This window comes from Sus scrofa, chromosome 6 (assembly GCF_000003025.6).
Source record: "Sus scrofa isolate TJ Tabasco breed Duroc chromosome 6, Sscrofa11.1, whole genome shotgun sequence".
NCBI lineage: Eukaryota > Metazoa > Chordata > Mammalia > Artiodactyla > Suidae > Sus > Sus scrofa.
The window spans coordinates 128,844,426-128,977,767 of NC_010448.4; the positions used below are offsets into that span (position 1 = coordinate 128,844,426).

The window sequence follows — 133,342 nt, forward strand, 5'->3', positions numbered from 1 at the left end:
AAGCCAAAGCTTTTGGAGTTCCCATTGTGGTGCAGTGGAAATGAATCCGACTAGTCTCCATGAGGATGCATGTTCAATCCCTGGCCCTGCTCAGTAGGTTGAGACTCTGGCGTTGCCAAGAGCTATGGTGTAGATCACAGACATGGCTTGGATCTGGCCATTGCTGTGGCTGTGGTGTAGAGCAGCAGCTGTAGCTATGACTCAACCCCTAGCCTGGGAATTTCCATGTGCCACAGATACAGCCCTAAAAAGCAAAAAGCAAAAACAAAAAAAACCCCAAAATTTTGACCCACAAATCCTCTCCCTTCTTTCCTGTCTTCTGTCTGCTATCTAAACAATGCCTACTAAATAGAACTGAATGGCAGAAAAAATGTTTAACATCCTTAATGAGAAAACAACACCCTGTTAAACAACATTCCTTGAATTCACATAATGCTGGTGCTAATGGAAAGTAATCTGTATTTTTCAGAGGAGTTGAGAGCCCCACAGTAGTTCTCAGTACTTCAGTAAATGCCAGGTGATTTAAACAAGTTGTCAAAAGATGCTTCAACCTCAGAATTATCATCTGTAATACAGGGATAATAAAATTGAGAATAGAGAGAGGTTAAGTAACTCATACAAGGTCACACAGCAGTAACCAGCAGAGCTGGGACTCAGACTGAGGAAGCCCATCTTAAGAGCTGGCTAGCTCACAAGGCTGATGTAATGTCTAAGAGATAATAGATGTGAGAAAGCTTCAAAAGGGATAAACTGGACACACTGAGTGAATGGAGATAAAAATTAAAGTTGTAATCTTGTTTTTTTCTGTGCTGGAAAAGAATATAAAAAACAGTGTGATATGTTATGTAACTGAGTCACTTTGCTATACAGTAGAAATTGGCACAATATTGTATTTCAAGTATAATTTTAAAAAATCCTGGTTTTTTGTGTGTATAAGAATTGTGAAAATCAGCCCTTGATAGGGACATCTCAGTTGTCTGGGTGTGCCCTTCTTGACCCAGTATTTATTTTAATATTTCTACAGCTTGAATTGCACACCAGCAAATTGATCCCCTCCCTCCAGCCCCATTTATGTAAAGCAGGATGGCAGTACTGATTAACGGATCAAAGACAAAATACAACTACCGTGCCCAACTAGCTCTTAAAAAAAATGAAGATAAGAGATAATTGCACCCACTGGGGTAGCATGTGCGGTAATGAATCACCATACAGTTGAGATTGAAAAAAGAGAGCCACCCCATCAAACCTCTTTGACCCAGCACCTCTTCTATCTCACTGGCCGGACGCCAGGAGAGTCAGTGATAAAACGTGCTTTAATATCACTCATGTACTTTTCATGCCCCGTTGCAGTACTTGATCATTGACAAAGTCTGTAGTTGTCTGCACATCTCAATTGGCCTGCCTTTTGGAAAATGCCCTTCATATTCTGTCTCTCTAATTTATATAATTTATTTTTCTAAACCATTTGAGAGATGATTGTATATATTATGCCATTTTATGCTTTAAGACTTCAGGGTATATTTCCTAAGATCAAGAAAAGTCTCTTACAATTACATTTAGAATGGATAGACAATAAGTTCCTATTTTACAGCACATGCAACTGTATCTACTCTCCTGAGACAGACCATGATGGAAAAAAATATTTTAAAAAATGTATGTACATGTGTGACTGAGTCAGTTTGCTGTACAGCAGAAATTGGCACAAGTTGTAAATCAACTGTACTTTAATAAAAAATAAAAAAATAGGAGTTCCCACTGTAGCACAACAGGATCAGCCATGTCTCTATGGTGCCAGGACGAAGGTTTGATACTCAGACCGGTACAGTGGGTTAAAGGATCCAGTGTTGCTGTAGCTGTGGCATACATTGAAACCGTGGCTCGGATCCCCTAGTCTGGGAACTCCATATGCCATGGGGTGGCCAAAAAAGAAAAAAATAATATAAAAATTAAATTAGGAGTTCCCGTCGTGGCGCAGTGGTTAACGAATCCGACTAGGAACCATGAGGTTGCGGGTTCGGTCCCTGCCCTTGCTCAGTGGGTTAACGATCCGGCGTTGCCGTGAGCTGTGGTGTAGGTTGCAGACGCGGCTCGGATCCCGCGTTGCTGTGGCTCTGGCGTAGGCCGGTGGCTACAGCTCCGATTAGACCCCTAGCCTGGGAACCTCCATATGCCGCGGGAGCGGCCCAAGAAATAGCAACAACAACAACAACAAAGGACAAAAAGACGAAAAAAAAAAAAAATTAAGGGAGTTCCTGTCATGGCTCAGTGGTTAATGAATCCAACTAGGAACCATGAGGTTTTGGGTTCAATCCCTGGTCTCACTCACTGGGTTAAGGATCCGGCGTTGCCATGAGCTGTGGTGTAGGTTGCAGACGTGGCTCGGATCTGGCGTTGCTGTGGCTCTGGCTTAGGCCGGTGGCTACAGCTCTGCTTAGACTCCTAGCCTGGGAACCTCTGTATGCCACGAGTGCAGCCCTAGAAAAGACCAAAAAAAAAAAAAAAAAAAAAAAATTAAATTAAAAATTAAAGAAATTTTAAGACTTCCCATCGTGGCTCAGCAGTAACGAATCCAACTCGTATCCACGAGAATGTAGGTTCTATCCCTGGCTTTGCTCAGTGGGTTAAGAATCTGGCATTTCCATGAGCTGTGGTGTAGGTCGCAGATGAGGCTTGGGTCCCACATTGCTGTGGCTGTGGTGTAGGCCAGCAGCTGCAGCTCCAATTCAACGCCAAGCCTGGGAATTTCTATATGCCATGGGTATGGCCCCCCCCAAATGAAGAAATAAATAAAAATACATTTTTTTAATTTTAAAAGAATAATCTCCTATATAATCATGGTAAGATGAGCAAATTCAGGAAATTTAACATTGATCCAATGTTTTACAAAATCTGTAATCCATAATCCAATTTTATCGATTGTCCCAAACATATTCTTTACAGCATTCTTTCCACTCCGGCACAGAATCCCATCCTGGGTCACTACTGAATTTAGAAGTTATACCTCCTTAGTTTCCTTTCATCTAGAATATTTACTCAGATTTTCTTTGTCTTTCTTGACACTGAGATTTTTGAAGAACACTGGTCCTTATTTTGCATAGAATCCCTTACTCTGGATTTGGTGATTAGACATAGGTTATAAGTTTCTGGCAGGAATACCTCAGAAGCACTGGTAGTGTCCTCCTCAGGGCATCATGTCTAGAAGCACGTGATATTGGTGTCCTCTTTATGGCCGATATCTAGTGTGACCACCCTTTAAAGGTCCAGTTCCTCCATCATTGTAGTGGCCCTAGAAATGCACAGCTCAGACCTCCTGCTATGAGGAGCCTAAGTGACAACTGTCCCAGGTGCTGCGCCCAGAATCCACCTCCATGGAGACCCCACTTTCCACTGACTTCTCTGACCAGTGTGTGAACACCGAAATGACCATAAGGCAGTTCCATTCCTGCTAGACAGGTACCTGTCTCGTGGACTCCCCATCAGCCTGGCGAAATTCCTCTTAGAACTGGGCTGCATCTAAGACCCTCCTACTCCACACTCCTCTTTTCCTTTTCCCTCATGAGGTCAGAAGGGCGTTGTCTGACAGCCCTCCCTTCCTCCTCTGGCTCACTCTCCCTCTTCCCTCACAGCCCCTCTCCCCCCAGTTCTCTTGCCTTACCCATCTTGTCTTGGCATCTGTCTCATGGAGGGTCTGGACTAACACAAAGCGATATTGAAAGAGGTGACTGAAAACAGGTGGTAAGATGGACATTTGGGACTGGTTAACTCATCCATTGCGGGTGAAGAGAACACCATCCTGAATGGTAGGTGGGCCAACGCAGAGCCCCCAATACACGGCAGTGGCCAGTTGCCAAAGGTTTCATTCCCAATGACCTGGAAATGCATTCTGGTGGTTGAGAATGCCGTTGCAGGTGCAATGATTCAAGATGATTCAGGCGTTTAGATGATATGGGGAGAGGGATGCTTACAAAGACAGTAGAGTCAACTGAATACTTCTACATTGATAGACCCTCTGCAGGGGCTGAGAACAAGTAGTTAAAGACCAAGTATGAGGGCCAGAGGTCTTGGTAGGAGATTTCAAAGAGGCCCTGATCTCCTGAGGTGTGTAAGCAGATGGGCTGAGTTGTGGATTGAAGACCCTATGAGGTAGACTTTCTCACCCCTATTTCTTTTTTCGTATTATATGTGGGAAAGTGGAGGCTTGGAGGAATGGGGGACTTGCCTTTGTTCACCCAGCTCCCAGCTTTGACGGGTGTGCTCACCTCCAGAGCACTTAGTCTTCTTGCACATAAAGTTGTGTGGATCTCTGGACTTGACAGAAGGAGAAGGTGGGAGGGAGCATTGCTGTATCATATCCACTGCCAATTCCATCTCATCCCCTCTTCACTACAGTTTTGATTACTTTTTTTTTTTTTTTTTTTTTTTTTTTTTTTTTTTTTTTTTGGCCAGACTCATGTTCTCCATCTGAAGAATTCAGGGTTACCTAAATAAGAGGAGTGGATCAGACATTCTAATCAGGCTTACAAGATTACAAAACCGACTACTAAGAAAAAGACATTTCTTGACAAAATAAAGCCCAAGATCAAAAGTAAGTTGAAAAAAAAAAAATTTCTGTGCCCTAAACACTGAAATGAATTTTCTGTCTCTTTGGTATACATGTTAACGCCAGTGTGTGAGTTTCCAGTGAGAAAAAGGTGAAAGATGAAGATTATTTTACTGGGCCATGATTTACTTATATGTATAAACTTTATAAACAGGAATAGTTTTGCTCTTAAAGACTAAATAGTCCCCATAATGGTGCAGCAGAAACAAATCTGACTGGGAACCATGAGGTTGCGGGTTCAATCCCCTGCCTCACTCAGTGGGTTCAGGATCCGGCATTGCCATGAGCTGTGGTGTAGGTCACAGACATGGCTTGGATCTGGTGTTGCTGTGGCTGTGGCCTAGGCTGGTGGCCACAGCTCTGATTCAACCCCTAGCCTGGGAACCTCCATGTGCCGAGGGTGCAGCCCTACAAAGACAAAAGACACACACACACACACACACACACACAAAGACTAAATGAAGCATGACAAAAATTGAGATTTTACAGGCATGTTCAAGAAATGGTGGGCAGGGAGTTCCCTGGTGGCTCAAGGGATTAAGGATCAGGCATTGTCACTTCTGTGGCTCTGGTTACTGCTGTGGCATGGGTTTGATTCTCGGCTCAGGAACTTTCACATGCCTCAGGCCCAGCCAAAAAAGAAAAGAAAAGAAATGGTGGGTAAAGCTTCTTAATCCATTTTAGGACCACAGATTCCTAATAATACCTTACATTTATACAGTACTAGAAAGTTCACAAAGGGCTTTCACATACATTATTTAGTTTTTTTCTCACAATCACCTCACACTAGTTAGAGCGTTTTATTACCCCTTATTTTATATATGGAAAAAGTATATTCTTCTACAAACAGAAAAACTAAAGCTAATTAAAGAAATTAGAAGAAATGATTCTGAAACCTGGCATAAGAGGAACTCACTTTTGAAACTACCTACTGTTCTCCCTGGAAATTTTCATTTCTTTTATAATTTTTAATATTTAATATAATTGCTGATACACTGGAGTTAGTGTCCCAACCTGCAGAGAACTCTCGCTAAAATCTATAGTTCCTTTTGCTGCTCTTTGCAATAAGGATTTAATAAATAAAGTAATACAAGCACTCAACATGATTTCCTTTTCTTTTGACATTGCTGAAAATTGTAAGCAGCTTAAAACCTTTTTAGATTGCCCCGGGGTTAATTTAAAAGGAGAGATAAAATAATCAAAATTATTAATTCTAGATCTAACTTATTTGGGAGGTGAGATAAAAGGGGTTATTATTATTTTCTCCACTTGGACTATTTCTCTAAAGGTTGCACTGGAAATTAGGAAAAAACAATTTTATAGACAAATCTGTGCTTTTTGAGCAAAGTAGTTTCTTGAAGAATAATTCCTTTTATGTATGTGGTAATTATCTTTATCTCAAATAACACTTTTTGTCTTAAGGTCTCTTTTGTTTGGTATTGTTGGAGTTACACAGGCTTTCTTTTGGTTAAGCTTTGCTTAGTATATATTTCTCATCATTATGACAATATTTTTCATTCAAAAAGCATGTAACTGGATTTGTTGGCTCAATCACAGCATCTGTGTTTAAACTGAATAGTTTATTTTGTTTATATTGCTGTGACAACAAATATATTTGGATGTACTTCAATTGTAATTTGTGTTTTTCATAATTTTTTTCCTTCTTTCTTTCTTTTAGATTAATGGAGTTTTTCTCTATTCTCTTCTATTTCGCTTTTTTTTTTTTTTTTTTTTGTCTTTTTGCCTTTTCTAGGGCCGCTTCCTGCGGCATATGGAGGTTCCCAGGCTAGGGGTCTAATTGGAGCTGTAGCCGCCAGCCTATTCCAGAGCCACAGCAATGCGGGATCCAAGCCGGTGACCTACACCACAGCTCACGGCAACCCCAGATCCTTAACCCACTGAGCAAGGCCAGAGATCAAACCTGCAACCTCATGGTTCCTAGTCAGATTCGTTAACCACTGAGCCACGACAGGAACTCCCTAATTGTTATTTTTACTTATTGTCTTGTACGGAGAATGTTTATTTAGATTTCCTCATATTTTTACCACTTACCTTAGTAAAATGCTTTTTGCAAGCCACTTCCTCTTTTTGGGTTTAATTTCCTTTTTTCTCTAGTAGGTCTTTTGTCAAGTCTGTCTTCATTTGAAAAAAAAATCTTTATTTCATATGTTCAGTTGTCAATATGTAACTCTTTAGCTGGAAATTAAATTAAATAGTAATGGTGTTCTACTCTTTTGGTCTCTTGTTTTGAGAGATGTTATTAGTCTAATAACAGATTACAGATTAGTAATCTGTTTTCTATCACTGGTTGGTTTTAAGAGTTACTCATCTTAATACTTCCGTGTGTGTGTGTCTGTTTCTGTGTGTGTGCGCGTGTATTTTTAAAATTTACTTGTTCAGGTAGTTGTGGTCCATGAAGCAGAAAATGTCTTCGATTTTGAAAAATACTGAGTCATTAGTTTAAAAAATACTATTTCTTTCTGCCCGTTTTCTCTTATCTGGCTTCCTGACTCTGATTATAAACCTGTTGAATCTTCTCATTCTCTTTTTTAGTATCTCTGAATCTTTCATATTTTAATCTCCCTTTTCTTTCTGCTACAGTGTAATGAGTTTCTTTAGATGTATCTTTCAGCTCATCAATTCTCTTTTCAGTGGTTTTTACATTTTTGTTCATGTGATTCATTGAGGTTTTTTTATTTCAATGATTCTATTTTTCATTTCTAGAAGGCCTATCGTTCTTTTTTGGACTTCCTATTTTCTTTTTAAAGTGTCCTGCTACATTTTCAACCTCTTACATGTGCTGGATTCAGAGAGATGTAAACATAATATAAATTTAATCTTTCTGCAAAGATTTAAACCTGGTGTATAATCTAGCCTTTTCCCTGACTTACGGGTTAAGTTGTAGGCAAGTCTCATAAGTGTCCTAGTTGTTATTAGATAATTAAGCATCTTGTTATTACTTTTAGATGGAAGAACAGTAATAAAAAGATAACCTAATTTTCTTTTCTTTTTTTTTCTTTTTTTTTTTTTTTTTTTGTCTTTTTGCTATTTCTTTGGGCCACTCCCGCGGCATATGGAGGTTCCCAGACTAGGGGTTGAATCGGAGCTGTAGCCACTGGCCTACGCCAGAGCCACAGCAACACGGGATCCGAGCCTCCTCTGCAACCTACACCACAGCTCACGGCAACGCCGAATCGTTAACCCACTGAGCAAGGGCAGGGACCGAACCCGCAACCTCATGGTTCCTAGTCGGATTCGTTAACCACTGCACCACGACAGGAACTCCTTATTTTATTTTTCATTTTTGTCTTTTGTCTTTTTAGGGCTGCACTCAAGCAGCATATGGAGTTTCCCAGGCTAGGGGTCTAATGGGAGCTATAGCTGCTGGCCTACACCACAGCCACAGCAACACCAGAACCAAGTCTCATCTGCAACCTACACCACAGATCACAGCAACATCAGATCCTTAATCCCAGCGAGGCCAGGGATCGAACCTGCAACCTCGTGATTCCTAGTCGGATTTGCTTCTGCTGCTCCACGATGTGAACTCCCCAACCTAATTTTGAAGTGGGCAAAATACTTGAAATATACACAAAATAATACAAATAAATGCTAAGAAGCGTATGAAAAGATGATCAAAAGTCACCCAGGAAGCACAAACTAATACTGCCTTGAGATAACACTTCACACACACTATAATGACTAAAACTAGAAAGACTAAGAATACCAAATGCTAGCAAAAACTGAACTAACTGGAGTCTCATATATTGCCAAGAAGAGTATAAAATGGCACAACAGTTTGAAAATCTATTTAGCCTTTTCTTATACATTTAAACAAACACCTGCCCCATGATTCAATAATTGCACTTGTGGTTATTTATTCAAAAGAAATGAGAATGTATGTCCACAAAAAGACTTGTAGCATTCAGAGCAGTTTTTTTGTTTGTTTGTTTTTGTTTTTTTCCCTTTTTAGGGCCACACCCTAGGCATATGGAAGTTCCCCAGCTAGGGGTTAAATTGGAGCTGTAGCTGCAGGGCCATGCCATAGTCACGACAGCATCTGTCCCCTACACAGCAACACCAGATCTTTAACCCGCTGAGTGAGGCCAGGTATCAAACCTGCACCCTCATGGATACTAGTCAGGTTCTTAACCTGCTGAGCCACAATGGGAACTCCAAGAACAGTCTCATTTTGTTGTAGTTAAAAACTGGAAATGACACAAATGTCCATCAACACATAAATGAATAATTTTTGTATATCTACACAATGGAATACTACTCAAGGACTACTGATACAGCCACAGCTAGGGTAAATATCAAAAACTTTAAGTTGAAAGAAAGAAACCAGACATATGATTCCATTTATATGAAGTTCTAGAAAATTAAAGTACGGTGATAGAAATCAGAAATGTCAGGGAATCACTGGAAAAGGGACCAAGAGAACTTCTGCTCTTCTTTTTCTAGCTTTTTTCTCCCCTTTTACAGGCACATGGAAGTTCCCAGGGCCAGGGATCAAATCCGAGAAGCACGTATGACCTATGCCACATCTTCAGCAACACTGGCTCCTTAACTGTGCCACAGCAGGCACTCACTTTTTCTAGCTTTTTAAGGTAGAAGTTCAGGTCATTGATTTTTAAACTTTATTTATTCCTAATATCAGCATTTAAAGCTATAAACATCCCTCTAAATACTCTTTGGGCTGTAACCCATAAATTTTGATGTGGTATTTTCATTATCATTTAATTAAAAATATTTTATAAATTCTCTTGTGATTTCTTCTTTGACGCATAGGTTATTCTTATGTAAGGTGCTTAATTTCCAGATTTTTGGGGATTTTCCAGGTATCCTTTTGTTATTGGCTTCTAACTTATTACCATTTTAGCCAAAGAACAATTTCAGTCCTCTCAGATTTATTGAAACTTGCTTTATGATTTAGAATATGATCTACCTGTGACTGTTACCTGTGTAGTTACAAATATATATATTTTGTAGTTGATGAGTATAATGTTTAATAAATGCCAACTAGGACAAGTTGGTTGATAGCATTGTTCAAATAATCTATAATCTAATATTTTTGTCTACCTATTCTATAAATCACTGAGAAACAGATGTTAAAATCTCCAGCTTTGTGTATGGATTGGTCTATTTCTCCTTTTAGTTCTGTGAATTTTTATTTCATATGTTGCGAAGGTCTTTTATTTGATAAATTGACACTTTTAACATTAGGAAATAACCCTGTTTTATTTTTATAGTAATAAGCTCATCTTTTTAAAAATGTGCTATAGTACACTGTCTCTTTTTAATTTTTACTACAGTTTGAGGTAAGAACCTTACTTCATTTATAGTTATAGAGACTGAGTGAAACTGGCCAAGATTGTAAAATGAGTGAATATGGTAGCACCTACTAAAGTTTTGAACTTGATAGCAAGTCTCAGATGTTATAGGCACTTTAATTAATACAATCTTCTATGATAAAGCCCTATAACATGTCTTTTTCAAATCTTTTTGGTTTTCATGATATTTATGTATTTACTATTTATTTCTATACACGAGTCATTATTCTTCTTGCTAATATTCATGTTTCTCTCATTGTTCTTTGCCTCCACTATAATCATTCCCACTATGACATAATTAAAGTAACCTAAGTATCGGAAATTAAAAGGAAGATGAGAACTGAGCCTCCTAGAAAATCTTCAGTTATAATAAAATAATTTATCATCACATGCTTTTTTTGCTTATAAGAAAAATATTTATTAAAGATTGTAAGGTCAAGTATAAAATCATGCACTGTAATTCTTACAATATGCTTCTATCATAAAATAACAGAATTCTATTTTATTTTATATTATTTAATATTATTTTTTTGGTTGCAAAATTTACTACATTAAAAAAAGAATGAAAATTTCTCAGCTCTTGATCTTCTGCTTTGAATGAATTAATCCTCTGTTTTAAATGGACTAAAGGTTAATAGCTCAGATTGTCTTTTATAGTCCATTCATGCCTTAGTCTACTGTGTTATTACTCAAATAATCTAAAACATTAAATATTAACCTGGTCAATATCTATCAAATCCAGTTGAAAAAAAATCAATCCTGGAGATGAAAACGTTAGTGTTGTATTACAGCTTTCTTTTGCAAAACAAGGGGGAAAAGTTTAGTGCCTGCAATGCAGAAAATTCTAACAAGATTTATTTATGACTATTTACTTTTTCTTTTTCAAGTTTACCAGAATAAATATTTGTGCAGCTGAAAGTGTTGCTAGTAGCAGGTTCTCCATGGCTTCTCACACAGGGCAAATATCTAGCCATAGCTTGAGTGTTAGTTGTGGGAACAGACGTTAGCCTATTACATAAGGTGTTCTCATTGTCCATGCATGGTTTCGGCTTTGCCTGCCCGGACCCTAAGCACCCCATGGTGGTCGAACAGAGGCAGCCCTCACGATGTGCCCTTAAAGTATCTCGGTGTAGTACCAACGCAATTCTCAGGCTGCAAAACTTAGGCAGGCAAACATGTAAAGTGTAAAAGTGGACCTAAATTCTATCTGGAAGCTCCTATTTCTCTCACTGACAGGCAAATTCAGCAGTCTTGGTCATTCGAAGTTTATACTTGGGCTTCTGCGCCTCCCATTTTCTCCCTGTTGTGGCATCTGATTCCCGAATGGACTTACTCTGTGTTGGGGCTGAATAGGTGGGTAATGGACACCTAGTGCACTCTCTTGCAGGGGGGGATTCTTTGGATGCCGGCCCTGCCTCTGGTGCTCCCACTGCCAGGATTTCCCTTTAGGTGCTTTTCTACCCAGAACTGACGTTAGTGCTGTTTTGCATCAGTCTGGGGACCACAGAAAATTCAGACAGTGGATTCAGTTCCTCCCCTGTCCAGCTATGCCATGTCACCACTTCAGTAGCACCATTCCCTCATCACTGAGGTGGTGCATACATGCAAAAATGATTCATACCCAAGTCTCGGATGGACAGCAGGGCATAGTACGTCTTTACTTGGATTAATGAGGGTAACTTAGGTTATGCTTTGGTGACAAATGCTCCCCAAATTTCAGTGGCTTAAAAGGACAAAGGTTTGCTTCTCACTTGTATGTCATTCCTGGGTCAGGCATGGTGCTGCTAGTCTATGCTCTCTGTCTGGGACATTGCTGATATCAGGGAAGAGGAAGAGAGAGGAGAGTGAACTTTATTCTGGATGGTAGTCCAGCTCACACTTTTTTCCCCCTTTGTTTTAGGGCTGCACATACAGCATATAGAAGTTCCCAGGCTACAGGTCAAATCAGAGTGTAGCTTCTGGCCTACACCTTAGCCATAGCAATGCCAGATCTGAGCCTTCTGTGACTTACATCACAGCTCACGGCAACGCCAGATCCTTAACCCACTGAGAAAGGCTAGGGATGGAACCCACATCCTCATGGATACTAGTCGGGTTCATAACCACTGAGCCACAATGGGAACTTTGGGTTTTATAATGTATTTTCATATCTGCTAAAGCGAGATCCCCATCATGAATTTTATTTTTAAAATTGGTCACTCTTTACAAGCATAAAAATATGCAGAATTAAGTAGTGATGGGATGAACATCTAAGAAGTATTTTTTCTTCTTCTTTTTTTTTTTTTTTTTTTTTTGTCTTTTTAGGGTCTCACCTGCAGCATATGAGAGTTCCCAGGCTTGGGGTGGAATTGGAGCTGTAGCCACCAGCCTACGCCACAGCCACAGGAACACCAGATCTGGACCATGTCTGTGACTTGAACCACAGCTCACAGAAATGCCAGATCCTCAACCCACCGAGCAAGACCAGGGATTGAAAACTCATCCTCATGGATACTAGTAGGATTCTTAACCCACTGAGCCACAATGGGAATAAGAAATATTTTTGAATGTCATGTGAGATGGTTTTCTCAATTTAAATAAACTTAAGTTTATGTTAATTTTTGGTATTTCGGTATTTGGGGACTATTTCTGTGACTTCCCATTGTTTTCTGTATGAAGTTATATGCATTTGAGAGAACTCTACATGGCCATAACCTTGCTTACCATCTCTCTTTTCCTTTAGTTTCTTCAGAGTTAACCTTTGGCTCAGGCTTTCCTCAGAACCTTCTAGCTAACTGTTATTTCAGGTAACACTCACATCTCTCACTTTAGAGCCACCATCCCACTTCCTCATGCTATTCACCTGCTGTAGGCATCCTCATTGCTAATTAGTACAGATGAACAAAATTGGACAGTGATTCAGTTCAGATCTTCCCAAAGATAAGAAGAACAAATCTATGAACACTTGCCTTAATACCTGGAAGTCCAAGCTGAGTTGGGGGGGCAAAGGAACACGAGCTTCTTTTCATAAATCTTGAGAGGGAGAAGTGTGACTGTGTCCCACACTGCTTATCATTGTGGCAGGTGGCTGGCTTGCTTTTAGTTTTATTTGCTAATTTATTTCTTTTGCCACATTTATTCACTGCCAAGTATGGGCTGGTTCACAAAGTTCCCCAAGGCCATGATTGTTCCTTCAGCCTCAGTATGCCTTTCCATCAAGCACTGTAGAGAGCCCCTCTTTTCCCTTTATGGAAACAATGTTATAAATCATTGCCTCTCCAAGAACACAAAATACAATACTTTGTATATGGGAAGCTGACCATCAAATGTTTGTTGAAAAGTTTTGAATGACTTTCCAGCCAGTGATCTTTAAGGCAAAGTTATCCTCAAGCTTTGTGTTCACCATTTTTATGTTAATTTTAATTTGGTTTTACTAATAAAAAACCCCTTTTGGTGGAGAAGTGAGACACCACAGATTCTACAAGGACTTAGATAAGGTTCTGGTGGATAATCCCTGAGTTTCTTCCTAAAAACTAGGATTGGGGGCCACATCTTTCTCTTTACTTATCCTTGGCCTCTTGTTCCCTTTCCCTGTTCCTGCCTGTAGGTCAATAAACCATATGTTCTCTCTGCCCCTTCCCCCTCTCCATCCCTTTCCTACATCACTTCCTTGCCTTTTGCTCAGATCTGAGCCATATTTGTTAAAAACTATCTAGCTAGGGGTTCCCTCTGTGGTGCAGTGGGTTAATGATTTGGTTCAATCCACCCAGCCTGATGGAGTGGGTTAAGGATCGAGTGTTGCTGTGGTGTAGGTTGCAGCTGTGGCTCGGATTCAATCCCTGGCCTGGGAACTTCCATATGCTGGGAGTGTGGCCAAAGCAAAGCAACAAAAACCCCATCTATCTAGAATGTCATTTTCCTTTTACAACACAACTCACCATATTTTTTTCTCCTTTCTCCTTAAAAAAAAAAAAAAATACAGTATGGAGTTCCCATTATGAAGTGGCTCAGCAGGTTAAGAACCAAACACAGTGTCCATGAGGATGTGAGTTCAATTCCTGGCCTCGCTCAGTGGCTTAAGGATACAGTATTGTCGCAGGCTGGGGCATAGGTCACAGATGTTGCTCAGATCCAGAGTTGCTGTGGCTGTGGTGTAGACCAGCAGCTGCAGCTCTGATTCAACTCCTAGCCTGGGAACTTCCATATGCTGAAGGTGCGGCCTTAAAAAGAAAAAAAAAAAATTTTAAATTATACATTAAAAATATCACATCTGGCTTTATAGAACCCCTGTTCACCTTTGCAATGCTCCTCCAGTTCAGGAAGTTCCCAAGTTACAACATAATGTGTGTGCAAAGTGCCTTTGCTAATAAGTTGTTTGGAACTTGGAACAAATTTCCCAGCAAAGAGAAGGCTCTAAGTGGTGTTTACAGCTCCCAGTCCAGCCTACAACAATTTACTCCACTCAACGTACTACACATTTGTTGAGTCAAGCATTTGCTAAGTGCTAGTGGTTGAAAATTTTTGTATCCACCACATTGCCCTTCAGCATTGTGCTGTCCGAATTGAACTGCCACTCCCCTAGCCTCATTCTCATATGTCATCCGCATGAGTTTTGCTTGTTCTGGTAAATGTGATCTTCCTCTAACGTTAGCTTTGCAAGTTGTAGCTCTCTCCACACGGTTCATCTATAAGCCGCCACAGTCGTTTTCTGCACACTCAGGTGAAGCAACAATAATTTGGGCATATGTTGATCAAAATATAGCCCAACCCGTGCGAAGGTTTGAAGCATACCAGGCTGTCATGATCTTGGGAATGAGGTCCATTGTCAAAGGAATAAAACATTACTAAAACATTATTTTCAGAGAGCAGAATTTCTTAGATGATAGGAAATAGGTTACCATACAGATTGTTTCCTGGGTTATGGTTTCTAGTTTGGCATACAGAAGGACCCAGTATCAACATTGAATGAACAATGAATGAACAAACAAATGAATGAGTGGCAAAAAGCTACAGGAAGATATCTCAGTTCATGTCCTCAGTGTTTCCCAAGGTTTTGAAGCATGAGTAGTAAGGACCTCCCTTTACAGTATTTCCCTCCTTTGAGGTCACTGGAAAACCCGACTCTCTGCACGTCTATACCCTCTTTTTGCTTTGCAGAGTTCAGAGAGAACAAAGTCTTCATGGCAAACATTTTTTCACTTTGCATCTTCCTTCTTTACCAAAGGTGGGTCCGTGGAGGCTTTATATTTCAGCTTTGAAAAACAAAGCGTCCGAGACTACTTACCCCAAGTGGCCCAGAATTCTCTTTCTAGAACTTTAAATATTTTTTGTTTCCTGTTTCAGTAAAAAGGTGCCTAGGAGAGGCCCCCAAGCCAAATGTATGTGAACCACGTGGCCTCTGGGGGCTGCCTGCATCCTCGGAGAGTTGTGTGGCTTCAGTTTTAGAGCAAGTGGTCAGTCCAGCGGTGAGCCTGCCTCCCATGTATGGTGTGGGTATGGGCTGCACTTTTCTAAGCCACTTCAAAGAAATCTCTCCCCCACTCCCCGCAGTGTGAGGGGAGCCTGACAAAGAGACAATGCTTTAGTACTGGGCTCGGAGGTACGGCTCTGTAGGGCTTGTGGGTGCTAGTGGTCCATTGGTGGGGGCCATCTCTTGGAGGTCGGCCATGCACCTGGGGACTAGTCCCAGGCAGAAGGGCAGCTTCAGAAGAGCCCCCTAGCGCGGATCCGTGCTTCGCCGGTCGGGGGCGCTCTGCGTGGGAACTGTCGGTTGCCGGGGAAGGGTGGGGCTGGCCAGGACAGGGCTAGGCGGGGCAAGTCGGAACCCCGCCCCCCCGCCCCCTGGGCTCCACCCCTCGTTCTGCCAAACTTTTCTCCTGTTCCGGACGAGTGTTGGCGGCCACTGGAGAGGAGGCGCGCCGCTGCCGCCCGCCCGCCGTGTCCTCCACCGCTCCTCGCACCCGGCCCCTGGTCGCCCCGTCACTCTGGTCCCAGGGGGCATGCGGCAGCCGCAGGGGTCCCGGCTCCCCGGCTCGGCGGCGCGGGCCAGTGTGAGCGGTGAGTGGGGCGCGGGGCTCAGGGAGGGCTGCCGGAGCTGCAGCCGTCCCGGGCGCGTGGGGAGGCCGGGGCGCACCACCTCCGGGCTCAGCCTGTGGCTTTTCGGGATTACCTGGCGTCCAGCCCGAGCCCCAGACCCATTCGACGTACCTGAGCCTGTCCTCTTTGGGCGATGCGTGGTACCTCTTGCCCTTTCCTCCCTCCCCCCACCCGACCCTAGGAACGAAAAGCGGTCGGGATGCACAATCCCGGCTGAGCGGGCCGCTGCTGTGGGTTGGTGGGCTGGGTGCGGAGAGCCTGTCGCAGGCTCCGCTCTGCTTTCGCACAGGTGCTCCTTTTCCAAACTCGGTCTTACAGCCGTCGATGGTGAACTGAGATTCGCCCAGGGAGCCTACGGATATAACATTTTTCAGCCTCCAGTTACTCCCGGTACTGTGGTGTGTTAGATAGAGAACAGCTCGAACCATGCAAGGCATCCAGAGATTCGGGAAATGGTTATCAACTAAGTACTTTTGGGGACACTGTTGGGAGTGGTGTTTTGAGAGTAAGTCAAGGTCCCCACGATCTCCCCTCACCACAGGCAGACAAAGCGCTTTGTTCTGTAGTTAGTGTTACTTTATTGCTTTCCTTCAAGTTGCGACTACCAAAATTGCTTAGAAATTTCTCAAGCAAGTACTTTGAGGAGTGATTGTTAATTTTGGAAACAATTTAGTCTTATTAAGGTAATCATTAGAACTGCCGTATAAAATTCTTGTAGGTCATTTTTAAACTGAATATTTTCCACGGAATTTCCCTCCTCCCCCCCTTACTTTGCTGCTGTCATTGCACTACATTTCTTCCTCTGCACTCCTTGGCTGCCCAGAGTATTACCTGGCCTTGGAATGTTACTTTAGAAGTTAAGGGCAGCTTAGCTTAGCTTCTCAAGGCTCCTCCTTTTTTTTTTTTTTTTTTTTGGTAAGTCAGAGAATAAGGTAAATGCCAGTCACAGACAGTTGATTCCTTCTTTACAAGAATGTTATTATTTCGTGCACCACACAGCATGTCATTAAAGCATGAACTTTTATATTGCCAAGGAGAGTTGTTGGGTTTTCCAGTGAAATACCTATCAATAGTTGCTAACTCTCCTTCCAATGAGGCACTGATCCAGTTTTGTGTGGTCTGAGTCACTGAGTAGAATTTTCCTTTTTTCTTTTTTGTTTTATTTTAACCAAAAGTTATACAGTGATACACACAACCTTGGCTCCATTAACACCATCTTGCTTGTCTAAATAAAATTGGGACCAAAATTTTTTTTTTTTGGTCTTTTTTTTAGGGCTGTACCTGCAGCATATGGAAGTTCCCAGACTAGGGATCGAATCAGAGCCACTGCCGGCCTACACCACAGCCACAGCAATGCCGGATCCAAGCCAATCTGTGACCTGCACCACAGCTCATGGCAACACTGGATCCTTAACCCACTGAGCAAGGCCAGGGATTGAACCCGTGTACTCATGGATACTAGTTGGATTCGTTACCACTGAGCCACAACAAGAACTCCCAAAATTGGTCCACTCTAAAAAGACCAGCAAGCAAACTCTGCCAGTAAGGCTTATGTACTTAAGATAGGCTTCTGGAATTGTCTCTTGTGCCATGAGACTGTTGTGACTATATTAGGTATTATGTAGAGGCTGAACATCCAATCATCTGGAAGTAATTTATATGGATCATCACTACTGAGTAACTAGGAAAATAAGTTGTCAGGGCACATTTTTCTTGTTTTCTTTTTTTGTCTTGAGAATTCAAAACTTTGTAGTTTTGAATGACACAAATGACAGAGGTGATTTCTAAATTTGACAAATGCATAAATCAACTACCAGCTTTTTTGTACTATTAGATCAGATTTGTTTTAAGCTATTTTACAGGATGTTTGATAGAACAGATCTGCATATGTTTTCTGTGAATGCAGACTAAAATGAAAACATTCAAATATGAGATTGCATTTTGTGTCTGTTCATCAGAACCTGTTTGAACATCTACATGCTAATTTCTCTCATTTTCCCAAGTACACAAGCACAGAGGAGTCACTGTATGCACAGCATTTTAGCCAGGCAGCAGTCAAGGCACACACACTCAAAGTGGTGCACGCATGCCCAAGTTTTCCATCCTGGAGCAGAAATCCATCATAACCTAACCCCAGACTCTTATTGGGAGGGAGAGGTGTAGCAGGGGGAATCACTGTAACTTGAATGCAAATTGCTATAACTCAAATTACCCATTAGCCATTCTCCTTGGAGTATACATTAGTTCAGAATGCTTTCTGACCTGTGATTATACCCAACAGAGTGGTTAAGTCTGATTGCAAGGTTCTAAGTGGCAGAGCCCAGGCCCAAGGTATTATTAATGTGGTGTAAAGAGGAGAGTGGGGCTTTGCAGTCAGACCAGCCCTTGTTCCAGATACTTTGCTTCACTTTTCTAAGCCTTAATTTCCTTGTCTGTAAAAATGAAGATTATATCCACCTCCTAAGATGAAAGGGAAAGAGCACTTGCAGGGTCTGTGATATGTGGGAAGTACACCTTAAATGCTGGTTGCCCTCTTTTCCTCCTAGATAAACATTCAAGTATTGACATTTCTGTAAACATGGGGCACACGTGTGCATTGTACCCTTGAGAGTCCAGTGATAGAGTCCCAAGCCATGGGTGATTTAGAGATGTTCCATACACTTCCCTTACTTGCTTTCCTCCTTCCAAGCCATGGTCCCTTTGCTCTTCCCTCCATCATTCCTCCTACAGGTACTGAGCTGCCTCCTCTCTGGCCTTGCTGATCCTTTGTCTCTTGCCCTAGATCCTGTATGTATGTGGAGGAGTCCTCTGCAACTGAGTCCTGCCATGGATGGGAGAGGTGGAGGTGAGGGGTGGGGAGCTGTCTGCAGAAGCCCTGAGAGTTTGAGCTTTGACAAAGTGCTGGGTTTAAGAGGCAGTTTGATTTTCTTTTCTGTGGCAACGTTCTTGGGGAAGAGACTTGTGGCTGCCCAGGGTGAGAGGGAGGGAGTGGGAGGTATCAGGAGCTTGGGGTTAAGGGGTGCAAACTATTGCTCTTGGAATGGATTTACAATGAGATCCTGCTGTGTAGCATTGAGAACTATGTCTAGATACTTACATCGCAACACAACAATGGGAGGAAAAAGTCTGTATACATGTATGTGTAACTTGGTCCCCATGCTGTACAGTGGGAAAAAAAATAATACAAAATAAATAAAAAGAAAAGAAAAAGAAAAAAAAGAGAGAGAGAGAGGCAGTTTGGGGTATAGGGGTCTATGTTCTAATTCCAACTCCACTTTGGTGAGGTCTTGTGACTTTGAAAAAACCACCTATCCTCTTTGAATTAGTTTTCTCATTGAGATAATGGGGATCAGAATTCCTTTTCTACCTACCTGCCTGGGTTGTATTGGGTCCCATTAAATCAGGTATGTGAAAGCTTTGTACCTGGTATCAGCCACATCAATGTTGAGTTAAAGAGGCAGGGCCTGGGGTGATGTGGAACACCCCAGGCCCGCCTTCAGGGGGTGGGGTGGGGGGATGCTAAGATCTCCATGTGGGTGTTGGATGTGATAAGTGGACATTGATGCCCTCTCTTCACACACCTGTCTCCTGCCCTTTCATGGTGAATGAGATTTCAAGGAGGGAATCCTGCAGAAGATTGAGAAACGGCTCTGTGGGAAACAGGAGAGGAAGAGGAATTTCAGGACCAAGACTACCTATGTGATTGGAGGCACAGGGCCAAGGTCCAAAGAAGTTTTAATTCCCTCTTAGAATTATCTGTGCTGTCTGCTCATCTCAGTTCTCAGTGGGCAAAAACAGATCTAACTAACCAGCCCTCAAGTCAGAGGCGAGAATGGTGATGGCATCATCAATCACTGTGCCATCCCCACTGGCCTGTGCCTTCTTGCTAACCTGGTCTCTGAGGTTTACTCTGCAGTGCACTAAATGGGCTCAGGGGTCTCCCACTCCCCCAGCCCACACCAAACAGTTAAGCTAAGTAATTCCTTCTGAAAGGCATATGTTGCTCTCTGACCTGCATGGGGAGCCGGGAAAATATTGCCCAGTGAGAGGAAGGTTTTTACTTCCTGGTGTGTACCCACTCCTTCTTCCCTCTCCAGGCTGATGCTGTCCTCTTTCTTCATCTCCTGGCCTGGCCTCTGCAGTGCCTTACCGCTAGCCTCCTGTCCTATCCCTGGCCTCTTATCCTGTCCCCTGGCCTCTTATCCGTCCCCCACCCTCCTATCCTGTCCCCCACCCTCCTGTCCTATCTGCTAGCCTCCTGTCCCCCAGCCTTCTCTCCTGTCCCCTGGCCTCCTGTGCCCTGGCCTCCTGTGGTATTTTCCTGGTCTCCTGTCCTTTCTCCTGGCCTCTTATAATATACCCTAGCCTCCTGTCCTATCTGCTAGCTTCCTGTCCCCTGGTCTCCTGTCTTGACCCCTAGCCTCCTGCCCCCTAGCCTCCTGTCCTGCCCCCTAGCCTCCTGTCCCCTAACCTCCTGCCCCCTAGCCTCCTGTCCCCTAACCTCCTGCCCCCTAGCCTCCTGTCCCCTAGCCTCCTGTTCTACCCCTAGCCTCCTGCCCCCTAACCTCCTGTCCCCTAGCCTCCTTCCCACTAACCTCCTGTCCCCTAGCCTCCTACCCTCTAGCCTTCTAGCCTCCTGTCCCCTAGCCTCTTGTCCCCTAGCCTCCTGTCCTGCCCCCCTAGCCTCCTGTCCTGCTCGCTAGCCTCCTGTCCCCTAACCTCCTGTCCTGCACCCTAGCCTCCTGTCCTGCCCCACAGTCTCTTGTCTTTCTTCCTGCAGCCTCAAACCCCTCCCTTACCTGTGCCCTCTCACACCTCCCAGCTCAAGGGGACCTTACCTATCCTTCTCAGATGTGAATCATTTATACACCTCACTCTGGGCCTGACTGGGTGTCGTTCTGGAAAACAGCCTGCCCAATACAGCTTGCCCCATCCCTTCCTAATGATATTAGTTGGCCCCCTTGATGATTTACCAGCTATCTGGGTATGCCTTAGTCTAGTCAAGTTGACACATACAGTTAATCATTGCATCACCCAACCAGGAAGTTGACACTGGTATAGCACTACCACCCAGTCCACAAAGCCCATTCATATGTCATCAGTTGTGCCCCAAATGTCTCTTTTTTCCTGTTTGGTCTAGGGTCCATGTTAAATTTATTTGGTCATGTCTTTTTAAGAATAGTTCCTTAGACTTTCCCTGTTCCTAAAGTCTTTGCAGATGCACAGATCTTCAAGTTCAGGTCTTCCATTCTGTAGATGGCTTTCAACTTGAATCTGGCAGGTGTTTCTTCAGAAGCAGACTTAGGTCATATGTTCTTGGCAAGATACTCTGCTCTTCTCAGCATATTGCATTAGAAGGTACAGAGTGTCAACCTGTTCCATCGCTGGAATATTGGCCTTGATCACCTGGTTATGTTAGTGTTTGCCAAATCTCTCCACCTGAAATTCACCATTTTTCCCTTTTAAACTTATTGGCATTTGTGGGGAGGTATTCTGAGGTTATGTTAATAGCTGTTCCTTATTAAACCTCCACTTTCAGTTCACTGGTGACCTCTGCCTGCATCAGCCACCTCCCTGAAGGTTGCTAAATGGTGATTCTTTATTTCTATCACTCCTGCCACATTTATTAGTTGGCATTCTGCTATAAGGAAGAACTTTCTCTTTCATCCATCTATTCATTTATATTAGGAAGTATTTTTGATTTCCTTTTGTATACAGTATGTTGAAAACCCATGCTATCATTATTTATTTTGATGCTCAGATCATCCTCAGTTTGGCCATCGGGAGTCCAGTTAAACTGGCTCCTGTGTCCTTTTGACATCCCTATCATTCATTGAGCATTATAAAATTTTTTGTCACCACAAGACATTCCAGGCTCATCTTGTACTTTCCCTGACCTAGTCAGTCATCTCTTTTGGAAGAGAATGGTATTTAGAAACCAAGATATGGAAGGTTAATGTGCCCATTGTTGCTGGGATGTCATTGCTTTAAATCTCTCAGAGGAAAGAGCTAGGAAGTATATATATATATATATTTGTGTATATGTATACACGTATACATTTAGATATTTTTCTGCATTAGGCCATATATTATAAAATCATATGTTCAGGAGTTCCCATCATGGCACAGTAGAAACAAATCCGACGAGGAACCACGAGGTTGCAGGTTTGATCCCTGGCCTCACTCAGGTGGGTTAAGGGTCTGGCATTGCTGTGAGCTATGGTGTAGGTTGCAGATGCAGCTCGGATCCTGCATTGCTGTGGCTGTAGCTCCAATTAGACCCCTAGCTTGGGAACTTCCATATGCTTTGGGTGTGGCCCTAAAAAGCAAAAAAAAAAAAAAAAAAAAAAAAAAAAAAAAAAAAAAAAAAAAAAAAAATTACATGTTCATACTAGTATCTCCAGTTCCAGTATAATAGCCAAGGATCTTTCTAGTCTTACCTTTAACATATTTTTACACATGTCTGGCAGTTAGAAATTTGACTCCCGTTATCTTCAGTATTTTTACTTGTTTGCTCAAAGTAGCCCATCTCTCAGCCACAAAGGCCATCCTGCCTCCTCTGTACCCATCTCTCTTCCCAGTGCTGCTTGTCTTTAGCTGCCAGGCCTGCCAGTCCATGTGTCTATACCTTTATTATCAGCCTCTAATCCCTCCAGCTCACTGCTTTGCGTGGCTCCCCAACTGTAGCCCAGGCTCTTTGGAACTCCCCAAACTCCCTCTCATTATATTACATTCTGAGCTACATGCTGACCCCTTAGTTCTGAGGAGGGAAGAAAAGGGAAGGCAAAGAGAGAAGATGTGAATGAAAGAAAGCAGATAGAGATAACATATTCATTTTTAAAGGTTTTTATGGATTGCTACTAGGTCATTTCTGGCCTTTCTCAGCTCATTTCCAGTCTAATTTTTATTGTCAGATAATTGATGTCTGTGGCCCCATTCAACTGGTAGGCTTTAATTTGTTGATGGGGAAAATAAAATGCTTTGGGAGAAAGTGTCTTAAGTTACATCATTTAATATGTTCAAAGTAAACTGGATTGCTTGCTCTTCTGAGCTTTCTCTGCAACGGGCAAACTGACTAATCCTTGCTCTTTCCTATCATGTATTGAGAGTCTTATTGTCATTTCCATTGGATTATATAGATTTTTTTCCCATGAACTTTTGTTAAAAATTCTAAGTAGAGATATATTTACAGATTTTGGTTGACATTGGCCACAATTATATGACTTCTAGAATCACTAAATGTTTGCAAAAGGCATTAATGTCATTATGGAGAAGAAATTTGCATATTTTGTTTCCTGTGGCAGTAGAGAATTAACTACCCAAAAAAAGGCTCCAGTGGTCAGTGTGGTTAAAAGAACCCTGGGCTAGAAAAAATGAGAGCTTGGTCAGGGTGAATCTGCATCTCCCAGTTTTTCATTTTCTTCTCTGTAAAATGGAGAATGCGGCACTTCTTATCTCACCTAGAGCTCAAATGGGCAAAGAGACATGAACTAACTTTGAAAGCTGTCCGGTGGTATATTAATGAATAGATTTTAATGGATTACTCTAAGATGTAGTTAGATTGGTCCCAGAGGGAGCATGGCAATATAATTAGAAGATTAAATATCAGGGTTTCAAATTCCTCTTATACTTATTCTTTGGAACTAAATGTTTTTCAACTGGTCTCAAAAAAACACCAGTTAGTGACCCTGGACCAGGGGTTGTAGTACCAGCAGCCCACCTGGTCTGAGATGGGGTTTCTTCTTCTGACTTTTCCCCCTTGGTAATCTCTCAGGATCCCTGTCTCACCTATTAGGAACTGACTGGCCCTGTTGCTTGTTGCTTTACTGGGCTTGTCTGATTACTCTGGATCCACAAGTGGGATAAGGACTTCACACTGCTGTTTCATTCAATTTGTCCCAATAACCCACTAAACTGACAGGTTAGGTCTTGGTTCCCTTTTGTAACAGAAAAAATTAACATTCTGTGTCAGAGGCTTGTCTAAGCACCTTACTTAAATCTCCTAATAGTCTTAGGAAGAAGGTACTGTTTTATCCCCATTTTACACGTGACAAAATTAAGGCACAGAGAGGCTAACTTGCTGGTAAGTAAGGCTTCACACTCAGGCCAGTTGCTTCCAGAAGCCACACTCTTTTGCATGTGGATATCCAGTTTCCCCAACACCATTTGTTGAAGAAACTTCTTTTCCCCATTGCATATTCTTGGCACCCCTGACCACATCTGCATGGGTTTATTCCTAGGCTCCTTGTTCTGTCTCATTGGTCTATGTATCTGTCTTTATGTCAGTACCATGCTTTTTTTTTTTAACTGTAGCTACTTTGTCGAATGTTTTGAAGCCAGGAGGTATGAGGCCTCCAGATTTGTTCTTTCTCAAGATGATGTTGATGATGATGATGATGATGAAGACTATTATTATTATTTATCTTTTTACAGCCACACCCTCAGCATGTGGAGGTTCCCAGGCTAGGGGTCCAATTGGAGCTGTAGCAGCTGACCTACGCCACAGTCACAGCAACGCCAGATCCAAGCCGTGTCTGCGACCTACACCGTAGCTCACAGCAATGCTGGATCCTTCACCCACTGAGCAGGGACAGGAATCAAACCTTCAACCTCATGTTTCCTAGTTAGATTTGTTTCTACTGAGCCACGACGGGAACGCCTCAAGATTGGCTATTTGGAATCCTTTGCATTTTCCTATGAATTTTAGGATTTTTTTCTATTTCTGTTAAAAAAAAAATGCCACTGAGGTTTTGATAGGAGTTACTCAGAATCTATAAATTACCTTGAGTTGTATAGACATCTTAACAGTATTAGGTTGCAATCCATGAACACAGTATGTCTTTCCCTTTATTTATGCCTTATTTAATTTTTTCCACCATTGTTTTGTAGTTTTCAGTGTATAAGTCTTTTGCCTCCTTGGTTATATTTAAGTATTTTATTCATTGTGATACTGTTGTAAATGGGATTATTTTCTTAATTTCCTTTTCAGGTTGTTGTTAGTGTACAGAAATACAACTGATTTTTATACTTCATTGAATTGGGGGAATTTTTGAGCTAGCTAACTTTCTTAGTACTATGTATTGAGTACATCCTATGTGCTAAGCATCTTGCTATACGCTTTTTAAACTTTAGTTATCCTTTCGACAGTCCTGTATAGTTGTAGTTATTGTGCCATTTTTAGAGAGGAAGGAAAAGGCTGTGGCCAGATCAATAGTGTGCCGGGTTAGAGCCATCGCCCTAAGTCCAGGTCCCCGGACGCTAAAGCTGCTGCTTCTTTCCCCCTGCTACCCGGCCCTCCTTTGTGTCACAGCCTCTAGCTATGAGTGGGTTTAGGTGACCAGACCTCCATAGGTATGACCTTCCTTTCTCTTAACCTATGTTTATTTTTTGTTTGGTTGGTTTTTTTGTCTTTTTGTCCTTTTTAGGACTGCACTCGTGGCATATGGAGGTTCCCAGGCTAGGGGTCTAATTGGAGCTATAGCCACCGGCCTACGCCACAGCCACAGCAACACCAGATCCAAGCCACGTCTGCGACCTCCACCACAGCTCAGGGCAACACTGGATCCTTAACCCACTGAGCAAGGCCAGGGATTGAACCTACAACCTCATGGTTCCTAGTCGGATTCGTTTCCGTTGTGCCATGATGGGAACTCCCAATCCTATGTTTAAATACCCATGCTAAAATGTCCATTTCTTTCTCTCTTCTGACTGACAAACTTTCATTATACAAAGGAGAAGTAGAAACAAGAAAACAAAACCGAACTCCCATTCTGAAGAATAGGATTCATGTAGTAGCCACAGGTGCATAAAAATGATAAAGCCCCACTGGGCAGGAATTAAAACTCCTTTGCCCTGGTCGTTGCCTTTGCTCTTGGGGACAGGCTTCCTAGTGGCCCTGACTTTGACTCTGACCCTGAGTTCTCCCTTATCCATAACCCTCTGTGGCCATATCTGAAAATGGGTGTTGGAAAATGTGTCCTCCAGGCCAGGCTGTGGCTTCCATGGCAGAATAATTCCTGAGAAAGTTTATAGGCTTCTGGTCTGTTTGCTTGCAGTCAGTTCCACACAGCAAATTCTATTCTGGAGCTAGTTCTTAAGCATTCCTCATTTCCCAATGTCCAGGCAGGACCCATCTCTTTCTTCTTCTCCTCAGTGGCCTCTACCCAGAGGTTCTCTAGAACCTGGACTTGGGCAGAAGGATGCACATTTGCTATGATCTTTATGTTGGCCTGACTTCTTTGCTCCAATGTCATTTTTTTTTTTTTTTTTTGTCTTTTTGCCATTTCTTGGGCCGCTTCCGTGGCATATGGAGGTTCCCAGGCTAGGGGTCCAAATGGAGCTATAGCCGCGACCTATGCCAGAGCCACAGGAACGCTGTGATCTGAGATGCGTCTGCAACCTACACCACAACTCAGGGCAACTCTGGATCCTTAACCCACTGAGCAAGGCCAGGGATTGAACCGGCAACCTCATGGTTCCTAGTCGGATTTGTTAACCACTGCGCCATGACAGGAACTCCTCCAATGTCATGTTTTATTAACAGGCCTTTGTGAAAGGCTGTGAGCAGTGATACTATTTTCTTCTCTTTGGGGTTACAGAAACTGTTAACTTTTCTAATATTCCAAGGCCTCCAGCTTCTGGATGCTGCCTATTCTTTGCCACCTTTGCTTACAAACTCACAAACAACTCTTGCCCGAGCTCGTCTTCTTTCTTGGAATGCCTTGCTGCAAGGAGCAGCCAAACACATGATCACACTGTGGTTCCTGCCAACACCTGCACCTAGAGCTACAGGCTTCTTAGGCAGAGAGCCCCCCCCCCCCCAAATACAGTGATTTGAAGACAACAGAAGTTTATTTTTCTCTCTTGTTAACAGTCCTGCAAAGTGGTTTGAGTTTGAAGGGTTCCTTTCATCTTGTTTCTCTGCCCTCCACTAGGGCAGTGCTTCTCAAACTCCCTTTGTTTAAAAACCGGTGTTCTGGGAGTTCTCGTCATGGCTCAGCAGAAATGAATCTGACTACTAACCACGTGGACGAAGGTTCAATCCGTGGCCTCGCTCAGTGGGTTAAGGATCCAGCGTTGCCGTGAACTGTGGTGCAGGTCATAGACCCAGCTCAGATCTGGCGTTGCTGTGGCTGTAGTGTAGGCTGGGGGCTGTGGCTCCAATATGAGCCCTGGCCTGGGAACCTTCATATGCTGTGGATGCAGCCCTCAAAAGACAAAACAGAACAAAACAAAACAAACCAGTGTTATTTCCAGTGCACCAAAGACCACTACTTTTGGATTATACTCTACTGATCATGCACCTATATTTCACATCACTATCCAATTGTTACATATATTTCTAGGTGTTTATTCATAATTTTCACCTCACTAATGGAAACTTGTCCCAGGACTATGCTTATTAATGGACACTCATTAATGGAAGCTCATTTCACCTCATTAATGGAAACTTGTCCCAGGACTATGCCCTTGTGCTTCCAGGGCTTTGCTCTGGCCTGAATGCTTGGTGTTGGATCACAGGCCTGTTTGTGCTCCAGCTTGCAGGAAGGTGAAAGAGCACAGAGGTACACATGGTGTTTTAGGGCTAACCTGGAAGTATTCATACTTCATTTATGCTCACAGTCCATTAGCAAGAAGTCAAGGAAGCTGGGAAATGGAGTGTATGAGAAAAGGAAAACACGACTTAGCAGTTAGTTAACCATAAGGCTAACTAATAAGAGAAATGTTTATGAGAGAAGTCGAGGGCCATAGACAATCGTGGGCAGGTGAGTTAGAAGAACTGCTTTGAGCTCAGCATCTGTCACTCACAACAGGGCTCCTTGGAAATTGGGGTCTGAGGTTCTGCTGGTCCTCCTAGGCAGACTGAAGGTTGGAGGCTGGTTGTGCAGTGGGCTTAACAAGGGGGGTGTTCACATGAGAAGAGGCCGAGAACCACTCTCAGGAGAAAATCCGGAAATCACATATCTAGGTTTGGAGTTGGAATCTACGAGGCTGTATTCAGAGTTCCTTGGCAGAGGCAGATATAAAGGCTGTGGATACTGCAGTGGTCAGGACCAGGGGGGCATCAGAAAAGGGGTCCCAGTCTACCACAAGCCCAAGAAAAGTGCTGGAAGGAGAGAACAAAGGGTTCTGGCCAGTGTGAGCCAGGGGAAGCCTCTCCCATGCCAGACCTCTCTGCAAATGCTCTGCCACAACTAGTGAGGTCTGAGACAGCCATGGTTTTAGCTACTACATTAAAGCAGGTATTTAGAAAACAAACAAACAAAAACAAAAACCTCTAATTCTGGGAGAAGAGTCTCATTCTGTTACCTTGTATTTGAGGGCTCCCCAGTGCCCTTGGTGACTCCTCTGGATTCTTCCATCTCAAAGGGCAGACTGGCAATCAGAAGGTGGGTGGCTTGAGTTAGGTCACAGGTGGGCTGTTTCAGAGGAAGGCTGTCTTTAGGACAGCCCCCCAAACTTTATTCCTCATTCCAGCAGCTGCATTGAAGGAGGTTTCATGCCCCAGCCTACAAACATGCTACCCTCGTGGCAACTTTCTTGCGTCTCTTGAAGGCAGTTTGGGACCTTAACATGAGAGACAGAGGGTGTGAGAGATGTCAGGGCTTGAGCTGGTTGTTCAGGAGTTCTCCTCATAGAGGAAGTAACTTAAACCGTCATAGTTCGGGTGGAAGAAAGTTTAGAAGGAGAAGAAGAGAAGTTCCCTGGTGGCTTAGTGGTTAATGATATAGTGTTGTCACTGCTGTGGCATGGTTTTGATCCCTGGCCTAGGAATGTCCACATGCCACAGGGGCAGCCAAAAAAAAAAAAAAAAAAAAAGGGAAAAGAAGAGAGGGCTGAGAACCAAGTGTAGGAGTATGTACACTTCAAGGCGGATGGAAGAACAGGAGACAGAAATATTGGGGAGAGTGGGAAAAGCACCAGGAAAGAATGGAGTCACAGAGGCTCAGGAGGAGAGTTTCAATATGAGAATAACTCTTTGTCAACATCCACAGTTAAATTAAAGACAAAGAGGCTGGAAAATAAAGGATTTACTATTGAATTATGCAATAACATTGAACGTATTTTATTACGTGCTGATTTCAGGCAAGATTTTATGTTTGTGCTTCAGTGAGATAGGCAGACAGAAGGATACCAGCTTTGCTCCCAGTAGGTTTAGAAGTAAGGTCAAGACAGATACATATTCAGTATGGCATGTTGAATGCCATAGGAGGTTCATGGTTGTATGTCTCAGGCAAATTTATGGAAAGAATAGCCTGTCCTTTCTTTCTGCTTCCATATCACCCCAGCATTTTTGCATGTGGTGGGATCACATTTCTGTCTCCTCTACTTCCAACCAGCGAACTGAAACTAGCCTACACCTGAACCAGACATCCATTGTGCATCTACTCCATGTCCCTGTACTGGGTATCGGGTGCACAAATGTGAGTAAGAAGCTGTGAGGGGCCCTTCAGAAGATCACAGTCTGGTGGTAAAGGCTGATGCTGAGAAAGTTCCTACAGTGCAGTATCAGGGGAGATTCCCTCCAGTGGCTAAAAGAGAGTCTGAATGTGGTAAATAAAAAGTCACTTTAGAAGAATAATGTACACATGTCCGAAAGTTTCAGTTGTGTCCATGTATACGGGTTCCAGAGGCCAGGGCTGCCTCTGAACTCCCCCAAGCCTGTTTGTATTCATTTTGGAAGAACAGAGGTGAGGGATGTTAGAATACAGTGCAGCTGCTGATGGAACAGAGATAAGCTTATTCCTGAGGCCTTCCCCACCCTGGGCCTTGAGCCCCCCAAGCTGCTTATCTACTCAGAGACTCGTCTGACTCATGTCCTCAGGGCCAAAATATCACCTGCCATTGGAGCATTTCCACCAGGCTGCAGGCTGCCGAGCTTCTGGGAGAGTGGTTCCGTTTTCTGCCACTGGAAATGCCACCACAGAGGATGGCTCACTGGTGCCACCAAAGGGCAGCCCTTGCCCCAGGTCTGCATTGCCTTGCATCAAGTGGCAGTGCTCCCTCAGCTCAGGTGTCGTTCCCCCCAACCTCCAGCATCACCCTCTTCACGGCACCATAAGGAAAAGTATACTGCTTCTTTCTCTGCGGTGTCTATTTTCAAACCTGGCTAATCCTTGGTCCCAGGGAACACTTAAGCCCATGACATTGATTTCCATGGTCTACAAGACCAAGAGTACAGTAGCGTTGGAGCCGATCCTGGATTACAGAGGACATCTATGGGGTAGACTCCAGCATGCAGGGCTCTGTTGGAATCCAGCATAGTTGTCTTTATTTTATATAACCCCCACCCCCAACTGTGGGTAAGTCACTCACTTACTGAATCATTTACTGTGTGTAGAGAAATTTGCTAGAATTCTGGTGTGTATAAGGGGGGCATAGGAGGCATCCAAAGAATTGTGATAGGCTGGTACCTTTGGGAGGGAGTATGATTTATTCCTCTTTCCTTCTCTGGAGAGTCGTTACATTTCTAGCCAGGAAATCTTACGTGTACAGGATCTTACTAAAAGATTTAAGAAAATCCATAACATTAAAATCTTACCAATAACACTGTTTTATTACCATATTCTTTAAGATGATATCTATATTACTCAGAGTTCTGCAGGAAATCTGATACAGTTAATCTGACCTTGGAGGGGGTGAGGTAGGGGTGGTAACTTGATAACTGGGGGAGGGCAGAGTTCATGGAAACCACGAGATGGTGCAATGACCCAGAGCTCCAAACGGCAAGGGGCTGGTTCACACCCCTCAACCTGAAAGCCAAGGGGAGGGAGACAGGGAGGCTGCCTGCCAGGCACTAACCTAGCCACAGCCACCTGGCAGGGAGGGAGCTGGGGAAATCAATGTCTCAGCCTTGCGGCCCCCCCCCACCCCCACCCCACCATTGCTTGCTGTACCTCCCCTGGCGGGAGCTGGAGGACAAGGAAGTTGATTGATGCTGTCCCACAAGGAAAAGAGCACCTAGAGAGGGAGGTGGAGGGACCAAGGATGCGGTCAGGCACAGCATTCAAATGCCTTTGATATACATTTCTGTGACCTCACCGTTACACAGTTATGCCGTTTTACTACTAGACAGGCACAGATCAGGGAGGGGGCAGGATGTCTCTGAGCCTCCAGCTTTAGTGATAAGACAGGGGTGCTAGAACCCTTGACACCTTCATTAAAACAGCTGTTTCCCTCTACAGTCACACACTTGGAAAACATGATTTTCCTTCCTGTATGGAGTTTCAGGATTTAGTCAGGCATTAACCAGGGCTCGTGTGCTTTCCAGAAGTATGGAGGGGTCACTGCCGATCACTATTGACCTATTGCTGTGAACAGCAGGGTATTTTTGGGACAAACCATGCAAGAGACACTTGAATATCCTTCTCAGGACGAGATCAGGAGATTGGGTCATGAAATGGAGTGAGCCAGGGAATGGCTGAGTTAGGACAAACAGTTTGGACCAAAATTTTGCCTGTTGCGAACTTTATAACATAAATCTAATTTTCGGAGTTCCTGTGGTGGCTCAGCAGTAAAGAACCCGACTAGTAACCATGAGAACATGTGTTTGATCCCTGGCCTCACTCAGTGGGTTAAGCATCCGGCATTGCTGTAAGCTGCAGTGTAGGTTGCAGACGCAGCTCAGATCCCACGTTGCTGTGGCTGTGGCATAGGCTGGCAGCTGTAGCTCTGATTGGACCCCTAGTCTGTGAATTTCCATATGCTGCAGCTCTGGCCCTAAAAAGCGAAAGAAAGAAAGGAAAAACTCTAATCTCATTCATGGGAAGTCATTTGCCGTAAGTGGAAACTCTGAAATTTCTCAAAATGTATTTTCACAGAGTGGTAAGGTCTTTGTACAGAAAAATATTTCTTTCAAGGATGAATGTCTATACTTTAAATTTTGGCATTTTCTTCTCCTTCAAATGTGTGATTACATGATGATCTAAAGATTATTTGCTATTTATAGAACATACGGAGTTATGTATAAATATTATTCATTTTAAACATTTTGATTCGCATTTTTACTTTTAAGAGTCTCAGCCAGTTCCCTGGTAGTGCAGTGGATTAAAGATCTAGTGTTGTCAGTCTGTGGCTTGGGTTGCACCTGTGGCTCAGGTTCGATCCCTGTCCATGGAACTTCTCCATGCCATGGGTGTGGCCCAAACAGAGAAAAAAAAAAAGGCTCAAAAGGCAAAATGTATCGGCCATCTTTCTAGTCTAATGAATTAGATGATATTAAAGTTGTATACAATTGATAAAGCAAACACAACTAAAGATTTACATTGTATTTGGATAAGCCACGTCAGGGAATTTGCTAAGCATCTAAAATCCACGTGTCACCTCTTTTATTTGGTTTAGTTCTGTATGTTTTCAAGCTTGCTTTCCTGTTTAGTCAAGAGGTTTAAGGCAGTCTTTGGTTACCAGTGACATCTGGGGAACAATACATTTGATTATAGTTGTTTATTAAACAAGTCCTAGGGTAGAAGCTATGTGTATATACCATGGCCTCTCATAAATCTGCCCACTCGATGGAGAGAGAAAGCAGTGGTTGCACCAGCTGACATGCAACAGGCGGTCCTCCCTACCTACAGGGCTTAGAAACGTGCCCTGGAGCCCTGGAGCAATAATGTATTTATTCTGCTGAGCTCCAGTAGCAGTTTCCCCTGCGTGTCACCACTCTGAACTGAACATGACTTGAAAGCACGGAAATTTCTCATTTCCCAAGCGCACCTGGTGTGTTTGCCTGCCCTCCTCTGCTGCCACCAGGCTGCTCTCTTGAGAACTTTGCTACCAATAGAGGCACTTGGTGTATTTCGGGACCTTGTTACTCTCTGGAGAGCAGGGGTTCGCTGTCAGAACAATTTTATGGGCCTGAGTTTGCCTCTCCCTCTTAAGAGCCGGAGTAATGATACTTCGGCACAGTTGAGTTTAGCTTTCTTAAGAGAAATGATCTAGTGTGTTGAGATGGGATAGCAGATTTATAAGAGCCCTACACTTAACAGGCAGCCCTAAAGTAAACCTATTAGCTTTACCCAAGAACACTGAGGATCCCAATACTCTATCATAGACAAGATCTATTGAAGTTGAATCTCCAGCAGATGGCTGCTCCTCTGTGTGTTGTACCATAGCAAAGAGTAAAATAGCTGCCTGTGAAACCTGCCAGCTTCATTCATTTTGAAACTCTATAGTAGGGTTGGTAACATCCCCTCTCCTTCCTCTTTTTAAAATATGTTTTCAATATTTATCTATTTATAGAACAGTTCTGTATTTGCAGAAAAATTGAGCAGATAGTATAGAGAGTTCCATGTGACACCCCGACTCCTGCACACAGTCCCCCTCCTATTATTAACAGCTCACATTAATATGGTCTGTTTGTTAGTTAATGAGTTAGATACATTAATATTATTAACTCAAGTCCAACTCTATTCGGATTTTCTTAAGTTTTTAAATAACATTCCTTTTCTGTTCCAGGATCCAGGATCCACATTATATTTAGATGTTACATCTCCTTAGATTCCTCTTCACTATGATGGTTTCTCAGATTTTTTTTTTTTTTTTTTTTGTCTTTTTGCCTTTTCTAGGGCTGCTTCCACAGCATATGGAGGTTCCCAGGCTAGGGGTCGAATCAGAGCTGTAGCCGCCGGCCTACACCAGAGCCGCAGCAACGTGGGATCCGAGCCACGTCTGCAACCTACACCACAGCTCACGGCAACGCCGGATCGTTAACCCACTGAGCAAGGGCAGGGACCGAACCCGCAACTTCATGGTTCCTAGTCGGATTCGTTAACCACTGCGCCATGACGGGAACTCCAGATTTTTGTTTGTTTTTGAATGATTTTGATGGGTTTTGTTAATGTCCTCCAATTGGGATTTGTCTGAGGCTTTTCTCAGATTAGATTGGAGTTATGGGTTTGGGGGAAGGAAGATTACATACAGAGTAAAGTGCCATTCTTAACATGTCTTATGAAGGACTCAGACCAGCAACATGATTTGTCACTGTTGATGCTGACCTTGATCACTTGGCCAAATCAACACTTGTCAAGTTTCTCCACTGAAAGGTGACCCCTCTCCCTTTCCTTCGGTGCTCTTTGAGAGGAAGTCACGTGCATAGTTCACACTCAAGGAGTAGGAGCTATGTTCCCTTCCTTTAGATGGAAGATCTCCATAATTTATTTGAATTCTTCTGCAAGGGAGATTTGTCTCTTCTTTCTCATTTATTATTTTTTTAGTCATTTATTTATATCAATATAGACAAATAGATTTTTTGTTGTTGTTGTTATACATTGGGTTATCGTCCAGTCCTACTTTATTTTGTTGCTCGGATTGTTCTAGCTTTGGCCATTGGGTCTCCTTCTCTTTGGAAGTTATGTTCAAAGAGAAGTCATAGTTTCTGATGTCCATATAGATGCAGGAAAGTTCTCTCCTGTGGGCCTGCCCTTTGGACCACCCTGTCTTTGTTCTGGTGAAGCTGCTATTCAAGGGTGGCAAACACCACTCCTCACACCTCTCAGCCAGCAGGGCTTGGAGCCAAGTCTCCAGAGGGAAATGAAAGGGTTCTGAGATCCAAATTAGAAAGTGGGCAGCAACAGAAGTAACCATGCTCAGCTTGAGCAAAGGGTAGGGGTGCATGCGGGCATGTGTGCACAAGGATGCTTCCCAAGGATGCTTCATTTAGTTCTCCATTCAGCTAGTATTTACTGAGTGCCTACTGTGTGCTGGGCCTTGTTCCAGGTGCTGGGGATGCTGCTTCACAGCAGAGTCCCTGACTTCCTACATGCATGAAGAGACAACCCATAACCTCAGGTAGATAGTGTCAGGTTGTGAGAAATGGACTAAAGAAAAATAAAGCATGAAAAGGGTGATAGTGCAGCAGAAGGGGTGAAGTGCTCTTTTACAGGAAAAGGACTCTGATGAAATGACAGCTGGATAGGAATGGGGTTGGAAAATGAGCCCTGAGGGTATATGTGGGAAGAGGCTTCTGGGCAGAGGAACCTCACCCTCAAAGGCCTTGAAACAAATGGCTAAAACGAATTTCAGGGATCATGTGTAGATGTCAGTCTCCCATGCTATCCCAATTTCGCCATTAACATGAATTATTAAAAAGAATTCAGTGAGCAAACGTGATGGCTTATGCAGGAGTGGTCTCCTTTCTGGCCATTAGCGTATCAACTAGCCTAACCTCTAGCTCCCATCTGGCCAGAGTTTCCAGGGAACAGAGGACACTTCTACAACTGTGGACCACAGCAAAAGAAACTACACACAGTACCTATTGGTCTTGTTTAGGACACACCCCGTTTCATCCTAAGGAGAAGAAAGTATTGAAAGCCAGCGAAAAGGCCAGCAGCTACGAGTCTTGTAAGATGTAGCTTGAAATAAGCTGCTTGAGTGGTTTTCAAATCTTAATTTTCATAATTGTTTCCACATTATGGGCTGGCTGGTCAGTTTTTTTGGAGAATCAAGATTGGGAGAGTCTAAATGAAAGCTTTGCTCATGAAGTTTTCATTTGGATTCCACATATAGCCTTTCTAAACCATCATTTTATGAAGTCTTAAATTACTGAAGTTTGAAGTTGTGGTAATAGTTCCAAAGTTTAATATCTTTTGTTTCTGGGTCAGAACTATTCAAACCCTCTAAACCTTTAGTATAAAAAGAAAATAGAACAGCTTGGGATTTGGCAGAATTAAAGTATAGCAACATTAAACTAGCCTTATTTTGTGGCCTGCTTAACATGAAATTTGAAAATATATTTTCAGAAAAATGCCTTTTTTGAGTTCCCTGGTGGCTTAGTGAATTAGGGATCTGATGTTGTCACCTGTTGGCACAGGTTACTGCTGTGGTGCAGGTTCAGTGCCTGGCCCAAGAACTTCCACATGCTGCAGGTGTGGCCAAAATAGGATGGGAGGGAGGAAGGAAGGAAAGAAGGAAGGAAGGAAGAAAAGTGCCTTTTCTGTACTTTTGGGGACCTTTAACATAAAATAAAAACCCAAAGGCCATTTAGAATGCCCAAGTTTTTTTAATAGTGCAGGACAGTCTTCAAACGTGATTTGATAGGATCATTCCATTTTGGTAACTCCATGATTATTTTAAGTATGACTATAGTTCTTGGTCTGCCTGGTGTTTCATTGTCTGTGGAGAGAAAATATAGTGTTGTGGATCCCTTTGCAGGCCTGGGAGCCCAGCTGCCTAGAGAGAAGCCAGGGTCTCCCACTTACTTGCTGTGTGACCTGAGGCCAGGGAGGATTAAATGAGATGACCCACATAAAATACTTTGTCCAACACAGGCACAAAGTAATTGCTCAATGTTAGCAATTAAAAATAGTAATAATGACCTCAAAATACTAAGTAACTAATCCAAGAGCACATAGGACTTTGTTGGGCGTATTTAGTGGGTGATGTGTAAGTCGCAAAGGCATTTAACTGAACCTTTTCATTTTAGTGAGGGGAGAGATGGTGTAGGATGGAGTTTCATTTGTTCCTTGAACAACATACTGATGCTACAGACCTGAGTATAAAAGGCAAGGTTCCTGTCTTGCTGGAGTGAGATGGTCTAGCAATGGGGGATGGACAAAGACCTGTACACCAAATATGTAAGAAGTGGTACAGAAAACAGGGCTCTCTGACAGTGAGACCTGGGAGTTGCTTGGGACTGGTCAGAGAGGGTATGTTTAAGCTTGGATCACAGAATCATATTTTAAGGTTTGAGAGAGATTGAGAAATAAGTCGATCATTTGTTATAAAACTTGCTAAAGTTTCTGGTAATTTCCAGTGAAGAGAATAAGGTGATTTGTAGTTAATATGTACTGGGGACTGTTGAGCTTGGTGGCATATGGCAGAGGAAAAAAATCAAAAGTACTCATTTGCAAAACTTCCAGTTTGTTCATTTTGGGGGCTTTGGGGTGATTGTCCTAGGAAGTGCTTTATTGGAGAAGTGGGAAAAGTGATGCCTTGATTTGGCCACTTGTCAGCATATAAGGTTTTGTGGTTACATGAAGTTTTAAATAACAAACCATTTTATTTGTGTTATCACTGGAAAACTCTGAAGTGTGCTGTGCTCATAAGAGTATAATAATGAATGTAAGTGAATCCTGGAGGCTTTTCCTTTGAGCATTAATTCTGATTTTTCAGTGTTGTGGTCATTAAAAAAAGGGTTAAGTAGAATGTGTGCTTCTAAGAATTTGTAAACTAGCATTTAAAAGTCTGTTTATTTATTACAGAAAATGTGGAGTATAAAAAAATGGAAAGATTAAAAAATGACCTATAGTTTTACCATTCTTAACAATTTACACTTTTGAGGGTTTTTTCTTATCTTTTCTCTGTATTTTAAAAAAATAGTCAGGACATACACACATATTTATACGTGTTTACATGTATGTACATAAATATATAAAATATGTATACGTACACACGTATATATAATTACTTACAATAAAATAATGGCATATGCTTTTTCTCATATTACTATAGCTTCCTGGTAAACATGATTTTAATGGCTGTATAATATTACATCCTGTGGAATATTTTTTTACCCCATATGAACTCTCTCTATATTCTCATTGTCTGTTTCTCCCCAAAGTAGAATTCGAGGCTGGGAGGTAGAGAGTTCGTTGCTGGGAGTTCTGGTAAATCATGATTTTCCTGTGGTTTTCAACTTTGTAAGACAAAACCACTTCTTATTCTCAGGACAAATTTTGCTGAAATATGTTTAAGAATATGCCAGTTTGGTTTTGATGGGAGAAAATTGAATTTGAAGATTTTTGATGTAAGAATCATTGAGGTTTTGGGGCATCATATGACTCCAAAGGCAACTGAATTTAAAACCAAAATTAAACTAAAATGAAAGTTTTTAAATTTTAAGTTTTTTGGTAGTATGTTAATTCCTGCATTTTTCTGACATATTAATCCTAGATAAACTAAGTTAATCAAGGATAATATAATTTTGAAAGTAGAAATATATTTTTCTTAGCTATCTAGAGCATATAGCAAAATAAAATACATGAAGTATTTTTCAGTGAAAGGACACATAATAATTGCACACATAAAAGGACACATAATCATTAAAATTTCTCATGTGGTTCTTGGATTTTTTTTTTTGTCTTGAATTTCTATATACTTTCAATATTGTTGAAAGCTGCATTTTCTCCTTGGATATTAAAATTGAATTTCACTAGATTAGTATCTTTTATTCAGCTCTCACATGTAGCTGGTGGGATTGGAAATACAATCTGTCACAAGGGCAGTTCAACAATATATATAAGAACCTTTAAATAAATTTATAGTCTTTACTTCATCAGTGAAATCCATGCATTAATCCTAAGGAAATAATTGATCAAGTATGTAAAGATTAATATATAAGATTGTAGCCTTGCTTATAGAAGTGAAATATTGGAAACAACCTAAATATCCAACAGTCAGAGATTAGTTAAATAAAGGGTGGTATATTCATATCTTGGAATATTATGAAGCTATTAAAATTATCATACATATCTATATTTTTAACTTGGGAAAATTATCATGGTATAGTATAGATATATTGGCCTGTTGTATGGAATTATCTGATATTAGGAGCTAAAGGCTGGTGAATGTCTTCCAAAAAGAGTGATTTTTATCTTGTCATTATTAAAAATTGAATCCCCTTTCCTTGTGATTGAAAGGCACTAGAACCATTTGTCTCTTGAGACCACTCCCAGTTTATTTTAAGCACGTAAAATGATATTTTACCTTCCATTTTTATGATGGAGAAGCAGGTGTCTGATTCACTTAAAAACATCATTACACCATTAAAATATAAATTAAAAAGAAGACAGTCTGCTATAAATTTCTGGTTTATACTACTTCACATTGATATTTGATTGCTTATCCTGACTCTGGATGTGGCATTACTCTGCAGAATTTATAAGAGCCTTCAAAACTGTGAATTTCTACTAAACTTTTGCTGTCAGAGCCACTTCATTCCCACCAAGGGACTCCTTGGTCCTTGAGCCTGCTGGGCCTCTGGGTGTTCAGCAAAAAAAAAAAAAAAAATTATAGCCTCATTTCTTGAGAGAAGAGCCCATGGTTATTCTCCCCAGAAGCTAGATTTCCTGGCCTTTAACCCCATCTCTATTGATTGGACACTTCATGGCTATCACCAGAGCACTGGAAAGCAGAACACCTGGTCTTCCCAACAGGCATAGATGGGTGGGCATCGTTAGAGCCCCTGCCCAGCCCCTCTTGAGCCAGTATCCCTCACCTTTGTCCTTAGATTAGTTTCTTACCTGTCTGCCTGATACCCCAGCTCTCATACTCCAACATGTACCCTGGGACTCCAGATCCTAGTCTTGCCCACAGAGGCCTGGTCTTCTACTACTGACTTAGAGTGATTGAGGTGGAAGATCCAGTATACAAATTCTCATGGGTACAGTTTGGATTAGGAGAATAAGAAAGAAGTGAACAAAAAGATAAGGAAGGGGGAGCGAGACCAAAGCCATCGGCCCTGGATCGCATACTTAACAAGTGAGTGTTGTCATTGTAGCTTGAACCTAAAAGGAGACCCAGGAGTGGAATCAGAAGTGGGGGAAACTGATCTCTTGGGGAAGCTATTTGGTCTTGTGAATACTAACCCCACACCTGTTATCTTGGCAAGAATGTGCCTGGCATTATCCACCTGCCTTTGATTAATGAAAAGAACCTATAAACAGGAAATGAGGTAGAGACCACCAGAGAAGGCATTAATGTGGGATGCTGTAATTGTTGTCAATGCAGAGTGGATAATTACAGGCTCAGAATATTTCATCTGTTTCTGCCTCCATGATTATTCATTCATTCAGCCAACCAGCCAGCCAACCATTTAGCACATGCCGGTCTTGAGGCAGCCAGGGCGGGTGGGTCCTGGGGTTATCATGGTGAACAAAATAGACACAGACCCTCCCTCACTGAGCTTGCACCCAACCTGGGAAACAGACAACAATGGCTGATGAGAGGTAAATGCCGTGATGGGAGGGGCTAGAGTCCTGGAGCAAAGGACGTATTTATGCTGAGATCTAAAGGATTAACAGGAATTGACCAGAACAAGGGGCTTAGCAATGGCAATCGGTTTAGTGATTGGTTTTTGCAAAGAGTGATATTTATTTCTTCTTTGAATTTCTTTCTAGGATGTTCAGTTCTTCTCCACAATGAATGAATGTTACTATGATAAGCAGATCGACTTTTTTTATAACAGGAGCAACAATGACATTGTTGATGAGTGGACAGGAACGAAGCTTGTCATCGTTTTGGGTGTCGGAACATTTTTCTGCCTGTTTATCTTTTTTTCTAATTCCCTGGTCATCGCAGCAGTGATCAAAAACAGAAAGTTTCATTTCCCCTTCTACTACCTGTTGGCTAACCTAGCTGCTGCAGATTTCTTTGCTGGAATTGCCTATGTATACCTGATGTTTAACACTGGCCCAGCTACAAAAACTCTGACCATCAACCGCTGGTTTCTCCGCCAGGGGCTTTTGGATACTAGCCTAACGGCTTCCCTGACCAACTTGCTGGTTATTGCTGTGGAGAGGCACATGTCAGTCACGAGTATGCGGATCCACAGCAACCTGACCAAAAAGAGGGTGACGCTGCTCATTTTGTTCGTCTGGGTGATCGCCATCTTTATGGGAGCTGTCCCCACACTGGGCTGGAATTGCCTCTGTGACATCTCTTCCTGCTCTTCCCTGGCCCCCGTTTACAGCAGGAGTTACCTCATTTTCTGGACTGTGTCCAACCTAGTGACCTTCTTCATCATGGTTGTGGTGTACCTGCGGATCTACATGTACGTGAAGAGGAAAACCAGTGTCTTGTCTCCACATATGAGTGGGTCCATCAGCCGCCGGAGGACACCCATGAAGCTAATGAAGACGGTGATGGCTGTCTTAGGTAAGAGGAACCAAGTGAGCCATTATTCCCACTCATTCAGCAAATATCTATTGAGCATCCGCTGTCTGCACGTACTAGGTCATAGGAACGCAGCATTGAACATGAACAAGCATAAATCTCCACCCACCCTGCCTGCTTATATTCTAATAGGGGATGACGAAATATTCCAATGGGGTCAAACAAAATAATGTTATAGGAAATTTTATTATAAAACTCGTGAAATAAGATATGGAGGAGTCTTATGGGGAAAAATTAAGCAGGAGTGCTAAACCGGTGTAGTATAGTTTGTAGTTTTAAAAAGCCTGGTCAAGGGCAGCTTTGTCTAGAAGACAACTTCTGAGCTTCTGCGTGGAGCTGTGAGAGTGGGGAGCAAGCGAACCACATTGGGTGGGGGGAGGGGAGTGTTCCAGGCAGAAGATGCAGTGAGTGCCAGTGTGGCTGGAGTGGAGTGGGGGAGGGAGGGCCAGTAGGAGGAGCTGAGGTCAGAGAGTTGATGGGGTGGGGTGGGAGTGAGTCTGCAGTGCTGCATAGTTATGGTAAGGACTTTGGCTTTTCTGAGTGGGAGAAGAAGCCATTGGAAGGTTCTGAACCAGGGGGTGACATGATCTGGCTTACATTTTAACATGACATGATCTGACTTACATTTTAGTAGCATCTCTCTGGCTGCTGTTTTGTGAAAACACTGTAGTGGGTCAAGGGCAAAAGCAGAGAATTGCTTAAGGGAGTATTCCAGTACTTCACACAGATGATGACTAGGACCAGAGGTTGTATTCTGAATGTTGTTTTTATTTATTTATTTATTTATTTATTTTGTCTTTTGTCTTTTTAGGGCTGTACCTGTGGCATGTGGAGGTTCCCAGGCTGAGGGTCTAATCGGAGCTGTAGCCGCTGGCCTACCCCAGAGCTACCGCAACGCAGGATCCGAGCCGTGTCTTTGACCTATTCCACAGCTCATGGCAATGCCGGATCCTTAACCCACTGAGCGAGGCCAGGGATCGAATCCAGGATCACCGTCCCTAGTCAGATTCCTTTCCACTGTGCCACAACGGGAACTCCCCTGAATGCTGTTTTTAGCAGGTGGAGTGATAGAATTTGCTGACTGGTGATGTGAAGGAAGGTGGGAGGGGGAGAGAGAGTGTGACGCATCATTTGCAGGGATGGGGAAGACAGAAGAAATTTGGGGGGAAGGTTGGGAGTTTGGTTTTGGACTGGCTAAGCTTAGAATTTTATTAAACATCTCAGTGAGTTATTGAATTAAGAGCTCACAATTGAGGTCTGGGCTGGAGATCTGTATTTGGGGGAAAAAGGGTACTTTTAACCACAAGACTGGATGAGCCCACAGTGGAGATGAATGGAAGAGAGAAGAGGACAGAGGAATGAGCATCAGGGCACCTGTAGGGAGGGTGGGAAGGCAGAGAGCTACAGGCAAAAGAGCCCGAGAAAAAAAGTAGCCAGAAAACACAGGAGAGCATGGTGCCCTAGGAGCCACGAGAGGGAAAAGGTTTATCAGCAATGTTAATATTCCTGGGACATGGAGTCAGGGGAGGTCTTACTGGGCTTAGCAGAGTGGTTCTTTTTTTTTTGGTGACCTTGAGAATACCAAAACTAGTGTAGCCAAGAGCCTGAGGGGGAAGGAGTAGAATGGACGGGTAGTTTTGGGCTAGTAAATGCAAACTATTACATTTAGAATGGATAAGCAATGAGATCCTATTGTACAGCACAGGGAGCTATATCCAATCACTTGTGATTGAACACGGTGGAAGATAATATGAGAAAAAATGTGTATGTGTGTATGTGAGAGAGACACTGGGTCACTTTGCAGAAACTGACAGAACATTGTGAATCAACTATAATAATAAAATTAAAACAAAAAAATTCCCATTGTGAAGGAACTATAAAATGAATTATTGGGAAACAATTCACGATAGAAGATTCAGGGCCTATGCAGTCTGGTATGATGTCTCTAGGTCCTGAAACTGCTAGTGAGATTTGGAGATCAGCAAACACATAGTATGACTGTTAAAATAATTTCAAACTGAGGATTTATTTTAGTCAACAAATATTTAGGTAGGGTTTAATATGCATCAAGCATTGTCCTAAGTGTTTTAACGGATATTAACTTACTTAATCCCATTGGCAACTCTGTGAGGTAGACCTACTGTCATCTCCTTCCCAGAGGAAGAGAGTGGAGGGTTTCAGCAGTATGCCCAAAGTCACTCAGTCACAGGCAGGACCATGACTGAACAGATGGCCGCTGGAGTCCGCTTGTTTATCACCACACTCTATACCTAATTTTCATTTATTTGGACTTTTCACTGGCTTCCTCTTTGTCTTTGACCACCTCATTCTTCTTTCAAGATCTTGACAAGAACATAGGCAAGAATGAGAAAAGGAGGGGTCACATGAATCCGATTTTCCACTCGTGAGCTAGAGCTATTGATGTTTTTAACTTTTACTGGTGGTGGCAATGAACCCTCTGTACTCTCCCTGCTTAGCTTGCAACCATTATCATTTGCTTGGCTGTTTGTCTTGAGAAACTACCTGCCTGATTAAAGAGAAAACTTTCTTCTTTCAGCGTGTTCTGTATTATATACAGCAGAAGAAAGAGAAACAGGGTATTCCCACTGTGGCTCAGTGGTTAATGAATCCGACTAGGAACCATGAGGTTGCAGGTTCTATCCCTGGCCTCGCTCAGTGGGTTAAGGATCCAGAGTTGCTGTGAGCTGTAGTGTAGGTCGCAGATGTGGCTTGGATCCAGCATTGCCATGACTCTGGCATAGGTCAGCGGCTACAGCTCCGATTAAACCCCTAGCCTGGAAATCTCCTTATGCCACAGGTGCGGCCCTAGAAAAGACAAAAAAAAAAAAAAAAAAGGAAACAACTTCTGTCATCCTAAGTGTAGAAACTAGGACTTTTTCTGAGATAGTCATCATGGTCACTAGCTTTGGTTTCGTATGCAGCTTTGTCTGGAACATATGAAAGAGTTTAAAATGAAAGAGTTGTGTGGTTTGGGCAGGTATGGTATTGCATAGGGCAAAACCAAAAGAAACAGTGCAATTGCCAGGTAGGATAAGAGAAGTCATGGCTTCAAGATGAAGCAGCATTGGGGAATTGGTTTGGTATGGAGGACCTGGGGGAAGTTCCTCAGTGGTGAGACAGACAGATCTGGGGGAAGACAGGAAGTTTGGGAACAGGGGAAATGAAATCAAAGAGCTAGGTAGGCTGACGTTTTTAGATTTCTAGCTCCTGCCTTCTTTGAATGACTGATCGAGATTTTAGCCCCACCTCTGTGATTTTCTACAAGGGTGATCTGAAGCATATTAGTTCACCTTTTCTTGGTTAAATTTCCTCATCTGAAGTTGAATATGTAATCTTTAAATTCTTTCCAAGCTATAAAATTCAGTAATCCTGTAGTGACAATAAGTAACCAAAGCCAACACAAGAGTGCATTGGCTTGACTGTGTATCAAAGGACAGAATACCCTTCCATGAGAACATCTTCATGGTATTCCTTAGGAAGGAAGCCCCTCGGTCATTCTATCTGATACATATAAGAAGTCAGTTGCCAGAGTTCCCGTCTTGGCTCAGTGGAAATGAATCTGAGTAGCATCCATGAGGAAGGGGGTTCGATCCCTGGCCTTGCTCAGTGATTTAAGGATCCGGCATTGCCGTGAGCTGTGGTGTAGGTCGTGTGCATGCACGCACGCGAGGCTCAGATCTCACGTTCCTGTGGCTGTGGCATAGGCTGGCAGTTGCAGCTCTGATAAGACCCCTAGCCTCGGAACCTCCATATACTGCAGGTGCAGCCCTAAAAAAAAAAAAAATAATAATTCAGTTGCCTAATACAGGTATCTCTCATATGACATTATATGCTTTAGAAAAATCAACAGGACTGGCATCTACCATCACTGTAGTTACTGAGGATGTGGAAATTAATAGCTTAATACTCATTTCTTTCTTTTTTCTTTTTTTTTTTTTTTTGTATTTTTGCTATTTCTTTGGGCCACTCCCATGGCATATGGAGGTTCCCAGGCTAGGGGCCAAATCGGAGCTGTAGCTGCCAGCCTACACCAGAGCCACAGCAACGCGGGATCCGAGCTGCGTCTGCAACCTACACCACAGCTCATGGCAACGCCAGATTGTTAACCCACTGAGCAAGGGCAGGGACCGAACCCACACCTCATGGTTCCTAGTTGGATTCATTAACCACTGCACCACGACGGGAACTCCTTAATACTCATTTCTTTAATGATTACCTGATTTAAATATCTTCATGGTAAAATGCTATACCTTTCTCTTTACTCCTTGATGTGTATTTTGCAGGAAAGGTTAATTTAAGATGAAAGTTTCTTATAAATGTAACTTATTTTAAGTATTAGAAAGTTAATCAATAGATACATATCAACTGTCTGTTAAATCGCATCTAAAAAGCAAAGGGCTGCATAAGTTCATTGAGCTTAATCTCATTTCAGAGAAGGAAGAAAGGATGTTGAGTTTGGAGATGGCTTCTTGGAGAGCTTGGGATGCTGTGATCTGGAAGGATGGGTGGGATTTGTATTGGCGGGAGGGAAAGCCAAGTAGTAGGAACAGTATCATCAGGAGTGTGATGGTAAAAACATCTAAAGTTTGTGCAGTAGCACAGATGCATGTTGAGGTACAAAGGGAAATAACTCAACTATGAGCCAGAAGAGTTAGTTGGCCATCTTCTTTGGAAGGAGAGGGGTAGACCAGAAGACCTTTGTGTTTCTTTCCAGCTTTAGGACATTGTTAACACAAATAGCATACAGAGCTGAATGGAGAGCAGATTCTTTCTTGGTTGACAGAGGTGGTGGTGGTGATAACAGTGGTGTGAATTTTACATCTGTGCATGACTGGAAAGGCATATAAGGCATTGTGTTCCCATTTCAGCAGCCTCAAGGCAGAATGCTTCTCGCTTCTAGGTTGAGATGTGTAATGTGCCCTTTACATGAAACAGGTTACTTATTGCATGTTCTTATCCAAAATGCATTGGAGACATACAATCCTACTTTCCACAGGGCACCAAGGTCCTGCCTAAGGGAGACACCTGTATGTTGAAATTTACTTGTCAACCAGCCTAGTCAGGTGCCGCAACCAAGCACAGAGGATACCCTGTGTGGAAACCCTTATTTATTGGTAAACAATACACTGTGTGAATTCTGCCCACAGGATGTTTTATTTCTTTTATTTTGCAATACCTTGAAATACAAAAGAAAGATTTAAGGGATTTATGAACCATACGTTTGAAATCTTTCATAAACCTTTCAGTCTCTTAGAATAGTGCTTTTCAAACTACAGATTGCAACCTGTTAGCAAGTAATGAAATCAGTTAGGGGATTGTAAGTGACACTTTTGTTAATGACATAAAATAGAAAAGAAAAGAAAAGATCAGAGTACATTGCATGTAGTAGGTATAAGCATATTGTTTCATAACGTGTGTGTTTGTACCGGATTATGGTATAACTTTTTTTTTTTCCCCTGTGGGTTATAGTGAAGAACACTTGAAAAATCCCTGGTCTTAGGGCAAGGTAACTTTTTTGGCCAATAAGGACTGAGCTTTAAAATATATATAAGCAGCATTAAAGTTAAGGGACTTTGAGAATGTCTTTGGTCATCGAAACAAAGAGCTGGATGTTTTTCTTATTTCTCCTTCCCACCTCTCCACTTAGACCAATGCTGAATCCTTCTTGCCTTCTCCCAGGGGAAAGGGGAGGGGGGCAAAGTGCTGGTAAGAGAAGAAACAGGACCTGGAGTTCTCATGCTATGAGATGGGTGTGAATTTAGGGCAATATGAACCACACTAGAGTACTGCTGATAATCATGCATAGCAATTCTGCCATATGAACCACATTAGAATACCACTAATAGTCATACACAACATTTCTGTGACATTGTCTTTTTCAGTGTCTTAATACATCGTCCTTATTTGGTTTCCTGGAAATCCTGCAGAGTAGGCGGGAAGATACTACTACCCTGTTTTCTTTCTAGATGCATGCAATACTCGGCTCTAAGTAATTATTTACAGTTCCTCACTTTGCATCTCTTAAGTCTTTGCTAGAATACCTTTCCTCTTCACTCTGCCTGGGAAACTCCCATTCATCTTGTAAGACTCAACTCAAGGACCTCTCTTACCTTACCTAGAGAAGTCGGATTCCTCCCTCCTTTGGCCACTCTCTTGTTGATTCCTCCATCAGCTCATTCCATTTGTTTATATGCCTTTATTTTGAACTAGGGTGTTACAGTCTTTGAAGTTGTGATCTGTACATTGTTTCTCTGTCTTTGCAGATCTAACATGTAGTGCCCTGTCTTGAACACATTGGTTGAGGTTATAATAGAAGGAATGAATGAGTGAATTAAGGTTTGGAGAAGTTAGATGGCTTTTCAAAAGCTGGAACTAGGAGGAGAACACAGGTTTCCTTATCTGCAGCCTGACATTTGGCAGCCTCTGGCCGTGACATGCCTGGGAGGTAAACATGACATGGGAATGCGCGGGTATCCCATGTCACAGTGTGGGAACCTGAGGTTTCAGAAGGGTACGTGATCTGGGGTAATGGCTAACAAATGAACATCTTCCAAGTACCTGTTATAAGGAGGTCTGCATTTTACATTTTTTTTTAGGGCTTTATCTCATTTAACCCTCAACAACTCTCTGAAGATCTGCTTAATAGATGAGGAAACTTGGATGGACCTAAGCATCTTGCCCATAGAACCACATGGGTAAAAATAATAGTTAATACTGTGTGCTATACATAGTTCTGAGACATGTTTTATTTTATTTAAACTAGGGAGGTTTTGCTATTATTTTCAGGAAAGCCAGGCCCAGAGAGGTGCAGTGTTTTGCTCAAGATTAACAGAGCTGAGATTCAAATCCAAGCAGATTGGTTCAAGAACCCCATTTTTCAAGGTTAGCAGCCTCTTAAAAGTGATAGGGTTAGAAGAGCTTCAGCCCACGTAATAAGGTTTATAACTTGTATCTGCCTTGACTTCTAGTTCAGTTTATTTCTATAAAGTCACTTGATCTCTCGATGTTTACCTTGCTCTTGATTTGTTTTAAAGATCCTCAGTGTGGTGACAGTTATGACAACATTGCCTGGGGAATGACAGCTCCACATTCTTCCAACTTTATTTCATTAAAGTCAATGGTGAAGTAGGGGCTTTGGAATAGGGAGGAGGCCAGATTTAAATCCTGGCTCTGCTGCTTCTGAGTTGTGTGACCCTGAGAAATTCACATGACCTCTCTGTTTCCCAATACGTAAAATGGGAATCATATTGGTAGCTCTGGCTGGCCAGATTTTGAGGATACAATGAGATAATGCACATAAAGTACCTAGTGTAGTGCTTGACACATAGAAAATACAGAACAACTTACAGAGTAAGTGCTAAGAGTAATAGCTCTGTAATTAGGCAGAGTGCCTTTGTTTTCCCAGGAATGTTGCAGGTACTGTGGAGGTGGGGTCTAGAGGCCTACTTTTGGTGCCATCATGATGGCAGGTTTTGTACTGTGGACAGGAGGAAACTAACTGAGTGTGCTTTGCAGAGGCTACCCAACAGCTGACAAATGGCATCAGCTCAGTTCCTGGACACCCAAGCCAATCTGAACATGGGTCACAACAGACTTGAGAAGCTCTGTGCTTGCATTTCCAGTCCCTATAAACCACCCGCTACCACCCTCATCTCACAGCCCCAGAGAAGTTCTGTTAATGATTCCTATCTTCACATTAATAATTCATTTTGCTCTTGCATCATTTATGAATAAAACATTGTGAGACCCTGACCATCAAGTTTGAGCTTAATAAGAATCCTGCAATACAGCATGAACATCTTGTATGTAGAGCTGTTTAAGACATTCCTCCTAAGAAACTTTTCCCAGAGTTCCCTTGTGGCTCAGCAGGTTAAGGATCTGCCATTGAGCATTGTTACTTCAGTGGTTTGGGTCGCTGCTATGGCTCAGGTAAGATCCTTGAACCAGGAACTTCTGCATGCCATGAGTACAGCCAAAAAAAGAAAAAGAAAAAGAAACTGTCCCCATCTTGCTAATGAACCCTTCCTAGTTAGCTAAGTACAATTGCCATCTTTACTAGGATTGGGAAATATGCCATTCGTCTGAAAATAATTAGGAAAACATACACACATAAACGTAAACACACACACACATACTCACCAGGAATCAAGAGAAACTAACTCCTGGAATTCTGAAACATTTGTTTTTAGTTTTTTGTGACCTTGTAATGGCTTCTACATCACAGAAGCCTGCTTTCAGTGTTTGCTGCCTTGCATACCTTCGTAATCAAAGAATCTGTTTTTTTTTTTTTAAAGTTAAAACTTTGCCTTAAGAAATGCTAAGTGAAATGACCAGATTTTTGGCACTCAAGAGTTCTCTTGTTTCTGTGCAGTCATATCAGAATGACTAATTCTTTTCAGAGTCAAGCCATCCAGGCACTAATACTCAGTACATTTTGTCCAGAGGTGTTTGTACTTTTGTCTTGAAAATGACTAATCAAAGGAGCACCTTTGCTGCAGACCATTTTTCCTATAGGCTTCATGACATTGCAGCAGGGACCTCTGGGAGAGGGGCTTTTGCTTCCAGGCTAGCTGTAAATAAATGAGCCCCCAAATGTAATTATTCCCCAGTGCTACCCCCAACAATACAGTGTGACAGACCCCTCCATTCTGAGGGGGACCCTGGCGATTGAGAAAACCTCAATGTCTGATATTAAGGGAAGGTAGCTTCAAATTAAAAAAAAAAAATCCCATCACCATATGCCACTCCATCCCACCTTTTCAAACTGCACTTCTTGATGTCTCACCTCACATTTTTAGGAGTCTGTCCATCCCCTTCTGCCTCTGCTGTATGTAGCCCTTTGTTATCTCAAGCCTGGTTCTTGGTTCCTTTTTTTCCCCCTGCTTTGCTGTTTTAGCTGCCTTCCTTTGCAGTCAGTTCAAAGGTCATTTTTCCAAATCTTTGCCTCTGTTTTTGGTGTGATCACTGCTCTGCCTTCTTCCTGCCTCCGTTTCCCCCACATACCCTTTGGTTCTGTTTGTCTAAATTCATTCAGCTTCTTTTACTTCCTCATCACACTCCTTCCTTCAGAATTGGGTTTTTTTTTTTTTTTTTCTGTTTTTTCCATCTGTTAGAAATCTGACACCTTCCTCTTCAGCTGGAACCATGATTAAATATTTCCTGAATGCAAAGTACAGAAACACTACTCAAATTCTGCCTCTTTGCTTTTTTTTCCCCCAACGTGACTGAGAAATAATTGTCAAATATAATTGTATATATTTAAAGCATACAACATGATGATTTGATATACATATATGTTGTGGCAGGATTTCCGAGATCAAGATAATTAACACATTCATCACCTCACATAGTTACCTCTATTCTTTTTGTGTGTGGTGAGAATGCTTAAGATACACTCTCAGAAACTTGCAAGTATACAGTACTGTGTTATCAGTTATCATCATCATGCTGTGCTTTGCGTCCTCAGAACTTGTACTTCTCATAGCCGAAAATGTGTGCCCTTTGACCTATATCTCCCATTACTCCTCTCCTGGCTCTGGCAACTATTGCTCTATTTCTTTTCTATGAAATCGACCTTTGTCATTATTATTATTTTTTAAGATTCCACATATACGTGATCCTTACAATATTTGTCTTTCTCTGACTTGTTTCCCTTAGCAGAGAAGTTTCATTACCCAACTGCATCCAACCTTCTCACCAGCACCTAGCTTCCTGGAACATTTAGATTCCAGCACTCCTTAATGCCCTCTCTTAGGGCCTTGACTTCTGCCAGAGGAGAATGTGGTTATTACCTGCACACCACCACCTGGCTAACTGAACACCTGAAATAATGTGGCATATGCCGATCCGTGGTAGAATTGCATTAAATCCATGTTAATATCATTTGTACTTTTTTAGAGTTTTTTATTTTTTCTATTATAGTTGATTTACAATGTTGGATCAATTTCTGCTGTACAGCAAAGTGACCCAGTCATAATATTTTATGTATACATTGTCTTTCTCACATTATCCTCCATCATGTTCCATCACAAGTGACTAGATAGAGTTCCCCGTGCTATACATTGTTTATCCACTCCAAATGCAATAGTTTGTATCTACTAACCCCAAATTCCCAGTCCATCCCACTCCCTCCTCCTTCCATTTCTGCTGGGGACTGCATTCAGTGCATGGCTAAAGCACACATTTTGGGTGGGAATTGGGTGTAAAGGGCGTTTGCTGGAATCACAGCTTGTCACAGACCTAGGGGGCAACACGGAAGCTGGGATAAAGGGCTGGCAAACTAGATAGAACTGGGGGGGAGTGGGTACCACGAGGACCACCCTTCCTCTCTGCCCTGATGGTTGTCTCTCCAGTCTAGGCACCCATTCTCCCTCCCTCCCCACGAGATTGATATCATAGCTCTGTGGAGTATGAGAAGGAAAGAGTCCAATACCCTGAAGACACAGTATCTGCTGAGAGGTTTATCTGAGTTCATTTTGTAAATCATTGCTAGTGTTGGGGCCAGGGCTCCAGATTTCCTAGTTCCTGCCTCTTCTCACAGATCCCTCTTCTTGTCTTGGTAAAATACACCTGTCCTTGGGTGCCCAAGTGGCTGTGATATACAGCAAGGGTTGTTTATTTCCATCAGATCAGAGAGTTTACTGCCCAAGAGTGTGCCTGTTTTATCCTTTACGTTTTCTGATTGAGAAGAGATTTCTGCTGTTCGTACCTTCCCCTCATAAGCATTTGTCGAGTGGCTACCTGAGCTTAGGCAGTGTACTAACTATAAGACATGGCCTCTGCTCTGAAGGCTATGACTCTGTGCTTGCTGTGATGTTTTATGCTTGGCCATCAGGAGATGGCCAAGGTTTGAGTCAACTGTTGGGTCATGTGTGAGATAGATTATACAGCAGCAGATGTGTTCTGTGTGGCTTTTCCTGTGAATGGCTTATAGGTTTAGCTGAAGACATATGAGTCTTACCCACCAAAAGATAACTAAAGGAGCAAAGAAATATGCAAAAGAGGGAGTTCCTGTTGTGGTGCAGTGGAAACAAATCCGACTAGTATCCATGAGGATACTAGCCGCATTGCTGTGAGCTGTGGTGTAGGTCACAGATATGGCTTGGGTCTGGCATTGCTGTGGCTGTGGCGTAGGCTGGCAGCTATGGCTCTGATTCAACCCATAGCCTGGGAACTTCCATATGCTGCAGGTGCAACCCTAAAAGGAAAAAAAAAAAAAATCTGCAAGAGAGGCAAGTCCAGGGAGAGGAGGGGGCAGGGCTTTACAGACAGGAGGTGGGGCAGGGAGAAGATAGGGTGGGAGATAGGCATGCGTGCATCTAGGGACACAATGCCAGGGCTGGGAAAGCAAGGAGGGAGGCAGAACAGGCAGGTTTCTGGAATAAGAGGTTTGCATGGTGATGGCCATCTGGCTTGAGAAGTGACTGGAAGACCTTGAATCTTAAGACTGCATAGACTTTATTGCTGAATGTCTAGGGAGACTCAGTAGAACACCTTGGTGTGCTGATTGGGCCCGGGGTGGAACAAGGCAGCAGGGAGCAGTGGCATCTGTGGCTAGCTGGATGATCCAACTTCTGTTAAAAGTCCATGCAATCCCAATTAAATCGGTCCATGGTCAGTCTTTAGCTCGCAGCTGGGCTGCCTCCTGTGGCAGTGGAGAGATCTTGGGGTATTGATGGGGTGAGAAGAGGATGGAAGGTGGGCTGGAGAGGAAGGGGTCACTTAGGAGACTGCTGGGGTTAGCCCAGGGCTCTGTGGGTGGTAGGTAGCTCAGATGACAGGGAGAGACAGAGCCAGCGCATCCGAGTAGGTGTTGCAGAAAAGCACACCTGTCCATAGCAGGCCCAGTCTACACAGCGAGGGAAGAGCAGTCAGGGGGTGCCCATGGGGCTGCAGGGGAGCAGAAGGGGAGCATGAGCTTATGGAAATCTGGCAGGAGGCAGAGATGGAATAGCAGGTGAGCCAAGGTCGGAGAGATCTGGGAGCAGGGATCCATCATGGGAACTGAGATTTAGGGGCAGGGGACCAGTAAGAATAAGACTGGACCTAAGCACACTTTTCCCACTTTCCTTAAGGCTTTTGAGCTTTGTTTTACCTCTTTCTCACCTCCCAGCTGACCGATCCTTCCTTGCTCCCTTCCAACCAAGGAGATAGAAGTTACCTGGCCCTAATTCCCCTAGTTTTCCTCCCTTCGCCAGCTTAGCCGACTTGCATGGGCCCCATTTTTACCTTCTGGCTTTCTGTGAAAGTCATTCCTACCTCCCCATGAGCCTACTGTCATGCTTATTCTTGCTCTCCTGTGCTCTGGTTTTGGCCATTAAAAAAATGAAGTCCCTGGAGTTCCCGTGGTTAATGAATCCGACTAGGAACCATGAGGTTGCAGGTTCTATCCCTGGCCTTGCTCAGTGGGTTAAGGATCCGGCGTTGCTGTGTGCTGTAGGTCACAAACCCGGCTCAGATCCCCATTGCTGTGGCTCTGGTGTGGGCCGCGGCTACAGCTCCGACTAGACCCCTAGCCTGGGAACCTCCATATGGCACAGGTGTGGCCCTAGAAAAGACAAAAAAAAAAAAAAAAAAAAGGAAATCCCTGATCTTACTCCCTTTTCTAACATCTGCTCTATCTCCTTCCATTTATTAGCCTACTTTCTTAATACCTCAAACCATGGAAAGCTAGCTCTGTCCCTGCCACTCTGCTGGGACCTGACTATGAAGTCACCATTGCCTTTCTGTTGCTTAGTGTTTGTCAGTCTGGATTCCTTCCTGCTGGTTGCCCCCTCCCCAGACTTTTTTCTGTACCACCAGCTAAGGCATCTTCCTAAAAAGCACAATTAACCCTGTCTGATCTTTTCTTGGCTCCTCCTGCATTACTAGATAAAGGCCTTAGCCGGAATTGTAAGGCCCCTTTCACAGCTCTGTTCCCAACCTCCTTTCCCAAATGTCCCCTGCCCCCCTCCCCAAACACACTCTATGCTTCTGTTGTGTCAGACTTCTCACCACCCTGTAGGTGTGTAGGGATGTCTTGAAGCATCTGCTCCTCGTGGTTTTTCTCAGTATGGCAGGCTCCTATCCATATTTCAAAATCCTTCTCTGTGGTATTTTCTGACTCTTTCAGTCAAAGTTAGTTATCTAGTGCTTCTATAGCACACTGTTTACATGCATAAAATATTTAGTCTATTTGATTACACTTTATTTGCTAAATGCCAGTATCTCTTGCTAAACTGTGAGCTTGTCAAGGACAGGACTATGTCTGCCTTTATTCTGCAGTGCCTGGCACACAGTAGGGACTCAAAAAATGTTTGTGTAATGAACTGACAAACATATATATTGCCCCATCCTCTGTCCTTGTCCTTGTCATAACCACAGGGATGGTCCTGTGTCCATTTGGGATCCTTTTAACTAACCTTGCAGTATCTCAACAGGATTTCTTCCTAGAATGCAGGCCCCTATGTCCTGCTTCTCACCAGTGGTCTTCTTTTTTTGATCTGGAGAAAGTTTGAAGAGGGTTCCAAGTGAAGCCAGAATGGAAATTGACTTGTGTGAGGAGTTACCCTAAGGCATAAAAGGAGATTTCTTTGGTAGGCATATGTCTAGAGGTTGAAGGAACCCCAGAGAGTACCTGGAGTTTATCATGTTACTTGGGAAGCAGTTACTTCAGGGTGGCTGACAGGACCAGCTACTTAATTTGTGGGCTTCTTATAAAAACAGCAGGGGAAAAAAAGTACCACTAAAGGTACTAAGATATAAAGCTCTTTCCTTTCTCCTGCACATCTCTGCTTATCTTCATGGTCCCATCAAACTTGACTTAACAGAAAAACTAATTCAAAGATACACTGAGGAGTTCCCGTCATGGCTCAGTGATTAACGAATCCGACTAGGAACCATGAGGTTGCAGGTTTGATCCCTGGCCTTGCTCAGTGGGTTAAGGATCCAGCGTTGTCGTGAGCTGTGGTGTAGGTTGCAGACGTGGCTTGGATCCCGAGTTGCAGTGGCTGTGGTGTAGGCCGGTGGCTACAGCGCCAATTAGACCCCTAGCCTGGGAACCTCCATATGCCACGGGAGCGGCCCAAGAAATGGCAAAAAAAAAAAAAAGACAAAAACAAACAAACAAAAAATAAAACAAAGATACACTGAGGATTTCAAGGCAGTGACAGCAGAACTTTAAGGCTGGTGTAGGGCCTTTGTGAGTGACTTGTGACTCCAGAGGCTTCATGCCCACAGGGCTGGCCCTGACTGCTGAATTTGTCCTGTCAGCCTTAGCTAGCCCCAAACCCAGCTCCTGTGAGGCAGGGGACTTTGGATGACTTAGGTTTCATTGAATTTGCTCCTTCGGTTTTACAAGGGCCAGCCATGGGTGTGTTGTCTCATGGTCAGTCTCCTTGATTATGAGAGGTATTTTCTTAGAGGCTTTCCTGCCTTTGTGAGGGCATGTGGCTGTTTCCAGGATGAGGCTCCTTCTCACCAGCCAGGAGCACTAATGGGAAGTAGACCGGGGCTGCATGACTGAGATGCAGCTTACAGGACTCCTGCTTAGAGCTTATATGTTGCTGGGCTTTTGGGATTGGACTCTCCCTTGAGTCAGGGAACAGTCTGCTCCTGCTTTGTAACTGTTCCGCACTGCCTATCTGGGTCCAGGACAAGGCATATGAAATAAAAATTGTATACAGAACAGGCCCACTCATGATTGAGTCACCTCGAAACCCCTGCAAATGTGCCTTATGTGAAAAGTCAGGTCTTTTCATGCTACTGGAACAATTCTTCCCTTGGGAGGTCTGGGTTTTCTTCCTCGGGACGTGTTCCAAGCTCCTTGATCCTGGGGCTTCTCATCGCTAGGTCTGATGTTCTATGGAAGGCTTTGGGCTCCAGAGAAGTTGGAGTGAGTTTATTCCAGAAGGTCCAGATGGTGGAAAACAAGAAGCAAAGTTCCTAGGACCTGCATGTCCTCTTAGATGTCTTGCTATTACTCCAGAGACAGATGGCAGGCTTTTGAATGCCATCTCAGAGCAGAGGTCGGTGCTCTCGTTGGGGCTGGGGAGTCTAAGGACGTTGAGGTGACACAGCAGACCTGAGTGGTTCTGGATACTCAGTTGAATCTCTGTGCAGCTAAGAAGCCAAGACAGTGTCTCTTCAGTAGCATGGAATGGACCCTGAGAAAGACAGAGCCGTGTCCTATAAGAAGTTAATGCTAATTTATGGGGTAGTAGCTAGACTCTTCTCATTTGTTCTAACTTGGAGGGGAAATACTGCTTTAAGGTAACTCACAGTTCTAGAGGGTAGCCTTAGCGTGAGCCTGGAGAATCTTCAGGCTTCCTGATTCTTCTTTATTGGGCTCTTTGTATTAAGGGATTGTGCAGACCCTCCTGACTCAGGGTGTCTCTTTGGATGTGGTCTCGAGGGAGTCCCTGGATTCTGGACTTCTGTCATTTGGGAGGGACATTGGCCAGTCTGGGCACCCTGCAGGAACGTCTGGACTTTCTTAAGTTTAGGGCTTTCTTGGATTCTCTTAAGCTCAGGAGTGAAGCAACATAGGAGAGTCCACTGCCTGGTGGGAAAGTGAAGCTTGGGCTCAGCCTGGGATGGGAGGGGGGTGCAGTCTCAGTGATTGTAGAGTAGCTGGGGCCTTCAGGATCTGGCAAAGAAGGATGGGGGTTTCAAAACTGAGGAGATTCCTGGGACCTGGCTCTACAGCCCCTCCAAAACTCCCTGGGTTAGGCTCTGGGAAACCAGGATAAGGACCTCAGGAGAAAGCAGCCTTCTTGGATCATTGAGAGGCTGGCTTAACTAGGCACTGGCCATCCAGAGAAAACAGCTGAGCCAGGGCTCATCAGCCAGAGGCAGCCTTAGACAGCGGAAAATAGTAGACCAGGATCTGAGGGTTCTGCAGGAGAAACCCCATTCTCTAAGTTCCCTTAAAGACTTATTCTTATTGGAGCACACCAAATACTGTTCCACATTGGTCAGTCAGGGGCATAAGCTGAGACCCTTCATATGCTGAGCAGGAAAGGTTGGATGCAAAGCTCACTGCACTCATGTTTCTGTGGGAGAGAAAGTTCTCTAGCAGCTCTGGGTTCCTTTAGTATTCCCTGGGGAGCTCCCGGGGCATTCCATTGGCCTGGAGATCTGAGGGGGCAAGTGACCCCCTGAGGTCCAGTGGCCATCTGGGTGGAGCTTCTCCAACACCTCCAAAAGGGGCACAAAGTGGTGGCAGGACCCTCCTGTAGGGTTAAGGAAGTAGGGCAGGTGGGGGCTGGCCACATTCAGGTAGAGAACACTGTTCCCTTCCAGCTGCCACTGTCTTTGCTCTGGTGGAATAGCTGGGGCAGGGGGTGGGGGTTGTGGGGGATGCAGTGGAGGGAAGGAGCTGGCTCTGGGCAGACTTAAAGAGGCCCATGCCCAGTGTTAATGGGGGGTTGTGTGGGAGTGCCCAGTGTTAATGGGGGGTTGTGTGGGAGTGCCACAGACAGAGCGGCGTAAGATGGCAGGTCCTCAGTGATAGCATAGGCCCTAGAATAGTGCCCAGGAGCCACTGGGGAAGGGTTAGGATCCAGGCAGAAGAGCTGAGAACAACAGATACCACTCCCTGCAACAACCCTGGGAGCAGCAGCTGGAAGTCAGGGTCAGGGAAGCCCGGCGGCAGATAACAGGGACCTGCTCATCAACCTTGGCTAGGCTGGGATCAGGACTGGTAGATGCATCATCTGGAGGGCCAGAAGGTCTCTGGGAGACTGTCAGGCATCAGGGAGAGGCCCAGCTTGAGCAGACCGTAAGTGTCAGGTCACCATGGAGACCTAATTATTGGGGCTGGGAGATAAGGCAGACACCAGAGTTACGGCTGAACCAAGGCTTGGGGCGCCTCAGATTCCTCCTGATCAGAGATGGGCTCCCACTGGCTCCAAGGGCTTGCTGTGGGGGGTTGAGGAAAAAGGGCCCAGACAGTTCATTACAAAACGTGATTTCAGCGGTGGTATGCTCTGTGTCAAGATCACCCAGGCAACATTTTTTTGCAAATGCCGAGCTCCCCCTCTGCTTCTACACATGTACCAGTTTCTACTTCCTGGGGGCTGGGAGAGCCCAGATGTGCATATTTTGAAAAAACTACCAAGGCGTTTTGAATGCCCTCATCCCATGCTTAAACACTTCAGAGTCCAGGGTTCCTGGGATAGCAGTGAGAAAAGAAAAGGAAAGATGGAATTCAAAGACATTAGAACTGGAGTTCCTGTGGTAGCTCAGGGGGTTAAGAACCCGATTAGTACCCATGAGAATGAAGGTTCAGTTCCTGGTCTCACTCAGTGGGTTAAGGATCTGCCATTGCCACAAGCTATAGCATAAGTTGCAGATACAGCTCAGATCTGGCATTGCTGTGGCAGTGGCTTAGGCCAGCAGCTGCTGCTCTGATTTGACCCCTCGCTGGGGAATTTCCATATGCCACAGATGCAGCCCTAAAAAGAGAGAAAAAAAAAGACGTTAGAACCATAGATGCCTCAGCAGGTGGAGACACACTGGGCATGAGGAGAGCAGCAAAAGGATGACTCAACTTTGGAGTTTTACATCTGGATGATCGACAAAGACAAGGGTGGTTTAGAAGCAGAAGTTCAGTGAAATACAGAGACCCAAAGCCAAGTCCCTGATATTCCAAGAAAACATAAAATATCATTTCTTTTGAAACTTTTGGCAGAGTTTTAAAACCTGCCTCCCCAACCCTAATGTCTAGGAGAATGAACCGCAGGGTAGACCCTCCCAGCTTCCAGATGGCCCATTGAAGCTGCATCATTTGCTCAGATAGGACCTATCTGTTTACTGCATTTCTTCTCTTCTCCTCTAACTCATAGAGCTTGAACACATTTTTATCATTGCCTTGTTCTTTTTGTTATAGCAATAAACTCTCCTGTTCGGTGGAAATTAGCCAGTGTGAATTTATATCAGATCTCATTTGCTCTGACACAAATAATCCCTTTGTGGGTAATGAAAACAGTATAATGGTGTGGTCTGAAGGAGAAAACGATATTACTCAAGCTATTAACGCCGGGGGACTTCTTGCTGACCTCTCAGGATGACCTGCAGACTGTGCTTCCAATATTATTACTCTCTCAAGAAAGCAGGGAGTGAAATCTTGAAAATCTTTTAGGAGTATGCTTCATGTGGAAAAGTCATAAAAAGGCAGAGACATGCAGGTAGCTATAAATGAGAGGGGAGAAGGGACTTCTAAAATTAACCTGATGACAAGGTTGACTCGTTTTGAGCAGCATGTCTTTAACACCAGTGTGTCTGCATTGGGCGCAGGAGCCCGTTGCTATAGCGTCTTGAAGATAAAAGTTGCATGGGATTCTGCAGAATTGTGTTTTAAGATTCTCTATTGGAACTGGGACTTTCGAGGATGAGCACATTAGGCATAGCATTTCTACCTTATTTCTGAGTGTCTGGTGAGCCTCTTTGAGGCTGGAATGGGGACCTCTAGCTCGTTCATGTTTCTACTGCACTGTGCACTACGCTTAGGCTCAAGAAACATTTGTTGAATTGAATTATCCAAGTAAAGAATTCTTTAAGAAGGCAGTCTTTGGAGTTCCTGTCATGGCGCAAAAGAAATGAATATGACTAGCATCCACAAGGATGCAGGTTCCATCCTTGGCCTTGCTCAGTGGGTTAAGGATCCAGTATTTTCATGAGCTGTAGCGTAGGTCACAGACCGGCTCAGATCTGGTGTTGCTATGGCTATGGTGAAGGTCAGAAGCTGTAGCTCTGATTCAGACCCTAGTCTAGGAACTTCCATATGCTGCAGGTACAGCCCTAAAGAAAAAAAATATTTTTCCGTCGAGAAACATCTCTGGATGACAACCCCCCACCCAAGGAAGAGAGAATATTGACAATTATTTAAAACCAGTGTATAGGGAGTTCCCTTTGTGTCTCAGTGGTCACAAACCTGACTAGTATCCACGAAGATACAGGTTCAGTGGGTTAAGGATTCAGCATTGCCATGAGCTGTGGTGTAGGTTGAAGACAAGGCTTGGATCCCGAGTTGCTGTGGCTATGGTGTAGGCCAGCAGCTGCAGCTCTGATTCAATCCCTAGCCTGAGAACTTCCATATGCTGCAAATGTGGCCCTAAAAAGACCAAAAAAACCCAAAAAATAAATAAATAAATAAATAAAACCAATGTCTAATAATAGTGTAATTGATAGTTGTCTACTGTTTCTTATATAGCTGAAACATCTTTAAAATGCCTGTTTTGAAAAGGAAAGTGCATCCAGGAAGTTTTCTTGACAATCTTTTATGATCAATAAACATACTATATTGAATTTGGTTTTTAGACCCATAGTGCTAGGAAATGGATAGAACTTTGTAATATATGTTTTTCTTTTTTTTAGGGCCACAGCTGCAGCATATGGAAGTTCCCAGGCTAAGGGTCGAAGCAGCATTACAGCTGCCAGCCTACACCACAGCCACAGCAATGCCAGATCTGAGCCACATCTGTGACCTACACCACAGCTTATGGCAACACCGGATCCTTAACCCAGTGAGCAAGGCCAGGGATTGAACTGGTATCCTCATGGACACTAGTTGGATTCGTTTCTGCTGAGCCACAATGGGAACTCCTGGAACTTTATAATATTGATTAAGCTTGGCTTGCTTGAAGCTTGAGGGCATTGGAGTCCACCCACCTTATTTAGCAATGAGCCCTCTTATTTGAAGCCTTGGCAAGAGTGATAACTTCCAGGGTCATGGCTGTGTGGGGATGGGTAGGTCATATCCTGCCCTGTTGTTTGTACACCCTGTTTGTATATAGCAGTTGCAGTGCCATAACAAGGAAACCTTTGGAAACTTCCCAGCAGCTAAAGTATCCCTTTCTGCATTTTGATGGAATCAATGTTCCTGCTTTTTTCTAAGTCTTATTTTTCCTCCAGGTGAATGCATGTTTGTTTTGATCAAAGCCTTCATTTTCTCTTCTTTTTGAAAAAATCCCGAATATTTATTCTGAAAAAGTTTTCCTAAACTGTTCTGGTTTCGGGTGCATAAAAGCATTTATTTGAGCATAATTAAGGTTAATTTGCCGTGGAGTTCCCGTTGTGGCGCAGTGGAAATGAATCTGACTAAGAACAATGAGGTTGCGGGCTCCATCCCTGGCCTCACTCAGTGGGTTAAGGATCCGGCGTTGCCGTGAGCTGTGGTGTAGGTTGCAGATGCAGCTCAGATCCTGCATTGCTGTGGCTGTGATATAGGCCAGCGGCTACAGCTCCAATTAGAAAAAAAAGATTAACTTGCCTTGCTGATGCTGGACTGACACATTTTGCAGGAAGAGAAACACACAAGTTAGTTTTGCTGCAGTTTTATTTTGTAGTTCCAAGGGTGCTTGTTACTGCTGTTGACTATACCCGTCCCTTTCATCTCAAAGGGATTCATAGATTACAGAGTCTGTTCACCTGCCTTCCCTCTGGGTAATGCATGGGCTGGAACGGGGGTTTAAAGTCACAGCATTTGATTCTAGTTCTGCTCTCCAAGGAAGAAATGTAATTTCTCTCCCCTAAAATTTCCTTACCTCTAAAAGTTATAGATCTTTCCTGGAGGGTCCTAGGAATAAATGAAATATAATACTAACAACAGGCTTAAACAATATACATAATGGCTTCTTGGAATTTAAAATGTTTTTAAAACTCATCCCGTGAATTTGATTTAGCTCCCCAATAACCCTGAGCTGTATATAGCACAAAAATTCCAAGTGTTATTTTATGGATCAGGAATAAATAAAGCCTGGAGAAGGGACAGAATTTGTTAATCTGAAAGTCTCAACAAGGGCTCTGAATGTAAATAATTTTATAAATATTAAGGGGCTTTGGCTCCAGAATCTCAATGACTGTGAAAACCTTTATTATTTTTGCTCTTGCAACTGTGGCATGTGCTTGATGCTAAAATGTACACATTACACAAATGTGTTACTTAGAAAGCAGCTCCACTGTTAGTGCGATATGTCGTCTTTGTAGAAATTCTCCCTACAAATTAAAGTGAGTGATACACAGGCATAGTAATGATTTTTGTACAGATATGTGTCCTTCATGTTCATAATAGTTCTCAAGCTCACTTTTTTCCTGAACTGTAGCATTTTTATGTGTTCATTTTTGTTTTTTAGGGCCGCACCTGTGGCATATGGAAGTTCCCAGGCTAGGGGTCCAATCAGAGCTACAGCTGTCAGCCTACACCACAGCCACAGCAACTCAGGATCCACGCCAGTCTGTGACCTATACCACAGCTCAGGGCAACACCAGATCCATGTCGCATCTGAGACCTACACTGCCACTTGCTGCAACGCCAGGTCCTTAACCCACGGAGCGAAGCCAAGGATCGAACCCACGTCCTCATGGATACTAGTTGGGTTCTTTTCCACTGAGCCACAGTGGAAATTCCTTGACTGTAGTATTTGGATGTTTTTGTCATATAGGTATCAACCTGTGCATCTACTCCTCTTCAGTGTCTGCAGAAGATTACATTGTATCCCACATTGAATTGTTGATATTTTCTGGAATACTTTTACTCTTTCAACCCTATCAGTAGCTCAGTAGAGCTGCAATGACCATACTTGTATATATATCTGCCAGCATTTGTGGGACTTATTTTGTGGGCTATATTATTTGAGAATTAGTAGGACAAAAAAATGCCTATTTAAAATTTTGTTGGCTATTTTGAAATTGTCCTCCAGTGGCTTGGGACTTATTTTGTGGACTATATATTGTTTGAGAATTAGTAGGACAAGAAAATACCTATTTAAAATTTTGATAGCTATTTTGAAATTGCCCCCCAGTGGGTTGTGCTAAACCACACTCCCACAAACGGTGTGGTATTCTTTTTCCTTGTGCTTCCATCAGTACCAGGTTTATGTACTTCACGTACCTGTAAATGATGCATTTCTGCTTTAACACAAGATATGTGAAAGGGTGAGAGCTGTCTGGCTCCCAGCTCCAGTCAGCAGGCCAAGGGCAGAAGGCATAGAGGAGTGAGTCAGAGCTGACAGGGAGCATTCTGGAAATGCAGAGGTCTGGCTTCCACTCCTAATCATTCATTAACATAGCATGCACTGAGGGCCATGATGGACCAGGCCCTATTTAGGCCCTGGGAACAGAGTGATAAAAAGACTAAGTCTCTGCCTTCCTGAGCTTGCATCCTAGTGGGCATGAACCATAAATAGATTAGACTATCCTGTCAAGTCCGGTGAAGCTCTCTGATGAAACATAAAGCAGCGAAAAAGAATGTATATATATGTATAACTGGGTCACTTTGCTGTACAGCAGAAATTGACAGAACATTGTAAATCAACTATAATAAAACTTTAAAAAAAAAATAAAGCAGTGGAAGGGATGATGCCTGGCAAGGTGGAGGGAGGAAGAACGGGGAGGAGGAGGGGGAGGCTACTTTTGATTGGGTGGCCCTAGAAATTTGGCCGCTGACACGATGCCTGAATAGAACTCCAGATGCAGTCAGGGCTGAGCAGGCAGCTCAAGAGCAGAAGCCTGGAAAGGAGCAGTGTGGCAGGTTCCAGAAAAGGCCCTAAAGCTTCAAGGACTTTTGATCTGCCAGAGGAGGATAATAGGGCTACTCACTTTCTTTACAGAAGGACATGATCAAGTGAATGAGCATGTGAAATGCTCATGTCGCTTTAGAAAAGCAGTGCTCTTAGTGGAGACTAGGACTTGAACCACTAAGATCCACCAGCGGGTCTCTGCCAATGTCTGGCAGATATAGAGTTTCACACCGTCTCTTTCCCTAGCAGTAGGACTGCCTATATTGAAACATAAAGTCTGAAACAGACCCACCACCCCTCCAACAGACACACTCTGATGACAGGTCCTTCCCCCTGCTTCGTTGCTCCATAAGAACCCAGGTCTTTATGAAATGTGTCTTAACGCCACCAGAGAAGAATTCATAATGAAAAACGAAGTTTGTTTGGAAGGTGGTTGCAGAAAGAAGCTTCTACTATCCAGTCCTGGGGAGTTACTCCTGTGTCTAAGGTTGGACATCCACTGCCCCACCCCTACTCCCCTTGCCCCCGACTCAGGGGCCCTGGCAAGGGCTGAGAGCAGCAGCCAGGAGACTGGGGGTAGCTGGATGGAGTGTGAAAGAGGACATGCTGAAAGAAAAAAGTCAGTTTTAACTGTAAGGGGGAAGGCAAGGGTTAGAAATTTCTGCCGGCCGTTGCCTCCATAGGCACTGAATTAATTTCTGGCTCACCCTTGACACACACCCCAGAGTTACTTTGAGCCCTTGGAAGACTGATACAGGAGTTTATCTTCTCTTCAGCATTTGGTCCCTTCTAGAGTTCATCTTTTAAGGAAAGGACGAAATGGCCTGGATATAAGACATCTAGAGGCCGAAGCCTTGCTTATTGGGTGGTTTCTATTTCCTGCACACCAGTTCCTCCATGTCTCAACATGTAGCAAATCTTTTTTTTTTCTTTGCTCTTCTCCAAGAATCTTATGCAAGAAGGCTCAAACGAGAAAAACCTCCCTGTGAACAAAACAGCACCCCTGGAAGACTTTGAAATCCATGCCAAGGGTGATATTGTACTTGACTTTCGAACATAGAACTGTTATTATCTTCTGCTTCTAAAAGGAACTCCCAAGTTTACCCTCATTTTACCTCCATGAAGAAAAAACATGCTAACTCAGAAGTGCTTTGACAGATGATTTTTTTAATGACAATTTTTGAGTGCTATGAATAAACAAATTGATTAGAATTATAATCTGCACAAATACTTTGCATATTATCAAAATGAAGACTAATCTACTTGTGTATTTCTTTTTTTTGTCTTTTTGCCATTTCTTGGGCCGCTCCCACGGCACATGGAGGTTCTCAGGCTAGGGGTCTAATCGGAGCTGTAGCTGCTGGCCTACACCACAGCTCACGGCAACGCCGGATCCTTAACCCACTGAGCAAGACCAGGGATCGAACCCGCAACCTCATTGTTCCTAGTCAGATTCGTTAACCACTGCGCCACGACAGGAACTTCTACTTAAGTGTATTTCTTGAATACATCTTCTCAAAGCTTTAACTTATGAAGCCAAAGGAAATGTAAGGAAAATAATTTCTGCAAGTTCATTTACATCATTATGGCCATACATTTTGGTCCCCCCCCCCGCCCCCAAACTCTCCGGGAACTTTGACTTTTGACCAGTGACTGAACTTCTTTTGACTGAGACTCTAAAACTACAGTGAATGATTGCTCTGATTGTGGTGGTTATGACATATCTGGAAAAACTTCAGTTTCTGGCCCTATGCTTAAATTTAGAGTTCCATTCTCACATTAATTATCCTCTTAATTGCAAAAACGGGAACCTGCTCATGTCAGCTTAAGTAAAAAAGGAGAGGAACAGGAGCTCCATGGGGTCCAGAGGTGTGTAGATCACCAGGTCTAAGGAATGGCCTGAAACCAGGGCTTGAAAAGCCCTATGTTTTCCATGAAATTCCATTCACATTTCATCTGAGTTTCTCCTACACGCTTATTTTATTCCTATCTCCCTCTGCATTAACTGCTTTTTACTTTCCAGACACTTCTATCCAGATTGTGCAGAAACATGCCAGCCAGCCCATGTGTATATGTTTAGGTCTCTTCTCTCTTTTTACAAGGTTTCTGGGATAGGACTCAACTGGCCCGGCCTGGGATCAGATTCCAACCCTTAGACCATTCACATCTGGCTAGAGCTGCGGTAGTCTAGGATGGGATTTTGAGCGGTCCAGTTTGGGTGAAGTGTTTCAAAGAAACCTTTTTTTTTTTTTTTTTTTTGCAGGGGCGAAGCTGGGGGTTAAGAGTAGAATCAGGTGTGCCAGGAGCCTCACTTGTGTAACCATGTGGATTGACTGTGTGTGTAGGAAAGAGACAGACAGAGGGACAGGGGGTATGATGCTTTATTACTGCAAATCTAAGACATAGACAGATTGCAGTCACCAGACAAGAGGAAATCTTTGACTTATAAGTGTGTATTTTAATCCCTAAACATGATACCCTACACACTGAATGAGTTGAAACTGTAGAGGTAGAAACTTGGAGAATGACAGAGGAGCCACTGAGGATTTTCTAGAATCTCGTGGCAGGGCTTCATCCATTTTTCTTTTCCACTAAAGCACAAATTCTGCTTTAGTAAAATCCAAGGACTTTCCAGATTTTTAGGTCTAGTAGGATTTTGTTGCTTCAAATTTTTTTAATTAAATTAATAACTAAAACAACCATTATTTGTCATAAGGCACCATTGGTTGTTCTTCCAGACCTCTCAGGCAAATAAAGATTTTTATGATTATTGCTACATTTTATGTAGGATTTAATTTCTATCACAAAAAAAATTAGAAATGGAGTTTTAGGAATTCTAGACTTGGAATCTAGAAAGATAGGAACCTCAATACTGTATTATTTTCATCGGCAAGCATTGCCAAAGAATAGATCGTTATTGAGAAATGAAGGACAGGGTTTATAGCAAAAGGTTCTGGTTTCTTTTTCTTCACAAGGGAATTCCAGTGAGCATTTAAATGAGTCATAGATGTGAGAACCAAGGCTTTGCATTGCTTAGCAGAAGGTATACTCTGAATAAAGCTTTTCTATATTTCTCTGTCTCCTTTGGTGAAAACCAGCACTGTTTTCAGCAAATGGAGTCTCCATTCCAATATTCTCTAAGCAAAGGCAGTGTCCCTAACAAGGGGTGCAGCACTCAGTTACTCCACAAAGTCTTGGCACAGTGTCTATTCCTTTGGTTATATCTTTTCTTAAACCAAATTATTGTTTTAAGAAGATGTCTCCTTTGTTTTTAAGAGTGCACAACTAGATCCCTGTTGAAGTCTGAGGATGCAAGTTTTTTCATTGTCAGTGAGTAAATTATTCAGAAAATTTTCCCCTTAAAATGAACTTCTTTGGTCCTCGCCATTTTCACAAATCTGAGCTTGTTTTATTAGTTAGCCTTAGGAAACTTGGTTTTCTATAAATTTGTTCCTAATATGTAGTTTATCCCTTATGTAAGTACATAGTATCTTCTGAAACTTCTGGATCATTTCCTCTTTAGAGTTGGTTAGAGTCAACTCATTCATTTTCTGTTTTTACTGGTTTGTTGTTGTTGTTTAAAAAGTCTATGGATAGGATATTTTGTGAGGAACCCATCCTTAAGCTATTTCTTTGATGCTTTGTAACAAGTATTTGGGCAATGATGTTCAATCAGCATGTATTTGAGAATTGTCACTTTATCATAGTTTCTCTTGCCAGTAAAATTGAACTAACGGTATTCATTCCATTTTGTAAGTGCTTTTAGTTTCTTCATTAACACAAATGCTAATAATAGCAAACACTTGTATAGTCCTTATATTTGCCAGGAACTCATCTAAGCATGCTACAGATATTAATTTATTTAACTCTTATAGAATTGTATATTATCATTATTCCCATTCTAGGCCAGAAAGTTAACTTGCTCAAGGTTACACAGGTATTAATTGGAGGAGCTGAGATTTGAATGTAGATTGCTCTTAGAATGTGCTCCTAACTCTTATCCCTTATTGCCAAGCATTGTATGGTTTACTAAATCAGCAAACATTTATTGAGCTTTGTCTAGGAGACCACCAAAAACCAGACATGTCCTTTCTCTTCAGGACCTGCAATCTGCAGAAAATTGGGAAAAGTAATTGTAAGTTTTTGTGATGAACACAGGGAGCTCTGCGAGCACTTAGAAGAGGCACAAAACTGAGGGTTGAGAGATCATGCAAGCTCATCTACAGAAGGGGAACATGATAAGCCGGACTTCTAAGAGTTGATGAGAGGATTCAGTGACTGAAGGCATAAACATGCTTTGAACAGAACTATTCACATTCGGCAGTAGCTGCTATCTTTATTACACCAAACACTAGAAGTTGTGTGAGGAACTAGCTTGTGGATCTCTAATTTGTATGGAAGACAGAGGGAGCTGCAGGGACAAAGACCCAGAAACAAGACAGCATGGCCAGTTCAGGGTACCACCAATAACACAGAAAGTATTTCTCCACCCACAGAGATGACGGGAAAAAAAGAGGTTGGCGGGTCAGTCAGCGTGAGGTCATGAAGAACTGGCTGGTCAGGCTGTAGATCTGGACTTGTCCTGAAGGCTTCTAAGCAAGGAGGTAGCTTCATTAGACTTGACTTAGAGCGAGATCACTGGCCACAGTTTGCAGAGTGTGGAGGCAGAAAGACCATTTAGAAAGGTATTAAATGAACCCAGGAGAAAAGATGATGATCTGACCTAAGGGAAGCTTAGGATGCTTGGAAAGAAACAAATGGACTAGAGAGAGATTAAGGAGGTAGAATTGACAGTACCTGCTGATCGTTTCCATGTGAAGGTGGGAGAAGGGAAAAGGCAAGGACAACACCCATGTCGCTGGCCTGGACAACCGAGTGGACATGATCCTGTTCCCTGGACCTCATGGCATGTAATTCCACATGTACGAGTGCAGGTTCTGGCAGCATTGAGAAAGGGAGTATGAGATGGTAGAGTATCAGTCAAAGAGGGTGACCAGCAAAGAGGGTGGAATCAGTATCCGTCAAAGAGGGTGGCGCCAGCATCAGTACTTCTATAGAGCTCTGGTGTTCTAGGGAGATTTTACTGTATCCTGTTGGACCAGGAGGGACCCCTAAGGTCATCTCATTCGGCCATTCCAAGAGGATGTTTCACAAGTAAATGTGATAGTCCTGAATTATGCTTATTGTAAGGGTACCATTTCTGAATCACATCATTTTTCTTCCAGCTCCAAATAAGATTCTTTTCACCCTCATTTTTGTGCCAATAAGCATATAAGTTTTTTATCCAGGAGTAGAAACCGTATCCCCCTGTACTGCGGCCCATAAAAGAAATGGTGTGGGAAGGAAAGTGAAGGTTGATTACACTCCATGCAGCCTCCCGCAGCTTCATCATCCTCCTGTTTCTGTATCTTGTTACCACCATTAGATGTAAGCCCTTCTTTTCAGTGACAACAAACTGTGTTTTCTATATACGATAAAGACTTTGCAAAAAAACAAACAAACAAAAAAAACCCACGAAAAACAAAGACTTTGCTAATGGATCATATTTCCATATTTTATGAAGAGACATTCTTGCCTAAGTTGGGCATTTCATAAACCCCCCGTTGATACTATCAGAGTTAATGTCACCTTGGTATTTTCTTTAGTATAGGAAAGGACTCCCCCAATTCTCCTAGCTGGCCCCAGTCTGGCTCAGAACCTGCAGGGAGGTTTATCTGCTGATTGAGTAGAATCCACCTGGAGAAGTTTCTGTCTCTCTTTAAATAATTAAAGTGCTATGTTCATATCAAGTGAGTTTTTCAATAAATAAGTGATCAAGTGTTTTTCTTTCAGTGATAGAAATGTTTTTCTTAAGAATATAGGGCTTTCTGGAGTTCCCCTTGTGGCTCAGCAGGTTAAGAATGCAACTAGTATGAGGATGTGGGTTCGATTCCTGACCTCGCTCAGTGGGTTAAGGATCTGGCATTGCCCTGAGCTGTGGTGCAAGCCACAGATGCAGCTCGAATCCTGCGTTGCTGTAGCTGTGGCACAGCCTGGCAGCTGCATCTCTGATTTGACCCCTAGCCTGGGAACTTCCGTATGCTGTGGGTGAGGCCCCAAAAGAAAAAAGAAAAAAGAAGTGGTGCTTACCACGTAAATTAAATGATACCACATAAATTAAACAACAAATTATCTCAGTTTATAAGTTGTGATAAAGTTGCCAGGAGAGTAAATAAGAGAATGTGCTAGACAGTGTATAGATGTGGATGTTAACAATGCCTTTGATAATTAGACATAATGTTCTGGTGATCAAGGTGATGAAACAGTCATGAGATTCACCAATAATTGAACAGGCCCACTTGGTGAGTAGGGACAGGATTCAAGCTAGCAAGAATCTCAAGGATTGCCAGAAAACTCTGCGCTTGATCTGTATTTCCCCAGCAAAACAGCAATGACTTGGAGAAGATGGGGGAAAAAAACATTGCTTGAGGGTGTCAAAATATGTAGGTGGCAAAAAGAGACAAGAATAGCTAGTATGTTAGGTGGGAGGTTCTGGATTCTAACAGCTGTCAACAGAGCAGAACAAACAATTCTGCCAAAGCAAGTGAGAGCAGCACTTTATAAGAATGGATACAGTTGTTAGGTTTAGACAACACACACACACACACACACACACACACACACACACACACACACTGCAGTTATACAACCAAAAAGATAAGGAAGAGCTTAAAAACTGCATTTGGCAGAGGGGGAGACCTAAGAGTCTTCCTGACCTGTTGTGCAGGGGGCATCATTCTGTGCAAGTGTCCAGAAGGAGAATGTGGTCACAGGCATGTTAGTTGAATGTGAAGGATCTAGAGCCAGAAAAGACATTGTCCTGCTTTCTCTGGACACAGGGAAGTCCACGGTGGCACCATAGGCCAGATCTGAACGTTGAATCTTGAGAGGAATATTGTCAGTGTAGCCAGCACAGGAGGATGACTGGGGTTTGGAAGGATCCAGAACAGATGAAGGAATCAGAATTGTCACCCAAGAGAAGACAAGAGGACATAACAGTTATTTTAAAACATTTTATGGAATCCCTTTGTGATGCAGTGAGCTAAGGATACCGTGTTATCACTGCAGCAGCTTGGGTTGCTACATTGGCGCAGGCCCTGTTTGATCCCTGGCCTGGGAACTGCCATATGCCACAGGCATGAAAGAATCTCCACCCCTCCCCAAAAAAGAGCCCAAAACAAAAAACAAAACAAACAAAAAACATTTTGTGAATTGTTACCTGGAAAAGGAATTCTATCTTAAAAGTTTGGGAGTTAAAACTAGGATCAATGGGTAGAAACTACAGAAAGAATATTTTAACTCATTATCAGAAGAATTTTCTACAAATTGGAGCTGTTCTCTGGTGGGACTGGCTGTCCAGTGATGTGTGTGAATTTTCCCTTGTTGGAGGTGTTGGGTAGGCATCAGGTGACCGCATGCATAATGCTACTTAGGCATTCTTTCCCAGCGTGTGTGGATAGATGGACAACCTGTATAATGCTTGTGAATCTGTGTTTATGACTATATAGTAAATGTTTTATTAGATTTATTGATAGCATTTTCAGAGGAGTTCCCATCCTGGCTCAGTGGTTAATGAATCCGACTAGGAACCATGAGGTTGTGGGTTCGATCCCCGACCTTGTTCAATGGTTTAAGGATCCAGCATTGCCATGAGCTGTGGTGTAGGTCGCAGATGCAGCTCGGATCCTGAGTTGCTGTGGCTCTGGCGTAGGCTAGCAGCAGCAGCTCTGATTCGACCCCTAGCCTGGGCACCTCCATATGCCACAGAAGCAGCCCCAGAAAAGGCAGAAAGACAAAAAAAAAAAAGAGATTTATTGATAACATTTTGGTATAAGTATGAGAAGATGACTCGATTTTATTTGAACTGGGTGCAAGCATTAAATAGGGGGTGTGTATCATCTGCAGAAAGCAAAACAACCTTGCCAAAGGCCCCGTGCAATACATTAGCTCAGACTGGACTAATTAGAATTGCCAAACCAAAAAAATACATATATAAAAATAGATAAAATAAATAATCATTGCCATGGTTCTGGCGTAGGCTGGCAGCTGTAGTTTCTATTACACCCCTAGCCAGGGACCCTGCCACGAGTGTGGCCCTAAAAAGCAGGAAAAAAAAAAGAATTGCCAAACAACAAGATGATTCATAATAAAAGCTCTGAATGGTAAAAACTGGGGACTGTGACTTTGAGGTCCTAGGTAATGGGGACATCACTGCTGTTCATCTATCTTCTCTTTTGCTATTGGCTCCAATCTGGTAACCTGAGTCAGATTCTGCTCTGAGAGTGTGAAGAGGTCTTCTTGCACTTGGACAAGTATCTAACATATCTTTAGGCCATTCTTTAATTCACATTTGATTACTCATTAATAAATATTAAGTATCCGCTTTATGTCAGACACTATGCCAAGAACTGGAAATGCAAAAGTAAATTGCCTGCATATAGTCTCAGTCCTTGAGGTACGAACTGTCTCGCAGAGAAAACGAGCATGAAAATAAAAAATATTTGTGGCACTGCTGGTGCTGTAATAGAAGTTTTGGATGGATAGGGCTCCACAGGCTCCTTCTACTAGGCAGTTCTTTTAACTTAGTTGCTTCTGTATGGCTATGTTCTAAAAGGCTAAACTTATTTTTTTTTAAATCATTATCCCTGTGAGATTAACTTAGGAAATGAGTAGTTACTGCATCTCAGATAACTCTGGTTTCTTAGTATTTTTCCACCCCTTTCCACTCTGGAGTTTGATTTTGAGCATCTTTAAGTCTGGAGGGTCAAGGGCAAGAATGGCTAAAGTATCATGTCTTAGTGCTGAGCACGGATCTGGATGCTTTATGTATCATCAGTCACTAGCCCTTATAGCAACTCCAGGAGGTGGGCATCCTCATTATCTCCATGTTATAGATAAGGCAGCCGGGGTACAGGTGGATCCAATAACTTAAATAAAAATTGTCCAGGGTTATGCCAAAGCAAGTGTAGATCTGAGATTTGAACCCAGCAGTCTGGCCTGGGGACCAAGCTGTAAAAATACTACACCATATTTCTCCTCCGACAGGTGCCATTGTAGATTTTGCAAATCCGATCACAAAAGGCCTTTTCTGGAGTATGAATAAGAGATGCTGATCACAGGGTTCCTTCTATGGCCCAGGGGTTAAGGATCTGGCATTGCTACAGCTGTGGTACAGGTCACAGCTGTGGCTCTGGTTCGATCCCTGGTCGAGGAAATTCCATATGCCGTGGGTACAGCCAAAAAAAAAAAAAAAGAGAGAGAGAGAGAGTGAGATGCCAATCACAGTGATGACTTTGTGATAAACGCTGCACTGAAGGGTCTCATATCTGTTTTCCCATTTGGACCTCACCAACCCCACAAGGGGAATTTTATTGTCTGTCTTACAGATGAGGAAACAAGGCTTAGCAAGTTTAAGTAAATCATTCAAGTTTACCCAACTAGGAAACCCATCAGTGTATGTATATTACTAGGTAAAAATATCAAATTAGTCATTGTACACAATAATAAACAAACATTTGCTTCAGGAAAATAGAAAGGTATATGTTGAAAGAGGAAGTGTTTCATATTTTCCTATAGGGGAGGGACCAAAGGATAAGCAGGTGAGCTTTTTGTTGAGTCTCATGATGCCTTTAGTTCTACAGTTTGAGTGAGACAGTCTCTCAGATTTTATTTATATGCCCTTTGGTGAACTTAGGGTATTTGACTTGTCCCGTATCCTGGACCAAGGTAAACGATGGTCTCTGGTTCAAAGACAGGCTCCTTTAAATTTTGAACGATCTTTTTCGGCATCTCTATTTATGTGATTTAGATGTTTCTTCTTCACCCGATTAACAATTTACAAATTATTTATTGTTGTTTACACACTTTGACTTACTGATCTCATTTGATTTCTAAGATAGTAAAAGTAACCTTTTAAGCAGAGGCTTCTTTCAAACTATGATGTAATGTGGCTTAAATGTGTTTGATTAACCCAAATGTGGAAACATGTGGACTGGAAGAAGAACCCCAGACTTTTCTGCTCTAGATTATAATAAACCATCTCAAACCAGGAGAGGAGGGAGTTCCCACCGTGGCTCAGTGGTAACAAATCCAACTAGTATCCATGAGAACGCAGGTTCGGTCCTTGGCCCTGCTCAGTGGGTTAAGGATCCAGTGTTGGCATGAGCTGTGGTGTAGGTCGGATCTGGTCTTCCTGTGGCTGTGGTGTAGGCCTGTGGGTATAGCTCCAATTCAACCCCCAGCTACAGTTCTGATTCAGCTCCCAGCCTGGGAACCTGCATATGCCATGGGTGCAACGCTAAAAAGAAAAAAAAAAAAGCACGGGAAAGGAGTCCTTGGTTTCCCCCGGTACCTGTGATAGCATGGTTTATAGTTCCTCTGGGAGAAAAAGGTACTGGGAGTTATCCCAGCTTTGCTGCTGTTATAGCAGCAAGATGGGGTAGCTGATCTCAAAGCCGTTTGGTATATTTACATGCTGTGTGTATGGCCAGTGGGAAGGGAACATTTCGGCTTTCCTTTCCTGCTCCCTTGAAAACTGAGCAACTTCTAAGCATCCAGCACCGGTCAGGTGTTGGGAATCCGAGGTGAATATGGCAGCATCTCTGCCCTTAGGTGCTCTCAGTCCACCTGGCCAGGTGAAGCAATAATCCCCTCACGGTGTCTGATTAGACAATAAGAGTATGGAGACTGTGTAGAAACGTGGAATGGGAGCATTTGGCTCAGCCTGAGAGAAGTGTCTGGGGAAACAGCACAGAGGAGTTGACAAAGGAGCTGGCTTTCAGAGAATGAGGAGAAGAGCACCAGGCCGTAAAGGTGGCAGAGGGAAGAATGTGGGGAAAGCATGGCGCCAGAACTTATTTGCCTCCTGCCTTCCTCCCTTTGGCCTGCCCTCTCTCTGGAGGCTGTGTGTGTGTGTGTGTGTGTGTGTGTGTGTGTGTAATTAACTAGAATGCCATCGTATTTATTTGGATTGAGGAAATAAAATTACCAAAAGGCTTAGATGCTCAATACCTGGCAAATCCAGTTTTCATCAGAGGTTACTTTTTGCACAGAATCAGGAGACATCCCAGCCACGAGAAAGGCTGACCTTGACCAAGAACATTTCTTCCCAGGAACTGCATATGGTCCTGGACATCCCTACCTCTGATGGCATCCTTTGTTCTGAGATGTTATTACCTTCAGTCAGGTTTTAAGAAAGGTGCTACAGGTCTAGAGCCTATAATATCTTTTTAAGGTGACCTGGGTTTTGGGCATAACTGGGCTTAACTTAGGAACAACTTTTTCCCTCTAGTTTCCAGGGTTCTTATAGGATGCTTGATTGACATTTCTTTGTATGACTTGGGGTGTTCATCATTCCTTTCACTGATATCTGTCACACCTATTCTATTATGTTCTCCAACTTTGCTTTGCCTTCTTCTGTTTCCATCCTTACTCTATACTTAAGCCATCCATTCCCTTATAGTCCTTCTATCAAACTTTGAACACTTGTTCAATGCAAACTGAGAACATGTTTCCAGTTTCTTTTTTTTCCTTTCTCTGACTACATACTTCATTAAGTTATTAACCAGGTTGTGCTTTACAATAATTTTCTTTTTCTTGAGTATGAGCCTGAGAATGGCTTGAATTCCTATAGACCTATACTGTACACTCTTAACAAATTACATTTTATAGGCATCTACAGAGTATGTCTGAATTAAAGACCTTTCCTCTCCAGTGGAAGGTCCCCAAGTGAGAGGTAAGCAGGCATGGTCATCAAACTTTGACATGGTTTTGTATCAAATCCATCACTTCACACATTCACCCTGAGTGTGAGACTCCCTTGGGGCATTTGTTAAACATTCAGCCTACTTCAGACTCCTGGAATTAGAACCTCCAAAAGGGAACTAGAAGGCCATGTGTACATGAAAGGTGTTTGTAGGCAAATTAAATGGGCCAGGTCTTTGCTTTCATGTTTACCCTCCACCTGAGATGATGGGCAATTAGTAAATGAATCAACCAACCAATCAACAAATAAACAAGGTAAGTGCAGAGTGTGACCTTGACACAAGGAAATCAAGCAGAATGATACTTCAGGGAATGACTGGGTCAAACACACTTTATATGGCACAAAAGAAGAGCTCTCTAAAGGGCACTCTTGGAACTGAGAGCTAAACTATGAGAAGGATCCAGTGAAGTCAGGAACTGGGAAAGAGCTTATGTCTCATCTTGTCTACCTGTGTCCTGAATCATGAGCACTATTGTTGGCCCCTTTTAGGGCTCAGTAAATTTTCGTTGGATGATGCATGCTGTCCTGGGATAGCAGTGCTTATATTCAGGGTCTGAACAGTGAAATCAAATGAGTGCTGTTTATGTTTGCAGGGGTCTCTATGTCAGATGAGGTTATTATCACAAATAGGATACAAGCCAAATTCCTGAAGAAAAAGAGAAAATGAAGAAAAGTGAATAAGAGGAGAGCATCTGGGATGAATAGAACATTGGTGGGGGAGGAGGAGGGTGACAATGGGGCGGCTAAGAGGTTGAGGAATAAAGAAAGTTAGAAAACAAGGCCATGTGTGCACATCTAGTGTTATTGTACTGCTAGTTAAAAGGTTAATCAGTAATTATTGTCATATTCTTGGGATTTGAGCAATGTGCTCTGACTAGCATTGCTTTGAATATTACATAGTAAACTTAAAAAAAAAAGTCATTAGGAAACAACGATGGTGTTGCATTGCATTCCTTTAAAGCGTATTATGGTAAATAGCAATTCCAACTAGCTTAGGGACTAGTTAGGTATGATCAGAAACAGAAAGTAGAAGATATTTGGACAGACTCTGAATGGTGCTCTGATTCATACTCTCGCCGAGTTAAACCTATGGATGTGTGTAACTTGGACTCTTTTTTTTTCCCACTTGGTAGCAGAAAGTATAACAAATGCAAAATGAGTTAGAGAATCTAGCTTTTTAAGGATTAGCAGGACTACTTACAGCAGACTGTCTCCCTATCTGCATGTAGAGAAGGAAGCTGTACTTGAAACCTAGAATCATCAAGTATAAGAGCCAGAGGAAACTTAGAGGTCACTCTAGTTCAACCCCATTAATGTAGAGATGAAGAAACAGGGAGCAGAGACATAGAATGACCTTTTAAAAAACGTAATGCAGGTGTTTAGGGACAGCATCTCAGGTCTCATGTACACTATGTTCCTGTGCTACTTTGGAAAATTCTCAGAACAGTGTATTGCAAATGCTCATCTCCCCTTTTGAACCCATTAACTATGTTTTATTCACCTCTAGACATTGGGATTGGGGAGCAGGTATTTGCCAAATACTATAGTCAAGGAGTTCCCCTTGTGGCTCAGTGGTAACAAACCTGGCTAGTATCCATGAGGACGCAGGTTCAATCCCTGGCCTCGCCCAGTGGGTTGGGGATCCAGTGTTGCCAGCTCCAATTCAACCCCTAGCCTGGGAACGTCCATATGCCGAGGGTGGGGGCCCTAAAAAGACCAAGAAAAAAAGCACTCTAGTCTAGGGTCTGGATTCGAATCAAGATTCCTTACTCTCTCATTTAACAGGCTTAATCAAGTACCTATTACATGCGTGGTGCATAGCTAAGCACTGGATACCTATGTTGAGCAAGATATAAAAGGAATGTCCCCCATGGATGTCCACCTAGTAGGGCAGCCAAAATAGGATGGAGTGTAATAAATTGTGTGTGTGCCCGCGCGCGTGCACATATACACCACAGCAACTGAAGCTCTCCACCAGATGTGTTCATAAATTGCCCGAGGAAGCGCAGCAGGGGAAGAATCCATACCATCTGGGTGGTCATTTTCTGAGTGTTTTCTGTGTCAGGCACTTTCCACCCATTATCTCATTAAATTCTCACAAAAGTTCTGTCAGGTCGGTGTCATTTGTGTTCATTCCATAGCTAAGAGATGGAGGGAGGCTCAGGAAGGTGAATGGATTTGCCTGTGGGCATAAACCAAGATTTCAGCTCTGGGTCGGCTTGATCTTCAGCCTGTGCTCTTTTTTACTATAATAGGGATGATGAAAGGATTTCTTCTCAGGGGTCAAGTTCCAGGTGATTGCTAGAGGCTGCTGAGCACCGTGCTAGGCAGGATTCTGTCTGAGCTCAGAAGCACAGGGTGTGGTGGATTAATGATGGTGGCCATGGGCAGGATGGAAAAGGGTAGCCCTGTGTCAGGACCTAGCAGTTCCTGGGCTATGCTGTGCTGTCACTCTTCCAGGCCCGCTCTCTCCAAGGCAAGTCTCCCAGCTCCTACCCTATCCTATTCCCATCCTCTGAGTTTAGAACGGTGTTTCTGGAGGTCTGAGTGTCTAGAATCTGGTCTCCTAATCAGGTCAGCTTCCCTATGCAGTGTCCCATACTGTAACCCTTTTCAAAAATTTCAACCCCATCCTAGATATCACTTTTAGGGTGTCTCATGACCCTGCTCTGTGATAATGGCAGGTTATGTGATATGTAAATTATTACCTACCTACAGCTTAATATGTTTATGTGTCCAGGTGAGGTGCAATGGCAGGCCTTCCTAATCCAAAGGAGTGACTCAAGAAAGAATGTCAAAAAAAAAAAAAAAAAAAGAGTTCCTGTGGTGGCTTAGTGGTAACAAACCCGTCTAGTATCCATGAGGACGCAGGTTCAATTCCTGGCCTTGCTCAGTGGGTTAAGGATCCACCGTTGCCATGAGCTGTGGTGTGGGTCCCAGACACAGCTCGGATCTGGTATTGCTGTGGCTGTGGTGTAGGCCGGCAGCTACAGCTCCAATTCAGCCTCTAGCCTGGGAACTTCCATATGCCACCAGAGCGGCCCTAAAAAGAGAAAAAAAAAAAAAAAAAAAGGGAAAGCTTTTCAGATCCCTGCACAGGCAAGCTGGGTTCTGTCAGTCTTCAAGATTATATCAGGCAAAGAGCTGCTGCCAGTTACACTGCTGACCTCACACCTTTTCTTAGCTGCTAGAGAGTTCTTGATATAATAGTTAGTGAGGTACTGAGGTATTGTAGGTCCACGCATACAATGCTTAAAGAGGAATCTGGAGGTGGAGATGGTGTTTTCTTACTTGTGCAGTTTATGGTTTCCAGCTGTTGCCCTGAGTTAAACACTGGAATTAGGTCTAGGCTGTGGTTTTAGCTGGTATGCCTCTGCTTTAAATTTTATCTCATAACCCCTTGGCACCAAAGATTTTCCATTTTCCACAGCTGGCCACAAATTTGAAACAAGTGTCTAAAACCGGTTGTTAGAGTCAGAAGATCCACCAGTAGTCACAATAGTGTTAAATGAATCATTTGTGGAGTGCTTAACTGCTCATCATCTATTTGAAGTGTCTCAGTACTTTCTTGCTTTCTTCAGTAAAAATAAGTCAGGTTTACTAAAGGTATGTATTTTCATTCCTTTCTATATGTGACAATCTATTTTCTGAATTATTGAACTTCCAAAACATTGTGGGTAAACAAGTGTGAATTTGAATGCAGACCACATCTGGAAGTGTTATTTTTAAATTATTGAATAAACTTTTTAGTGTTATAAGAGAATTTTCACTTGAACATTCCATTAATGTATAACTTGCACATTGTAAGACTTCTAACCAAGAATAGCTATTTACTTTAAAATTTGACTTTAAAATCCTTTTCCAGTAAGAAAAGAGCTTCCCTAGGATGAGATTCACAACCTGATTTTTATGGAGAGTTGTAATTTTCTATTTTAGTAAATCAGGCAGCCCTGTGGCTTACTAGGTTAACATTATTGCTGGTGCCCTGCTGTTTTCTCCTGGACTAAAAACAAAGAATAACAGAGTGAACATATTTAAAATATATCCTTTCGTTTGATGAAATGAGTAGCCCCTGTGCCAAAGTGAGACTATTTTGTGTGAGTGATTGCTTTCATTGTTGTGGATGTTTTATTTGTGTACCACTCACATATCTAGATTTCCTTTTAATTGTACATGTGAATTTTAAACTGATGGAAATAAAGCTAACAAGATGAAATAGAATAGCGTGAGTCCTGAAGAACAGGTTTCATACAACTTAAGGTCCCAGTCTTCTACACATCATGTCTGTCACCAAAACCCCCAGAACTATCATAAATAGATTGCAGTGAGGGGCCCTTCTTCCAGACCAACTGGTATTCTTCTTTCCTGATGTGCATATCATCTTTCCTCTGTAGCAATGGGATATTAACCAGAATATTGTTTGAGACATTTTGAAAACTTCCAAGTAAGGGGAGTGGTGGTTGTAGATTATTTTAAATATAATATTGACTCAGGATTTTGAAATCTCTTTTCACTTATCACTGATATTTTCAATTTATGATTATATCTTCCAAAGTGTTAGACAGTCCTTAATTTGATTACCTTAGATTATGGTTGTTAAATATCATTTCAGTACTTAATATTCTAGTATCCAATTTGCTACACTTTAGAAACTTACACTGAACTCATGAGTTTTTGAGTATAGCACTGAAACCAGTGACTTACTCGAGGAAAAGCTCATTTGTGTTCTGCCTGGACTATTAGTTGCTTAAACAGGTACTGAAAGAACAGAGAACGTCATTCAAATAAAAATAATTGCTTCTGATCAGTATAACTGACCTGTCACGTGGCAATAGAAGGAAGTTGTATTCGTTATCCAAGGTCATCATCTTGAAGACATTCACCCTTGGTAGCTGACACATGGCGGAAGATTGTTTAGTAAGTATTTATTAATGAAAGCACATATGGCTTCAGTTCCCACCTACTGCTGATGACTCCCAAGTCAACATTTCACTGTGGAACTCTCAGAGCTCTCACCCCCATTTCTGGCTCCCTTCTATATGTCTGCACCTGAGGGAGCCATAGATAGTCTAGGTTTCTGATGCCTAAAACTGAACCACCATCTCTTCCTTCTAAACCATCCTTCTTCTCTCCCACTTGGTTATAAGAATCACGTGCGGAATTCCCTTTGTGGCTCAGCGGTTAACAAACCCAACTAGGATCCATGAGGATGCGAGTCTGACCCCTGGTCTCACTCAGTGGGTTAAGGATCTGGTGTTGCCATGAGCTGTGGTGTAGGTTGCAGACTCGTCTCCAATCCAGCATTGCTGTGACTGTGGCACAGGCCAGCAGCTTCAGCTCTGATTTGACCCCTAACCTAGGAACCTCCATATGCTAAAATAGCAGGAAAAAAAAAAATCACATGCTACCCAATCAACCTGGATTCTTTCCTCTCCCTCACTGCCTCAATCCAATTCTTTAGCACTTTTCTCCTCACCACATCACTAACCTGTCCTGATGTCTCCATTGCCATTGCCACTACTTTTTCAAATCCTTAGACTTTTTGCCTGGATGTTAGCCAATCTTGAGAGGAGTCTCCATGCCAAGGTCAAGGGTTCTTACACTTTGCTGTACTAAAGCATTCCCTAGGGAGCTGCTTAAAACTGGAACTGCCAGAACAATACCTTCATCAGTTTCTCATTTTGGTAGGTCTGGGTGGAGCCCAGAAATCTGAATTTTAAGCAGGCAGCCCAGTGATTCTGATGCAGGGGAAGCACTATCCTGAGCGCTCAGACACAGCTGTGCTCTAAAATAGAAGAGTTATCCATGTCCCTGATTGAAAACTTCAAACAACTACCATTCTACACTTTGCCATACAGCAGAAGTTGACAGAACAATGTAAACCAACTATAATAGAAAAAAAATAAACATTTAAAAAATAAAAATAATTTTTTTTAAATTTAAGAAAGAATAAGAACAAAGAACTACCATTCTATAGCAGTAGTTTTCAAACCGTGGTCAGTGAGGTTCCCAAGGGTTCCTGCAGTGCTGCAGTGTGTGTATGTGTATGGCAGGGTAGGGTGGGGGGATTGTAGTGTGAAGATGAGTGTGAATTTCTCTACGAGTTGCTTTAGTCAACTCCCTTCACCCCCATCTCTTTCTTTTGTCAGAGCAGCTCTGAGTTTGAAGTTTAACAGAATATTTTCTTTGGAAAGGAAATTATTCTACTTAAAAAAAAAAAAAAAGATGGTGATCTATAGCAGTAGATTTCAACTTAAAAAAAAAAAGATTAGGACCCCATGGTGAGAAATAACATACATTCTATGTCATGGCCCAGTACCTACACATATTTTTGTGCATAACTGAAACAAGTTTCTTGAAACATGCCCTTACTATGCTTGATGTGTCCTGATGTTTTCTGTTCTGTTCTAGTTTATTTTTTAGAAAATCGCTGGTTGCGACCTACAAAATTGATTTCACAAGCTACCGATGAGTTGCAACTGAGCCTGAGAAACCTCTGCTCGAACATTTCTCAATAGGTTTCCTTTATGAACAGTGAAACATAGAGGTATTTTCTTACTTCTCCCATGATGGGTGACTCACACCATTCTTGATGCTTGGGAGAGAGGTTACTTCATTATATACAGGGGATACCTAAGGCCATTCAGACTTAACTCTCCTGATACACTCCTGCTTGAAAAAGGTTTATGGGGTGCAATCTACACAATAAATCCAAACACCCAAGAACTGCCCACCGGGCCCTTCTAGGTCTGACTCAGCTCTCAGGCTTCATCTTACTTCCCCAGTCACCTTTTTGGGTTAAAACCATCCTGAATTGTTTGGAATTCCCTGAGAATATCATGTTGTTTCTCACCTCTGCACAGTCCTTCTTTTTTTTTTTTTTTTTTTTTTTTTTTTTTTGTCTTTTTTGCCATTTCTTGGCCTGCTCCCTTGGGATATGGAGGTTCCCATGCTAGGGGTCGAATTGGAGCCATAGCCGCTGGCCTATGCCAGAGCCACAGCAACAAGGGATCTGAGCTGCGTCTCCAACCTACACCACAGCTCATGGCAATGCCAGATCCTTAACCCACTGAGCAAGACCAGGGATCGAACCCGCAACTTCATGGTTCCTAGTCGGATTTGTTAACCACTGAGCCATGATGGGAACTCCTGCACAGTCCTTCTTGACTCAGCTCAGCTGAGTGTCATTTTACCTGAGACCTTCCTTGACAGAGACCTTCCTTGCTGTCAGAACCATCGCATCCTGTTTTGCTCCTGTCGGTTCCCAGAGGGCAGGGCCATATGCTGGTTGCATCAGTAAGTGCTGCAGCTAATGCATTATGTGGCCCTGTAGGCTCTTAATAAACCCCAGTTACATTCAATGGACTCCTCTTCTCTGCTACTGAATGTGGGGCTCCGTACTTAAGTCTGAGGACACAGGCAGGAGTACTGTGTGCTTAAGTTTATAACAGGCCTGGGAGGAGTTCCCGTTGTGGCACAGCAGAAAAGAATCCAACTAGTAGCCATGAGGATGCATGTTCGATCCCTGGCCTTGCTCAATGCTCAATTGCCATGAGCTGTGTTGTAGGTCACAGATGCAGCTCAGATCCAGCGTTGCTGTGGCTGTGATGTAGGCCAGGACCTGCAGCTCTGATTAGACCCCTAGCCTGGGAACTTCCATTTGCCACAGGTACAGCCCTAAAAAGCAAAAAAACAAAAACAAAAACAACCTGAGAGACTTATGTATTAAAAACTACCTCAGTATAGCACCATGCCCAAGAGTTTGCAACAGGGGACTCAAGCCCTGTGTTCAAATTCTGACTCTTCTATTTGTTGGCTTGTCACTAAGCCTTAAGACAAACTTGAGCCATTCTAAAGTTCAAATATGTCATATATGAGATGGAAAATAAGAGCAGTGACCTCCTAGGGCCTTGCGTTTTAAACAGTGGGTGTGTATAATGCTCTAAGCACACCGCCTAGCCCAGAGCTCTTGAGAAATATCAGAGTAGAATTAAGCCAGTAGTATGCCCAGTGTCACATGGAATTTGGAGGTAGAAAGTGCCACAGGAGTTGAGAGGAAGGGAATGGTCACTATGGGTTGGAGAGATGGAAGAGGCCCATCCTGTGGAGGAGGCAGCATAGGAGCTAAGCTTAGAATGAAAATGCGACAGTAGATTAGGAGGCAGGAAGGCCTTCCTGGCAGGGCTAGCAGAGGCCAGCAAAGCAGAGGCCAGTGGAGGCCGGTGTATGCCTTGCCTGTACCTGTTTCCCTGCCAGTGTGTTTACCTTTCATTTATGCAGAAGATGTATGCAGACATTTTTCCAAATAGAAGCTGAAGGTATTGATCTGAAGGTGATTTTCTCATTTTAAAGAATTCTACCCACTTTCTCTTTTTCATGGCTTTTTGCCAAGGCTACATGGACTCTACAGTTTTGCTGACAGGGTCAGACTGATTAAACCATTTTGGTCAACACTGAAAAATGGTTTGTAAAACTGGCCATGCATCATAGTCACCACGTGGAAATCCACAGGGAATGTTTTAGTCCTGTGGATTTCCACGTGCCACCCAGAGAATACGACCACTGGGTCTGATGTAGGACCAGGGGATTTGCATTTTTAAAAAGTTCTCCTGGAGTATGATGGCCAGCCAATTGTGGGAACTACTAGAGAATTCATCTTAATCAGTTTTTAGCCATCCTGTCTTGTAATGATGTCTGGGAAACTAACAAGTTGAATTTGTTTGAATTTTTTTTTTTTTTGGTCTTTTTTTTTTTTTTTTTGTCTTTTTTTGCCATTTCTTGGGCCGCTCCTGCGGCATATGGAGGTTCCCAGGCTAGGGGTCTAATCAGAGCTGTAGCTGCTGGCCTATGCCAGAGCCACAGCAATGGGGAATCCAAGCCACCTCTGTGACCCACACCACAGCTCACAGCGACGCCAGATCTGTAACCCACTGAGCAAGGCCAGGGATCGAACCCGCAACCTCAGGGTTCCTAGTCGGATTCGTTAACCACTGAGCCACGATGGGAACTCCGAATTTGTTTGAATTTTATGGGGAGGTGAAACTCATAGTTTATAGAATTTAGCAGTTTTCCACTTGGAAAAGTGTTAAGAAGCCCCGAAGCCTCTCGCTCTCATTTAGGAAATATTCCTTTCCTTTGTACTTCTCAAGATGATCAGGCAAAGGAAATACCCTGGACAAGGGAGGCTCTCTGTTGGCTGGACAATAAATTCCTCTTCTAAATAGCTTTATTTACTTTAAAAAAGCCTTATATCCCACTTCTGCCTTTTTGTACTTTTCCATTTGTTTTGGGATGACCTTCAAAGATAAGTTGTGCTTCCTCTTTCTATGTGACGGCCCTTCAGATCTTTGGAAACAGTTAATATAATGTGTTTTCCTTTTTTATTTTTTATTTTTTTGGTTGCACCTGCAGCTTGTGGAAGTTCCTGGGCCAGGGATCAAACCTGAGCCACAGCAGTGACCATGCCAAATCCTCAACCACTAGGCTACCAGGGAACTCCAACACACTGTGTTTTTCCTTTGCCTTTTCTTCTCCAAGAGAAACATACCTGATTTGTTCCATCAGTTCTCAGATAGATACCTTGAGATCTGCTCCTTTTTTTTTCCTTTTCTTTTCTTTCTTTCTTTTTCTTTTTGTTTGTTTTTATTTACAGCCACACCTTTGGCTTATGATAGTTCCTGGACTAGGGTCAAATTGGAGCTGCAACTGCAGGCCTATGCCACAGCCATGGCTACACTGGATCTGAGCCACATCTGCAACATATGCTGCACCTTGCAGAAGTGCTGGATGCTCATCCCACTGAGCAAGGCCAGGGATCAAACCCTTGTCCTCAAGGACACAACGTTTGGTTCTTAACCCTCTGAGCCACAACAGAAACTCTTGCTCCTATTTGTTAATGCCTGATTTAGGGGGAAAAAAAAGAAAAAAGTAATTGGGGCTTGGCATATGTCTTTTTGAAAACCTCACTGTTCCCAGCTGTCAAGGTCTGAGTGTTGAGTCTAAATACTCAAAAGAACATTCATCTTAGTTTTTCCTTCTAGAATTTATTGGAAATTGATAAAGGACTGACTGATATATATTTCCCAGGACCTACCATCTGCCCCCCCTTTTAAGAACTGGGACAGTTGCCCATTTTTATGTTTCTGACAGCTCCCACATTCTTCAAGAATTCTTCCAGAGAACAGATTCCCAAGGCCAAAGCCAATCCTGACATTTTCTTCTCCTCTTACATGCTTTTGGGGACCTCATGTCTGCTGCTGCTGACATACAGTAAAAACCCCCAAAGAATAAACTGTTGAGATAAGCTGTGCCTCCACTCTGAGATGTGCTTCAAGGGAGAGCTCGGCTGCTGGGTAGAGGAGTCACCAAACTGCACTTGTTTCCCAGGCTTCCTGCTCTGCTCAGAGTGTTGTCATCACTCAGATAGTACCGCTGGAGCAACCATCTCAGTTCAGCTGTGTGTTGTGTTTGGGCTTTTGTGTTAGAGACTTATCTTTTGTTTTCTTGGGAAAAGTATAAAGAAAAGGTCAGCAGGTTTTCGTTGCTCTTCTATTCTGGACGGCCAGTATATATATATACTGTATGTGTATATATGTGTATGTGTGTGTGTATATATATATATATTGTCTTTTTGCCTTTTCTAGGGCTGCTCCCGTGGCATATGGAGGTTCCCAGGCTAGGGGTCGAATCAGACCTGTAGCCACCGGCCTACACCAGAGCCCCAGCAACGCGGGATGCTTAACCCACTGAGCGAGGCCAGGGATCGAACTCGCAACCTCATGGTAACTAGTAGCCTTCGTTAACCACTGAGCCACGACTGGAACTCCCCAGTCTATATTTTTGTTGAAATTCTTCCTCCTTTCCTTCCTCTCCTTCCCCTTCCTTCTTCCCTTCTTTATTTCCTTCCTTTCTTCTTTCCCTCTCTCCCTTCCTCCCTCCATCCCCACTTCCTTCCTTCCTTCCTTCTTTGTAGTCACCAGAAAATCTTCCCATTAGCAAACCTAAGAATGACTTTATTGAGATATATGCAGTTTCACAGTCAGATATGATGTTCTCTGAGTGGGACCTGAAAACCAGAAGTACCCTCCCCTTTCCCCAGCACTTTAGAAATAAGGTCCTTTTGTGGCCCACTGCTGAGGAGCCTAGCATATGAACAGAAACTCAGGCCCACGGCCAGCCTGCTGGGGTTCAAGTCCTTGCCCTTTCACTTATCAGCTGCATGACTTTAAGCAGATTACCAGTTTCTAGTTCATTTTCCTCGGGTTTAAAGTGAGGAGTGTGGGAGTTCCCGTCGTGGCTCAGTGGTTAACAAATCCGACTAGGAACCATGAAGTTGCCAGTTCGATCCCTGGCCTTGCTCAGTGGGTTAAGGATCCGGCGTTGCCGTGAGCTGTGGTGTAGGTTGCAGACGTGGCTTGGATCCCGCATTACTGTGGCTCTGGTGTAGGCCAGTGGCTACAGCTCCGATTAGACCCCTAGCCTGGGAACCTCCGTATGCCGAGGAAGCAGCCCAAGAAATGGCAAAAAGACAATAAATAAGTAAATAAATAAAATGAGGAGTGTGTGTGTGTGTGTGTGTGTGTGTGTGTAATAGTGCCTGTTTCCAATAGTTGCTATGAGGATTAAGTGATTAATTCATATAAAATGCTTAGAACAGTGCCTGTTATATAATCATTGCTCAATGAAAAGTGTATTATGTTGTTGAATAAATTATTTTATGAAATTCAATGCAAAAGGAAAATGTACATGCAATACCACAATCTGACAAATAGGGCATCAGTTTGAAGATTTATTTGGAGTGTTTAGGTCCTCTGACTAATCCAAACTAGAATTTCATGCTGGAAGAGAAAAGCTTTCATGATTGAAAAAAAAAACCCAAAAAAAAAACACATTTAAAAAAATCTTTAGGAAAACATATTGGCAGTTTACTTTATCCTTTTTTTGATGTGTGTGTGTGAAATATATCATTCAAAAAATTACGTAAGAAATATGTACAGTTTAAAGAATAACACTTTTAAGGTATTTTGAAAGTTTAAAAGACCTGTGTTCTTGCCCCCCAATGTAATAGAACATTATCAATGTCTTTAGATCCTCCTATAGGCCCTATCCTGGTGGCTCCCTCTCTACTGTGGAAACAACCATATCGAAATTTTCATGTTAATTATCCTGCTTTTCTTCATGGTTTTACCACATATAGATGTAATGTTAGACATCAAGTTATTTAGATTCACTTTTTAAAAAACTATACAATTAACATTGGTGTTGATTATTGATATACCATCGATCCTTGAACAACAGGGGTTTGAACTGAGCGGGTCCATTTATGTGCAGATTTTTTTCAGTAAGTACATACTGCAGTATTACACAGTTCAATCTGAGATTGGTTGAATCTACACATGTGGAATCATAGATACCAGGGCCAGCTATAAAGTTATAAACAGACTTTTGTCTATGCAGTGGCACCCCTATCCCTTGTGAGTCAAGGGTCAACTGTATTTGGATTCATTTGCAGCATCTCGCTTTGTTCTTTATCCCACTTTTCTGTGTTTCTTTTTTCTCCCTCCTTTCTTTTGTATTGAGATTTTTTTTTTCATTTCCCTTATTTTGCATTCTTCCCCTTCCATGGGCTTGGAAGTTATATACACTATTAAATTTTGACATCCATATTAAGGATAAAATTTATTAATATTTTCCCCTCCTACCTATTAACACAAAAACTTGGAATATTCCCACTGGGGTTCCTTTGGAATTCTGCAGTTTCACACAGAAATGACTCTTCACATTAAAGTGGTAGCTGCAGGAATTCTCTTGTGGTGCAATGGGTTAAGGATCCAGTGTTGTCCCTGCAGCGGCTCAGGTCACTGCTGTGGCACTGGTTCAATTCCTGGCCTAGGAACTTGCAAATGCTGCAGGCAGGCACTGCTAAAAAAAAAAAAAAGAAAAGCCAGTAAAAGATACAACATAAAATTGGTAGCTACAGGTTCTGATGTCTGGTTTGATTAGTTCTTCCCTTTCGGCAACAGAGTAGCCTTGTCTCAGGAATAGCAGAGAGAACAAAAGTGTTCCTATTATGTGAAATACAGACCATTGGAGCTGGATAAAGCCTTCAAAATTATCTAATGTTTTTCAGACTTTTTGACTAATCTCAATAGTCAAAATTAATATTTTGCTTTATAACCAGTGCACACATAAATATAGACTATAAAACTGAAACAAAAGTTTCATGTAACAGTACTTCCTTTAGTCTATATAATATACTCTGAGCTATTCCATTCCAATTCTATTCTTTTATTTTAAAAAAATCAATTGTGGGAGTTCCCGTCGTGGCTCAGTGGTTTACGAATCCGACTAGGAACCATGAGCTTGCAGGTTTGATCCCTGGCCTTGCTCAGTGGGTTAAGGATCCGGCATTACCGTGAGCTGTGGTGTAGGTTGTACATGAGGCTTGGATCCTGCGTTGCTGTGGCTCTGGCGTAGGCTGGCGGCTACAGCTCTGATTAGACCCCTAGCCTGGGAACCTCCATATGCCATGGGAAGCGGCCCTAGAAAAGGCAAAAAGACAAAAATAAATTAATTAATTTAAAAAATCAATTGCACACCCACTAGGGTGTCCTAGCCCATTGTTTGAAAGACCCAGAACTTGCCTAAAGTCTCCAATTTAAAATTTAGGAAGCTGAACCCCAGACCAATGACACGGATCTCCCCAAGAAAGTGAAGAGTTAGGACCCAAATCTCTGATCTTTAATCTCCAGGTTTACTTCCTTTATTCACATATGTCAGCCAAAGCAAAATTAATACAGGACAGAGAAAAAAGGGAGCCACTGAAGATCTGTAGTTATGAATGGGAGAATGACCCCATATAACCTCTGCACATCTGCTTTTGGCAATGTTTTGACAGAGCATTGATGATAACCACTGCTTAGTGAACCGGCACTGTGGTAGGTAGGTACCACTGTCCGTTACCTCTGACCCTACAATTATCCCATACAGCTGGGATTGTTACCCTGGTTAAATATGGGATGAAGGCTCAGAGAAGCCATTTGCCTTGTTAGTAGCTCAGAAGGTGAGGAGCTGGGTATAGTCGTCTGACCCCAAAGCTCACAGAGTTTCATGGCCTCGCACTGCCTCTTTATCATTCTTTACTTGATTGCTTCTTATTACATCTCTCAGAAGGAAGATAAAGCACTAAGAGGAATACTGCCCAGGTCTGAAGCTCACCAGGAAGAGTCACTAGTTGGTGGTACAGTTCACAAACCTGCTCATTCATTCTGTCTCCCTCACTAGCATGTTTGCTCTCTGGGTGCACGGTCTTCGCCTCTTGCACTGTCCAGTACGGTTCCTGGCATGTCGTAAACTCACAAGGACTGTTGAATGGATAAATAAGGACCTTTAGAAATGATAAGGCCTTCAGGAGAAAAAAACCGCATCTCAGTATGAAGGCAGGTCCCATAGAGGCCAAGTGCACAGCCTATGGAGAAAGACTGTCCAGGTTCAAAAATTTGCTGGCCATTACAAGCTTTTTTCTTTCTTTCTTTCTTTCTTTTTTTTTTTTTTTTCTTTTTCTAGAGCCACTCCTGAGGCATATGGAGGTTCCCAGGCTAGGGGTCGAATCGGAGCTGTAGCCTCCAGCCTATGCCAGAGCCACAGCAACTCGGGATCCGAGCCGCGTCTGCAACCCACACCACAGCTCACAGCCATGCCGCATCGTTAACCCACTGAGCAAGTCCAGGGATCGAACCCGTAACCTCATGGTTCCTAGTCAGATTCACTTCTGCTGCACCATGACGGGAACTCCCACCCACAAGCTGTTTGCTTACAAGCAAGTTACTTACCTTCTCTTTTGCTTCAGTTTCCTAAGGGTGATAATGATGTCCACTTCATAGTGTGGTTCTACGAATTAATAAAGGAAATCATTCACATGTTAGCTGCAATGGTTATTCGATGTTATGATGACTAAGTAGGGAAATACTTAACCTGTGTCTCATATTTTAGGAAAAACATATCAGAAAGTTTACAGGTAAGGAGGTGTTCCCGATGTGGCCCTAAAAAAGCAAAAAAAAAAAAAAAAGTAAGAAAGTTTACAGGTAAGCTAAGTACAATCAGATGGCCAGAGACTCACACCCTTCCTTCATGTGCAGCTGGTGCTACAATTGTGCTAAGTAAATAAATGTTCTAATAAAAGCATATCTCTATCTCATTATGAAAGAAATTTCTGTCAAAGAATATCTCAGTTTAGAGCAAATTATCAAGGAGATGGCCTCTGAATATGTCAAAAAGAATATAGCGCTTACCTAGCATCAATGTGGGTTTATGAAGAATACAATTTTCCAGCAGGTGACTTGGTTAAAAGACTAGGAAACTCCCGTAGATGATTGGGTCTTATTTTCAGGAAAGTATTTGGAAACCAATATTTTTTTTTCTTTTTATGGTTGCACCTGCAGAATATGGAAGTCCCCAGGCTAGGGGTTGAATCAGAGTTGCAGCTGCAGGCCTACACCTCAGCAACATGGGATCTGAGCCACATCAGCAACCCATGCGACAGCTTGTGGTGATGCTGGGATCCTTGACCCACTGAGCTAGGCCAAAGATCAAACCCACATCCTCACAGACACTATGTTGGATTTTTAACCCACTGAGCCACAGTGGGAACTCCTGGAAAGTCTGATTTAGAGAACAGCAGAGTGCAGGGTTATATATGTAAGACCTCCCCACTTAGACTGTGAAATTGGGTCTCAGTGTTCTCACCAGCAAAAAGGAGATAATGACTGCACATTCTCCTAGTGTGATGCAGAGAATGGAGATAAAGTCTGTGTCATGTTCACTAAGCAAGAGGCTAAGTGCAAGCCCCTAATTATGATACCTGGGTAAGCAAATAAGAAGGTGAAATGGAACATGGCTAATATCAAGGAGATTCTCAGCTATTTGCTCCTAACAAGCCTGGGTCTCAGATAGCTCGGGGAAGGCAGCAAGTTTGCTTTGCATTGTCACAACAAATCCCTAGGGTCCCTTGATGCCACCGACTAAAGACTGGAAGAGAAGAAGCCCAAATAATTAGCTTGAAGTCTGAGCACCATTGTTTCCTTTCTCTCCCTCAGGGGCCTTCATTGTGTGCTGGACCCCGGGCCTGGTGGTTCTGCTACTGGACGGCCTGAACTGCACGCAGTGCAACGTGCAGCACGTAAAAAGGTGGTTCCTGCTGCTGGCGCTGCTCAACTCCGCCATGAACCCCATCATCTACTCCTACAAGGATGAGGACATGTACAGCACCATGAAGAGGATGATCTTCTGTTTCTTGCAGGAGAGGAACCCGGAGGGGCAGCCCTCCCGCATCCCCTCCATGGTCCTCAGCCAGAGCGACACAGGCAGCCGGTACATGGAAGATAACGGCAACCGAGGCCCTGCCTGCAACAAAAGCAGTTCCTGAGCTATGGGTGCCCCTCCGCCAGCCGGACCTCCTCTGTGGGAAGAGTTATTCTGAATGGTCACCTGTCCCAGCAAAGCCCACATACAGTGTTATTTGAGGTCTGAATGAATCATTGGGAAATCTTTTTTTTATAATTTTATGGCCACACCTGCGGCACATGGAAGTTCCCGGGGCAGGTATTGAACCGGAGCCACAGCTGTGATCTGTGCTGCAGCTGTGGCAACACTGGAACCTTTAACCCACTGCACCTGCGCTGGGCTGGGGCTCCAATCCTCATCTTTGCAGCCACTGGAGCTGCTGCAGTTGGATTCTGAACCCACCATGCCACAGGGGGAACTCCAGGAAAATTTTTTTTTAACTGTTTTACATAGATTAAAAGCATGGGCAGAAAATAGGAGATGCAGTGCATCTGGTGGAAATGTACAGGCAGCACTGTGCATCCCTGCTTGATGTCCTGTGACCCTCTCCAGGCACCGCCCACCAGTCTGTGCCATCTGGGCTCTGCCACCATCTTGTAGCCATTCTCTTTGTGTTTTCAAAGGTTGTTAAAGGGTTTAGGCCAAAATAAATTAAAATGTTACTTGAGCCACTTCATGTAGCTGCTTGGAGAGTCTATGTATTTCTTCGCATGCATTTGAAATTTTTTTTAAAAATGCTTCAGCAGTGATGTTTTATTCCTCAAACAAACCATGACTAGTAGCTCGGTGTTCAATAGGAATCTTGGAATTACAAATCAGTCAGGACTCCAGATTAATTAACTTGGTTTTTAACTGTAAGAACATTTTGAGGAAAAAAAGATTTACTTTAAGGTAATAACAAAACAGGTACACATTAAAAACTCCTCTTGAAGAAAAAAAAAAAAAAAAGAAGCTTTGATGTAGTCCTTTCCGTGTGCAAATGTGTGTACACACACTGTATATTTACACACTTTGTATTTAAAAACATCAAGGGACAGTGATAGTGAAATAAATTCCTGGCCACTTAGACTTTCCAATCTAGGACTATGGCAGTAGAAATGATCTTTTGTGCTTTAAAACAGAAAGAGCTGATTCATTTGAAAACAAGCATTCAGCAGGGTAAAAGTACATTGACATGCGGGCTGAATCCCTTGCACATAGGATCAAATATGAGCTCAAATAAGTCTTTCTATTCAGTTCCCTCCGTACCACTGGTGACTTGTCAGATTTAGCATATAGAATAATCTTCACATACTTTACCCACAATTATTGAAGTGTTTTCAGTACTTGTGTTACTTAAGAACTGAATTTTGGTCTGAGTTCTATTTTAAAATTTTTCTCCTTCAGAGACATAGGTAGACAACATGAAAGGCAAGTCAGTAAGAAAAAAACAAAAAATGTTTTATATACATAGGCTCCTAGCCAGAGTTTTCTATGTAAAGCATTTAGAGTATATTCTGTTTTTAAAATAAGAATAATTTCAAGGCAGATATTATAGTATTTATGTAGTTTGCAAAAGAAGTTTACAATTTTTTTGCTATTGTAATGTAACATTTATGTGCAAAACTACTTGTAATAAAAGGATTTGAGAAGTCATGCTTTTAGATATAATGGCCTAAAATAGAGAGTATTATGATTTGAAGTCGTAAATATCATAAACTGTGTATTAAGTGGGTCTGTCAGAAGCTTATATCAAAGCTACCTATAAAAATAAAAAAGAGAATTTGTTTTCTCTTGTTGAGGTGCATTATTACTTTGTGTATTTTCTAAGTAAAAATATAATTTGTGGTAACAATAGCACACATTTCTATTGCAGAAGAAGAATCAGATTTGCCATGAACTACATACTCTCTGTGTTTTATGTACACATTTTGAATTTACAGCTGGCCAAAGGGTGGAGAATTGAAATTGAATTCCAGTCCCTGAATAGCTACTAAGGGATCTTTAAAGGTTTTATTTTGAGGAAAATACTATTTTTAGTACCCTGCAGCAGAGTGTCATATTCAGAATGGTGTCTGGAGGGGATCCAACTGCGGAAACTCGGGGTAGAAATATATAGCTTTTATATTTATGCACACACATATCTCAGCACTGGTGCAAGAGTACAAAAAGTCATGTATATTTGGAGATGACAAGTGCCAGCCATCACAGGGCTTACCAAGAACACAGCAAATCCATCTCTTAGTTGGGGGAAAAAAAAAAAAAAACAACAAAGAAAGAAAGTTCCTCCTCAAATCCCCAGGACCCCAACCTTATCTGCAAGTCATTGAGATGATGGTTCTAAAACTTTGACTAGACCTTTCCAGACCAGCCCTTGCCTCAAAGCATGGTTACTCCCCAGCCAAACCAAACAAAATTAAATTATCTTCTTAGAATTGTAGCGCTGTCCAAGGTGTTCTGCTAAATCTATAATGGTGAAAGAATTTAGTCCTTTGTGAAGACTGCCTACTTGGAAAGAAAGAACTTTTTGGAAATGAATTGAAATTTCATGGTGAAATTTTTTGTAAAATGAGTGGTAGACTTGAGGCTGTCATGTAAGTCTGAGAAGCTCTCAACACTGAAACTATGATGCTTCCATTTGCAAAATTCCAAATAAAAGCAAGACTAAGCCTGGAGTTCCCGGCATGGTTCAGTGGTTAATGAATCCGACTAGGAACCATGAGGTTGCAGGTTCGATCCCTGGCCTCACTCAGTGGGTTAAGGATCCGGCGTTGCTATGAGCTGTGGTGTAGGTCGCAGATGCGGCTCGGATCTGGTGTTGCTGTGGTTCTGGTGTAGGCCGGTGGCTACAGCTCCGATTGGACCCCTAGCCTAGGAATCTCCATATGACTCGGGAGAGGCCTCAGAAAAGGCAAAATACAAAAAAAAAAAAAAAAGACTAAACCTCAGAATAAAGGTAAGCCTCAGCCAGAACTCCAGTTTCTTTCACAGTCAGCACTTCGATGCTTTTCATAAATGTTATCAAAATTTAGTAATTTTGAGGCTCCTGCTTGGCTGGCACTCTAAGCCCACATTTGGACCACCCAGGATCAGGGCCTGGAAGAGATGGGCAACATTAGGCAGGGGAGGCAGGGGAGGTGTGGAGGTGCAATTCTGTTCATCTGCTGGTGCTGCCCCACATAGGCCACAGGGCATGCTATGACCCGTGTTTGTAGACTAATTTCATGATGTCGAAAGTGTTTCCTTCTTAGGTCATTGATCCTGTAATCATTCAGGGAGTGGGGTGGGGGGTGGCAATAAGAATGCTTGGGAAATTCCTGTTGTGGCTCAGCAGTAGCGAGATTGACTAGTATCTGTGAGGACTGGCCTCGCTCAGTCTCTGGATTAAGGAACCAATGTTGCCATGAGCTGTGTTGTAGGTCTCAGATGCAGCTCAAATCTGGTGTGGCTGTGGCTGTGGCTTAGTTAGGCTAGCAGCTGCAGCTCCAGTTTGCCACCTAGCCTGGGAACGTCCATGTGCCACAGGTGAGGCCCTAAAAAGAAAACAAAAACGCTTGGCCCTCTTTTAATTGATGTACTAGGCGTAATGAAGGCAAGCCCCTGTGAGTACACTGGTGAAGGTGCCTTTGCAACAAAGTCAAGCCCTGTTACAACCTGGACTGAAAATAACCAAAGCATTAATGCCACACGATGATACCCCTCAGTGTGTACCAAAAAGAATCGAGGAATTTCCGTCATGGCACAGTAGTTAACGAATCCAACTGGGAATCATGAGGTTGCGGGTTCGATCCCTGGCCTTGCTCAGTGGGTTAAGGATCCGGCATTGCCATGAGCTGTGGTGTAGGTTGCAGACGCTGCTTGGATCCCTCGTTGCTGTGGCTCTGGCATAGGCTGGTGGCTACAGCTCTGATTAGACCCCTAGCCTGGGAACCTCCATATGCCGCGGGTGTGGCCCTAGAAAAGGCAAAAAGACAAAAAAAAAAAAAAAAGAATCGAAAACACCCCAAACAGATCTGACTTCTGGGATGCTTACCAGAGAATTCTGTCCCCGTAGGGGACCACTAAATGTGAGATTAAATTGGAAACTCCCATGGCTCCCGCCAACTTTACACATTGACTTTCAGGCATAGGAGTTGGGGTTAGAATCACTTAAAGAATGAAAGAACTTTAAGGGAAGTTACATTTTGTGAGGGGTGCTCTCCTGAACACATCACATAATTTAAAATATTGGTAATGTAAGACTAGTTTTCACAGAGGAATAACACTAGGGTGGGAGATGCTGTTACTATAGGGTTTGGGGGTTTTGTTTTTCCCTACTGCTATTTTTTTATTATTTCTTTATTTTTGCTTTTTAGGGCTGCACCTACGTCTTACGGAAGTTTGCAGGCTAGGGATCAAATAAGAGCTGTGGCTGCTGGCCTACACAACAGCCACAGCAATGCCAGATCTGAGCCAAGTCTGCAACCTACACCACACCTTGTGGCAACACCAGATCCTTAACCCACTGAGCAAGGCCAGGGATTGAACCCTCATCCTCATGGACCCTCGTTGGGTTCATTAACCACTGAGCCACAATGGGAACTGCCCTAGTGCTATATTTTTACATCATTCTCTCCAATGCCTTTTAGAGTGTACTCTTTCCTAAATTAACAGGTGGTAAGCTATTAATGGCCATGGTTTACGGCACAGAGTATTTTATTACTTATAACTTCCAAGCTAAAGGTTTAGAGTGCAAACAATAGCACAATGGTCACTGAAATCACATATGGAAACTCCAATACACATGAGAAGATGGTGGGCCATGGCATGCAACATATACATATATATATGTGTGTGTGTATATATATATATACACACACACACACATATATATACATATATATATATAAAATGCAGCACCTCTGCATGTCAATCCATGAACATAGTTTGCAACTTACTGGGTCAGCCAATTTTGGAATTTACAATTCTTGCCAGATTTTTTTTTTTTTTAAGGCTACACTTGCAGCATATGGAAGTTCCCAGGCTAGGGGTCAAATCAGAGCTGCAGCTTCTGGCCTTCACCACAGCCACAGCAATGCCAGATCTGAGCCGCATCTGAAACCTACACCACAGCTTGTGGCGACCCCAGATCCTTAACCCACTGAGCTAGGTCAGGGATTGAACCTGCATCCTCATGGATACCAGTCAGGTTCTTAACCTGCTAAGCCACAACAGGAATTCCCTTTGCCAGCTTTTTAGAGTGTTGCAATTTTATACAGCAAACTTCTAAAAAAATTTTTCTATATTAGCAGCTTCGAGTTTACATAATTCAAATTTCCGTAAATGCAGCAGTATTGTATTTGTTACTGAGATTAGTGCTACACATTCTATGATAGTCATAAGGTTATACTGAAAAAGAAGAGGTGGTGGCTGTCACAAGTCCATGTTACATCTTTGTGCATTAATATGAAAAACCAGTATCCCTTCCTCAAGATTCTTTACTTGCATCCATTGGAAATCATCTAATATGTTAATTTTGTTAGAAATTTACTACTACTTGTCAGACAACTGTATTAACACTTATGTATGTTCACAGTATGATTGGCACACATGAATTGTTCAGTTCACCACTCGCACAAATGTAAAGACAACCATCCTAAAGAAAGCACTGGATTGAAATTCAGCATACCTAGGTTCTGAGTTCTGTTCTCTTCTAAACTATCTATGAAATTCTAGGTATGATTGCTGATCTCCTAGTTGATGGGCTTAAATGATCTGTAAGGACCTTGTCAGCTCCAAAGTTCTGTCATTCTCAACATCACCTGTCAGATGTCAATCATGGAAAGAATTCCAATCTTTGGATTCTTGAGATTTTACTCCTTGTATAGGGATTTCAAATAAAAGGAGCTCTGTTTTTATTTATTACAGTCATTCTCAGGCTTTAGTGTACAAAAGGATCACCTAGGGAGACGATTTAAAATCTATGAGATTGAGGCAGGTGTGAAATGTGTAACTGTAAACTCATCACCAATACAGAGCAGGAAGAATTTCTAGAATAAAATGGGACTGCTAATCAAAATGGAGAACCTAAGAGACTTGCGAATCTGCTTCTGTGTGCTCAAGGGAACCTAGATTCAAACTGTGTGAGCTCCATCGAGGCAAGTGGAAACTCACACATTTATTTTTACATTTAATTTAACCAACATCTTTGAACATTTTCTAGGGGCTAGGGAACAAACAAGCAAAAAGTTCCTGCCCTTAAAAGAGTTAACAGAATCATAAACACACATGGAAGTTACTGAAGCTAAAAGATATGAAAGGCAGCTGAAAATACAAAGGATGGACATTTGTGGGGGTAGCCACCCCCCAGGAATCACTTGGAACATTGTTTGATATTTGTGGGGTTTTGTTTTTTTTATGGCCACACCTGCAGCATATGGACATTCCCAGGCTAAGGGTCAAATCAGAGCTGCAGCAATATCAAATCCGAGCAACATCTGTGACCTATACCATACGTGGCAACGGCAGATCCTTAATCCACTGAGCGAGGCCAGGGATCAAACCTGCATCCTCATATTGAATCAGGTTCTTAACCCACTAAGCCACAACAGGAACTCTGGTGTCATATTTTTTTTAGATCTGGCCTCTATAATGTAATTCTTGATAGAGAATTCTCCAAGACCTAGGGGAAGAAAAATATATGATGTAAAGGGGCTACTTTGGAAGTTAAAATCAGTTTACAATTTATGGGTTGGGGATCTGTACTGATAATTTAAACTAAACTTGTGTTTTTCTTAAGTGGACACCTGACCACAGGTTTATAGAATTTAAGAGATGGGATATTTCAGTCAGTCTTCAGTTAGAGAAACAGAAACCACTCTGGGACTTGAAGCAGGAAGGTATTTAAAATAGGGCAATTATGCTAATAAAATAATTCGGAAAGGCTAGAGGAGCAAAAGTGAGGGAAACCTGTTGTTAGCTCTCAGGTTTGCAGCCAACCTTCAGGGAATTGTTGCCCCACAGATCAGGAACGTCTGGAAGCTACTTCCTGAGTCAGGTGATTTGTGGAGGGGGGACTCCGAGGCCCCTGGGAAATCTCACATTAGCTGCTGGAGGAATAACACGCTTCTGCTTCCCTCCTGCCTTTCTTGTCTCTTGTCCTGGGCACTGGCAGCATTTAGACTCTGGGATATATCCTGGCTTTGCATTCTGGGAAATGTAATTTCCAGGCTTCCAACTTTTCAGATCCAGGGAAGAGTGAAAAAATGATCAGCAATCCAGCTAACTGCCTGTAGACAATACAGCAGATGGAAAAAGAAAAAAAGGAAAGGGAGAAGCCCTTCTTGGCTTCTGAGACTTTTGCCTTTCCGAGATATGCGAGATATGCATCCTATTAGGGTTTTTTGACTGTGGGTAGAAGATAATATAACTAGTTCTAGAGTAAGGGATGAAAATTCTCTAAAAAATAAAGAGTTGGTACATGTAATTTATGGGTTCCACACTGTAGTATGTGGATCTTCTGAAGGCTGAATGGTAAATAAGACAAAAAAGAACCTAAGAGCATAGTTTACTTATTATGGGTCATCCAAGCCTGTGATATCAAAGTTGAGACTGGAGTACAAGAAATAAAATGTGTGGTTACAGTTGATATACAGCCACAGCAAATATGGTACTACTAAATCTTTCCTCTAGACTTCCAGATAGTGAGAAGACAATCTTGAAAACATGGGTGAGCCAAGGCTGGTGTAAAATGCAGGAGCGCAAATTCATTGAAAAGTCAGATTTGAGTGTCCCTTGGCCTTAAAATATGCAACGGACAAAGCTTTTCTAGAGTTGAAGAGTTTGGAGTTCCCATTGTGGTGCAGCAGAAACGAATCTGACAAGTATCCATGAGGATGCAGGTTCAATCCCTGGCCTCGCTCAGTGGGTTAAGGATCCGGCACTACCGTAAGCTATGGTGTAGGTCGCAGACACAGTTCGGATCTAGCATTGCTGTGGCTGTGGCATAGGCCAGCAGCTATAGCTCAGATTTGACCCCCTAGACTGGGAACATCCATATGCCCTGGCGAATGTGGCCCTAAACTGTAAAAAAAAAAAAAAAAATAGAGAGAGAGAGAGTTGAAGGGCTTAAATTTTGGAGTTTGTGGCTTGTTTGGGGGAAAATAACCCTAAAATTTCTTCTGTTAATACAAATAAGGGCCTGATTTATGCATCCTTGTGAGGAAATTGTGATGCAAGGATTATCTTGATTTTATAAATGAGGAAACTAAAGACCATGAGATGTAAGTGACTAAATCATGATCAAACTTAGCTATCTAAATTCTACCTTAGAGGTTCTGCTAAGAAAAAGTTAGAAAAAGTTTCCTACTTACTGTATATAACTTCAGATTTCAAAGAGCCAATGTTTCCTAATAATAGTTAAGACATTTTAGGGATTGAGAATGTTCATGCCCTTTGAGCAATTCTACTTCCGAGAATATATGCTGAGGAAATGATACTAAATTAAGAAAAGGTTTATTATACACAGGTGACCTAAACAAGATGATTTGTAACAATGGAAACTTCTAAACAATGTAAATATTCAAGCATGTGATAGATGCAAGGGGTTGCAGTCAATCACATGGACTCTGGAATCAAATTGCCTACTTTCAAATAGCAGCTATTTCACTTACTGGCCCTGTGACTTGGGGCAATTCCTCTGTGCGTTAATTTCTCACCTACAAAATGGAGATTGCAAATCTACCTCCCTCAGAAGATTGTCAAAACTCAATAAATTATATGTCAAGTATTTAGAACAGTGCCAGGCACTGTGTAAGTGTGTTTATTGTTATTGTTGGAATGCTATTTGGCAATTTTAAATTATGTGTATAGATAATCTAATAATGATGAGAAATGTATAATGTAGGATTTGCCAATGGATTGGACGTAATATCAAGAGAAGCATCTTAAGACAATTTCAGGTGTCTTGATCCAAATTACTACGGAAGTGGGATTTCTTTTTACTGAGATGGAGAAGGTGTTAGAAGCAGCAGATTTGGGGATGGGTGAGACTCAGGGATTCTTCTACTTTTTTTTTTTTTTTTGGCCACACCCCTGGTATACAGAAGTTCCTGGGCTAGGGATTGAACCTACACCACAGTGCTAAATCTTTAACCACTAGGCCACCAGGGAACTCCAGGGAATTCAGTTTTATTTATTATTTTTTATTTTTAATGACTTTTATTTTTTCCATTATAGTTGGTTTACAGTGTTCTGTCAATTTTCTACTGTAAAGCAGGTGACCCAGTCACACACACACACACACATACATTCTTTTTCTCACATTATCTTCCATCATGCGCCATGACAAGTGATTAGATATATAATTCTCAGTGCTATGCAGCAGGATCTCATGCCTTATCCACTCCAAATGTAATAGTTTGCATCTATTAACCCCAGATTCCCAGGCCATCCAACTCCCTCCTCCTTCCCCTTGGCAACCACAAGTCTGTTCTCCAAGTCCATGAGTTTCTTTTCTGTGGAAAAGTTTGTTTATGCTGATATAAAGTGATATCATATGGTATTTGTCTTTCTCTTTCTGACTTACTTCTCTTAGTATGAGAGAATCTAGTTCCATCCATGTTGCTGTAAATGGCATTATTCTGTTCTTTTTTATGAGTGAGTAGTATTCCATTGTGTATATGTACCCATTCATCTGTCGATGGACATTTAGATTGTTTACATGTGGGAATTCAGTTTTAATGTGACATTTGATGATGCAGAGACACATGTGCATGATGAGAAGGCCATTGGAGAAACAAATCTGCTGCTGCTGGGGCAGAGGTCGAGGCTGGAGATAATAATCTTGGAGTCACCAATATATGAATGGTATTTAAAGCCACGAGGCTGGGCTAAATCGCACAGACTATAAGTGTAGCTGGAGATAGCAACAGATTTGAGAGCTGACCCCTGGGCATTGCATTGTTAGAGGTCAGAGAAATGAGTCAGTTGAGGAGATGTTGGAGGAGCAGCCAGCAGTGCAGGGAGAGAACCAAGTGAGTGTTAATGGAGACCCGGGAGTCATCAGTTGTGTCAAATACTGCAACTTGGAGTTCCCATTGTGGTGCAGCAAAAATGAATCCAACTAGTAACCATGAGGTTGCAGCTTTGATCCCTGGCCTCACTCAGTGGGTTCAGGATCCTGTGTTGCCTTGAATTGTGGTGAAGGTCGCAGATGTGGCTTAGATCCTGCATTGCTGTGGAGTAGACTGGTGGCTACAAGTCCAATTTGATCCCTAGCCTGGGAACCTGCATGTGCTACCGTGCTGCCCTAAAAAAAAAAAAAAAAAAAATGCTGCAACTTGAGGCTTGAGAATTGACTGTTGATTATGCCTTGGAGGTTTTTGGTGACCTTGACAAAGCTGTTTGAGTACGGGGTGGCGAAAGCCCCTTTGGAGGGGATTTCAAGAGAGATTGGTAGGAGATGATAGGAGACAAGTGAGGACTAGTTATTTTTAAATTATTGTTTTTCTTCTCCAAAAATGTACCAGAGAAATGGGGCAGGAGCTAGAGAGGAATGTGAGGTCAAGGGGGATAGGGATTTATTTTAAGATGGGAATTATTACAGCGCATGAGTGCCGGTGGGAATGATCCAGGAGAGGGGGAATAAGTAATGACTCAGGAGAATCCTGGTGATAACTGCTGAAAGGAATGGGCTCCAGGACACAGGTGAAGGGTTTGGTCTTTGATGGCAATAGAGACATACCATTCACAGTAAGAGGGGGAAGGTAAAGTACGCACCACGGAGCTAGAAGACAGGTTGATGGTGGTGTGTTCATTTTTTTCCCTATCTTATCTGTGAGTGAGTGCTTCAGATCCTTTGCAGAGAATAAGGATAAGGCAAGAGAACAAGAGTAGTTGGAGGTTTGCGTCCAGAACAGGAGATGGGAAATCATTGTCCAAGGGAATGGGCCACTGAGTGGCCCCAGGGACTTAGTGGGGCTACCAGACCAAGACCCCAAGGCCCACTCAATGAGATTTAAGACCATTCAGAAAGTTCATGTGTTTCCCTTCAGCCTGTCTAGTTGCCTGGCTGCCATCCTGATGTAAACAGAGCAAATGTCTGGGCTCCATCCCAACCAATTCAATTAGAACCTCCAGGGCTTGGGCCCAGCCATGAGTATATCCAAAGTGACTGCCATGCATAGCCAGAGTTGAATCATGGATGAAAGAAAGATTAAAGAAGATGAGGTTCACAGAAAAGCCTGAGATCCAGGACATCCTGCTGTGAAAAAATTCAGAGTCTGGCTAATAATCTAATTGTGGGGTGAAATTTTTAACTGAGAAAAGAAGCCGAAGAGGGGAAACTAACATCAATTGAGTATCTGTTACGGGTTAGGAGCTGTGTTGTGCACTATATGCTTAGTCCCCAAATAAGATAAGAATTGGATAAGAATCTTAGAGATAAGAATTTTAACCTCTCCTTCATACTAAATAAGCTGAGATTCTCATGGGCGAAGTGAGTTGCCCTCAGCTCCATTGCTAATAAGTAGTCAAGCCAGCCTTTAGATCCTGAACCGATTTATTCTAAATTTTTTTCTTAAGATTTTGTGGAAGGTGTGAGACTTGAGCTATACATTAAAAGAAGAGTAAGGTTTGGGGAGTTCCCGCTGTGGTGCAGTGGGTTAAGGATCCAGCGTTGTCTGTGCAGCTGCTGGGGTCACTGCTTGGCCCAGTGAAGTTTCTGGTGTTGCTGCAGCTGTGGCATAGGTCATAGACGTGGCTCAGATTCAATCCCTGGCCCAGGAACTTTTATATGCAATGGGTGCAGCAAAAAAAAAAAAAAAAAAAAAAGAGAGAGAGAGAAATGTTTTGGTTTTGGAGACACAAGAAGGCTTCCCAACTGAAGGGATATTGTGAGGAAAAAAAAAAAAGAAAAGGCATGAAGGCAAGAAAACATGATGAATACAAGGAAAATTCAAGGAGACGTGCACCTTCTGTAGCCAGATGGGCTGAAGTAAGTGAAGGAACAAATGATCAACCAACCAACAGTTGAGGTAGGGGCTGCTCTCAGTGGCCAGACAGATGGGCGGCCTGCCAGCATACTTGGGGCCTCAAGAAGTTGCATTGCAGATCTGCTCAGCAAATGTTCCCTGCATTGTTTGTACAATTCATTATTTTTAAAAAATGTTAGCTGTTGGGTTCCATTGAGATAAAAGATGGCCTCTGAGTATAATCTCATTATCATCTGTCACCCTGGCTGGGGAGCTTTATGTGTCCACAGAATCTTAGAATCTATATTTCTCTAGCTTTAATCTCAGGGTCGATATCCCAACACAGCACTGCTCATAATAAATAGCTAGTAGTAAATGATAAAGTAGGCTACTGTGTTTTATTTTACTTGGCGTTCAAGCCAATCAATTTTGTAGCTGTCTGTTTGAGTACTGAAAAAAAAATTCTGGAGCTAGCAAAGGATCATATGAAAAACTAGAACATGCTGACAAAAAGAATCTTTATCTCCCCCACTTCTCCAGAGGAAAGAGGCCCTAGGTAGACTGTTGATTATGCATACAATAAGGTGACTGCTCATGGAAATGGTCCTTTTGATTGGTTTGAGGAGTAACTCTATTTTATGCTCCTTTGGCCAGTAATATAGCATCTTACAGACACCTATGTGATGTACTCAAGTGATAACATTGGTTTTCTTGCCTTCTCAGAGAGATTTTTTACTTTGAGGATATGGAAAATCATTTCCTGAAGTGGTAGCAAGAGAAAAAAGAGAGAGAGATAGAGATGAAAGATAAAATAACATCTGTGCTCAACGGTAGTGTTGATTAGAACGTTGAATTTATCCTCTCTCTGCCTAGTTTTTTTTTTTTTTTTTTGAAATATATGTGGTTAAATAAGGTGGAAAGTATTTTGCCTGCCCTGGGGTATAAAACCTAAACTTTTGAGTTTTTCCATTATAGGAAAAAAACTATAAATGAGCAATCAAAAAGTATGTGATCAATTCAACATAAAAGAAAATATTTAAATATAATTGCTATGCTTATCTGAGTTTCAGTTTCTGACCAAGAACATTTTTTCAGTTCAAGTTATTCATCAATGGGGTATGTACTCATCATTCATTCATTCACTGAGCACATTTTTACAGAGTATCTGCCATGAACCAGGCAGTGCTGGGTACTGAGAAAGACACCGAGGGAAATGAGATTGACCCTAAACTCAAAAAGAACTTACATTAGTGATTTAGGCTCTTCCAGTACATGTTCACGGGGCAAGAAAGAGGGCTAAAGTCATAGTTGCCTACACTGTCTAAAATGCATGGCCAGAGTTATATCCAAAAGTACCATATGGATTGCTTTTGTACAACTTACAGGCTATGGCATAAAATTCACAATTGTTTATAGAACCAATGAGCGCAAGGGCCTTTGCATGTGATGCGCACATTTTATGTAGATTATGGGAATGAGTTATAGGCATACTTTTTTATTTCTTATCTTTTTTTCCTTCTAGGGCCACACCCGTGGCATTTGGAGGTTCCCAGGCTAGGGGTCCAATCGGTGCTGTAGCCACCAGCCTACACCACAGCCACAGCAATGCAGGATCTGAGCTGTGTCTGTGAACTAGACTACAGCTCACGGTAACGCTGGATCCTTAACCCACTGAGCAAGGCCAGGGATCGAACCTGCAACCTCATGGTTCCTAGTCGGATTCGTTTCCACTGCTCCATGACAGGAACTCCCAAGTTATAGGCATACTTTTAAAAAATTGTTATTGCTAGGAGTTGCCGTGAGCTGTGGTGTAGGTCATAGATGAGGATCAGATCTGCGTTGCTGAGGCTCTGGCGTAGGCCAGAAGCTACAGCTCCCATTCGACCCCTAGCCTGGGAACCTCCATATGCCATGGGAGCAGCTCAAGAAATGGCAAAAAAGACAAAAAGAAAAAAATGTTATTGCTATACCAAGGTGTATGTTGATTTTTATTTCCCTTATTATTTTTTAATTATTAAAATCCATTTGTGTTCCCCTACAGAAGTCTCTGCAGAAAGTCAAAAGATGTTTAGCTAGAGAGGAAGGGTTAGGGGAAACTGGGAGGGTTACGGCAGATGTAACAATTGTATGGAAGACGTTTCCTGAATTAAATGCAGACTCTAGCATCATAGAGGAGCAACCCTTGGCTTCCAGGACACCACATCTCTCGGTTGCCCCTTCTCAGTCTCTTGCCGGTTTCACTCTTCTCCCTGGCTTCTCAGTGCTGATAGGCCCCACCCCCGGTCCAATTCTCTTTTCTATCCACCTCCACTATCTATCTAGTCACATGGCTCTAAACACCCTCTCTAGGCTGACAGCTCCCAAATGTATATCTCTAGCCAAGATCCCTCTGTCTCTCTGTTAAATTCTAAACTCACAGAGAGAATCCCCCCCTTGAATGTCTTGAATTTGTTCCCTCCCACTCCAAACCTGACCTACTCACAGCCTTCCCCGTCTCAATCAATGGTAACACAATTCTTCAGGTTCCTCGGATCAGCTACCTTAGTGTCTTCCTTCACTTCTCTTTTCTTCATACCCCACATCCAATAGGTCAACAAATGGCCTTAGCTCTTTGCAACATAAAAGCAGAATCTGAGCACTTTTCACCCTTCCAGTGCTCCCTCCTGGTCTGAGCTACCTTTGCCTCTTGTGGACCCTCTGATTGTTCTCTCTGCTTCTACCCTTCCTTTCCCACCCTCTATTCTCCCCTCAGTAGCCAAAGTGATTCTTTTCAGATTCAAGTGGAATCAAGTCATCCTTCTGCTCCTAGCCTCGCAATGGCCTCACATCTTACGAAAGAGATGCTAATGACGTTCCAGATTTAGGCCTGGTCACCTCTCTTCCTCTTTTCTTCTGCTCTCCCCCTCGCTCACACCATACCTCTTGCTTGTCCTTGAAGAACATATCAGGAATGCTCCTACCTCAAGGCCTTTGCGCTGTTGATTCCTCTGCCTGAAATGCTCTCTCTCCACATACCTGCATAGAGCTTGTTCCCTCACCTCCTTTAAGTCCTTACTCAAATGTCTTCTCCTTCATGAGACGTGCCCTGATCATCCTAGCTAACTTACAACCCACCCCAAGCCTGGCACTGCCCTTCCCCCTTCCTCTGCCCCCCCCCTTTTTTTTTAGTTGTACTTATCACCTTCAATAAGCTTATTTCCACTAGGACTTAAGCTTCATGAGGCAGAGATTGGTGCCTATTTTGTCCAGTGATCCATCCCAAGCACTTAGAATGGTGCCTAGCAGAAGGCAGGTACTCAATAAATGATTGGACATAAATAAAAATGAATGAATATATAATATGCAAGAGGGAACCTCCTTTTAGAGAATATCTCTGTCTCCTAAATTTGTGTTCAAATAGTCCCTAAGGAACAGCTGCTAGACACACAAATTCTAGTATTTCAATCACTCACACTTTCTGCATGCTTGTTATAAACTGGGCACTGTGGGAAGTTCTCTGCATGCACTTCTCTTTTAATCCTCACAATCCAATGAAGTAATGTGGAATGACGATAACTCCACTCTATACACAGGGAGGTATCCCAGCTCAGAAAAACTAAGGAATTTTTCCAAGCCACACAGCTTATACAAATAGAATAGTTTCTTAATCGCACTACAAATCTTCCTCCTTCAAGTAAAGACCTAGTGTCGGAATTGGTTGAGATTCATCTTTCAACAATTTGTCCAAAGTTCTAGGAGAATTCCTACCCAGTTGTTTAAAACTGGCAGAGGAAAGATCTTAAAAGTGTGACCGTCTAGTCAGGCAAAACCATAAAAATAATGCCAGAATTCAATTGGATACTATTTTAATCACTAACCCTGAGAGTTGATGATCCTAACAGATAGAAAGAAGATGAAAAGAATTCCGGATTCTGAAGTTCAGATGTCTTCAGAACATATATTTATATATGTTGCATTAGCAAATGCAAAACCTAATCAAATGAAATGTACAGTCCAGGTGGGAAGAGAGTTGGTGCAGAATTCTCTGAGGAGTTCAAGAAATTCAGCAAAATAGAATATAAACTTAGGGCTGTGCACTATGAGACAACCTCATCTGATCAGCATTGATAGCAATGCCATAAACAGAGTTATATATAAATATGTCCCAGCAGTATGGCCATCACACCATAAGGTAGCCAGTTACCATGTCTGAGCATGACCGTGATTCACTGGAATGACAGCTCCCTTGTGGGTATAGGGGGTTGAATGGTGACCCCCAGAAAGATATGTCCATGCCCAAATCCCTGGAACCTGTGCCTATTACCTTATTTGGAAATTACTTGTACTCTTTGCAGATGTAGTAAAATAAGGATCTTGAAATGAGGTCATCCTGGCTGGATTACCTGAGAGGCATTTCAAAGGTAAATGTCCTTATAAGAGACAGAGAGGAGACAGACAGAGAGGACGACATGACGATGGAGGCAGAGACTGGAATGATGTGGCCTCAAGCCGAGGAAGCCAAGGATGCCTGGAACCACCAAAGCTGCAGGAGGTCGGCAAGGAGGCTCCTCTCAGCCTCTGGAGGGGGCAGGACTCTGCAGACACCTTGATTTCAGACCTCAAGCCCCCAGAACTAGGAGACAATACATTTCTATTGTTCCCAGCCCCTCAGTTTGTGGCAATTTGTTACAGCAGCCTTAAGGAAGCAGTGCAGTGCTTAAGCATTATTCAAGCACAGGCTGTTTTAGATTTAAGTATGAATGCATTTAAGGGAATCAATCTGTTGTATTAATCCTTTGTGCAAGGGAGAAGTATATATTTGGTATTTCATGTACCTGTAATGTTCAACACAATTTGTCCTAATATTAAAATTAAGAGATTTTAAACTCCAATTTGTAATGTGTGAACAATTGCTTTCAATTTTTTACAGTCCCACTGAGTTTATATTCAGTATTGAAATATTTAAAAGAAGTTAAGATTAACCTTATTTATAAATATGAATTATGAGTGTTCTTTGTTATTTTAGTATTCAGTAAAAATTATGTTAGTTCAATCAAACCACTGACACATCATTTGAAAAAGAAATAGAATACATTGATTTATAAATTCAATTTAAAATGCTCGAAGGTGTTAACTTAGCTAAGCATAGAAATATGATCATATATTATTCAAAGGCCTTTGATATAGTTTGTAGAAATATGACAGGATATATATAATATACAAAGAACAATAAGATTTGGTGCAGATCTTAAAAGCGTTAGAGAAAATAGTTTGTTATATCTGTAATTTTACTAAGTTGAATATTAATTTTTAAAAGCAACATTAACCTCTGAGTAGTTTTTATTGCCTCAAAACCACTCGAGGGCACCAAAAAGCTCACATTTAATAGAAGCAACATAAAAGAAACTTTCTAACAATGCCATCCTTCAGGAATAGGGCCAGGGGAGGGGTCAGCGGAAGTGGATCAGTGCCTGGTCAGTGTGAAGGTGACCTGTGCTGCAGGGGGAGCAACAGAAGGCCATGAACTTTGCTGGTGGGTGCCTTTGTTCTGAGTCAAAGCGTTCCTAGGAACCTGATGTTCCTATCAGGTCCCAAAGCCTCTAGTGACTGAACAGATAACGTTGAGTTCCATCAAAGCCCAGCTCCGCTCATCCCTGCCTCCCCTCCCAAAGACGGCGCGGTGAGGGTGGCATTCAGGCAAGCATTTGATTTTCGGTTTCTTTATTAGATTAATTTCAGGAACCAACTCTGCCCACCCCCCAACAGAGAAAACCACAGAACGATCATTTTGAAGCAGTGGCTGTTTCTGGCTTTAGTAGTTTAATTCCCATTCACTGTTGGTTTCCCTGTGTGTGGCTACTAGTCCTAAAAGTTCTGTTTGCGTCCAAATTGGCCCATTGGTCAAATCTGGGTGAAAGAGTCCTGGGCAGATACTGTTATGACCTGGGACGTACAGTACTGGTCTTTACCATTATCATTACCTTTACCTTAGAAGAAACACGGCGAACAATTTAAAGCCTGTAACATGGAAATCACCGAAAAAAAAAAAAAAAAAAAAAGATATTTATGAAGGAAAAACCTGAAAGAAAAGTTAATTAGGATCTTAAAATGTGTAATCAGTTTTAAGACTATCCTTATTTCTGGCCACCTCTCTATAGACTTTAAAGCTCTCAGCGTGCCCCAGGGGCTCCTAGCGGAGCAGTGGGAGGAGCCTGAGGCTGGTGCTACCAGGATGGTAGTTGCTGGGCAAAGCCTCCCGAGAGGTGTACCCCAGAGTTGCATGCTGGACTGCAAGGAGCTTAGCGCCCTCCCTCGGCCTTGGGTCCTGCTTGCCAGTTCCAGAAAAATAGGAACCATAACACTTGCTACTTCTCACTACCCCATGAAGAGAATGAGGACAGGAATTGACTTTGGTTGAATCAACAGGGTGTTCTGTGTTTATCTCCATGGAGATTATTCTGTAGGAAACCAAGGCCCCGAATACCAAGATTTTTATTCTATCTCCTTAGAAATTGTTCCTGAAGTTGCTTTAAGGAAGTTGAGTGTCCAGCTGCAGCTGAGAGACAAGCAGGAGCATATAGGTGCCCCACGGAGCCCGCTGTGCTACCCTCTTCCATTTATTTGACAAACACTTGTTTGGCACCAGCTCTGCTGGGGATCCAGTGGTCTCTGACTTCAAAGAGCTTTCAGCATAGAGAAGAGAAAGAAAAGGAAACAGCTACTCACAATGCAGTGTTAGAAACACTCTGATAGATGTGGCAAGGCTCCTGGGTATGATCATGTTAGTTGTATGCTGCACAACTCTAGTTGTATGAATGCACAGCCACGTGTGGCAGGCTCCGTAGCTCTGGAGGCAGATGGGGGGCAGTTAATCTGGGCAGATGAAGAAGAGCAAAGGGTTGTAAATTTGGAAGTGGCGCCTGTGCTTGCAATCTCCTTCCCTCACACTTTCCTCTTGGAGTGTGGCCAGACCCATAACTTTATTTTAACAAATATATATAGCCAAAGTGATAGGGTGTTACTTCTGGATTTTCGTAAGACTATAACATCTTCTGCTAGGAGACCCTCTGCTTTGCTGGCTTTGAAGGAGCAGGCTGCCATGTTATGATCTTCCTTATGGAGAGGGCAACATGGCAAGGAACTGAGGGCAGCTGATGGCCAGAAAGAAACTGAGGCCCTCAGTCTGACAGCCCAAGGAACCGAATGCTGTCAACAAGTATAAAAGCTTTGAAGTGTATCCTTCCCCAGTCAAGCCTTCAAATGAGAACTCAGCCCTGGCTGATACCCAAACGGCAGCCTTGGGAGAGACCTTGAAGCTGAGGATCTAGCTATCAGGCCTGGATTCCTGATTCCACAGATATTGTGAGAAAATAAATATGTGTTGTTTTAAGATGCTAATTGGAGGGTAATATTGTTTTTCAGCAAAAGATAAGTAATGCAGGTGTTTAGGGACGGCATCTCAGGTCTCATGTACACTATGTTCCCATGGTACTTTGGAAAATCCTCAGAACAGTGTATTGCAAATGCTCATCTCCCCTTTTGAACCCATTGACTATGTCTTATTCACCTCTGAGTTTTCTCATCTGTAAAATGGATCATAATGTTGTCTATTACTATTATAACTAGATATTAGTAGAGCTTCAAATTAGATAATTTAAGCAACGTGCCTGACTTAGTAAGTTCTCATTAAATACTACCTCTGTGTCTCCACATGTGTTATAAATGTTTACTGAATAGATGGCTAAATACAAGAGTTAATGGAGAAGTCCAGTCTATCAGGACCTCATGGCAAAAGGAAATGTGTCAGAAGTTTGACCATTATCTCTTAAGGTCTACCACAAGGAACCAAAGACGTATTCAACAGGGTGACTGCCAGGGTGGCTAAGGAACCCAGGCAGAAGAAGACTTAGTTAAGATAGCATCTATTAGAAGCTGCTTCTTCGGTTTTGCCCACTCTGGACACCAGGTTTGTGACTGAAATAGATGTGTGAGTTTCACCTTGAGGTTATTTTAATTCAGGCTTTATGAACCCATATTATGTATTGAGAACAATAAACGGCTTACATACTATACATAATATATAAGAGAATTAGCAGACTGTAGGCATGCAATTTTTTCAATTCCTCCTTTCCAAGGATCTGATAATAGCCTTTAAGCCTCCCTTTGTTCCTTCTTTCATTCATTGTGCATCCCATCCACAAACATTTACTGAGGCCAGTTCTATGCCAGTCAGTGGGTTAAGCACTGGGAATACAACAATGAGCAGAATAGAGCTGCTCAGGGTCCTAGGACTTATTGGTGGCACATCTGGTTGGAATCTCTATGTCCTGGCAGTCCCCACACTACCCCTTGCTGTTGTGCTATGCTGGAAGGTCCTACACTTGTTTGAGGATTCTCAGTATTCTTTGTAGTCCTTACCCATTGCTTATGCACTTGCTTCAAGATGAGACTTTAGATATTGAGTCTTCATGGATTACATTTTATGGAAGGCTTTCCTTCTTCCAGTAAGGTCCCTCCTGTGGGACTAGGCAAGTGATTTTGCAACTAATAGGCTCTTTAATCTGAATGTTCTTTGTGACCTCTTTTCTGGTGTTTTTCTGAGGAGCAGGGGAGATTGGAGGACCCCTTGATGGTTAGAAAATCTTAGGGCTTGGAACAAGAGCTTAAAGTGGATCCTGCATTGCATAACACCCAGACACTGTGAAAGCAAAATGGTGGGATCCCTACACAGATGACTCTAAAAGCCATTATTTAGTTGTAGGAGGGGGTGCAGTCATCAGCAACAGAAGCACAGAGAGAGCAGGAAGGAGAAACACCAGCCACAAGCATCCTGAGAGGGCCAGGGAGGGCCAGCACCAGATGCCCCAGCCCAGCTTACAGCTACTGCTGATTTTTTAGCCAAAGCTTCGGGTCTACCAAATAAAATTATGTATAATGACAGACTTTTGTGAAAGTTTCATTTTCTTTTATTATTTTTTAATAGTTATTTCCCCAATACAGTTTTTTTTCTACTGTACAGCATGGTGACCCAGTTATACATACATGTACACATTCTATTTTCACACGTTATCATGCTCCATCGTAAGTGACAAGACATAGTTCCAAGTGCTACACAGAAAGATCTCATTGTTAATCCATTCCAAAGGCAATAGCTTGTATCTATTAACCCCAAGCTCCCCAATCACCCCACCCCACCCCTTGGCAACCACAAGTCTATTCTCCAAGTCCATGATTTTCTTTTCTGTGGAAAGGTTCATTTGTGCCATATATTAGATTCCAGATATAAGTGATATCATATGGTATTTGTCTTTCTCTTTCTGACCTATTTCACTCAGAATAGGAGTATCTAGTTCTATCCCTGTTGCTGCAAATGGCATTATTTTGTTCTTTTTTATGGCTGAGTAGGATTCCTTTGTGTATATCCAATCATCTGTCGATGGACATTTGGGTTGTTTCCATGTCTTGGCTATTGTGAATAGAGCTGCAATGAACATGCGTGTGCATGTGTCTTTTTTAAGGAAAGTTTTGTCCGGATATATTCCCAAGAGTGGGATTGCTGGGTCATATGGTAGTTCTATGTATAGATTTCTAAGGTACCTCTATACTGTTCTCCATAGTGGTTGTACCAGTTTACGTTCCCACCAACAGTGCAGGAGGGTTCCCTTTTCTCCACACCCCCTCCAGCATTTGTTATTTGTGGACTTATTAATGATAGCCAATCTGACTGGTGAGAGGTGGTATCTCGTGGTAGTTTTGATTTGCATTTCTCTAATAATCAGTGATGTTGAACATTTTTTCATGTGCTTGTTGGCCATCTCCACATCTTCCTTGGGAAAATGTCTATTCAGCTCTTTTGCCCATTTTTACATTGGGTTGTTGGCTTTTTTGCTGTTGAGTTGTATAAGTTGCTTGTATATTTTTGAGATTAGGCCCTTGTCAGTTGCATCATTTGAAACTATTTTCTCCCATTTTGTAAGTTGTCTTTTTGTTTTCTTTATGATTTCCTTTGCTGTGCAAAACCTTGTCAGTTTGACTAGGTCTCATTGGTTTACTTTTGCTTTTATTTCTGTTGCTTTAAATAAAACAATAAATGAGCAGTCACAAACCTACCAACTTAAGAAATCGAATATTATAAATATCACTGAACCTCCCTGTAAGTTGCCAGATTTAGCCAAAAACAATGAAAAAGGACACCAATTAACTTTAAATTACAGATAAACAATAAATAATTCTAATATAAGTACACCCAATGCAATATCCTGAGTATACTTATACTAAAAACATTATTCATTATTTAAATTCAAAATTATCTGGGCCTCTTGCTTTTTTTTCTTTTTCCTGGCCACGACTTTGGCATATGGAATTTCCCAGACTAGGAGTCTAATCAGAGCTGAAGCTGCCAGCCTGCACCACAGCTACAGCAGTGCCAGCTCTGAGCCTCGTCTGTGACCTATGCCTCAGTTTGCTGCAACACCAGATCCTTAACCCACTAAGAAAGGCCAGGGATCAAACCTGCATATCATGGACACTATATTAGGTCCTTAGTATGCTGAACCACAGCGGGAACTCCTGGGCCCCCTGCGTTTTATCTGGCAACACTACCTCTGAGACCCTCACCAGAATCAGCTTGGTCCCTCATGGATAACTATTGCTTTGAAATTTGGCTATCATCCCTTTGCTGTAGCTTATCATTTACTACATATTTATGTATCACTAAGTAAAACATTTCTTTCTTTGCTTGTTTTCCAGGTTTATTAAAATACCATATTTCATGTGTTCTTTTTCTCTCCACGTTCTCTACCTGAGATTCAGTAAAGTAGTTGACCCATTTCACTCTTAAGACCAATTTATGCATATTCCACAGTTGACTTGCCATTTCCCCTCTTGGTGGACATTTGAGTTGTGTCCAGTTTTTTGTTGTATAAACAGTGCTGCCTCAAACATATCACCTGGTGTTCATATGCAAGAGTTTTTCTAAGGCATATTCCAAGGAGTTGGAGCAGATGTGTAGTCTCAACTTTACTAGATCATGTCAAATTTTTTTCCAAAGTGATCATATCACCCTGTGTCACCCAATACTAGTGTTTAGTAGATGTCATTGTATCACAGCCTTGCCAGCACTTAAAATTGTCAGATTTTACATTTGTACCACTGTATAGGTATACAAATATCTCATGTGATTTTATTTTGCTTTTTCTTGACTACTAATGAAATTAAGCTACATTTGTATATTGATTGGCCATTCATGTTTCTTCTGTGGAAAGTCTTTTTGTCCCTGCTGCTTACTTTCTATTGGATTGTTTATATTTTTCTTACTGATTTTTTAGCAGTTCATGGATTCTGTTAATTTACATGCATGACAGATATGCCTTCTCAAATTTGGCTTGTTTTTGCACTCTCTTTGTGATGTCTTTTGTTAAAGAGAAGTTCACAATTTGAACGTTTCTCATTGATCGATCTTTTCCTTTATGGTTTATATTTTCTGGAGCTTGTTTGGAAAATATTCCCTTACCCTAGGTTATAAAATATTCTTCTATGTTATGTTGACATATGAATTTTTTTAAGTTTTTATATCACATTTAAAGTTTTCTTTATTACTTTACCTGGACTTTATCTTATGTACGGTATGATGGAGGAATCTGGTATCATTTTTTTCCCAATATGAATAAACAAACACTTGTTCCTACATTATCTATTAAGCTATTCATTCTCTGTCATTTCCCCCTGCCACCCCCACCAACACACACACTGCTCTGCAGTGCCAGTGAATCAGTCTTTATATATTTACAGATACATTTCTTTCCTTTGCTCTGTTTATCCACCCATGCTGCAATACCCCATTGTCTGACATACATAGATTTATCAACCTTGCAATTTGGTAGGGTAATCCCCACCCCTTCCCACCACAGTCACACACACATGCACACACACACACATCTTGTTCTTATCCTCAAGAGTATCTTGACTATTTGTAGGCCTTAGTGCTTCCATGTAAATTTAGAATCAGATTAATACGGTCTATAATATACTATTGAGATATTGGTTAGAATTGCACTGAATTTGGGGAAAGTTGACATATTTATGATGTTGACTTTTTCTACCTATGAACATGGTATATCTTTTTATTAGTTTAGGTCTTCTTTAATGTTTTGCAATAAAATTTTTTCCCATAAAGGTCTTTCCCTTATTATATTACAGTTTTATTTCTACTATATAATGATATCTTTAAAAAGTTATATTACTACAATTTTATGACTTGTATGTAAAGGCAATTGGTTTGGTATACTCAGCCACTTTTCTAAATTATTTTCTTAATTCTAGTAATTAGACTATAGATTCTTTTGGATATTTTCTATAGTCAATTGTATCCTCTGCTAATGATTATTTTATTTCTTCTTTTACAATTTGTGTACCTTTCATTTATTTTCCCTTCTCAATTTTACTAATGAATCATGAGAATAATGTTGAATATAGGATGTTGATATTGGGCATCTTCAACTTGTTCCTAATTTTAAAGGGAATGCTTATAAGTTTTACTGTTAAGAATATTTTCCAGGAGTCCTCTTCATGGCTCAGAGGTTAACGAACCTGACTAGGATCCATGAGGATGCAGATTCTATCCCTGGCCTTGCTCAGTGGGTTAAGGATCCAGCATTGCCATGAGCTCTGGTGTAAGTTGCAGATGCGGCTCGGATCCCACGTTGCTGTGGCTGTGGTATAGGCTGGCAGCTGTAGCTCTGATTCGACTCCTAGCCAGGGAAACTCCATATGACACTGGTGTGGCCCTAAAAAGAAAAAAAAAAGGATATTTTCCATAGGTCTTTGGTTTTGGCTTTTAAGAGAAGTTACTTTCATAGTTTCTATCACAAATTAGGTTGCTTTTTCTCAAATGCTTTTTCTGCATCTGTTGAGATGATCAAATGGTTTTCCTTCTCTAATATGTTAGTGTAATGAGTTGTATTAATTATTTTTGTAATGTTCATCCAACTTTTCATTCTTGGGGTGAACCCAACTAAAGTATGATGGACTGTCTTCTTCATAGTCTTCTGGATTTGGTTGATAATACTTTGTTTAGAATAGTTTGCTTTCAAAGCTTTGGTTGTGGGTAAGACTGACCAATAGAGTTTCCTTTCTAGTCATATCTTATTTGATTTTAGGATCAATGTTATACTAATCTCACAGGATGAATTGGAATAATTTGATTCGTGCAAGAGGATGTTCGATTAAATTTCAGTTAAAGCACCAAGATTCAAAAGATAAAAACTTCCAAAGTGAGATGATAGGCCGAATAACCTTTTCAAAGGAACCATCCAGGAATTAGTTCCTGGACACAGACTCCTCATCATCTCAAGCATGTAAATGGCTTGAGAGAGTGGAGTTTGATGGAGATTCTTCAATAAGATTTTTCAGTTGTTCCTTTGGAAAGTGTTACTGGTATGAACTGAGCCAGTTGAGAAGGGATTTAATAGCTGCCCTTAGAGAAATCACTTGGAGTCCTCTGTGGCTAAGCAGGTCCAGGAGACTTCTATCTGGCTCCTATCTGGAACACAGAAGGCAAGATCATCACTTGTTAGAGTGAAAGAAAGTTGCTGCTGGACTTGAATCAGCTTGAATTCCCCAACTTTGTCTGGGCAAAGAAGAAGTGAGTGTTTCCTTGGCTCATGCACAGCCAGGTATGCACAAAAGAGCTGGCACTGGGTCATCCTATATTGTGTCAAATAGAGTTAGGTCAGCTGGAAGGTGAACAGATTTCATTCCACGGGAAGCTGGAGGTGGATGCTGGGTGGGTGGGGGTTTTTTTGTTTTTTGTTTTTTTGGCATAAAATGGGGGTTAAAACTCAACTTCTAGATTTCAATGCCTTCATTCAGATCAAAGAAAATCAGCAGCGATGGGGTAAGAAAATAGGCTTTCCAGAGTTCACCTGGAAGCACTCCATGAGAGAAAGAACCACCTTCAAATATCCAGCAAGTCCAGAGGGAGCAAAGCGCTCTAATAACAGTACCAGTTAAAGAAGGACTTTCTCTTCCCCTTCCTTCCCCAACTCCCAAACCTGGACAGGATCAGAAACAATGGTGAGTGAATGGGGGGTGTGTGAGTTATTAAATTACTGTCTTTTGGCTCCAAGCCCACCCTTTCATTCTCTGTTCTGTGATGCCGGGGCCCCAATCCTGTATCAACCACACCTCTGCTGGACCAGCTGCTCCCTGTTGGATTCTTCCAGCCAGGCTGCAAGAGGGAGACTGGAAGGTGGAAGAACAGAGGGCAGGAGCTTCTGTTGTGCTCAGCAGTAACAAATCCAACTAGTATCCATGTGGATGCAGGTTCGATCCCTGGCCTCAGTTAGTGGGTTAAGGATCCAGTGTTGCCCTGAGCTGTGGTGTAGGTCACAGATGCAGCTCAGATCCCGCGTTGCTAGGGCTGGGGTGTAGGCCCACAACTATAGCTCTGATTTGATCCCTAGCCTGGGAATGTCCATATGCTGTGGCCCTAAAAAGCAAAAACAAAAACCCAGAAGGCATGTACTCCTCCCTGCTTCTCTGCTATAGACTTCTGCGTACTCATGGTCTCTGGGAGTGACCCTCTAGCATCACTTCTCGACCCCCGCAGTGGCAGTTCCTTCCATAGCGCCTGCCAACCCAATGTTCAGTTTCTACAAAACTTGTAGGACCAGGAGTTCCCGTTTTGGCGCAGTGGTTAACAAATCCGACTAGGAACCATGAGGTTGCGGGTTCGGTCCCTGCCCTTGCTCAGTGGGTTAACGATCCGGCTTGCCGCGAGCTGTGGTATAGGTTGCAGACACGGCTCGGGTCCCGAGTTGCTGTGGCTCTGGCGTAGGCTGGCAGCTACAGCTCCGATTCAGCCCCTAGCCTGGGAACCTCCATATGCCGCGGGAGCGGCCCAAGAAATAGCAAAAAGACAAAAAAATAAAATAAAATAAAAAAAACTTGTAGGACTACACTCATTACATCCATCCCTTCACCCTGAAATGTGACAGCATGCTGGCCAGCACCTCCTCTTCCAAGTCTGGGTCCTGGCCTCCTGGACTCCTTCCTCTGAGCTCTGAGCCACCAGCACCAGCCAAGCAAGCATCACTTCCTCTAGGGCCAGAATTTCTGCTCTGCAGGGTCCCCTGTCTATGCTTTGAAGCTCTAAGAATTTTAACCACATCCTTTCATTCTTTCAGCCCTGGAAACTAGCTGCTTCTTGAAATTGCTATGTTTATGGTATTTTAGAATTTTTTTTTGTCCCTTCAGTTATCTGGTTAGTAACTTTACATTTACTTAGTAATTCTTGATACGAGATTAAATTCTCTCTCAAATAACGGGTGGGTTTCCCTCTCCCTGATTGGACCCTGACTGATGGCGAGGTGGAAGAGAGAAAGCAAAGACTCTGACTCCATTTTCTGCCTCCAAAAACAGGTGGTCAGCCTGCCACAGCCCCTAATTGAGGGAAAAGAATGTGGCCTGAAGTCTTAACTTTTCAACTGAAAGCCTAGCTTATTGTATTGTACTAGACATTTTAAGTTACTAATTTGAGTCAGGGTTTATGTCTAAAAGTAAATATAAGCATTTCTATTATTTGATAATAACCATCAGAGTCCAGGGGCTTGCCTACGTTTTCATCCAGCTGCAGGGGGAGATTTAAAGGGTCAGCAGGAGGCAACAGTGTGATCACTTTCCCAATTACATCAGTGCATCCTGCCTATTCATAATCTGAGGCTCTAACTGAAATATCTGCTAGAACTCGCCACTAAAACTCTGGAAGCTTAGAGTGTGTGTGTGTGTGTGTGTGTGTGTGTGTGTGTGTGTGTGTGTGTGTGAAGGTTTTTTACCACTGATTATGCTTTCTGGTGCTTATTTAGTAATGTTGGTTGTTATATTTTTCTAGGATTTCTTTTTCCAGTTAAAATGCATATTTTCAGACTTACTGGCCTAAAGTTTGGTTTGGTTTTGGTTTTTTTGTTTGTTTGTTTTTTAATGATGATTTTTATTTTTCCCTGGTTTTTGTTTTGGCTGTGCTGGGTTTTCTGGCCAGGGATTGAACCTGCACACCAGCTATGACCTGAGCCACAGCAGTGACAATGCTGGATCCTTAACCCAATGATCCACCAGGAAACTCCAGTTTTCAATCATATATTTCTATTCTCTTTTTGATATTTGTGTATTCTCTTTTTTCATTCCTTATGTTATTTGCACATTTTCTCTGTATTTATTTTTTTCTTAATCAGTCCTTCCAGGGCTTGGTCTCTTCAAAGAGCTAGGTTTTGGCTTTGTTGATAATCTTTTTTTTTTTTTTTTTTTTTTTTTTTTGTCTTTTTGCTATTTCGTGGGCCGCTCCCGCAGCATATGGAGGTTCCCAGGCTAGGGGTCCAATCGAAGCTGTAGCCACCGGCCTATGCCAGAGCCACAGCAACGCGGGATCCGAGCCGCGTCTGCAACCTACACCACAGCTCACGGCAACGCTGGATCGTTAACCCACTGAGCGAGGGCAGGGACCGAACCCACAACCTTATGGTTCCTAGTCAGATTCGTTAACCACTGCGCCACGACGGGAATTCCGATAATCTTTTTGTATTTGTTATCTGTTTCCTTCATTTAGGGTCGTTTCCTTCTTTTTACTTTCTTTTGGAATATTCTGTTGTTTCGTTTCTCCCTTCTTATGTTTGATGCTTAGCTTATTAAATTTAAACCTTTTTTCCTTTTCCTAATAAGCATTTAAAACTATAGATTTTCTTTGATGTGTACTTGAAGAACTCATCTGTTATGGCTGCTTTTCCAAGATCTGAGTGAATTCACTGTGTACCATAAGTTTTGAGGGCAGTGTCACATGATTCTTGCTCTTTGTACTTTATTTCTTTTCTCAACCCAAGTTATTAAGTAATTTTTTTTTTTTAGGGCTGCACCTGAAGCATATGGAAGTTGCTAGATAGGGGTTAAATCTGAGCTGCATCTGTGACCTATGCCACAGCTTGCAGCAACCTGGGATCCTTAACCCACTAAGCAAGGCCAGGGATTGAATTCACATCTTCATGGATACTAGTCAGGTTCTTAACCTACTGAGCCACAACAGGAATTCCTTTTTTTTTTTTTTTTTTGCTTTTTAAAAACTCTTGTTTGAAGTATAATATAGAAAATATAAACATATATTCATATAACACAGAAAGTACACACATGATAGCTTGAAAGTTTCAGAAACAGTACATACCCACGTATCCACAGATTAGGATTTAAACAGAGATAATTAACATCTCTCTCTCTCTCGCTCTCTTTTTTACTGCACCTGCAGTATGTGGAAGTTCCCAGGTAGGGGACTGAACCCCTACCACAGCAGTGACCCGAGCCACAGCAGTGTCAACACCTGATCCTTAACTTGCTGAGCCACCAGGGAACTCCAACAAGCACTTCTTACTGAGGCGGAAATTCATATAACATAACATTAACCATATTGAAGCATATAATTTCTACATATATCTACAAGGTCATGCAACCACCACCTCTATCTAATTCCAACACATTTTCATCACCCATAAGAAAACCTGATACCCATTAAGCTGTCACTCTATTCCTCTCTCCTCCCAGGTCCTGGCAACCACAATCTACTTTCTGTCTCTGGATTTTTAAGTAATGTGTTTTTAAACATCTAAATGTACCGCAGTTTTAAGTTATAATTTTTATTGATTTCTAACTTAATGGCAGTGTAGTTCTTTGATACAGATTCTTTGCAGTTTGCTGGGATTTGATATTTGCTTTATGCCCTAATTCATCATGAGTTTTAATAAATGTAGTACGTGATTTGGGAAAGAATATATATTTTCCAGTGGTTGAGCCCCGTGCTCTATATAAGTCCTTTACATCAAACTTGTTAATCATGTTGTTCAAAATCTTTATAACTTTACTGAATATTTTTGGCTGTTTGATCTATCAATTACTAAGAAAAGAAGTGTTAAATCTCCCACTCTGATCACAGATTTGTCAATTATGCCTTGAAATACTGTCAGTTTTTGCTTTAGTGATAGACTTTTCAGATAAAACAGAGAGGCACTAATCAAAGCAGAAACTTCAAATGTGCTACATTTGCAGAAAGATTATCAGCCATCTCAGTCTTTTCTGCCGTATTAACCTAATTTAGTCGAAGCCTTCCCAGCATAAGGCGGCCCTTGCTGTATCTCTCACACCCTCTCTTTTCTTTCCTCCTGTTCCAGAAATACATATGTTAAAATCAGAAGAATCGTCCAAGAAGATGTCAAGCAAAAATACTCTAGATCCAATATCTTAGATTCCCCATAAAGGAGTTCCTTATTTCATTTCCAGTGATACAGCTGAAAATATCTTTACAATGATTGTTTCACTAAGTACCATATAGCCTGGTAGTTTTTTGTTTTCTGCAAGGGTCACTGTGCACCAAGGACAGTAGGGGACTGAAGGTGGACAAGGACTCTTGGCATCTCCTATCTGTGTTTCTCGGGTGTTGTGCAGCCTCTCCATGGGACAGTGAAGCATGAGCTATATTTCAGTCCACTCGGGGGAAGCCTCCATCATCCCACAGCTGAATTCAATGGGTGTTTATTTGCTTCCTAAGCTAGAACAGGAGGGAGAAGACTATGCAGTGAATGGTTGGGCCGAGTCCAGCATCTTTAGTCCTCATTCCCTTCTACCTCTAACACAATTGCTGATGGAAATCATTACTGTCTTTACCTGGCAGCCTCATTCTATTTTGCTTATAAGATAGACCAACAGCTGTGCTTTGAAAAAGCAGCGACTGTCTTTCACTGAGCCTGGATTCGTTTCCCTTAGCAGATGATTTCAGTAACTTCACATCATTTTTCATCTGGCAAGTCAAGGAAAGCCAAGTTTTGAGAGAAATAAAGCTTGTTCCTTAGAGCGGAAAAATGCCACGGAAGGCGAAACAACTTCATTTTCCATGCAGACATGTGTGCCCTTCTAGTTTTTGCAGGGAGAGTTGCCTGGATTTGTTCAAATCAATGTGTGGCACTCAGACTAATTGGTTATTTGAAATGGGCTGCCCGGCTGGCAGCAGTCTGAGCTGCTGGAATGACTCTGGGGTTGCTGAGTCATTTTTCTTCCGAAGACTGAAAGGCCTATTATCTGAAAGGGTAGGTGGAGCCAACCCGGTTTGCCCCAACTTGCAGTGGGTGACCCTAGGAAGGGGGCCGCCTCTCCAGGGTCGCTCTTGAACTGTGAAGAAGGCATCTGTGCCTTAGCACAAGGAACAGCCTGGGGATCTGGGGCTGCCTCTAGAGGTCAGAGAAAGTCATCAGTTCTGCTGGGCCAGTGTACAGTGTGAGAATGAGACCCAGGGAGGAGCCAGGGTGTGCAAACCGGGCAGCTGGTGTGGCTTCTAGTATTCGGGGTCCTTTCCTCCACCCCAGGACCCTCATCTTGCTCATTCTTCAGAAGAGAGAAGTAAGGGCAAAGAAAAAGACTATGGAGCAGAGAATGACTTGCCCAGTACTGTAATACCGGTAATGAACACTCTGATATTCATTCATAAAGACCTGTAGGTGTCTAGTCAATCCACATATAATTATTGAACACCTTTTACACACAAAAGATACAAAAACAAAAGTCTAATAAGATCACTGCCCACAAACTCCTTCTAATCTAATTAGTGGCCCAAGACATAAATATAAAACATTAAAGAACAATACAAGAGTTAAATGATGGAGTTTCCATTGTAGTGGAGTGGAAACAAATCCAACTAGGAACCGTGAGGTTACGGGTTCCATCCCTGGCCTCACTCAGTGGGTTAAGGATCTGGCATTGCCGTGAGCTGTGGTGTAGGCTGCAGACATGGCTTGGATCTGGCACTGCTGTGGCTCTTGGTGTAGGCCGGCAGCAACAGCTCCGATTAGACCCCTAGCCTGGGAACCTCCATATACCGAGGGTGCGGCTCTAAAAAGTCAAAAGACAAAAAAAAAAAAAACCTAACACCAAACATTTCTCACAGTAGATACATTTCTTTCCACCCCTGGAGGTAAGTAGGTGACTTGATCTTCAGCAGGGCTGCCCCTGTTAATAATAAAAATGAAGAGGCAATGTTTTGAGAGCTTACTAGAGGTAGAGCATTTGTAAGCCCTTTACCCATTATTTTATTTAATCTTCTGAAAAACCATGAAACTGTAACCAAGATCTTAAAGAATGGGTCATGATTCACGTTTAAAACTAGATATCACAATAAATACCACTCCTTTGAATTTAAGCCCTGGTCTGACTTGTGTCAACGCCTAGAACTAAAATTCTTCTTCATACTGTAAAATGTTGTATCTGAGAAGCTAATCTAGGCCCAGGCCATAATACAGTGATATAGACCCATAAGTGTACAAATAGGCCTGTAACATGGCACTGTAGGGGTTAAGGGCAGGAGGCAAGAACAGACCCTGGTTAATGAGGTAGCTTTATGGAGGAGAAAATGTTTCAATAGAAATTCAAAGCTGGAGTTCCTGTCATGGCTCAACGGTTAATGAATCCGACTAGGAACCATGAGGTTTCGGGTTTGATCCCTGCCCTTGCTCAGTGGGTTAAGGATCTGGCGTTGCCGTGAGCTGTGGCGTGGGTCGCAGACGCGGCTCAGATCCCGTGTTGCTGTGGCTCTGGTGTAGGCCGGCGGCTACAGCTCTGATTAGACCCCTAGCCTGGGACTCTCCATATGCCGCAGGAGCGGCCCTAGAAAAGGCAAAAAGAAAAAAAAAAAGTCCAAAGCTTTATTTACAGATTAGGAACTAAGGTAAAGACTGAAAGTTTTAACATGTAAACTTTCCAAGTGTCTCCAGATTAAATTCTCAGCTATCATATCATTCAACAAAGGAGCAACTTGATTCTCATAGGGCTGAGGAACATCTTGCAATACCAGAGTAAAAAACTGTGATCTTGGAGCTCCCATCGTGGCTCAGTGGTTAACGAATCCGACTAGGAACCATGAGGTTCAATCCCTGGCCTTGCTCAGTGGGTTGAGGATCCTGCGTTGCCGCGAGCTGTGGTATAGGTCACAGATGCGGCTCGGATCCCATGTTGCTGTGGCTCCGGCGTAGGGCAACGGCTACAGCTCCGATTGGACCCCTAGCCTGGGAACCTCCATATGCCACAGGAGCGACCCTAGAAAAGGCAAAAAGACAAAAAAAAAAACCCAAAAAACTGTGATCTTGACAGCTCTACTCTTCAGTGTTCTCAGGGCACTTCCTCTGGGGTAGAGGAATATGTAGCAAATAAGATGTAATATTGACCACATCATCCCATTGCTTTAACCTCTCATAGGATAAGGTCTTGCAGATAAAAGCCTGGTCCTCAAGGCCCCACTCAGACTCAGGGCTCAGCCCCTCTTCAGCACCATCTTCCAATGGGGTCAGGAGTCCAGTCTCTAGCAGCACCCATCAGCATGCCACCTTGCCATCAGCCAGCTCAATGGGAGGGCTGAGCACTTACTGTGTGGCACGCACTATGCTCATCTTGGAGGTAGATGCCACATGTTCCCTGTCCACATCTGGAATGTCCAGCCATTCCCCACTGCCTGGGGCTCTGCCCCCTGTCCTTGACGACCAAGCTCAGGTCCCATCCCTCTAGGGAGCCTAGATTAGGTGACATGCCCTCCTCTGTGTTCCCCTTTATTGGAATTGTGTTTCTGGGCTTGCCTTAATCCCTAGACTGTATGTTCCCTAAGGATAGCAATTCATTCATTTTGTATTCCTAGTGCTTGTCACTTGTCATCAAGGTTGGCACATAGTAGGTGCTCAATGGATGTTTTTTGAACTGAACTTAAAAAGTAAGGCTGGTTGGGGACACAACGAGGGTCTTATATTCAAGGTCCCCTGGGAGAGGCAGGGGTAGGGTAAAGTGAGGCAGTGCATGTGTTAAGTGACTGATTATTTTCCCTGGGAAGGAGAAATGTGTGAAAATGCCTTGGCCTTCCTTTTCTGTCCAGAGGGAGCTCTGCTTTCTGTGGACCAATTATCATCTCCATTGGAGGCCTGTCCTACTTTAGAGGGGAGGGTGTAGACTCGGGACCAGCCCTCTGCCCTCTACAGTGGGGGAGGGTAAAAATGAGAGTAGGTGTTACTGACCTCAGTGGATCAAAGATGAGGATGGGGAAATGGGAAGGATGGAGGTCTGAGTCACAGTCAGAGATGCTATGAGTGGTTATGTAGAGCAATTACGGTCAGGAAGCCAAATGAGGAAAGCTGGAGGGATAGAGGCCCCAAATCCTGTGGCCACTCTGTCAGTGGCTAACAATAACACAACAAGAATATTAAACACACACAGGGGGCTTACTATAAGCGAGGCAGTTGTTCTAAGCGCTTTCTATAATCATAGCAGGATCTGCCCGGGAAGAAGGGGTCCAGGTCTCTGAATGGGGCCCTTGAAACGTGCTGACTTCACAGAGAAGAGGGAATTGGTGCAAATTCAAGGATCTCGTCGGAGTAGGTCAAAAATCTTTGCGAGGAAGAGGTGCGTGTGACCCCAAGGCTGGCCTTGAAGAATCAGTGAAGCCACCAGCCTGTGCCCCAAACCGGTCCAGCAGCAGAGCCTCCGCTAGGGGGAGCCTTAAGGGACTCGCTTCTCGCTGCCTTTTTGGCTGCAAGTCCCCAAGACCTGGGGGTGGGGGGCTGGGGCCCTTTGGAGGGGCCCCGCCAAGTCCCGCCCCCGGATCCTGCCCTTCAGGATCGGTCTCCCTGCTGGGAGGAATACAAATATGGATGGAGCTTGACATCTTCAAACATCGTACAAGAGCAGAGGGACGACCAGTTCCAAATGATAATATTTGAAAAGCCACAGGGAGCCTCCGCTGCTGTTGAGTTAGAATTGCTCCTATTTCGTGTGATTAAAGAAGCCCTCGTGGGTTTTTTCTTTTCCTTAGATAGGTTCCAGGGTGTCTCCCCTCCCACTACAGCACTTGAAGGGTTTTTAAGGTTTCTAAGTGCACTGCATTTACAGTTGCTACTCATTCTCTAAATGAAAGGCAGGCTGAAACACATTAATGAGCGTCCTGATTACTGCAGCCCTTGAGAAATTAATTAACGACAATGCAGCCTGCACTTAACATTCTTCCTGCTCCCCCAGGAACTGAGCTTTAATTTACCTCCAACCCCAACCAAGAGACATCACACTTGGCTTCAGCCAAGGAGCCGCTTTTCCTGGCACATTGTGGGTTGCTTTTCCCAGAGAGTGTTATTCTCTGGATAATGAAGTTGATAGTGTTGTTCTCATGATCTGGAATTTTACCCCCCAAACTAGATGATTTTAGCTGGAAGAGCTTTAAGTTTGTCTCATTTGTTTTCCCCTTTCTCCTTCTTGTTTTTTGTTTGTTTGTTTGTTTGTTTTTGTTTGTTTCTTCTATTTTACTTTTTGTTTTTAGAAACCAGATTTATGCACCAGCATTTCCTGGTCCTTCCCTTGTAAAATAACTCACACTTAAATGATACTGAATTTGTCAGGGACTCTGTGCATTCATTTACTTATTCTATCTCACGGTAACTGTGGGTTTGGTGCTATTATTATTATCCTCATTTTACAAAGAGTGAAATAAATGAACAGAGATGTCACTTAAGTCACTTAAAGATCACACAGCTTAGGTGGCACAGCCACAATCTGTACTCAAGGGATCGGTTCAGAATCCATATCTTAACCACTCATCACAACCACAGCTACCCACACATTTGTATTTTGGGTCAGTTTTTTAAAATTCAAAATGTGGTTTCTTATCTTGATTCAAGCTGCTTTCTGTGCTGCTTCTGCCTGAAGGGACAGCCTTCAATGACCTTGCTTTGCTTCCCAAAGCTGGTAGAAGAAGAGCCAATACACAAAACTACTGTTTGAGCACAGATAAGTACCAGGGCAATTTTATAGCATCCAGGCATTTCACATCTGGGAGACAAATAGGAATCAGGCTCTGCACCACAAGTCTTGTTTGCTTCTTCTTTTCTGATGAGGAATCTTCTACAAGAAGCATATTTTCATGCTGAAGAGGGTGGAAAGAAGTTGTCCTGTTTATTGACATTTTTTAGATGAGGATCCTGATGCTCAGCATGAACTACTGACTTATCTGCTCAAGCTCATGTAGATTGGTTTGTGGTGGTGGTGGTGGTGGTGGCGGTAGTTTTTCTTTTTCTTTTCTTTCTTTCTTTCTTTCTTTCTTTCTTTCTTTCTTTCTTTCTTTCCTTTTCTTTTCATTTGTGTGTGTGTGTGTGTGTGTGTGTGTGTGTGTGCTCGCTTTTTAGGGCCCCACTCATGGCATATGGATGTTCCCAGGCTAGGGGTCCAATTGGAGCTACAGCAAAGCAGGATCCTAGCTGTGTCTGCAACCTATACCACAGCTCAGGGCAATGCCAGATCCTTCACCCACTGAGCAAGGCCAGGGATCAAACCCTCATCCTCATGGATCCTGGTTGGGTTTGTTAATCCCTAAGCCATGAAGGGAACTGCTTTTTTCTTTTTCTTTTGGTCTGACTACAAAACAGCAAACGGACTGACTCCAAATTACTGTTCTTTCCACCATACCACACTGGGTCCATGTAGTCATGCTGAACAGAGCATTCACTGAGATGGCTATCCTTTGTATTTGTTTCTGATCTCAGGGAACATGTAAGAACGAAGCAACCTCACAAATGTGAATCCCAGATGCTGGGTTCTTATAAGAGCTGTACAAATTTTTGGCACCCCCAGGAAGCCTTGAACTAAAGCTGGGGACCAGAGTGGCATGAGGACCATGCGCATCCTGGTAGCAACCACATTTTCTTTATAAAAGCAGGGAAGCAGCAAAGACTCAGCAAGCCTCCCCCCAAAGCAGCTTTGGTTGGTTGGCCAGTGCTTCCAAGTCAGAGAGAGAAAACAATCATGAAAGAAGGAGATTTGCATGATGCACAAAGCATCTTCCAGGCACCAAGCTGCCTCAGAAATATTCTTTCCTCCACGCAAAGCCCTGTGGGTGTGGGAGCACTCTCTGGGGTGGTGGCACAGAGCATTACAGCTTAGGGCTGGGAACACAGGGTTTTGAACTCAGCCTAGACACAGGCTCAGGCCTCAGTGCTGCCATGTTCTAACCATGAGATCAGAGGCAAATCAGGGGGTCCTTCAGCCTCTGTCTCATCATCTACAAGAGGGGAGAGTCATTGTATCTGTGTCTTAAGACGGTTGTGACAATCAAATAAGATGATGTATGTAAGTAGCACACAAGGTGTGACATACTCAGTGAACACTTAATAGTTATAACTATTTTTAGTGTCCTTGGGGCTCTTTGCCAGATTCTTCTTTCCTGGAATCACCTGTTGGTCCCTCTGAAGTGTTCCCCATTCAGGGCTCTGCTCCCACCCAGGGAAGCTCATGTCTTCCCACCTTGCTTTATGCTTTTCCTGGCGTGGATCACTAGCAGATGCCAGGTTACGTATTCATATGTTTATTTGTTGATTGTCCCCTTCCCTAAGACCATTAGCGCCATGATGACAGCAACTGTGTCGGGTTCACTACTGGATTCTCAGCTGGCTAGACTGGTGTCTGCCCTATGGGGGCACCATGTTAGTGCTTCCTGAAGTCACAAGATGACAAGTCTTTTCTGAGTAGATCCAGTCGCATGCTATGACCTGGCCTAAAACTGGATGGTGGGCACAGGAGCTGCTGTATCCCCAGATTAAATGTGGGTTTCAGGCCCAGCGGCAGAGTGCCCGAGAGGCCTGGTCCTCTGAGGTACCCAGCAGTGCTATGGGGAGCTCTATAGACCCCAAGCGCACAGCAAACACCGAGCTGGCCAGGAGGGGGTCTCAACCCACGCACTGTTTTCTTTGCTGGTAATTTGTAGCCTGAAGTGACTAATGCGAGCTCCCCTCCCTGCCCCACCTCCCGACTGCCCCCTCCCTGCTCCCTTAGGATTCAATGTGGGCTACGCAACTCCTTCAAGGACCAAAAGCTGGTCTTAAAACTATCCCATGGCAATGGATAATTTACCACTTTTAAACTTGGGAATTATTTTTTAAGGGCAGCAGAGAGCTTGGATCACGGTTTTCAATAAGTAAAAGCAAAAGTGAGCTTTGCTCCTGACTCCACTGGGCTGCCCCTGAGATATAGCAACCTGTCGGTCACACCGCACATAGACGGCACTTGGCCAGTGGGAGCACTAAGAGCTGCCTCCTTCCTGCGGCTGCCTGGAGAAGCCTAAGGCTTAGGGAGGCTCCAACATGGTGGCCCTGCCCAGCCCATCTTCAGGTCTCAGGCACCCTCTTAAAGATGCAGATAAAGGGCCAAGAAGATACAGGAATACACCGCAGAGCTACCAGTGGAGGTTGATTTCCAGGTACCTCTAAAGGGCCTGGAGCTTTTCCAAAGTGCAAAGTGCTTGTGAAGCCTAAACACTTTCAGAGATGGTAATAAGCAGCTGTATGGCTTCACCAAGCCTACACAGAGCAGAGAAATGGGGCAAAAGGAAGAAATTAATTAAATAAAATAACACCCAAAAGGAGAGCATGCTCCATGAACGCTAACATGATCTAGCAATTCATGCTAGAATTTAGTTAATTTAGTTAGTGTTCAAAGTGAGTTTCCTGCTGGGTAGTGAGATTGGCAAGGTAAGGAAGAAGCTGCCTTTGGTCCTTAGCTGTGACTTACTGTCTGTGCTGTAGGCAGCATTTCTATCTTAACATACATGAGACAGAGCATCACTCTGATGGTAACGCTACTGCCCAGGGCTCGTGGACCCATGCGATCGTGAAGGGCTATAATGCCCTGAACCATGCATTCGGGTGCAGGGAGAACTGGAACTGTCCCGATAACGTGGCAGGGTGGGTCCGCAAGTCTGCAGCGGACGTGTTTTCCCTTAGCTATTCTGCTTCAAATCACAAGGCTGTGGCTCCCTGGACAAACCTAACTGGATTTCCCAGACAACGTTCAGGTCTCTAGCCTTGGACAGGTTATTTCTTTAATTTATTTATTTTCTCCTCGGCTTGGAGTGTTTCTTAGATAAACATAGGTCTTATTGAAGAGACCATCTAGTGGGGATTTGCAGGGCAAGGGTGTGCCAGAGAAGGGGGTGCCCCACCACCCCCTGCCCTGGGCGGCCATGCTCTCTTATTGCTATGCATACACAGTGTCCACTTTGGCATATTAGGGCACTGACAACCTGATGTCTAACCATCTCCTGGGAGCCTGGAGAACTAGATCCATGCCCCAGATGCTGGTCCCACCAGACAGGGCAGGCAGATAGCCTGTGACCATCAGGACCCAAGCCTGGTGAATAGATCTAAGGATCTATGGAAGAGCTTCACATTGCAACTTTCATCCCGAAAACAACTCCAGGTGGTGGGAAGCTTTCCTAACCCCCGCCCCCCAACTCCTGTTCCTGCTTTGTTGCCCTAAACCCAATATTTCGTCCTAACATGTCACCTGCTACATTTTATACTGATTTTTTTCCTGATAGCTGAAAGCCTCATGGGGACCCATGGGGGAGACTGAGCCTGGCACTGTGCCTGGAACATAGCGGACAGTAAATGCTTGTTGGCTTCTTTGTCTGAGGCCCTTCCTGTTGAGGGTGGCAGGGAGCATATTTATGCACAGGAGCAGCTTCTGCCTTACAATCAAACACAGAGGAAAGTGTGAGGGATTTGAACATGCAGCGGGGCCCAGGTGTATAAAGAAACCCAACAAGGTAGGTTGGGTCAGGAATGCTTACAAAAATGACTGGGCCCAAATCCCAAGGGCAGGGAGGGCTCAAGTAGCTGGTGTTCAGCTTAGCCCGGACAATGGAATGTTCCCTACTCTCCTGCAGGGTCCTCTGTGGCATCTCTGGAGAAAGAAACCTAAGTCCCAGGTCTCAGCTGATTGATAACAAGTTCACCTTTGATAGTGATTGAAAGTTGCTTAGGACCCAAAGCAGATTCCTCTTCCAACCCCAAGGTGACGGTGATAATTGTGTCATAGGAATCAATAACACGCCCTTGTGTTTCAGACATCTGGCCTCCAGGGTTTCTGTGATTGAGGAGTGTGTGCTGATGGTGACAAAGAAAAAAAGAGTCTGCACCATTAGATCAGAGCTGGGGAGGGGGGTGGGGGAGCAAGTGGGCTGGCAGAGGATGGAAGGGCCTTGCCCTGAGCCGCTGCCTGGGAGGCTCACTGTGTCAGAAAAGAGGGGCCTTTCCTAGACCTAAAGTGGGGTCCACAGCCCCTTCTCTAGCAGCTCTGAGACGTGGTTTGGTCCTTGCTCGCCGTGGAGGTTGGGGGGTATGTGTGTGGAGGGAATTCTGCACACACGGAAAGCCAGGCCACGCTTCCCTGGGGAGGCTTCAGGGCCCACAGAGCTTGAGGAATCCTTCCTAGCAGCTCATCAGCTGTACCTGGGATTTTGGCAATGGGGATGCTTTTTTCAAAGGGAGATTTATTTCATTGCAAACAAAAGAGCATTCAGGCAGGGCCCTAGTTAGGCCTCAGAATCTCCTGTGCCCGGGGCCCAGGCCGCCTTCTCCCCAGCATCCTCCCTCCGGGGACCAGCCAGAGGCTCCCTGCACGTGCTCAGGACGGCCATGCTGTCTCCCACATGAAGGCCAGAAAGATGGATGGGCCGCCGCAGGCAACCTGCTCTGTGGGAACGTAGAGCTCTGGCATCTGCTAGGGGCAGAAGCTCCGGGGGCCTTGAGTGTTCAGTCAGGGGAGGTTGATGGGCCAGGTGCTGGCTGCCAGCCAGGGCACACAGAATGTTCCTTCACAGTACAGCGAGTCCATCTGGGTGGGCAGCTCCTCCACAGCCAGCCTTGCTGCCATGGTGCCTTTGCCACTTGGAAAGACACCAGCCATCATTGTTCAATCAGATGCCCCTCTACAAGGCCAAGAAGGCCGGTCCTATTGTCACCCAGCCCTGGCCTCCCCTCCCCTCAGCCCTCCCACCTGCCTCAGGGAAGCTGTCCCCCTGTTGCCACCTGTCTGTCATACTAGGCATGTCTTTTAGAAGTCTCTCCAGCCAGGCTGGGGGTAGAAGGGCATGTTTTAATGGGGCCATGAGCCTTTGGAGCATTTATTAAAGTCATCTGGTCAATCTTTTGTCAGCTGTTAAGACTTTCCCACAGAAAGAAAGAAACACATTGGTGAGGTGTACACAACCACTCAGAGAGAGCCCACTGCCACAGCACCATCAGCTTCATCATCATCATCACAAAGCATCTTCTAAGCACTTGATTGCCTATGGCATCCAATTAAGAGGAGATTTGGGTGGGAGGCGGCTGAACTTGAAGTGGGGAGGCCTGGATTCCAATCTGTTCCAGCTCTGTGCCTCTGAGCAGGGCGTGCTTCCCCATGCCCCGCTCAAATTTTCCAGTGCTGTTGCAGACACAGCCTTGACCCCCAGGTTTCTCCAGCCCATGCCCATGGAGGACATGGCTAGTCAGTCCCTCTCCCACAGACCCTTAGAACACGGACTCTTCACACAGAGCCCCCAACAGCCAACACCCACTGATGCGAAGGGCACTCAAGATGAAGCCTATTTGCCATCACTGCCCTAGGAATTTATAAGCTGGAAATGGAATTTTATACCAAGCACAGGACAGGACAAGGGAGAGAGAGAGAGGAAGCCAAGCAAAGTAAAATCTTAAAAATTAATAAAGAAAGAAATCCGCATGAACAATCTGGAAGGTCCAGGTGAAAGACGCTTACTAGGGAATAATATCTGCCCTCAGTCATTTTATTTGGATAGATCCAGAGTTGAAGGTACTGAGACACACCCCACATCAGAGATGCCCTTATACATATGGAGCTCTCAGGGGGAGGGAGCCTTAGTCCAGCTCTTTCATTTCACAGATGAAGAAATAAAAGCCTCTGGTTGTGATTCCCCAGCCTCCTGGATTGATGGTGGCCCCACCAGAAAAAACCCAGGCTTTCTGGTTCCCATC

The 133,342-nt window shown here is 42.9% G+C and overlaps 1 protein-coding gene across 2 annotated transcripts; it reads left to right on the forward strand.

Annotated features, from left to right (window-relative positions):
• Positions 15,785-93,344, forward strand: LPAR3 (lysophosphatidic acid receptor 3). 2 transcript variants are annotated; one of them, XM_005656117.2, is made up of 3 exons: positions 15,785-15,969; positions 40,122-40,878; positions 91,314-93,344. In XM_005656117.2, exons 2-3 carry the CDS (start codon positions 40,143-40,145, stop codon positions 91,640-91,642), a joined length of 1,065 nt encoding a protein of 354 aa, XP_005656174.1. In that variant the 5' UTR covers positions 15,785-15,969; positions 40,122-40,142; the 3' UTR covers positions 91,643-93,344.

Coding starts and splice junctions, on each gene's coding strand:
- LPAR3 (XM_005656117.2), top strand. CDS start 40,143: ATGAATGAATGTTACTATGATAAGCAGATCGACTTTTTTTATAACAGG. Junction 40,879..91,313: donor GACGGTGATGGCTGTCTTAG/GTAAGAGGAACC, acceptor TCTCTCCCTCAG/GGGCCTTCATTGTGTGCTGG.